Source organism: Tetrao urogallus (genome assembly GCF_951394365.1).
Source record: "Tetrao urogallus genome assembly, chromosome: 14".
Taxonomy (NCBI): domain Eukaryota; kingdom Metazoa; phylum Chordata; class Aves; order Galliformes; family Phasianidae; genus Tetrao; species Tetrao urogallus.
The window spans coordinates 16,065,505-16,198,816 of NC_136827.1; the positions used below are offsets into that span (position 1 = coordinate 16,065,505).

At 48.2% G+C, this 133,312-nt stretch overlaps 3 protein-coding genes across 6 annotated transcripts; all 3 read right to left on the reverse strand.

The window, feature by feature from the left end:
- Positions 1–7,848: 7,848 nt before the first annotated feature.
- FNIP1 (folliculin interacting protein 1) lies at positions 7,849–65,722 on the reverse strand (the record flags this gene model as incomplete). 3 transcript variants are annotated; one of them, XM_079542634.1, is made up of 18 exons in its annotated part: positions 7,849–7,927; positions 8,689–8,804; positions 9,199–9,396; positions 10,383–10,551; positions 10,923–12,348; positions 13,625–13,794; positions 15,516–15,662; positions 21,527–21,612; positions 22,399–22,600; positions 23,129–23,264; positions 24,010–24,081; positions 25,028–25,111; positions 27,257–27,348; positions 27,568–27,642; positions 27,898–27,998; positions 31,983–32,126; positions 40,500–40,626; positions 65,634–65,722. In XM_079542634.1, the coding sequence occupies 18 exons, from the start codon at positions 65,720–65,722 to the stop codon at positions 7,849–7,851; spliced, it is 3,513 nt and encodes a 1,170-aa protein (XP_079398760.1). The 3 variants fall into 3 exon arrangements, with proteins under 3 accessions (XP_079398760.1, XP_079398762.1, XP_079398761.1); XM_079542636.1 differs by lacking the exon at positions 31,983–32,126; XM_079542635.1 differs by lacking the exon at positions 25,028–25,111.
- A 4,344-nt stretch (positions 65,723–70,066) lies between these two features.
- Positions 70,067–78,334, reverse strand: MEIKIN (meiotic kinetochore factor; the record flags this gene model as incomplete). Its single annotated transcript, XM_079542537.1, has 12 exons — positions 70,067–70,113; positions 71,471–71,594; positions 73,101–73,283; positions 73,637–73,731; positions 74,390–74,448; positions 75,367–75,406; positions 75,622–75,741; positions 76,160–76,306; positions 76,843–76,903; positions 77,395–77,473; positions 77,669–77,756; positions 78,166–78,334. 12 exons carry the CDS (start codon positions 78,332–78,334, stop codon positions 70,067–70,069), a joined length of 1,212 nt encoding a protein of 403 aa, XP_079398663.1.
- Positions 78,335–83,414: 5,080 nt separating this feature from the next.
- On the reverse strand, positions 83,415–115,626 carry ACSL6 (acyl-CoA synthetase long chain family member 6; the record flags this gene model as incomplete). Of its 2 annotated transcripts, none has more annotated exons than XM_079542138.1 (21): positions 83,415–83,555; positions 84,419–84,490; positions 84,810–84,911; positions 85,056–85,199; positions 85,443–85,559; positions 86,135–86,223; positions 86,374–86,446; positions 87,354–87,449; positions 88,641–88,775; positions 89,081–89,215; positions 90,917–90,994; positions 93,230–93,303; positions 96,458–96,509; positions 97,614–97,646; positions 98,082–98,260; positions 98,665–98,764; positions 98,876–98,977; positions 99,196–99,260; positions 100,006–100,120; positions 101,239–101,459; positions 115,578–115,626. In XM_079542138.1, 21 exons carry the CDS (start codon positions 115,624–115,626, stop codon positions 83,415–83,417), a joined length of 2,172 nt encoding a protein of 723 aa, XP_079398264.1. The 2 variants fall into 2 exon arrangements, with proteins under 2 accessions (XP_079398264.1, XP_079398263.1); XM_079542137.1 differs by lacking the exon at positions 90,917–90,994 and adding an exon at positions 91,051–91,128.
- Positions 115,627–133,312: the final 17,686 nt, after the last annotated feature.

Sequence of the window (133,312 nt, forward strand, 5' to 3'; positions counted from 1 at the left end):
AATTCCAGGGCTGGGATTAAAGGATGTGGTCAAGCAGGATGCCTATTGTCTCTGTGGAAGGGAAGATCTGCTTCCCTTTGCTCTGGGTTGTATCACTCTACCCTAATGAAGCATTGCCACTTATCGTATTCTCTTATATTTATTGAGAAATAAGAATATTCACAGCCTTGTGTTCACGAATCAGAAGTGTGCTGCTATTTGTACAGACAGACTGCAGCCTGGGGAGCTGAAATGTTTCCGCTTCAAACACCTGAATTGGAAGAGATCAGCAGAGCTATGGGGTGTGCAGCCCACCCTGCTGTTTGCTGCCCTGATGCTGCCAGGATTTCATCTCACGGCTTTCACCATCCTGCACACACCCCACATTCTTCAGGGCAAAATTCAGTTTCCTCACCACTGCCAATGGGAAAAATACACAACGTTATACACCTACATATATTTCTGGGTATTTCTACGTCTTCCATAATTTTCTTGTTCCCTCGAGTTTTATTACGGCCCGGCTATTTCCTTCCTCTCTCTCCACTATGACTCTTGGCCTATTGTTTTTCATTTCTTAGCACTGACCAAAATTTCCCTTCAGAGATTCACTCACAGCATTGGCAATCACTTCTGGTTAAGCTTGGCTCACGGCAAGGAAGGCACACAGACTGATTGCGTGCCTGAGGAGAGCAAAACCAAATGCCCTGGGCTTCCCAGTGGGAAGGAGCTCTTCAGACTGCTGTGTAAGTGCCTGCTGTGATGGTAACCTCCTGGGTGCAGCGACAGAGCAGCACCAGCGTGTCAGGTGGTGGATGCACAGCTGTAGTTTGTAGTTCTGAGCATCACACCTTTATAGGGAGGTCCCTTTTTGTCCCGCTGTGCATCTGCCTGGAGTTTCAGTGCTGGGGTGGTGGCAAAACTTACAAATAGAGCATTGGGAACATGAGATCTTTAACTTCTTCGTTTGTTTTATTATAAGACAAATTTTCAAGCTGAAACCCCATCTCCTTTTCACAAACACATTTTCCCTGCAGGGTGAGACCAGAGGGCCATTTACACACCCAGTCCCAGAGTTCACCATCACAAGCTCTGGTTTTCCAGCCTTAATCAACCAGAAACAAGTGGGAAACCCAAGGACTTTTAAAGGGGCATACAGTGCTTTACCAATTACTGCTCACTTTCCCATTCCCACTGCACGTCCCTCCTGCTCCCATCCTCCAGCCCACCCTGCAGCGCGCTGTGTTGGCAGAGGGGTCTGGTAAAACAGAATAAGAACCGACAAAAACACCCAAAATCATTATAAATACCCTCTGAAATGAAGGCAGCGGATGTCCTTGGAGCCAGAAGTATTCACACAGCCATCGTGCAGCAGCTCTGCTCTTTTCTGTCTGAAACAGGTCTTTTTTTTTAATCTATCTTCTGCTGTTTTATTCTTTCCACACAAAACCTGGAAATGTTTGATTCCAGCCCCAGCGCTTTGCTGGCAAACACTAAAAGCACATATGGGCCCGTCTGGATACTGGAGGCATCCAGCAACAGTCTGCAGACGTCCGGGCTCTGGGCTGCAAGAATGAAAGGCTGGGAGGGGGGAACTTGTCCCTGCAGGAAGCAATGTGGAGGGGTTCTGCATTTGCCTTTCCTTTGTTGTTACCATCGTGTTAAAGCCTCAGCTGAAGGGTATTCCTCATTTGTGGGAAGCCACGAGAAAAGGGCAGGTGTGCAAGGAGTTGGAAAGCAGGAGCCCTCCTTCCCTGCAGAACTGCCCAGCCGGGTCGACTGATTCCAAAAGTGCTCATTGATTCATTAAGAAGTCATCTCAATTCGTTTTGGGTTCCGCTTCAAGTTGTGCATTCCTAACTCCCAAGGTGGTTTCGCAAACGCTGTCAGTTTGTGACTGCGACCCGTTGTGACCCAGAAAGAACATGCAGTGAATTGGCGATGTTCTGCCGTGCCGTTGTTTGCAGAGGCGCGGAGCCAGAGCCTTGCATAACTCCGTGCTGGAGATGGATGAGGTGCTGCAGGGTCGGTGGCACGGAGCTGTGCTGGGCAGCTCGCTGTGTCCCTGCCGCTGGGCTCAGTGCCGCTGCTGCGTGCGGGGCAGGGAACGCCGTGCCACGTCCCGTGGGAGGTGTGTGGCCGTGTTTGTGGCTGTGCACAGGCTGTCATTTGATTGCACAGAAATGGTGCGCAGCTCCGGAGGCTCGGAGCGGGCCGGGGAGTCAGGAATGTGCCGTGAACTCATTGCAAAGCTACGCTGGCCAAGATTCCCTCGCTCGTCCTCTGGTTGTGGTCACATTTCGATGCTGTTGGCCTTGTTTTCGGGATGAGCAGAGCACTAAAAGCAGCTCCCACTGACATAAGTGGAACACCGGGAGCTCACAGCTCCTCCACGCCGATGATTTGTGTCCCCACTTGTCTTCAGCAGCTGCTTTTATCATTGCTCCGCATGCCGACGGCCGTCCTTACTCCCTGCAATCTGTTCCCCGGCACTCATTGGCCCTGCAGAGCTCACAGCTGTGTGGTTCCCCTGCAGCCATCCGGGCAGCTCAGGGCCATCCCAGGCTGCAGAGTCCACAGAGTTCCATTCCCTGTGAGTTGTCTTTCACCTCCCAAAGCAGAAGTGAGCAGCGCGCTCACGTGGTGCCAGCAGTGAGCAGAACAGAGTGCCTTCTGCAGGCAGAGCCCTGCTGGTTTAACTCCCAGCAGAGCTGCAAAGGGCTCCTCCTCTCATGGGGGGTTCTCCCACCCTCCCCGCTGCAGCTCCATCCCATGGCTGATGCAGCGCTCTGCTTCCCACTGCAGTGCTGTGAATTTACAAATGGGCAAGGCTCCATCAGGTGGGAAAGGAGCGCTGGCAGCGAGGCAGGAGGGACTCGTTGTCACCAGCACAGCCCTGCTCACAGCATCCCCCGGCTGCTTGGTGACTGATGAGTTCCTCATGTTGCCCGTGGGCAGATCCTTCCCACAGATACCCACGCTGCATTTAAGCAGCGGGGTTTTGCTGCTCTCCTTATCCCAGGCGCAAGGGCCTTTGCAGCGCAGTGCTTCCCCTCGGGGAGCAGCTCGTGGGGAAGGGCCCAGAGGTGGTGCTGAGGTTAAGGGCTGTTCCCACAGTCAGCTCTTGTGGATGGAGATGTGCACACAGTGAAGGTGGGCTCTGCCTGCTGTTGCTGGGGTCCTCCATTTTCGTGCTGCATCGCTTCAAGCAGTGATTCCAAAGTTCTTAACAATCTGTGTCTGCTCCATGGAAAGGCCTGGGCTTTGCTAACCTGTAATTTCAGAAATGGTCCATAGATTTCAGCTGCAGTTTCAAGAATAAATTTCCCCACGGGCTGATGGCTTTTGCAGCCTAAACCAGCATCAGAACAACACAGAGACCTCTTAAACTGTTTGAGCTACGCAAGAAAAACAGGGCTGAGGAACAGAGTGCGAGCATTAATTAGAGCAGCACAGCTGTAATTACCCCGTTTGCTGAGACTTCTCCCTCCAGTTGTGTCAGTCGCTTTGTAACGCATGCGAACAGCAGCCCTCCTTCCTCCTGCTCTCTGAGTGGTGATCACAATTAGGCCTGATTTGTACTTACAGCTGCTATTAATAAATCCATTCCTTGAAAATTCGGTGCTTAATTCCTTCGGATTCAGCATGCTCACAAAGCTACTGAAGAACCTAATTGCCCGTGGCTGTAATTTCGCAGTAATTATGCTGAAAGTATTGCTGCGTGTATTCTTTCCAAATCAACCTAAATTCCCTAAAGTGAAAGGTCCCTGGCAGGAAATAAAGCAGCCCCCAGTGACCCCTCCCGCAGCCACTCCTCACTGCATCTCCATGGCAGATCACAGTGCACAGAAGTTGTTCCTTTGGTCACGGGAACCAGATGAGGTGGGCCAGATGTCCCTCTCACCACCAATGTACCGAAAGAGGGGGATTTCTGGTGGGCTGCAGCCTTGTTGTGGGGACACACATCCAGAAAAAGGCATCACCAGAGGAGCTGGGTTGTGGGTGCTTAGGGAAAGGAGCAGCGAAGAGAGCCAGGGAGCAGGAAATGGGGCAGAGACAAAGCACGGCAAGGAAATGCATCTGCTCATCTCCTGTGCTACACTCAGAGCTGCCCGTGCCCCAGTGGGGACACAGATGTCTGCAGCCCCGCTGGGAACCAGCAGCTGGGACACATGGAGCCTGAGAAATTCATTCCTGCCGCTGTGCAAATATTTCTGGTAATAAAAATAAACAAAGAGAGGGGAAGGACGTGCTTCTGTTCTACCATCCCTCCCAGCGGGGACTGCGAGGGAGCAGAGGAGCAACGGAGACCCACGAGTGCTGCACAGTGCAGGCAAACCTGCAGGAAAGGCACACATTAAGATAAAGTTTTCCCCTTAAAACTTCCTCAGGCTCCGTGCAGTGGCACAGCTGGGCAGCCTGAGCGCTGCAGCTCTTCCTGGTGCTGAGCAGTGGCAGCACTGCAATCCGTGGATGGGGCTCAGCTTCAGTGTGAGCTCAGAGCTGAGGAATCGGGTTCTGATATAAAAACAGCAGAGATCTCACCAGGATTCGGGGTTCTTCTTCAAAGCCAAAAAGCACCGATGGCAGCAATGCAGCATCTCCAGCGAGCTCCAAAACTTTCCAAAAATCCGAGCGCTGATATATTTAGCATCGCCTGCAGAAATAGCAAAGATGGTTTTGTTGCACGCAGCCAAGACAGGGAGAACATCCAGTTGGTGCACAAAGGCCGTAGCTGTTACTGCAGCATATGAAAAGAATCAGGGATGGCTGGAACGGAATGTGCGCACCGCGGGACGCAAACATGGGCGCTGCTCCGGCCACGTGTGCAGGGAGACACAGAAAAGGAGAAACGATCCATAGGAAACACTGGCTGGCAAGTATGGGATCTGTGCTGAGCTTGCTGCTAGCACAGCCCTGTGCCAAAGCCTGCACACACAGAGCTCAACCGCCCCAATGCGGCCGCACATCTCTGCTCCTGCAGAGCCCCAGCGGAGCGCCCAGGCCAGGGGGAGCACAGCTGCAGGGGGGGTGGATGCCAAATGTGGGATGCTCTGCGACCAGAGCTCCCTCACTGCAGGCATAAAGAAGAAACACGCTGCAATCCCAGTGGTAAATTGACATACTGTTTTTATTGCACAAATTTCCCCTAAAATTGGGAATGGTTATTATAATACAAGTGCACATCTTGAGAAATATGTACAAAAACAGAGGAGATAACAAGTATGTACATTTTACCCAGCATTTTACAAGTACCACCATCTAAATAATTTAGAGAAAGCAAAAAAATTGTCATAAAACATCTATAATAGCTAACAAAGAAAGTATAGGCAAGGGGTAAAATCCTTTCTTTTAAATATTTTTGTTCTTAGCAGCCCCGTGTTTGCCAACTGCAACACAAATAAATGTGCTAATCCGCGTGCCTACAACACTTAGTTTTCAGCCCGAAAATTAAGACATGTTAATGGAGATCGGTAGTAGTGGAGAAAAAAAGAACCCAAACACATTAGTTTTCTATTCCCATGAAACAACTGTGGTGTAATTCTAAGTTCCAGTGCTCCAGTCCTGTACAGTTCCCTTTTTGCACTGTGGCAGGTGGACGTACCGCGCTCTGCTCGTACCTGGGAGCCTCCAACCCCGACAGTTCACCGAGGGATGGGGAAAAGGAGAGCACACACTGCACGGAGAGCACAGCCCCAAGGCTGCCGGGATCTCGGTGCCCCCCTCGCTGTGCCGGGTCGGAGCGCAGAGCCAAAGCTCAGCTGCTGAGCTCCAGCCTGTATCTCATCGCAAACGCGTTGACGCAGCCGGGCCCCGACGCCGTGTGCTCCATCCAGAAGCCAGATGTGATGCAGTCGTGTGGTGAAGGGAGGACACTGACAGGACGGGAGAAACGCATCCTCGGATCACACAACAAACACGAGTTTCTTCCCTGCAGCAGTCAGCACTGGATTTTATGTACAAAGGAGCTTCCGATGATGCCTGGATCCGAGGCGAGGTCGTGGACTCATGTAGGCTCAGTCCTATGTGGAAACTCAGGGGATGCCCTGAATTCCAGGGCTCATCCCTGGAACGGAGCCCTCAGCTGCAGGCTTTAAATGCTGCTGTGCAACACCCCGGGTGAAGCCTGGCCCCAGCAGAGGAAGGAAGGAGAGTTTTGACATTGACAGCAGTGGGGCGAGGATCTCTCCTATTGTTTTCAAGTTTATAATAGATTGTATTTAAAATAACTCTGCAAACAACAATAGAAGGCGTGCTATACTATTGAAAATATGATTACAGAATGATATATTTATAGAACTGTTTATGCAGCTTAGTGACCGAGCGAACACATACCTCCTACTTCTGTGAGTAATCCATGAATCCCAATATACTGAATGTAATCAGTGAAAACAGAACCTAAAATCAGCGACGTTAATTGGCTGCTAGGACAAACAAGCAAAGAAAAGGCTATGATGAAGTGTCCAGTTAAACTGAGGTAGTAGAGCCTTTGAAAACATAATCCACCTACCACTGTATATTTACATTACTTACACCAGACTGGTTCCATCAGCTATTCTTACAACTATTGTATATACAATGACAAAACAGTGATGGCTGAGTCAAGGAGAAATGCTGAGAATAAAATAAACAACATTTCCTGCTGGTAATTACACAAGTGAGTAGAAAAGGGATTAGAGCCATCTGCATCGAGGGGATCCTCCGTCCAAAAACGATTTGGGTTTCTCTATACTATGGTGTAATCAATGTTCATTTTTTATAGAACGGCTTTAAAAAATATATCAATTAGTTACCTGAGCAACGAAGGGTAACAGTCTGTTCACTTTCTCCCCAATGCTTTGGTACAGTGACTTCCAGCTCATTATTTCAATAGCTGACTGACTGCTGTAAAAAGAGTCGGAGCTGCAAGAACATCATAGGCCATTACAGACCATACAAAAGTCAGAGGTAATAGTCGTGCTGCTCTGGGGCCTGTGGGGAAACTTCAGCCTCTCTTTTTTCTTTTTTCTTTTTCAGATTTTGATTATGTTGTCAAAAACAAAAGCATTACTGAATACAAAGCAACGTTTAAACATTATAAACATGTAATACTGGTTACAACATCCAGTCAAGAGAGAATCCCCCCGCAGGTGCCTGGTGGACCTTTCCTACCTCCCCCTCCCTGTCCCCATACATCCCCACCGTTTCCTCTCCCCAGGAGAATGATCATAAATAAATGTTGGAGCTGAGTGCCATTAATGAGGTTTTTACAAAACAAACCAACCCTCCAGCTTTTGTTCTTCCTCAGGGAAGGATCCAGAATTCGACTATTACATGAGAAAGTAGAAGTTGTTTACAAATCGTCGCAGCTTGAGAATGACGGATCTGGGTCTGAGGGGAGCTGCTGCCTTCGCTTTGTAAGTTTGTCATTGGCAATAGCATCAAATGTTACTCAAAGCAGTTCTTCCTTGGGTTCCCCAGGATAAATTACAGTGAGTCACTGCGGCAGAAACTGGTTAAAAATGCACATCTTCAGCTTTCACCAAAACCTGCACTTTTCTACAGCTGAAAACTTGGGCTTACTCATCTTTCTGTTTTCCTTTCTTTATCCTTTCTTTTTTTTTTTAATGAAAGAGATCAAGTGGGAGAGGAAAATCCTCCAACGGTTTGCATAATGTGCAGTCATATATCATAGAATCATAAAATGGATGAGGTTGGAAAAGGCCTCTGAGACCATCCAGTCCAACCATCCGCCCAACATGGAGATGCTGCGGCTCCGGGAGCAGTTTGTTTCAGTGGCTGCAAAGAGAAAGCAGCCAGAACAACTTGTCTTCCACTTTGTTTTCAAGGGAAAAAAAAAAAAAAGGAAACGTCTTTGCTCTCTCTGGCATTTTAGAGCAGTATCTGGGCGACGTATGGAGAGTGAGTGCTCGCTACAGCTGCCAGCAAAGGGAGGTCGCTGGATTCAATCCTGAAAGGAAGCAGAAGAGTCACATTTAATCCAGAACTGGGCTGAACACGTGCATTCTAATTGCAGCGCCGGCTCGAGGCGCAGTGTTTGTTACTTGGGCTGCGAGTGTGTACAGCTCAGAGCAGCAGAACATTGCTCAAGTAACAGCAAAGGCAGGGACGCTTCTCTCCCAATGCAGTGCTGGGTTACAAACTCCAGCCACCAGCCTGCTTTTAACACCCCTTCCAACCGTGTCTGCTCTGACTGTGACAGCTCTGCACCACCAACACCTCGCACGGGGGCAGCAAAATGGGGCACTGCAGATGGGGGGTGGAAAACAGCAGATCCCCTCCTACCCTCCGAGAGCAGCTGGGCAGCCAGGCACAGGAGCAGAGCATTGAACTCAGCCATGTCTGCAGCCACCAGGGGGCTGTGGCACAGCTGCCCCAGCTCCACACGTGCTGTGTGTGCCTTCCTGCTCACCCCGTTCCCTGCACAGACATTCAGAGCCCTCCTATAAACACCCCATACATAGCTGCTCAGCTGTGCCCCATGCACAGAGAGGCACAACATGCCCTGCGTGACACTGAGGCCGTTTGCTGCCCGTAGGGAAAATCAGCCTTGAGGGCTCAGGTGCCCTCACTGCATGGTGATGTCAAACCAACTAAGGCAGGACAAGCTGTGCAGTGCTGAGCCCATCGTGGGGGCCAGGCAGCAGCCAAGGAGAAGCCTGCAGCCATGGTTGATTTGTGCCACTGCTCCAAGGCAATCTGCGACCATACCCCAGCACAACGCCCAGCTCCTTGACGTGAACTCTCATCTGGCCCTTGAGATATTCAGACAGCATCTTGCTTTTGAAATACAGCTCCTGCAGCCGATCCTCCAGGTGCATGACACACTAGAAAGCAATGAAACATCATGTGAGGGACAGGACAGCACTGCAGCCAAACCATGCTAAACCAGTCTTAAAGCAGAACAGCACAGCTGCATTGTTCTCATGTCATGCCTATATAAATAATTAGTAAGATACTGGCAAATTTTAATTTACCAGCAAGGCTTCTGCTTTTGAGTAGATGTTTTTGATGCATTTTAAATCAGAATTAATGTGACAGCTGTACTGGTTGCAGAGCAGTGTTTAAACGGACGTGTTGAACAGCTGCATCAGGAGATACACTGCTGAGCAAAACTGTGACTACAGAGAAGTAAGCTAGGCAGGAGTTCATGGCATCATTAACCTATGAAGTGTAAGGATGTTTTAAAATCGTGTCCCCTTGACGTTCATTCATACTTACAAAGTTTGGAGATAAATTATGCTTGTAAAGCTGAAGAGTGGAATGAAGCAGGTTAGAGACGAGACTGGAGACCAACACTTCTTTGCCCAGCTTGTTATCAATCATCCGCCTCTGGCTGCTGGCCACCTGCACTGTCCATTTGTCTGTGTCTGCAATAATGCACACAGCTTCTGCGATCGGCTCATCCAGAACGGGATGCTGCAAGCAGAAAACAAATAGCAGAACTCTGAGCACAACACAACGATGGCCTTCCAACAAAGCAGGGCGAGCTGGGGAGCATCGCAGCCCCCACCTCCTCCAAAACACGGGAACACGTGCTCAGAATTGCTTTCCTTCTGCTAAAAGCAGAGCTGCAGTCCTGGCACAGTCATCATTAAATATTTTCTTCCAGGTTTGAACCGTGGCACCGGCTGACAACTTTGATATCTGATATAAAGAGCTCTGAACAGTGAATAAAACAAACAGTGAATAAAACTTAAAGTGTGTTTTAAACCCTTAAAACTGGAAGCATCAACAACCCCACCGGCTTTTGAACGTCCCGTGTTGTCCGTGTGCTTCCAGGGCAGGGCCAGCAGAGGGAGCGAGCAGCAAGGCGCTGGGCTCCGCTCTGCAGCCCCCGAGCTTTGGAAGCCCAGAACATATTTCAGGTTGGGAGCTGCGGGAGAACTGGACCTTTCAGAGCAGCCCAGGGAGGCTCTCAGGAAATGCTCACTAAAGCACTGTGCTGTCACCACACGTTGTGGTCATGGCTGGTTTGCCACTCATCTGATGGCTGCTAGAAAGGGGTGCAGGAAATAACACTGCCCAGCCACGTTCCCATCCGTGCAGGGAAGCGGTTCTGTGCAGAAGAGATGCACAGCAACCCGAGCTCTGTCTCATTCAACATCACTGCACCCTGTGGGCACACAACCAGCAGCAGGCTGCAGTGTCTACGAGGCTGATTTCTCAGAGCTCCATCGTCCCAAGGGCACAGAGCTCTCAGAAGCCTCAGTTTTTGTGCTCCAGATCTGCAGAGAATTAACTGCGCTTAATTAAGAGAGGAGAAAGAAATGATAACCTGAGACCAGTGAAAGCTGAAGAGAGCTGTGACAGCAAATGCTTCCGCTTCCTGAAGATCTGCAGGTTTGAAAACATTTACCTCTCCCCACTGTGACAAATACATTTACCAAATACAGCTTAATTACCTGCACAGCATGAGACAGATCCGACACCAAACAGTGTCTCAGCTTTTCATCGCTTCCTATTCCTTGCAGAACAAAATCGGGGACGTAAGATGAGCAGTAGCCTCCTAGTAAGGATCGTCCAAAATTGGCAATACTGGGCTGGACAGAGTTCACTTCAACTAGTTTTGACCTGCAAGAAAGGTGTATCGGAGAGATGTGCAACGGAAAACACCAAATTCAGCTTACAAAGAGGCTGCAGCCTCACATTTCTCATGTCTACTCTCATTTCCATTCAAGTGCTTTCTATAAAAAAATAAACAGTTTAAAGTCAGCTTTTGCAGTCAGCCCATTGTGGAAAAAAAAAGGATACGAGCCAAGATCACAATGCACAATTAATATTTTTTTCCAGACCACTGATCTCTCCATATTCTTTTACAACCAGTGAGCTCCAGAGACACTTTTCCAATCACCGATGCCAAGTTAGCCTACATTCCTCCAAACATGTGACATGAGAAGAGGCTGCATCTTTTCTGGGCTCTCCTACAGCTGAACGGTACTTACCCAGGAAAAGGAATCTCGTATTCCTCTGCCCAGTCTTCTTGCTCTGCTCCATAGTAGTTACTGCTTGGTCTGGTTAGCTCGTGACCCGTATCCTCGCTTTCACTGTCACCCAGGGCGCTGTCTGAGCTCTCATTTCTTGGAATGTCCCAATCAATTCCCGGGGCCACCTTTTTCTCTGCGTTTTCTCTGTCCCCATGGGGGACACGAATAGAGATTTTCTCTCTTTGGTCCTGCTCAGCAAAGCAGTTTTTGTAGGTCTCCTGTCGAACGGAGTCCATGAATTTACAGAATTCGCTCGGTGGTTTGCTAGTCTTTGCACACAGCTTTTTAGAAAACTCGAAACTGCCACTGTGAGTGAGAAGCTCTGCAGCTGCTTGCCCTGGAAGATCATCCATAGTCCGGGTTTCAACCGAGCCATCGTCAGTAAAATTGTCATCAAACAGACTCATGCTCTCAGCGTTGTATGCGTTTGGATTCCAGCTCTGATGCTCACTAGCAACTTGAGGAAAGGGTTCAGCTGTCCCACAGTCTCTATTTTGGTCCTCAACAGTTTGTTTAGCTTCACAGTTCTGATCAGCAGACACTCCTTCCTCCGCTGCCGGCGGGCTGTGGTGCCTGGCAATTTGTTCCACAACCGCCTGGCTTCTGAGCTCGATGTCTGAGTCGGGTGACATGGAGTCTCCGATGAGGAAAGTCACCTTTGTCTGAGCTTCAGCAGCACTGCAAGGAAATGCATCGCAGAAGAGCTTATCCGGGGGCTTCTTCTCCACTGCTATCCCGGGTGACCTCGTGGCACCGATGGCCTGGCTGCCCGCTTCCAGCACGTCTTCATTCCTCCACATGCTTGCTGATGCTTCCAAACCAGATTCTGCCAATGCACGTTGTTCTGGTGAAGATGGCCCTGTGCACACCACGCTCTCTAGTTTAGTGTCCTGGCAGGTTCTCAGCTGATGACCATCAGCGGCATCTTCCTGACCATCATCAGGAACAATAGTTCTGCTCTCATCTGAGGAAGTTTCCAGCTCCACCTTAGGAGTGTTTTGTGCGTCTTCTCTCTCTTGCTGTGAAACATCTTCTACGTTTTGTGCAAGAGAAATCGGGCATTTGCAGTTTTTACAGCTACAGTTAGGAGTTCTCATTTCCTCAGACTCCTTTGGTAGCAAGTTACCCCTGTTCTTGTGCATTGTGACAAGCACATACTCGGATTCTTCTACTTCTCCTTTCTCCAGCGTGGTAGTTATAACAGTTCCAGGCATCACTATGGCTTCATCTTCCCCATTTTCTAGCAGATGTGTCTCCTGAAGTTCTGAGCATCTGATGAAGTAAGTGAGGAAATAGAGCAGCCTCTGCACCAGATCGTGCCTTTTGCCAACCACGACTGTTTTGGCTAATCTCACAGGTGATCCAATAGCCCCATACAAGTCACCTGGAACAGGAAGTAAAAGACTATTACTTTGCATCTTTAAAATAAACTCATCTTCTAAAAGACAGCTGTTGTGGCCATCGTTCAAAGGCAAAGCCACAGCAGAAAATTACTGAAGTAGAAGAGTGAGGTCAGCTAAGCTGTTATTCTGTTTTCAATACAGATGAAGCTGTTGGCATCATAAGTAAGATGACACGCTGGCCAGGGGGACATCTGATCTCACATATTAGGGAGTATTTGCACCACCTCACTTCAGTCCCAAGCTCTGGACGCTGGTCCACATTCCTTATATAGTCATGGGAGAGAGGAGGCATCTGCTCTGAATTACCCTGGATAGTCTGGAAACTGGGCTGAACTTTTACCTACCAAAAGAAAGCCGTAAGGGGAGAGAAACCTATGCCAAGAATGTAGGCAAAAAGTGCCAGTGGCAGGTGCACAGCTGAAGCCAACCATCTCTTCCCTCCCCTTGAGCTCCCCTATGGATCAGATGGGCAGCTTGGAAGACCAGGCTCCAGATTCACCTGTGTTATTCTGGAGGTACGAGGGCACTGCATGAGTGCAGGGACAGGGGACACAGGACCTGAGAGGCACTGAAGGCCAGTGTAACAACAGGGGATCCCTTGAGTCCCATCAGCTCTGCCATCAGGCTCCTGGCCAAGAACCTGGCCATCCCTGCCTGTTCTGGAATAGGAACCTCACAAAAGCTTCCCTTCCCCATCCAAGTGCTAGTTTGGGTGCAGAGCAGGACAATCTGACTCGAGAGCAAGAAGATCATCTTCTCTACTCAGCAATTAAAGACAACACAACTCAACCCACTAGGCTCTGAGACCTTACCCAGGTCATGATTTCCTGTACTGTGTCACTCCTTTGCCCGTTGTGCTCATCATATGTCCATTTCTCACCAAAAGATGGATTTTTTTAGATTTGCTTTTTTCTAGAATCAAACTTATTGATAGCAGCATCCCAAATAAATCAAAATGGAGTTTCTTTACAGAGACGGGACAAAAGAAGGAACAGAATCCTCCATCATCACCAGGGCAGGACATCTGTCACAGATGACTTTTTGGCTGCCATTTTACAACTGATACTGCCTTAAGAAATTATAGCACACGGAAAAAAAAAAAAATACAGTGAATATCTCTGAGGCTGAAATGCACACTTTCGTTTCGAGTAGGAAAAAAAACACACATAGTTTTATCTTGGTGGGGAAAAGTAACACACATCCATAAACACCACCAGCTGTACTCCTTCACACAGGTTAGCAGTGTTTGCCACATACCAAGCTGTGCCCACAGGGGGTTGTAAGGGTGAGTTTTGGCCAGCATGTCCACGCTCTGGGAAGAATGCTTTTCCAAGAAGATTCGTATCGGTGGCTGTCCATTGGGCATGACCGTAGGGACCCAGGCCAGGTGGTTAGTCAGCACTGCAGTCAGGAGAGCTGGTAAAAACCTGAAGGCAAAACGTACAACAGCATGTCAAACAGACAGCACTTCCACGCTTTGCATGGATGTGGGTGGCTAACAAAGGTCATTCCTTAGGTCCTCTCCTCCCACAGGTGCAGAGCTTTTTTTCTTTAGAACACGCATGTAAAGTCAAATGAAATATTTTAAACTTGTGGCATCCCAGCTCCTCTGTTTGGCAATTATCAGACTTCCTATTTTGCAAGCTTTGTGTTGTAAAACATCTCAAAACGGCTTGATTTAGTTCTCTATGAGAAGAAGGTAGCCCTGTGTGCCCTGGGACACGACTGCTCCAAGGAGGCTACGGATGAGGAGGAAGAGGATGTTACTCCCTGTCACAGCCGTTCAGTAGCTGGGTGCTGTGCTCCTTCATGTAACCATTACAGAGTTTCAGCACACATGGCTGCTCCTTTTCAAAAATGCCTCTGACACAAAGTTCTTCAACAGCAACGAGGAGAAAGGCAGCCCAGCCACAAAGGCTGTGTTCTTCTGAAGCAGTTTTCACTAGCTCAGTAAGCACATACGGCAGAAAAGCTTCCTGAGAAGTGCTCAGGGATTTCCTGCAGTGATGCAGTGCAGTTCCTGCCAGAGCTCTCCCTGTCCCTCCCAGGAGCTGAGTGCAGGAGCTCAGCCCAGGCTCTCCCACACCGACAGATGGAGCTGGTGGCTCTGCAGCCAGGGAAGGGAATCAGACAAACCTCCCTGAGTCCCAAATAATGCTGTTTGGATAGCTTCAACTGTCAGGATCCCTATGGGTTACATTTAGCCCTGTTTCTTGAGCAGAGAGAGCCAAAAGAGGAAAGCAGACTTAAAAACAGATTGCAAAGATACAGGGCTTGCTTTCCTCTGCTTTCCATCAGCGTAAATCTTACTACACTGAAAATAAAGCAAACAAGCTCAAACAAATTACCACTGAAATGCAAATAAGAAGTACAGGAGTCAGAATGATAGGGATTGGAAGAAGCTTTTCCCAGCAAAAATCTTCCACTGCAGAAGGAACCGATTTTTGGGAAGCACATCTGAACCCCTCACAAACCACCTTGACGAGAGAAAGAGCACAAAACTGACCCCTGGCTGTGAGCTGAGGGAGGGGAGAGGTGACAGAATGACAGCTGGGTGGCAAGGAGCAGCGGTGCCACCCCCCATTCACCAGCACACAACCTCACTGATGGGCTTCCAGCTCCAGCCCTGGTGTGTCTTTGTGCTTCTTTCAGCACAGTCAGGTTTAGCAGCAGTCTGTGGTCAGACAGAACTGCATATGCTGGGTGCCAAACCTTGCTCAATGTGTGGCAGCTGATCTGGAAGGTGGATGTTACACGAGGTGTGTGTGCCCTCACCCACCACACGCTCCCTATGGACGTGTTTCAGACGTTTCACTTGTACCAGGATTTACAGGATCATGGGGAAGCAGCACTTAATGAGGCGCCATCCCATTGCACTTCTGGTTTCAAACAAGGCATTCATGAATCGTGTTTTCACAGAATCACAGAACTGTAGGGGCTGGAAGGGACCTCTAGAGACCATCGAGTCCATCCCCCTGTAGTGCAGGCCCCCTACAGCAGAACTGATCCCACTGACTCAGGCAATGCCTCTCCAATCTTTGCAGGCTGACTGCCTTTCTCGCTTACTACTACAATGAAGATTTAAAAAAAATCTATTCAAACACTGGCATAAAACATGCACGTATTTAAAAACTCAAATCCACCATACTGATTTTTTGCAGCATTTTCCATCAAGAAGGTGAATTCCTTCATGAAGCGGTGGCACAGTTGGTTCTTCTCCGGAGTCCCCGACATCATGGTAAGCCAGACGGGCTCCCCAATCCGTGGCATGGTATACAGGTTGCAAATAGTCGTTCTGGAAAACAAACAAATATCAGAACATTAATGGGGAGTCAGCTCTTTGAAAGGTTGATAATAGCAGGACGAGGGGAAATGGTTTCAAGTTTGAAGGAGGGAAGGTTTAGGTTGGATGTCAGAAGAAGTTCTTTACTGTGAGAGTGGTGAGGTGCTGGAACAGCTGCCCAGAGAGGCTGTGGATGCCCCATCTGTGGAGGTGCTCAAGGCCAGGTTGGATGGAGCCCTGGGCCTGGTCTAGAATCAAATGTGGAGGTGGGTGGTCCTGCCTGTGGCAGGGGGTTGGAGATTCATGATCCTTGAGGTCCCTTCCAACCCTGTCCATTGTGTGATTAAACAAAGCAAAGAAGGGCAGAGATCCCCACTCCAATCACTTATTGCAGCACTGAGGCCGTGCTGCTCCTTCTCCCAGCAGGAACCCCCCCCCTGCAGAGCAATCCTGCAGGCACAGCTGTGTGTGGCTGAGCTCCCTTGAGCCCAGCAGCGCTCACTGCCCTGCTCTGAATTTCCTGGAGACTGGAGAGCAGTGAATGATTTTGTTGGGGTTATTTCCCTGCTTTCGCTGCATCTCATTCACAACTCGTAACTGCTCCAGGGTTAATCTGTGACTAGAGCAGATACATGTGTACCTGATTTACAGAAGTGCCCTGAGCTGCTCTTTGCTGTACCAAGTGGCGCATCCCCATGTGCTCACAGAGGGACCAGGTTATGCTTTAACTCAAGTACAGCGTTTGAGCATCAGCTGTGCCATGGCTTCAAGGTTTACACACCTACCCCCACCCTTCTGACTCCACAGACAGCAGATGTGTTCTTGGAACTTTGGCTTTGCAATAAAACACCAGATCACAACCCCTCTGATTGCTGAACTCATCTAAACCAACCCACAGCTTTGTTTTAAAGGCGATGCCTACACGATGGCACTCTGCGAACCGACACTTCCATCACACTGAAGAATTAAGCCCGAAAAAAAGGCTCACAAGGAAATGAGTGATCAGCTCAGGTTTCTCCCCACCTCATGAGCTGCTTTTTCCAGAAGCGGTGCCTTTGTTTCGCAAGACAAAGATTTACGTTACCCCAGCAATGCCCAGAAATGCCTCAGATTAACACAGACCTGCGTCGGTCTGAGACTCACAGCAGTCCCAGGGCTGCCGAGCACATCAGGCAGGCACACACTCGGGCTGCAGCTGCCAAATTTTCAGTGGTTTCACATTTAAAGTGAAACTGTGCAGCAGAGCTGGCACCGACCCCAGTGCGTGGCGGCAGGAAGGGAGCAGCAGGGGTGAGGGTGGGAGGCTGGTGGAGTTCTCTGCCTTCTTCTGCCTTGTTTTTGCCTGCATCCAGGCCCGGGGCCCCCAGCAGAAGGACACGGAGCCGTGCCCAGAGGAAGGTCACAAGGGTGCCCAAGAGGTTGGAGCAGCTTTCCTGTAGGGACAGGCTGAGAGCTGGGGGTGTTGGGCCTGGAGAAGGAAAGGTGAGACCTCCCTGCAGCCTTCCCGTTCTTGAGGGGAGCTTATAACAGGAGGGGGAGTGACTCTGCACAAGGGCAGACAGCTCACAGATGCTCACAGTACCCCTGGCCCAGCTGGGCGCTGCTCCCCATTGCCACTGCAGGCTGCTCTGCTGGGCACAAACGCGTGTGCAAGGGCAGCAGCGCAGCAGTGAGCCGGGGCTGGCAGTGGGGTCATGGGGAGGCAGCTTTGTGTTCACTGCCCATAGACCGGAGGTGAAAGAGGCCCAAATAAAGGGGGAGATCCCAAACCTGTGAATTTAAAAGCTGGATGAGTTTCAAAGCCCAAACCAAACATCAGACCCCTCAGACACAGCTGACTGGAGATAAATGTGACGACAGCCTAAAATAAAGCTTATTTCTCCTTCTTATGCAAACTACCCGAGCCAGGGCTCCTGCAGCTAGCAGCTCCACCGCTTTGAAAAAGAGAAACTACTTCTAAACTAAACCCAACATATTAAAATATTTGTTTTCGTTGAAAAGATAGACCGAGTCTTGTGATTCGTTATTTACTATTCTGGTAACCCTGGCTGCATCTGCAGCCGATAGTGTTTCCTCAGAGACAGATCAGATTGCTCTGGCTGGCAGCCAGCAGGCATGTGACTGCAGCACGGGGAACCTCCATGCCGAGCCCGCATGGAGCAAGGGCAAGGATTAACTGCTTGCCAGCCCTGCGAGCAAGCAGCAACGCTCTCCTTCCTCTGGTGAGGAAACAAAACAAAGCCATCAAAGTAATAATATAAAAAAAGCACAGAAAAAAAACCCATATATATTTTTAAGAAAAGCACTGCTTCTTTAGTTAGCCAGATTAAAAAAAAAAAAGAAGAAGCTAGCAATTAATAATTGAAGTTAACCCTTTTGAGAACCCCCTCCCTCACTTGCCTCCCCCCAGCATCCCGGTGCCCTGCAGCATTCCATGGCAGCACACCAACGGGGCACAGCTGGCAGCAGTCCCTGCTCTCATGGGGCTGCAGTATGCTTAAAGTGTTTGAAATCTGGAAATCATAGAATGGTTGGGTTGGAAGGGACCTTAAAGATCATCCAACTCCACCACCAGCTGCCCCCAAAGCTCAGCTGTCCGGCACCCATCCACAGCCTTGGGCTCCTCCCGGGATGGGGCACCCACTCTGGGCAGCAGTGCAGGCACCTCACTGCCCTTGAACTGAAGGATTTCTTCCTTACATCTGACCTTAATCTCCTCTCTTTTAGTTTAAAGCTATTCCCCATTGTCCTGTCACTATCAGACACACAAGAAGTCGCTCTCCCTCATCTTTTTGAACTCCCCTCATGCTCCAGGCAGGCTGAAATCAGTATGGGTGGGAGTGAGGGGCTGGGCACTCTGAGGCTGTGTGGCTGCTCACCAATGGGACTGGCAGCTGGGGGAGGAAGCAGCCTCTTGATGAGAGGTGATGGCCTCAAGATGTACCAGGAGGGAATAGGGTTGGATATCTGGAGAAACTTAGTGGCTGGCCACTGGCACAACTGCCCAGAGAGTGAAGAGTCACCGACCTGGAGGTGTTCAGAATGGGGGATGTGGCACTGGGGGACACGGTCAGTGGGCATGATGGGGTGGGCTGGGGGTGCACTTGGTGATCCCAGAGGTCTTTTCCAACATCAACAACTCCATGAGGCAGGATCCCTGCAGCTCCCCTTTCCCATCAGCAAGGCACTGCTGACCCCGGCACGATGCTGGGTGCTGCAGTGTAGTGACAAAGCTTAGCATCTTCTTGTGCAGCACTTCCAAAAAGAAAAAACATCAGTGGTTTGTAAAAGATACTGCACATCAGTTTGCTCCCTGGTCTCACTCCCTCCTCCCATAGTGCAGGAGTGGGGTTTCCCTGTGCAGGGGGTAAAACCCACTGCTGCTCACAGCACCGTAAGCTGCTTAAAAACTGCTGGCATAAAGCAGGATGGAATCTGGCTGCCAGAAAGGAGCAGAGGGTGTTTCCCTGGCCCTGTACGCACTGCCTCCTCAGCACTGCTGCCTGCTACACAGCTACCCATCAGCTGCAGAACCAGCACCGCATCGGCCTTGGGGACTGAGGGAGCTGAAGGGTTTATGCAAGTGCAGTGGCTTATTTCATAAGTCATGTGTCTGCACATCTGACATCCAAAGAGAGTTTTAAGCCTTTAAGTTAAGTGTTCATAGCCAAATCCATCACCACTTTAGAACACAAAAATTGGTGCATAATGAGTAACGGCACAAGGGCAGCCCTGGAGCTGGGCACCACATGGATGGTGACTGTGTCAATGGCATCGATCTGCAGCAGCAGTCAAGGAAAGCAGCTGTGCTATTGCTTCAGAAGTCTGTCCTCACCAAAACATTTTCAAAAAAAACAAAGTGCCCACAATGAGTTAAAACTGCACAGGATTACGCTTTAGAAAAGGCAACCCACTGAAGTCAGCACCCTTCTTCCCTCCAGCAGAATTTGCCTAAGAGGGTAGAAATCAGCGTGAGTTTCAGGTTCAGCAAAGGACTCGGGCTCCTGACTTCCCCGTGACTCCAGTGGGGAAGCAGGCGCCCAAGGAGATAACAGCAGCCTAAATGGGTTCGCTGAAGCCGTGCCAAAATGTCTTTGCATCCTGTCTTCAGTGCTTAAAGATCCCTTTTTCCCCCTTACTGCACAGGCATTGCTTTGCTGCACAGTGCAGCCCCTGCACAGCACTGCGAGGTCCTTGCAGCTGGGATGGCTCCCAGCACACTGCGACGAAACCAGCGCGTGGCCCAGGTCTGCTGCCCCAGGAAATTCAGTTATCCGACATTAAACTGGATTTAATTCACCTCGTTACGCTATTAAAGAGTAATATTTATATCACCATGGAAACCTCTGCATAAAACTGGTCGTTCCACACGGGGTTACGCAACCAGCGGGTCATGTGCACCATGTCCTACAGTGGCTGGGGCGAGGAGTGCCAGCCCAGGGGACGTGACTGCCCTGCCCTTCCCTGCCCAGCTGCAGCTGCCAGGTGAGCTGCTGGCCCCATGGCCCTGCTGTGCTGCCCAGCCAGAGCTATGAGCCGTGGGGCAGAAGGCTGGGCCTGCAGGCTCAGCTCTCCTGTGCTCAGCTCCAGGTACCCACCCCTCCTGTCGCTCTGAGACTGTTTAACTTGGAAGGAAACGGAGAATGTGCAAAGTCCACCAAGTGGGGGGGGAATGTTTTGGGGGAAGTTTCAGGGAAAGCACACGGGGGATGCTGTTATCAGGGGATAGGAACACAAAGAACGTACAGGGAGAGGAGGGGGAGGGCAGGGAGAGCAGAGCAGAGGGAAACCCGTGGCTGCTTGGAGTTGCTGAACTCGTCTCAGCCCCCTGGGCAGAATCTGCGGCTCCCAGAAGTTTTGCGCATCCTCTGCTCGGCTCTTGGCACAGCTCACCCCATCCACGTGCTCTGCCGTGCCTCCTGTCCTTCCCCAACACATCCCCTGTGCTTCCCTGGGGGGAGGGTCTACAGATACAAACAAATCAAAAATATACAGTGCCTTTCCCCTGAAACACCACCCAGCCCATGGTGCTGAACTACAGACAAATGAGTGAGCCCTCATGAGGGATCCTGAGGGTAACACACGTCCCAGTATCAGAATTCTCCGGTTTAAACATCAGCACGTTGCCTGCTGTCACGTCTTTAGAAAGGAGCTCCATGCTGGCTGTGAAAGGAAGCACCCTGCCACTCCCAGTTGAGAGGGGATGAATCACTTGAAACAGATGGATTTCATTTTATTTCCCTCCCCATTACTTAAACTATGGAAAGAACATACAGTTAAACGTCAGGGATGTGCTTATCTGTGTTACTACATACGTTAACTGCTGAGAGAGGCTCTCTGCAGGTACTGATAGCAAGAGATTGCAGCAGTGTATTTTTCTGAGTGAAGAAGATAGACCTCCTTCCCAGTGCTGGTTATCTGAAACTCATTCAGAGAGAAGAATTTAGAGTGGGGTGAAGGTCTTGCTTTGCTCACATCAAGAAAACACCAACCAAAGGAGCCCAGAGTGGGCTTGCAATTCTCACCCCTCCATGGATCTTAAGACAAGAGGTTGCTGGGAGCTCATTATCACTTAAAGCACAGAGATCGTTGGTCACTTTGCTCTGCTCAGACCAAGCCCTTGTGGACACGCACACCTGGCAAAACCAACAACCACAAACAGAACAGGGTGGCCTGCTATCTCCAGGTCCTCTACGGTACTTACTTTTAAAGAAGATGTTAGACGTTATACACTACATTTCTAGAAGAGAAAACATTTTCCTTTTGAGATAAGACCTCCAAAGTCCTGCAAATCTTGCACTAAGGAGGAAGACCTTCTAGATTGATTAAGTGCTTTTGAAGAAACAGCCACGAAAGATACAGTAGAAACTGCTCACCTGAATTCATTGAGGGCGTCAACAATTCTGTTATATGCCAAACTGCGCTGACTGGCATCAGCTGATCTACGACTCATTTTCATAGCCTTGAAAACAATCATTAAACAGATAAGCAACGTCAGACATAGCTGCAGAAGCAGAAAAAATGGAAAACAAAGTCATGTGTTTGACTTTATCTGTCATGCAACTAGTCATGCAAATAATTTTTTTTTAAGTGATAAAATGATGGTACAAGGGCCAGCATTCCTCTCTGAGAAAAGACAGGTGAGTCTCATGCCTTTGCAGCCTCATTCTCCTGTGCTTTTCATCCTTAAAGGCAAAAAAAGGCTCACAGCTTTTACTGCAGCAGCAATGTAACCACTAAGTATTTCCTAGAAGAGAAGCAAATCTAACCACATATTTGAAAGTTTCCTACGTATCAGAATCAGGGCTTAAGATGAAATAAATAAAAATGGAAAGTGAAAAGCTTGATATTTATTTCCAGTCTGGAATATCCTAGAGATAGGCTCTTATCCTGCAGTCCCCAGTGCTCAGATACAGCTGAAGCAGAGAAGTAAACGCAGCCCTGAAAGCACCTTTCTCCCTTTGCTGATGCACAGCTTGCTGGGAGCCAACGCAGCCTAAGGCCTGTTGTCATTTCAGCAGTCTCTGTAGTACAACACAGCAGTTCTGTCTGCGCTCTGTGCTGCACTTTAGCAAGCAACAGAAAACATCAGAGACGTTGTGGAGCACAGATCCTTGCTGGTGCAGTTTCAATATCAGGCAGCAAGTAGGTCCCACTTTTGTGAACAAGTAACAGGAGTAGGAAATGAAATGGGCTGAAAGGGAACTTACAGCAGCAGAAGCAAAACATCGGAAGAGGCTGTGTTTACCTGTTCGATTGCACTCTTCAGTTTGTTCATGTGACTTTCAAAAAGTGGGAAGTGTGAGAAGAAGAATTCATTAAACTTGTTGTTTTCATCTTCGTCTCTTGAGAGTGAAAAAATAACTCCGATCGCTATCTTCTTCTTCCTAACAATTCCTGGGCTAGGACCAGAGCTGTCATCTGACAAGTTAAAGCTTTCATCCATGGACCTTGAAACATGGAAAAAATAGAAAATTAATGCAACCCACTGTTTAAAGCTGAACCTTGGTTTTCCTGTGTAATTAAATTCCAGAACATTTAACTTCAGCAAACGCCTTTTGCTTGCATGTGTTGTCAAATCAACACCACCGATAACCGCTTTGCAGTTCTTCAGAAGCAGCCCTTAGCAGGCCTTGCAGACAGAAAATCTGCAGCCAGATTCTAAGCATCTGTGGGATTAGAACATGGCATCCTCACTCTCTCTTACTTCTGCCAAGAATTGGCAATTGGACTAGGATCTTAGGGCTTCTCAAAAGTACAGCCTACAGGTTTATATTTTGCTAATGGTCTCCCAGTCAGTGCAAATGGCCTCAAGAAAATGGAGACTACAAAGATCAGGTGTCGAACTACTGCCTGACATACAGCTTTGTAAGTACTGAAAGCACCAGCAAGGACAGACGTGCACACGCAAGGGCAGAATCAAGCTGAAAACAGTGGAAAACTGAGGGAGGCATCCAGCATTATCAATTCCTGCTCACCATCGAGGGAAGACCCCGTTCTCCAAGCTGGTTGTCTGGCTGCGCCTCCAACGCCTCTGGTAACTGCTGGCACAGCTTTTGTTGAACGAGGAGCCCGGAGATGGAAACGGAGTGATGAGCAGACTGCTAAGAGATGCTGCAATAATTAAATAGAGAAATATATCAATCTCTCCGGAAGAAAGAATGTTTGGAGAATTATACCAGCAACCAAACTGTGCCCCTGAATATACCCTGGTGCTGCTCACAAAGTGCCTTCTCTTTTGCTTATCTATGCTTCTCATCTGAAAATAATACGTCTATAACAACATTAGCAAGCTATACAAGCGCTGCAAGGGTGGAACAGTCTTGTAGCTTCATATAACAAGCAGCACACAGGCTGCACCTTGCTCATCAACCCTGAGTACTGGGAAATAAATTATTTGTGGAAAGGAGTAATGCTAAGTGCATCTTTAAGAGCCTTCCCAGCCCTACCCCTAAGTGTCCAACCCCCTGAGTGGGGATGGCAGTGGCTGGGGGGCTCTGGGGATGCTAGCTCACGTTTTAACATTAACATCACCCTCAGTTTGGTAAGGAGATGGCAACAAGCACTGCTTGGAAATGCCGTCCACTCATTTCAATATTTAATTAGGCTTGCCTATTTGCAATGTGCTTTAATAAATTACACTGCTGTTCAGATAGGCTCTGTGGGGCTCTATGAAACAAACACCCTCAGTGCATGAGGCAGTAGTCCCACGAATACGTATATGGAAGAGCAAAAATCACGTTTCAGCACAGAAAGTTCCTTTATGGTGTCTGTGTGTTTCAGCAACGTGACGGTTGAGCATCTAGGGACTATTACTGAATGTTTCCTGAACCTACAGGGTTAATGGAACTGACATTACCAGATCTTGCTATACCGCTGTCTCTGTCCTCATTCTGCTCCCTCCCAGGCATATCCATAGGGTTGCTGTGAACTGTAAAACAAGGAATACCAATTAGCAGGGGAATATACAGTTCCTTTCTTGTTTGCCGATCTCCATGTAATTAATGAAACAAAAACATGCTCATTAATTCAGATCAACAGCACTGCACAAGGCCATCACCAAGAAAGGCTGCTTAGCTGAGCAAGCCAAAGCACTGATCTGAAAAGCTGGCGTGTAATTTCCTGAAGTCCATATATCTCTTTTAGTCCAAATTGCATCAGGCTCACATTCACTGTTTCTTTACGTCAATGGCTTTCAATAAAGTTTTATTCCACTCAAAGGATGTTCACCACATAGCTCAGAGTGCAGACAAGAAAAAATCAACACTCCACTCCTCTAACAGCATTCCCAGCTATTATATAATTTTAAAAGCATTTTACAATGCTGTCTTGAAAAAAATAAATAGTTCTAAATTGCAAGCAGTGCATTGGTTGTTCAACAAAGCCGTAAGCCGTCCAGAATCACAGTCTGCATTTACAGAAGATCAAAAGTGTATCAGGCTTAACAGCCTCTACACGTGATGTATTTTACAAATACGCCTGTGAAATAGAAGCTACTCAGCCATGGAAATAAGACCCATCTACTGAAAGCAAGAGACATCCACTTTATATCAGCGCAGGTGAGCTTTAATTGTTACAGCTTGTTGAAGCGAATCCAAATGAAAATAGCTCGACGCTATTGTGACAAATGATTTCTAAAAAGATGAAATCTTGTATAAGTAAGTTTACAAAACAGAAAAACCAACCAAGCAGCCCCAAAGAGGGCTACTGAAATACCTGCTGTCCTCTGCATCCAAAAAGATAAGAGAGCAGAGATCGCTGTCTGCTTTGTATTTAAAAAATACCAGTCTTATTTCCAAGGCAGTGCTACCAACGCACACGTGGCTGTCCCAGCAGCTACACTAGGCACACAGCACAGCACACAGCACACTGCAAACCTGCAAAGAAAGAGGCGCTCCGGATCAGGCGGAGCGGACCTTGTTCAGAGAATGCCCGCCTGGGGCTGCAAAGCTGTGAAAGACCTACATGGCAAAACGTAAAATACACATGAAAGAATGAGGTTAGTAAAGCAGAACAGTCTGTAGGGAGGGGGCCAGGGCAGGGAGAAGATACAAGCCAACATAAATGCAGGGTAACGTTCGCAGGAGAACAGCTCTTAACGCTTAACAAGAACGTTGATTCAAGGAGCATGGCTCACAGTGCAACTACACACTGCTATGACACTAAAATAATAGACAAAGCTTTACACCGTTTTCCATACAAGGACGGGGCTTCTGTCCATGGCCTTTATTTATTTCTTTTTTTCTGAGTTGAAAATGATTAATTTATGCAGGCTCCCAGCCCAAGCTGATCACAAACAGGAGATTCATGGTGGAGGACAATGTTTGTTTTAACATCACACTTGGGGGTGTCTGAGCAGCACTGTCACTGAGGAGAGGAGCAGGCAGACATTGCTCTTGGTGGAACCAAGAGAAGACACCAGGCTGAAGGAGCTGCTCTGAGAGCAGTCAGTGTGCTGCATCAGAGAAGTGAGCATAGAGAAAGCACAAAGTTAGCAGTCTTCTTAGAGGCTCATGCTGAGAGTACTATGGGCTGCAGGTATCCAAAGGAAGGAGTGCATTTTCTGCAAACAGAGCTGGGTATTCTAACAAGTTAATTGCCAGCCCCTCTCATGGACTGGAAGCTACTATCAGTCAAGATTTACTGATTACCGAAAACACTAAGGCTGCCCTTCAGCAAAGCTCCCTTCCATTCTCATGGGTCTTCCTTCCTTGGTAAAGGAAGGGACATGCCTCGTGCTTTTCTTTTTCCTTTCTTCTTTACCCAGCACATCTAGAGAAGCAGCTTGTAAATAGTTCCCAACCAAAACACACAGAGCCTCCTCCTGCTGCAAGAGCCAGTGAGTCAGAAGCAGTCTTTGGTATTTAACACCGTTGTTAGAAATGCTGCAGTTACAGATTAACTTCTTCGCCTGCTTTACCCATGGTTCCCCATGTGCTGAAATAAGAACCGTAAACAAACATTGCTGAACAGAATGACAAGGTGTGCAGCTCAGCTGCAAAGCACTTCCAGCATCCTCCTCCTGCAGGCACCTCCTCCCTCCCTGCTGGGTGCCCAGGTGCCACAGGCTGCTCCTGCATCAGATTCAGCCTAAGAGCTCCAACAGCTCCACGTGAGCTCACAGATTACGTGATGTAACGCTTTTGCCAGCATAAACCACAACAAAACCTTAAAAGCATATGAGTAGGGTTTCCCTGTCTCACCGAGGAGAAGGCAATAGGGAGGAGGGAAGCAGATACTTGTGCCCAACGAGAATGAGAATCGTGTAAAAGACAGAAACCCAGTAACAAAGATACCGAATTCACTCCATACTTCCAACCCCAGAAAAGTACATTTTGCAACAATATTCTGGAAAGCAAGTGAAAAAAGAAATCCCTTATTCCACCTACCATGAAAGACATCTTGTTTGGAAAGCAAACGATCTAAACCAAGAGGAAGGCAAGATGTGCTCCCATGGGAGCAGTGAAGTGCAGCATCTTCACTATTAGATTTTACATCAGGAAAAGTCAACATCCTCCACTTCGTTACCTAATGCTCACAGAGCCTCGACCCACAGCACTCCCACAAATGCTGACAGTCAGAGACTCCAGATGGTTTTTCAAGACTGCTTAGCTTCCAAGATCAGACCAAATAAACAATCTGTCTAATCTGATCAAAAACTGAAGTGTAACTGTGCAAGGTTAACTTAGCATGGAATATACAGCCACATGTGTTCAGGTGGCCAGAGTACAGAACAGAATGGAAATTATTAACAAAAATAAAATTGGGGAACTAAGCCAGGCAGAATCAAGCCTGCCTGATCTGAAATGTGGTGCACAGAAAGTTCCACAGATTATTTTCTCACATTTTCTGTATTCCAATTCAGATATACTTAATATTTCTCTATGGAGTTTTATATACACACATGCAGCTGCATATAATTAAGCCACTGATAATTTTTTGAACTGCCTAATTTCTTCACCTGTTTTCCAAATTAACATTAATTTTCTGTTAAGATCTTAGCTTTCCTTTTAGTTTTTGCACTTGATTCTACTTAGAGTTTCATACTCTACAGCCTGTGGTTACTCAGCTAAAGACACCAGGAAATAAAATCTGTTTGTAATTACCTATATTCCCAAGAAGTCCGTTCATAATTGTACTGTGGTCGGGCTTTAATGTATTGCTGTCTTGATTAATGAACTCAAGACTGTCCTGCAACCTAAAAGACCCAGAAAATAAAACATACAACAAAAACAGTGATTTGTATTTTGGTAAAACACAATGTCACTATATTAAGACTCAGAATGGACAAGAGAAGAATGCAGGCTTACATTGCCACATTCTGAGCTGGGTCAGTTAACACATACAAAATTAAACACTGAACAGTTCAAAGCCAGATTTGCCTGTATGCAATGGGAATCATTTCTGGAGGACTCACGTATTCAGACTTCCATAGATGCTGCTTCCAGTGCGAGCTGTGAAGACCTTGCTGAGCATGAGCTGAGGAGGTGAGCTGGAAGATAAAGATGTTAGCTAGAAGCAGTGCCAAGATTCATTTTCATTTCCATTTCACACCCTTCCAGATTACAATTTACAGCTCTAAAGACAACCTAACAGGCTTTTGTGTCCAAAGTGATGTCAGAATAACTTTAAAGCAAACTCAGAAATTCCTTTTACCCAACATTTGTGACACTGAGTTCATTTAAAATCAGCACTAAGGACTGCATCTTGTGTCAAGACTAGTGCTAAAAACAAAAACAGATCTTACCGGATCTGGTGAATTTTCAATGTGGAGCCCTTATAGCTCATGGCCACAGAGCCAAACATCATCTCTCCAAGCATGTTGGCATCTGAGGAGCACCGAGAGCCCTGCGAAAAAAATAATCCACTTGTTCAGAAACACACTTCTACCTAAGGCAGTGTACACCTAAGGAAAATTGGCCTTATTTAAAAGATACACATGCAACATCTTTCTGTCAAATACACCACGTCGAACAGCTCAGTACAGACAGTGCTGGCCAAGAAAGTGATCTTCAAATTGGCGGTGCAGCAAACCACTGAAATCATCCAACAAACCTGACCCATCCTGATGGGGGCCGATTCACACTGCAGGAAGTCAAGGCACTAAGAAGTTTAGAGTGTAATTACACACTTTGATGAAAGAAGACCATTAAGGCTAAACCTTGTATCTGTTGGACCAGAAGTTGCAAGTTCCATGGTCACCTTGTATCAGTTGTGAACTGGAGCCCAGTTGGATCAGAGTTTTCTGACCAAGACTGAGCTGTATCTTGGCCACGGATGGCAGTTTGTTCTTGACACATCGTTCTGCGGTGTTTCCTGGTACATGTGATGGTAGCAGGAAGGAGCTGCAGCACTGCCCTGCACAGAGCATCATTCCCTGCGGGCAGCTGCTGAGGGCTCACTGCAGGGCACACTGCAAGGGGCCAGCACTGCAGGGTCACTGCCTGGACACAGTGCTGCAGACACTAACCTGAAATTTAAACACTGCTCAGGGCAATCAGCTGCAGACAACTGCTCAGATGACAGCCATCATAGCTGTGTGCTTTCAGCGACTGAGATGACCAACCCTTTATACAGGGCTGTTTCTTCTCTAGGCTGGCAGCATATGAGGACTGGTTCTCCATTTCTATCTTGCCCTGAGTAATTCAAAACATTGTGGTCGCTCACCCGCAGCGCTGAAGCAGCTCACAGGTATCGGAGGTGTGTGATAACTCAGAACACTTCCTCAGAGTAATCCTTCCTAAAAAGGACCCTGAAACCAGGCACGGAAATAGCCTCGTGTTTGGAAATTACTAAGTGCCTGTATCTCTGTATCCCTTATCCAAGCCCTGAACAAGCAGGCTCCTCACCCTGGTTCCTAAATAGGCTTGGGATTTATCTCACTATTTTGCCCAGCGTCAGGCAGTGAGCTCAGAGCGCAATCAAGGATGGGTGTCCACACCTCGGGTTCCTACCAGCAATGAGGTGTGATATGGAGATGGCCACTCCATGTTGCTACTCATGCTACCCCTCAGAACAAGGACAAGAACAAGGAAATGCTAATCAGCCAAAAAGCAGCACACTTGTAGCACTTCTCAGCTTTTAGTTCTTCTCAAGCACTCTCAATTAAGATGGCAGAACATTAACAGCCGTACTATTAACCTCTGAAATCTGCTATCAGTGCAAGAAAGATAGGGGACAACTAAAATAGCAAGCACAGCTATAAAAATGAGGATGGAATTACGAAGTTTGTGGGCGTTCATATGACAGGGCAGAATCTGATGGCTTGCTGGGGCACAGAAATGCCCAGCTTTACTCCCCAAGATTTCACACTGCCTTCTGGTCTGGGTGAACTGGAGGTAGGATGGGAAAACCGATCGTTAGAAGTGGTTGGTACAGCTCAGGAGCTCCAAGGAAGGAGAAGCATGAATGGTAACGCCTCTGGGAAATGATGGGTCTGTCAGCATCACCAAATCCCAATGTAAGAACACTGCAATTACTACTTTCAAATATATTATGGCTGTTACTTTTAAATCTGTTGCAGATCTCCAGCTGAAGAAGTTCTTCTGAGCAAATGTCAAGCCCTTATGGTCACTTTTGGTTTCAACTTCCTGCTACAGTGCAAAGCTAATTCTAAACATGAGGGAAGAAACACTTCCAAATAACTTATTGATTTTACTTGTCAAGAAACCAAATTAAAAACAGAAAATGAAAATCAGCTGCTTTCAAATTTAATTACAGAGATTTCCCTTTTCCCTGAAAGACAGAGACAAGCAATGCTGAAGGCACAGAGCGTGGTACAGTGCACCCTTGGTCTCCCTCAGTCTGGCATTTCACCTGCACCTCATGATGATAACTTCACTTTGCATAACAGAAGGCGCACATATTTAATGCAGTGAACAAGGAAACGCTGCTACAGCTCAACTCTTTGCCTTTAATTCTGCAAAATAAAGATCCCTTGAGACCAAAGTAGAGCGCAATCAACTGAGGAAAGGGGTTAAATATTAAAAACACAAATGAAAAATAGCCAAGGAGCATCTGGCAAAAAGGGCCCATCCCCCAGCACCGGCAGCTTGGACACAAACCAATGCCCCAGGTCATATTTACAAGCATGCATTTAAAAAAAGATCGTAAAATACCAACAAGTGTTTCTTATTGCACATTAGCATACGAGAGGTTGTAAAATTATCATTATTTGGAAATTAGATTTTTGCATTTATTACCTCCAGCATTTACTGTTTACTGTACATAATGTCCTATCAACAGCTGAGTACGTATATAAATGAACAATGCTATAGGTGTATCTCAAATGTCATCACCAACAGATCGGGGGGACTTTCAGCCCTGAAAACACAGACTGACAGGCACAGAAGAGGTAACGTTAGAGCAATAGTGTGCAAAAACTGGCACTGCATTTCCAAAGAACAATCAAAAATGAACCTTAAGTTCAACGCATACTGAAACGAGGAAACCGAGAACAATACAAAAAGTCCTGTTAACATTGTATTGTTTGGGCTTCCATTTTACACCACTGAAAAGGCAACAGAAGAACACATTAAGTAGCTTCCAAGGGTACAGAATAGAACAGTTAGACGATAGAAAATAGCGGGCTGGCCGATGCTTGGACAAACTTGCTAGGACCCTTTCATGCACAGCTTGAAAAGAGTACAGGGAATGCAGTAAATGATTCACAGCAATGCTCTTTGGAAAACCAACTTAAGCTGGAAGCTTCTTGCACACTTTCTGAGCCAGACACGGCCACGCATCCATTCACTAAGACAGTGACTAGGTGATAGACATGAGGAAATGAGGACTTCAAAAGGAAAACTCCCCACAACTTTAAAATATTCCGCCATGCTAACCATGAAAATTAATTTTCTTTAATTCTTGACCATTGTTTGCACAGAGGCTGCCCAGCAGGAGAGATAATTTCAGGATAGTGGGGGAACATCATTTGTCTTGGTCAGACAATACCCAAAGGAGGCTATTCTGTGCTGCAAGGAAGCTGCTAACCACAGCAAAATGCCCTTCCAGGAAGGCAGGAATGGAAAGCAGACCTTCAGCCTTCACCTTACTGAAGCTGTGGAAAAGAGCGTGATGAGAAAGAGAAAACAGGAATATGCAGCTCGCCAAATATAGCAAGAGCCAACATGACAGTATGAAAGTCAGCAGCGAAAGGTTCTTCATTTGTATCTGTGGTAGATTAAGACATCAGTAGTACTGTACTTCAGAATACGGCGCAGAGATAGCAGCTTCCCTCAAACACACAATTACTTCATTACAAAGAGTGGAAGGGCTTAGTTCTATTTTAGGGTGGCTTAATATAAAACACTTGTGATCCATGGAAGGGGAGATGACAGTAATATATCCGTGTCAGATGACTCCAGCTACTCTCATGGCCAAAATCTCTTACGTAAAATGCAACGCAAGTGCACTGGATCCCTCGTTATAAAGCTGTTACACAGGCTGTCCCCATAGAGAGCATATTTCTGTGGTGCTTCCCTGGCATTTAGCTAAGAAGTAAAACAAACTACCTCGTTTTTACCAAGATAGGATACGTATGCCAAGTGTGATCATACTGAACGAGTGTTATCACCAGGTCACAAGACAGAACAAATGCCTTGGAGAAGCTTCTGCTACTCAACACCCATCCTGAGAGCCCCAGCTGGTTGGTTTTAAACGACAAACTCAAAGCTACAGAGTTAAACATGGTTCAGTCAGAACCAAAGCCTGGTTTTGATTGGAAACTTCTCTGCACCACCAGCATATAATTTTGAGTGTTTTAAAACATTCAGTACCTCACCTGTTGTGTATATTTGACAGCTACACCAAAAAAAGGAAGGGAAGTCTCACCTGATATTTTGGGCATTGTTCCTTTGCATCGGAGAATGAGGAGGATGAATTGATTGAACTATCCAAAGAAGAAGAGCTATCTCCTCCAGGCTTCAGCTGGCAACATTTCCCAAACACTCGCACCTGAGCATCGCTGCAGAGTTTCTGAAATACAGACATGTACCACAATAAGACCCACAGCCACGAAATCACCAATGAGCAACACTGCACCTACCTGTTCAGGTAAGACATTGAACAGTAGAACAGCTTATGCCCCAGGAAAACATTTAACAGAACATTTATTACATCTCTTGCAGCGTGGCTGGAGGAAAGCAAGCTGAGCTGTTTTAATCCTAACGAGCCAGGAGCCAACAGCTCGCTCCAACTCCATCTTCCCAAGCAGCCACCCATCTCTGAAGCTCTACCAGGCTCAGGAGGAAGGATGGCCACAACAAGGGGCTCCCTATGCTGTCGCTGCACTGCTGCTGCCCACTGGGACAGAGGTGGCACAGCAGTGACATGCACAGCCTGCACCAGTGCAGGACAGACTGCAGTGATGGGCAGCTCACAACGTACAGAAACACACAGATCAGGAGCGACCGAGCCAAACAGCCCAGACTTTGGGAGAGATTCATGTTCCAAGTTGAAGTGGAGAGAAGAGGTGCAACTTGCAGCTCTCCCAGTTGTTCCCAAGTCCCTGGTCTTTTAGAACAGCAGCACAGAGGCGACACGTTCCTTTTGCTTTTGCTATGAGCGTGCTGTGGGGCTGAGCATGGACAGAACTGAAAACCACAGCTGGTGTTACAGAAAGGCCAGAGAAATTTCACACAAGGATGGAGAAATGGTCCAAGCGGTGGTTTCTGAAATGGTGTTCAGAAAGTGTAGCAAAACGAGAGTTATGAGGGCTCAGAAAGGGCTGCAGCCAGAAGGCTGATCTCTGCAGGGACCCTATGCACGCAGTATTACCAGTACTGGACTGGAGGTGCTCCACCACTGTTTGGTTCAAAATCATTCGTCATTTCACCTTTGAATCCCAGCAGCCTCAGCAGAATCAGCACACACGTTAATTAATGCCATCTAGGTATGAGGCAACCCTCTGCACCGAAAGATCTCAAAGGACTTTCCGCGTGCTCATTAAACTTCAAAACACCCACGCAAGGTTGGGATTATTTACATTTGCTGGTGTGCAGCACTGAGAGACAGAAATAGTCTGCACCACTTCACATTACGCACCAACTGCCCTAAGACTCTCTCTATTAACGTTTCCTACTCAATCACCAAACCAGCAAGAGCAGGCTGGAAGCAAAGAAAACTGGAAACAAGGTTCAAAGGACAGATGGAAATGCAAAGTGCTATTACATGGCACAGCTTCATCTCCAGACTCACAGGCTTACATCACGAGGTCCCACTTCAGGCAAGAACATAAGCATGTTTCAATCTTTGATAGCTACAAAGAAAAGGAAAAAGTAGAATAGGGGAAGGGTGAAATCTCCAGTTCTGGACAGTGCTAACTCTGCACCTCTGCTCAGCCATCAGCCACAGCTGTACACAAGCAGGCTGCACGCACTGCTGGAAGGACGGCAGATTTTGGCAACGGGAATCCCATGCCTGTACCCCAGGCTGTGCAGGTTGATGTTGTGTTTTGGTTTTTTTTCCCATCGCGTGGTTTTCATTTGGGCCAAACCGTGGGCAGATTTAGGCAAAACAGTGGAAAATGTCGGGGTTTACTGAGCTCCACATGGCAGTCTGCACGGCTGCTCCAATTATAGAGCTGCTGCCACAGACAGCCTTAAGGAAAAATGTGCAGACAAATCAGTAATTCTGTGGCAGAGGGGAAGGAAGCATTCAGCAGCCGCCGAGTCCTGTGCTTCTCGGACATGCATGCCCTCCCATAGTAGTATCCTCTCATTGCAACACACTGGTGAGCACGTTGAATTCATGCAATACGTAGATTTGCTAATGCCTCGTATCTGCAGCTCGAGCACAGTACACAATGGCTGGAACATGTGAATGATAATCATATGACTTCAGTAGGAACTCGTGAACTAGAATTGCATTTTATCTCTGACACAAACAACAATGTCCTAGGCTAGGCAAGCATCATGTGATAAAACCACATAAAATCCACAGGGTTACAGCAGCTTTTGCAGGCAAACCACATTTCAGCTTGCATTTTTCATCTGATGTTGAAAGTTCCCTCTAAAATCTACTATTACAATTGAGCTTCCTTCAGACTGTAAAGCCAATAAATGCATTTTTACAAGTGCAGCATTTTCTGTGCATTAAAAGAATAGGCTGAGTTTGCAAATTACTGACTTTAAATTCATTTTTCCTCCTCCTGCATTTTTCTGCAGAGATCCACCAGGGAGTCTGGCATCTTGAGGCAGCAGCTGCCGAATTTAAACAGGGAACCAGAAAAATGGTCATTTGGTATTTACAGCAGTATTTAATGAACCAAGACTCCTGTAAGAAGTCAGTAAAGGAGGCCAGGATCTTTCAGAAACCCAGCTTTACAGAACGTTGCACATAAAATCTCACCTAAAATACAGAATACTAGCAAACTGGGGTTGTTGCACCGTTAAAAACATCTCACGTGCTTAAGAATAACCTGTTGGTCAATGAGATCCAGCACCTGCAATGTCCCTCTCCTCCACAGTTACTAACTACAAAAGGTCATTGCAATTTTAGATGCACCCAGATAGCATGCAACAAAGGAGTGGGATTGTTTGCATTCCAGTATAACATCCAAAGCATAAGCAAGGTGGAATTCCAAATTATTTTTGAATTGCATGAGGAAAATTTTCTAAGCCATGGGCTTTCCTTCCAAGTACACACAGTTGCAATAATGCACTCTCTAGGCACAGAGCATCTGGATGCTGCAGGCACTGCCGGTGCCATGCTGCTTTCCCTACAGTGGCCGTGCTCCTTGTTCTTCCTCTGCCAGCTCTCTGCAGATACAGCCCAGCTCCAAAGACTTTCCGACAGGCACAGTTCTTACATTAGAGGTCATAATTTGCTGGAAGACGTGGAGACCTCCTAGGTAGTTCTGAAGAAAACATCCAGCGGATGGCCTTTATGGTAAAACAAAGCACAAAGTAGGTTTCTGCTCCCGGAATCTCTTTTCTCCACTTCTACCAGCAAAAACTTTTAACTCTTTGCCACAAGGTCTGTAAATTCTTCAGCAAGTGGAAAGAACACACACAGTGCTATGCACAGGAGGAGGAATTTCCACTGAGCAAGTCTGGGTTTGGGAATAACAAGACAGTCAAGAAGAGCCCAGTGCATTGAACTAATGCCAGGCTGTGAGCGTGTGTGTTAGGGGCTGCAAGTGACAGAAGGAAGAGAAATGTCATCGTATGTTTTACACTCTCCTACCACTCTGCAACAGCCGGAGCTCAAATATCACTGTGGTGGTGGTTACGGAGAAATCTGTATTCAAATAAGGTTGCCATTATTTGGAAGCACCGTACCCCATTTCCAGAACAGGCTATTAAGCAAAGAGTAGCACACAAAGCTGAAAAATTACTCCAAAATTGATAACTCTTCTGCTTTACTAATAGGTGTTGGGCTGAATGTGTAATGAATACATGCACCTGTCTAGGAGTGGGCACTCTTTCCTTCCCTTGCAGCGCTGCTGTAAAAATCTGGGTCCCTCTCTTAAAAGGCAGATGTCAAGAGCTGGTTTCTCACTTGATTTCCAGAGCAGCCAAGTTCCTCTATTACTCACAGGAGAATGGGAAAAGTAAAAAGATAAGCCACTGCCTCCTCCCTGGGGTTCTCCAGTTCCTGTTCCTGTGCACAGGAAGGGCAGAGCTGGGAAGGAGGGCTGGGTCTGAGCTCCTTTCTGCTGGTGCCTTTATCTGCTGGCCCTGCCACTGTGGAAACCTGTCCACTGCGTGCCAGATAGAGACTGGAGTCTCGATTTCACACAACTCACCTAAAAGCAAAAGGCTCGCTATCCGATTACTAATCCCTCAAAGCAATTTGCTGCTCAACATTTATCCAGTGCTGTAGTATATTGGAGCACGCAGTTAATCCTGGCTTGTTTAAAACAGCATGCCATTTTTTTTTACTTTGGGATAAATATGACATTTGGAGTGAAAGAAACTGCCACACTAGGAGTATCAAGTATCGTATGACCTTTCAGTTAAATTGTCCCCAAAATAAAGATGACAAGGTTACACAGCAAAGGTGACTCTTTTGCTCCCCAAATCTAAGCCCACGCTCTTTTTTAAAGTTGCAACTCTAGATCTCAAACTCTGTATCCCTGGTCCTCTCTCTCTCTTACATTTCTTCCAAAAAAACCCATAGAGCATTCTGGGTGCTTGAAGCAAGACACTGCCCTCTTCCCATTCTTCTCCTTGCACCCTTCCCAGCCAAACCAGCTCTGGATCTGGACAGTGCACAGTTCAGCTCTCGCTTTCTTCTCTCCTTCCTCATCCTCCTGCTCCCTCCACACCTTCCTCCAGGCTCTTCTTTTGACTTAGGAAATCTTTCCGCTTTGTACAGTCAACCAACATCTTTCTGTGGTCCCCAGCAATAAATGCTTCCCTGTCATGGACAACACAAAAGGAAGACAAGCAGTTAAACCGAACCGCTAGAAACTGAATCCATTCGGTTGGAAGCAAGGTTCCCCTCCCAGCTTCTCCCATTTCCTCCCACTTCTCCCTTGCAGCACCATTTCTGTGGCCCTGTCCCGTTCAGTCGCCAGCCCTGCGCACCCCAGCTGGCCTTTGCACGGTGAGTGCGACATGACTGCACAGAGAGCAGCAGCACGGTGCAGCATGGCAGCAGTCTTCACAAAGGTTAGTGTGAACCGGTGTCAGGGTTGGGAAACCAAGCACTGAGGCAAAGTCAGGAAACGCAGAACGAAGGCTGAGAGCTCAGTGCTGGCTGGGCCACCTGGGGCCTGCACCCTCAAAGCAAACAGGAGCTGCGTGTCACGCTTGGGTTGAAGGGCAGAGCTCAGGAGTACCTGCGCTCACACACCGGGGCTGGAACACCGCCTGCACTGCAGCACGGCCACGGGAAGGAACAGAGCAATGAGCATGCTGGCAGAGCGCAGCCACGGGCTGCAATGCGGAGCAAGACATGCAGTCTCACTGGAAATGAGACCATGAGGAGGAATGAGCTCAGAAGTAATTCTTGAGGGGAGGCAGTGGGGTGGCACTGGCCCAATGCTCCGCTAGCCGCTGGGCTGAGCAAGTCCACGGGATGTGCATGTCTGGGTTGGGCTCAGGCTGTTTAGCAGAGGCGTCAGCAATGCCCACCTCTGTCACACCTAACACACAAATGCCTGCTCGTGACCTAGTGTCAAAGAACACCACTCTCTGATGGGCACCCTGACCCCTGAGAAGATGAGGCAGCTGCCAAGGCACCGCACCATGTACCTGTTAGCAGGGACCGACCCATTGACAGGCCATCCCCTGAAAAGCGAAGGGAGAACCTCTTCTGCTTAGCACCAAAAAAGGCATAGGGCTCACAACGGGGAATCTCGGCCTCCATCCACAAGCCAAGAGCCCACAGCTGCCGGCAGTGGCAGTCTGGGTGGAAATGCCTGGCACAGCCTTCGGCCAACATTCCTGGTGCCGAGCCACCAGGCTGCCTCACGGAGCTTAACTCTGTCAGGACCTGGGGCACACATCGCTCCTGCAGCACACAGCAGAGCACAGGCACCCATGGGTCAGCATCCTCAAAACGGGACAGAAGCAGGGAATGAGCCTGCTGAGAAGCGGGGCTATTCACCATTCATTCTCCCTCCAGTCCTGAAGTCCCGAAAAGCAAGGTATTTTATCAGTGCTATGTAGACTTCAGAACTAAAATGCAGCAAAATGACAATCTTTTATCACAATTAGATATCATTACTGCAATGCAGAAACATCTCAGCAGCCTTCTGTCCAGCTCTACATGACAAGTTCTCCCAAAATTTCTGTTTTCCTAACATTTAGCTCTACTGAAGACAAGAAGAGGCTGATTTCCTATTCACTGTAGACATAAAGTCCTTATCTGTGTTATTACTACACGCCCCTCACAGATAACATGAACCCAGTAATGCTTTACTGACCAAAGTCTCACCTGGTGTGAGCATAAGCTCTGCAGTTTCACTCAGCAAAAAGATGAAGCCTGCTATTTCATGCCTTTAAACATTTGTCTCCAGATAAGTTTGCTCTAGTGCTCCTTGAATTTTATATCCATACCTTCCCTTACTGAATTCAAATGAGGGAGACACGTTCAACCTTGGTCCACCGCACACAGCTCCTGATGTGCACTGAGTTTAGATACACAAAACACAAAATGTAATAAAGTATACCTGATGTTGCTGCAGGCGTACAACTCAAATCAAAATCGCTTTCAATCAGACAATTGTCACACATCTCGGCAACAAAAGAAAACAGGAATTGAAGAGCACGGCCAGCACCATCAAGCAAAATGGCACCTTCCTGGCTCTGCATTTGGCTGCTTGGACTCCAACCAGCACAGCCTGGCTACTGCTGGGCACCCTCACAAACCTCCTCTCGGTGCACTTGTAAATGCAGGGGTGTAAATCATGTAAGGAAAAGATGCAGAGAGCACTGGCCTTTGTGAGGCCGTTAACAGATAGCCTTTCACGAGGGAAAGCGCCCAGCCCACACACATGTCTTGCTGCAAAAGGGCAAGAGTGCCTTGGAATGTGCTTAGTGCCAAGATCTGGCTTTGTATAGGCAGGGTGTGTATTGCCAAATGAAAATCAAGATAAAGAGCGAGAAAAATAAACAATGCAATCCCTTGAAAATGGCCAGGCTGCTAACTGTACAAGCCTATAATCAACTTGCAAGGAGCTGAGCCCAGGACTTTGGTGCACATTCTCACCTCAGTAATGTTTCTGCAACATTTTAGGAGCAAAGCTTTTCCTAACACGACACGACGTGAGCGCTGCAGAAGGCAGATACCACAGCAAGGAAGAGATTTCAACATATTGTCTTTAAAAGTCTCTTAATAACACACACACAAATATCAGCTTACAAGAGACAGGTGAAGTACAGTTCAAAACTCTCACGTATTCATTCCATAGGGATGGTGAATATAGCTTATTCCCACCCACAGCCCACTTTCACTCAGTGAGGAAAATAAAGGAGATAATATGGAGCAGCATTAGCTTAATTATCAGTTGTTTATTCTGTTGCTACTGAGCTGCCAAAGTCAACTGTCTTTGTGAAATAAACCAAAACAATGAGGTGTGCAATCTCACTGCAAAAGTAGGGATCTCTCTTAAAAAGGCTTTCAAGAAATCAACTGAAATACGGCAAGAGGGTTCACACTATACAAGTGCCATTTACAGGAATGAAGAAATGGTAATAAGCAAAGCCAGCAACTCATCACAATAAATATCTTTAAAGATCTTGTTTTTAAAAACCTTTGTTTTCCTGCCAAGAACACCTGGAAGAATAGGAGCTTATACTTGAATAAAGCTCTTCTAACAGGTAGAATTTAAAAAGAAAGATGTGTTTCATTCATATTTGTTAAATTTGCTTCATCTGATACATTCTCAAACTAGGAAATGGGATCTTGATTCATAGCAGAAAGGGCACTACAATGAGCAGCCTGGAAGTGGCTTGATGCCACAAATGGACTCCCAGAGGTTAGGAGGTGTGGAAGGAGGAAGCACTCAGAATGAGGATGGGAAGCATCAGGCCGTAGCACTCAGCAAAGGGCTGGGGGTGTTTACAAAGCTGGGTGAACCTTCTGGCTGTGCTCCAACTCCCAGCATGAAAGCCAGGGCTTGCAGGGAACACTTTCTTTTGTGTACTCCTGCTTGTGGAACTGAGTAGGTGCTAGAGGTAAAAGCAGCTGCGATCAGAAATTTCAGTTGACACAGTGCTTTTTGCTTGCATAACTTAAAATGCTTTGCAAATGTTTGCAGAGATGGTGAAAAGGAAGTTCAAAGCAGTGAAATAAGTCGTCCAACCTCACACAACCACTTACAACAGCACTGTGGCTAGAAATTAATCTTCTGGCCAGAGTCCTTAGAAGGAAGTATCCTCATCTGACTGCATCCATTACAGTTTCAATTAATAGATTACCATGCAGACCATGCCAGAAGAAAAAAAAAATTCAAGTAACTTTATGAAAGAGCTGTCAGCAAAGCATGGAAACAGCAGCTGGCAAAGGCTAAGCAACCGGGACATGAAGGGACAGGGGACTAGCAGCACTTTCTGACTCAGAACGCAGATCCCGCTGCAGAAAGCATCTGTGTCATAAAAGCTTGTCAATAAACATCAGTGTGCCCTGCCTCAGCCTCCCAGCACTGCCAGCTGCAGCCCTGGGGAGGAATCGTGCACTCTGAAAGGGCAGAAAGTAGAAGAGCGCAGGACTGAAGAGATCGCACGGCACTTAAAACTGCTAAGAGTGAAATCGCTGAAGCCTGAATAATTTGCAGCTTATAAATATAGCTCTGCATGTAACCAAAGTTTAAATGTTAACATGGCTAAAGCAGAACTTTTGTACTTTATCAATCTTATGTTGAAAAATATAGAATGCAGCCATGAGCGCAATACTCACCGACACAGAAACATCCTCTATTTTCCTTTTAGCACTGGAGTCAAACAAGACATTCCGTCCTCTTCTCTCGCAGTCCTGATACACAATCAGTCGGATCTGACTTGGGTCGAACTCCGGCAAAGGCCAGCTTTAATTAAAACACAGAACACCAGAAGGATCAATTACCACAGCTCTTTAATGCACTGTTCTTTCTGCATTATCTCCACAGCCAACCTTATTAAAACTGAAAATCCAACAAATGCAATGTCATTTCATCAAGCCCTTTGATCCTCTAGCCGGAATTGTGCCTTTCTGAATTTTGTTCTCTCCCCTACACTTGCAAATTGCCAAATTGCAATGGCATAAAGGACAGCAGTGCACTACAGCCATTATACAATGAGGTCTGCAGCATTACTGGCTTTCGTGCTCTGCCTTGTGATGTTTCATGTTTCCTTCAAGTTCTTCAGTCACAGAAGAACTCAGCTTTTGTGTTTAAAAACAAAAGAGAGTCCCTCAGCACTGCAGTTTACAACTCGAAGGAATACATTTCATACGGATGTATTCACATTGGCTTCTCCTTTAAGTAAAGAAAAATCACATGGGCACTAATACATATGTCTTGATGAGGGGAACAGGCAAACACAGACAGCTTGGACCTGGCTACACACAGGTCTTCACCACCTTCAGACTCAGGAATGATCTCCATTAAGCCTGTGACTGCAGCCACGCTGCTGCCTGTGTCAGCAGGAGCCCACAGCTCCCTGTGCCTGCTCCCTCAGTGCCACGTGCTGCAGAGGAGCCCCGTCCACAAAGGCAGCAGGAATCTCCCCTCGGCTGGTTCCCAGCCATTTCCTAGCTCAAGTGTAATTCTATCATCCTTATCCTTGGTTTGCAGCAGGCTGCACCAGTGTGGAACACCACAACACAAGAGTGAGGAGCTGGAATTTTCCAGCTGCTAGTGAAGGATCCTGGCTCGCAGGTTGGGAGAAGGAGAGACTGCAGCAGAAAGATTTGCACTAATGAGAACATGGACTGCTATGCTGGAATACTGTACTCCATGACTACAGTAAATTTTAGTCTCCTCTGTCCTTCCAATTCATCAACCAAAGCCTTACACCATCACTACAATGATGATTTCCAGGCAAACAACTTCCGTACCAGGTCACAGCTGAGAATCGATGGGATTGCCAAAGCCACAGTTGTCTCAGAAGTTTTTCAGTCTGTCCAATACAAACCCACAGCCCTTACAGCTAGGAGAATTACAGAATCACACAATCATTCAGGTTGGAGAAAACCTCTGAGATCCCCAAACCCAACCCCAGCCCACCCCAATATGCCCACTGACCGTGTCCCCAAGTGCTGCATCCTCATGGATCTGGAGCACCCACAGGGACAGTCACCCCCCACTTGCTAGGCAGCCTGTGAAGCTCCTGATTGCTCTTTTGGAGAAGAAACTTTTCCTAATATCCAACCCAAACCTGGCCTGGTGCAACCCAAGGCTGTTACCTCTCATCCCCATGTGATGAGCGATATGACACACACAGCTACGTGGCTCCTGGAGAGAGGAAACCCATTTCCTAACCTCCTCAGCCCCACCACATAGCAACAGAAGAGAAAAAAAAAACAGAACCTGCGGAGAAGATAGTGTGCAACCAGTGTCAAAAGCAACTTATTACAAGAAAATAGCTTGAGCAACTCGAAACTGAAATAGCCTGGTGTCCAGCTTTGGAGGCAAAGAGCCTCACAGCCTCTGTGCTGGGGCATCCAGAGCACAGAAACAGCTGACCACAGTCCAAGCAAATTGTGCACCAAACCCCAAGCACAACGACACGCTCCAAGCAGAGTTCACATTTAGCATCTTCTCAGCACCTTGCTTTTCAGAAAATGTTAAGAAACCAAACCCAGCGTATACCTGAGAGGCTCAGTGTAGCACAGCCGGGTTCCTCGCAAGCCCGCATCTGGCTGGAGATGGACCTTCCTTCCAGAGAAGGCATCTCCCTGTATTGAAGTGAAGTGAACAAGTCTGGAGCCTCTTTTTGAGATGGACTGCTGGGGTTCTACACACAGGTAGCTTGGGACGGTAACAAGGAACTGCCTGCCAAAACCTCTATCTACTATCATTCACTCCACCACAGCCGCACATCTGAATCTCCTTCACGCTCAGACAAAAGCACCTCTTCCATTACCTAGTGCTTCTGATATTTGACTTTGAAATTACTGGCAAAGAAGGGCAGGAGCTGTTCCAGATCTTAGGAAAGTCTACTTATAAAAAGCTCCAAGAGCAGATTACACACTAAGAGGAGAGAAAGCTAAATATAAAACCCTCGCTGTATTCGGAAACATATTTGATCAAGGTAACAAGAGCTTGTTTACTTCTCAGCTTCTTCACATGACACTTTAACTTTCTCTAGACAAGTATTTAGTAGATATTTTAAATCACAATTTGTGATAATTCCAAATAAGCGCTATCTCTGTTTATATAATACAGTCCTTAAGCACAGTTCAGCCTTGCAGAAACATTCCCTGGCAATAATGGGCCACTTCCCAAAGCAGCAGGAGCATGGAGGGAGCTGGGGGAAAGTTCATTTGGACAGACAGTAAACAGAGGCGGGCTGGCACCTCAGCTCCCCCGCCAGCTTACAGTCAGGCACCTTCCTTTGGAGGAGATGGAGCACAGCGTGCCTTCACTTTTGCTGTTAGCAGCTTGGAAGGACCGCCAGGTTGGGTGTCTGGATCGATTATCCCCAGAAACGAACAAATTCCTGCATGCAGTGCAGGACACCTTCTCAAAACAAACGTAATGGGGCAAAACTCCAGCACTGCTCTTCAGCTGGATGAAAACTGACCTAGATCTTCCAAACATAATTAGTCGTGTTTATAAATGGAAACTAACTTTGACATTTAGCTGATGCTTTCTTGAGATTCATACGGAAAACTAGGAGACGTGGAATTCAGCCTTCTAGTAAAGTTAGTGACAGGCGAGTCTCCATCTCCCATGCCGTTCTGGAGATGAGAGTTGTTCTAACAAGGAGGCTTTCCTTCATCACCAATCTGCCGTGGGCTGATCCTTCCTTGGAATTGATTACAAGTTAAAATGAATAAATCACACGTCACCAATGGAAGCGATCACGCCTCTGCCACGAAGTCAGCACTGCGAGTTTGTGCACGGAGAGAAGGCAGGAGGGAGAAGCAACCTATTGTGGCCCCTCTACCAAACAAATACTAATTCATACAGAACGAGGGACTCTAGGACAAAAGGCACTGGGCACAGGCAACGGGCCCAGCTCCATTTTCTGTATACCCTCCCTCCATTTTTTGCACACACAGACAGGACCTCTTTCACTCCCAAAAGGTGGGCAGGGAACTCTGTGCAGTGAACCAGCAGGGGCTGCCTGCACCCTGGGGCCTCGCAGGGGAGCGCCTCGGCTCTCCCACTAGGCTGCAAGCCAACAGAGGGAGCTGGGCTGCAAACTGCTGTAATCAAGTCATATACGTAGCTACAATGGATCGTAACAATTTGGAAAGGAACATCAATCCGAGCATCAGTCCCTCTGGCCGCAGATCCAGCACAGGGGCAGCTTGGATACAAGCAATTGGCAGAGCGTGGTCTGGATATTTCAATGTACGTTGACACTTACACCCTACTGCTGCTCAGCTCTTATCTCTCTCTCACCTCACTTTGCCCTCCTGCCTCTTTACCAGGAATATTTACACTCTCATTTACAGATCCATTAAACGCTCCATAGCATCTCTATGAGTTGCATGGCAATCCAGAACTCCCCATTCTCTCCAAGGATGGGCCTTCTTATGCAACCAGTTTTTGGTATTCATTACTTTTCTCAGCAAGAGGCAACTGAATGGCTTTAAACTGGTATTACAGCACTCCAGGCAAGTTCTAATAGATGAAACAACAGGAACAGAAATCCCTTGTCACCACTCTGGCAATTAAATACAAGGTTTTCCCCTGTAATGGAAAACAAAAACATTCCTTCCTCCTTGTTTCCACTACAGCTTCCTTCCATTAAGTCTTAAGTAGTTTAATACTGTATTTCCTCCTACCCAAGTCTTCACTTTTAAGACAATTTCATATTAACACAACTTAAGTAGCATCTCACTAATTAACACAGGTTCTCTAGAAGGCTAGGAGGAGAGCAACTGAAGCAAACCGACCGAAAAATTAAACAGACTGGAACTGAATGAGAGTTTGCTAAAAAGTTTAATTGCTCAAAACAAGATTAAGACCAGGCTGAAACTATCCATCAAACTATTGTTTTCCTACATCATGTTACCCACAGTTATAAAAACTGCCTGGTGATGAATCACTTCCAACTATTTTTAAATGCATCTACGCAAACGATATTTATAGTTTATGCTAGCTTATCTGTTCTGCGTGTTTCTCATGTTAGCACCTTTTTACAATGCAGACAGCACAGCCGTGGCAGGGCGGACAGCAGATCCACCATAGAGAAGAAAATACTTTCACTGCTCCCAGGTGAGCATCCAAGGAAAGGGACGGGGATCCCCAGGGCTCAGCTGAACTCCTGCACTCGACGTTCCTCATGTTTGCCGTGGAGGTGGTGCTCAGACCCAGCCATAAGCATCCTTGTCTTGAAGAGCTTACGCTGTCGATATGAGTCTGTTCCAACATGTGCAGTGGGATATTTCAGATGCAGGTTATCTGCGAGCTCCACACAGAGTTACATTCAAACAGAAGCTTGCTCGCTTGTACAACCTGACAGCGCACAGGATCCTGCTCTGTTACAGGGAAAGGTGAATGGAAGCGGAGGGCAAACGGCCCTTGTCCAGCCTGGATGCTGTATCACACAGCTCTCACCTGAATTATCTGTTCCAAAGGGTTCCCTTCACCTGCCCAAATTCCTCTGCACATTTCTAATACCTGTTACTGGAATTTTTCTTCTGGCTTTTAGAAGATACAACAAAAGTTGAGCCTACAGGACACACAGAGAGGGCATTCTACAGAATGTAATACCTTCTTGCTGCAGTTCAATAATTCACCTTCCATTTGGCCATCACTGAACACAGACAATTGTGCAGATCTTTCTGAAAGAGCACAACTTAAATCGGAACTGACAAACAACAATACATGGCAACTTAATTACAGAACCATAGAAAGACAGAATGGCCTGGGTTGAAAAGGACCACGATGACCATCTGGTTCCAACCCCCTGATGTGTGCAGGGTCACCAACCAGCAGCCCAGGCTGCCCAGAGCCACATCCTGGCCTTGAATGCCTGCAGGGATGGGGCATCCACAGCCTCCTTGGGCAACCTGTTAATGATGCCTACAGCTTTGGAAAACCATCCATTAGAAGAGCCTTGCACAGGCAGGTTGTTTATTTTTTAATAATATTAATAATATTTTTTAATAATGACACCTGAAACGCAAAGCACATGATCAGGTTTCAAGGAATAAGGATGATCCACAGTTGGTATTTTCTGTGTGAGACCCCACATAAACCCTTGTGACATAGCATGGCTGTAAGGGCGGGAGCAGGAAAGAGACACCTAAGCTAGAGAAACCAGGGGGCCTATACTTAGAAACAAATTTGCAAGAGATGGTCGTTATAGGAGCTGGAGTCACCATAGGGCTCTGTGTCCTGGAGGAGCTGGTGGGCAGCAGCTCACAAGGGCTTCTCTAGGGGTTAGCACAAGGAAATAATGCTTCTATGGAGGAAAAAATTAATCCCAAGCCTCCACCTTGTCATTTCTTGAAGGAGGGTGATGCTCCTCGGGTCTACAGGCACTGCAGAGGTCAGCTCTGTGCCCCGTCTATAAATCTGTCTCATTTATTTACCAGCTTTGCAATCCTCAACGTGAATAGCAGCTCTGCTTGAGATCCAGGAAACTCCTGCCACTTGTGCTCAGCACACGCTGTGCACAGGCACAGCCAGCCCAGCAGTTATTTCACACTCGGTATAATAAACTTGGACCCAAACTGCAATTGGCTTCCGCCCTCCTTGGCTCTGCCCAATTCTTTAACTGTACACAAAGCTGACTTCAGTTTGTTTTCATTTTTTTTCTCCCCCTCTCCTAAATCACCCGGCTCTCCTTAGGACGCCCAGCTTATACTCTGAAGCCTAACACACCAGCCAGGTGCCCCCCCCAGCAGCTAAAAGCAGCCTGTACGCAGGCTGGGTGTCACACACAGCCAACACACAGACCACAAGCTTGCGCACAGGGAGGCTGGAGGTTTTGTTAGAGCCGTGTGACAGGATGAGTAACTCTGCAATTTACACGGCTTCAGAACTGACAATTAATAGTGGGAACTTCATGTAATGTATTCGGGATCACTTGACGCATGTCGTTTCACAGAGCACCTGTTTGGCTCCCATGTCTGCATGCAAACATCTGTACATACAGCACAGCTGCTCCGAAATGCCTCTTTTCACAAAAAGCACGCAGCCCAGCAGCAGCTCCTTCCAGCCAAACCCACCAGCATTAACCATTGCGTGTCATGTTATTCAAGTCAACCGCGCTCCCCTCGGCAAAATCAAACAGATAGAAGCAGTCGGGGGGAGAAAGGAACGCCTCGGTGCCATTCACTGCCGGAAGAATCGTGGAAAAAAAAGGACCTCTAAGAGCCTCGCCTTTCCAGAAAAGACTGCCATCAATCACAGGGAAGATATTAAACTCTCAAACAATTAAAATAACCTCGAGAACCGTGTAACGATCGTACCTGGGAAGCATCTTTGTCCCCCGAGCGGCTCCACTTTCCCAAATCCCTATCAACTCCCGTCGCGCCCGGCTGCCAACTCAGGTTAATAATAGCAGTGAGCCATATTCATCCGAAGCCACAAGACTGTCAGGTGACACACCGAGAGGGCCGAATTTAACTCAAACAAAGGGCTCTCCATGCCGTGCCGCACACTCTTAATCCCCGCGGCCGCCTCGCAGCGCCCGGCAGAGCCCGGGGCGGGCATCGCGCGGAGCTGGGGGCGCTGCGGGGGGCAGCGCTGAGCCGAACCCCCCCCCTCCCCCCCGCCGGCAACCCCCCGCTCCTCCTGACCGCTCCGCACCGCCCCGATCGCGCTCGCAGCCCCGGCAGCTCAAAGCCCGCAGCCTCGCTGGAGGAGCACGCACGGAGCTGGGGCGGCACGCGTGCTGTAGGGGCAGGAGAAGGGAAGCGCTGCCCGGGAAGGGAGGCCGAGCGGCTCGCTGGCTGCAGGCGAGGCGCAGGGAGCAGCGCTGCCCCGTGGGGAAGGAAGGCTGCACGAGGCACGGCGGTGCCAGCTGCCTGCTGCTGCTCTGAGCGTTTTGCACCAACCCGCCTGCCGCTCTGGGACGTCCTCCCCGCTCACAAGGCAGAGATGCGATAAAGGAACGGGGAATCCACAAGGGCAACGCGCTTTAAAGTCATCGACTCTCGTTACAGGCATATGTGCGGCTAACCGCTCGCACCACGTGTTTTCTATGGACAAAGATCAGTAGAAAAACAAAAGCAGGAGACTAGCACCACAGCTCCCATTTCCCCTTTTTCCAGCTCCAGGTTTCACCGACACCGCCAATCCCGAAGCCACAGGAGCCCCGTTTGTCATCTCCCACTGCTCTGCACCTCGCAACACACAGCTTAGGGATGCACAACCCCTCTGTCCCACAGCAGGTGAATACGCCACAGCACACAACCTGGCCCCAACCCCAGCGGCCCTGGGACCCCCGCGTGGTGCCGGCCCCAGGGAACACCAAACTCCCTCCTCTGCCAAACACCTCCTGCATCAAGGTGGGGAGAAATCCAGAACACACTGACACAGCTTCTGCCACTGTCTTGTATATGGAGGTGGTAGCTTTATGCTCACAGCAAGCATTTCAGGACACAAAAGCAGTAAAACTCCGATGCAGATGCTCACTTAGTTCCAAATCCAGCAGTAAGAGCTTTCATGACCACGGATGTTTTATAGGAAATGTCTCATTGGCATGAAAGCCCACAAGGCCCTATGTCACAGGCTTGGCTTTCCATATGCAAGCAGCACAAGGGAATTCAATGCAGCTACTCACGGTAACACTGAAGCACGCCCTACATCAGACCTCACCTCTGAAGCAGCACACAGAGCCCTGGGACTGAGGAGCAGCACCCGACCCCGCTCCCTTCCTGACAACGTGATCTATGCCCCAACCTCCTCACCTGTGTGGCAAAAGCATCCTTTCCAAAAGGCTACTGCTGTCAAAAGTGACCTTTTTCTTAGAGATGCAGCGGGGAGAAGTTCAGCATGATGCATTATGTAAACATTTATTTACAGGGCTGACTGCTAAAGTTTCCATTTTACCTCGGGGTAACCTGATGCGTGCAGAAGACAAATGCCTTGAAAGCAGCCCCAGCCCCCACTGAACAACTGCCCAAGAAAAATTACTGGAAGGCATTCCTGCTGGGATGGGCACTCACAGCACAGCAGCACGTGGGGCACGAAGGGAGCAGCTGCCCAGTGCCACTGCGAGAGAGCACACCAGTGTGGGATGGGGACTTCTTACACTGCACAGAGAGGTGGGACAAGGGGGGCGGCTTCAAGCTAAAAGAGGGGAAACTGAGGTCAGATGCAAGGAGGAAATGTTTTACTCCAAGGGCAGTGAGGTGCTGGCACTGCTGCATTGAGGTGTGCTGCTCCTGGAGGGACCCGAGGCCATGGATGGGTGCTGGGCAGCCTGAGCTGGGGGCAGGCAGCAGACACAGGATGAGGTGAGGGCTCCACCTGGGCAGCACTTGTGTTAGCAGGGGTTACGATACTCCCCCGCCCTTTGAAAAGGAAGCTTTTTTTTTGTTGGTTTGTTTTTCTCAAACTAGAACTTGGATAACAAAGCTGATTGATGCTTTTTTTTTTCCTTTCCTTCTCTTGAAAAGAGCAAATATTAACAAAAAGATCAGAATCTCTTTTCTTAGCCCATCATCTTCTGGAGAGCCTGGGAGGCATCCCGGCATCCCACCTGCACCATTGCAGTGATGGATTCAGCACAGCTGAGCCCAGGGCTCCCTGCAGAGCTCAGTGCTACAAGGGGTTGTTTCCCCATTGAGCCATAAGCTCTCATCCTCAAAACAGCACCAAAAAAAGAGTTCACGTCTTCACTCTCTGTACAGGCATTCCCCAAAACTTCAAACTACAGCAAAACCTCATATGCAACTTCTGGGGATAAACGATCTAATTTTACACTGAGCAGGCAACCGTTTGCTCCGATCACAGGCTAAAAAGTAATGACTCCTTGTACAGGCTAAAATGAAATGGCTCCTTTTTGTTCTCTGCTGCCTTAATAAGTTCTCTCAGCCCGTCTCCTAAGGAAGGCTTCCCTCACACTTGCAGAAGCACACAACAAAGAGCCAGCAGCTAAGCCCAGCAATGTTTATTGCTTACTAATGCATGAAGATGGGAGCTGGAAGCCACACCAGACAAGAAGAGAGAAAACCAATTGGGATTTCATTTGAAATCCAACTAGAAATTCTTGGATACTGTTTTTTTTCTACAAAATATTTGCCTTAGTGGAATTACCACTGAGCTAGACTTGACAAAAATGTGCTTTCTGTGCATTTTTGTATCCCTGCAAGGAAGAAAAAATTCCACTGAATTCCTCAGTGCTGGAGAGAAGGAGCGGACAGCACGGAGGCACAGTGCTGTGCGTGCAGCTGGAGCCACGTACCTGAGCACAGCACAGGCACGCACACAGCCCGGCCGCAGCACGAGCCAGCAGCAGGAAGCTGGCTGCAAGCAGCCCACACGGTTCTCAAAATCAAGGCACCATTTTCTTTAAAAGAAACCAGATTTTAGAGAATGGAGAGGAAAAAAAACCTGCGACTGAAAAGCAAGCGGACGTTTAGCACAGAGGCAAAGCTGATAAAGCCTCCATCTGCATGAGTCTCGCAGCACCAGGAGGTCTCATGACTGGGATAAAGTGGCTTTATGGAGGTGTAAGGGAGCATCAGCACAAATGCAGATCTGTCTCTGCGCATTCCGGGGGGCTGCAACACAGAATATATCTTTCATTTCAAACACAGATATTGAGACCACAGCAGCTCGACTGCCCTTCTAACCACTGTCATTTTTGAATCACGATAAAAGATGCTCCCAATGAAAACAGCTATCAAAGTAAAAACCTGCTGCACGGTTAAGCTACCGAAGGATTGGTGTTTGTTGTGTATCGCATTTCCAGTCGCAATCTGCTATAAATAAGACACCAAAACAAACCTCCATCACACCAACTGGTACTGCAGAACAACGGGGCATTTTCCCCGTGCCGAACAGCTCTGTGATTGTGCACCCGCGGCTGTGCGGGGCGGCACATCTTTCACTGCGCCTGTTAAAGTGGGACCAGTTCACACAGTCCAGCGTTGTGCGTGTGCCCAGTGAAAAGTTGGGGAGAAAATGGATGCAATACAAATTGCTTCTGCTCCACACGGATAGCTGTTGGAAATACATTTCCTGAAATGACATGGAATTACCCAGCCCAGCGGAGGAGGGGAAGCATGGTATCGCTCAGGTTGGAAAAGACCTCTAAGATCCCCAGAATTCAGACACTGAATTCTCTGTATTTACCTTCAGCTGGAAGCCTCCAGGGCTTCTATTTTCATACTCTTTCAGTAGAATGACAGAATGGCCTGGGTTGAAAAGGACCACGATGCTCATCCAGCTCCAACCCCCTGCTGTGTGCAGGGTCATCAACCAGCAGCCCAGGCTGCCCAGAGCCACATCCAGCCTGGCCTCGAATGCCTGCAGGGATGGGGCATCCACAGCCTCCTTGGGCAACCTGTGCCAGTGCCTCACCACCCTCTGGGGGAAAAACTTCCTCCTACTATCCAACCTAAACTTCCCTTGTCTCAGTTTAAGACCATTCCCCCCTATCCTATCGCTATCCACCCTCACAAACAGCCGTTCCCCCTCCTGTTTATACTCTCCTTTGAAGTACTGGAAGGTCACAGTGAGGTCTCCCCAGAGCCTTCTCTTTTCCAAGCTAAACAAGCCCAGTTCCCTCCACCTTTCCTCATAGGAGAGGTGCTCCAGCCCTCTGATCATCTTAGTGATCCTACTCTGGACCCGCTCCAAGGGCTCCACATCCTTCTTGTGCTGGGGGCAGCAGCTGACAACTCTACGGCAGTTTTTATTTCTTCTCTTTCCATAAATGAAAACTTGAGATTCTCAACGCATTGCTTCGGAATGAGATACCCCCAAAAAAGCCATCCAGCGCATAAACAAATTATGATGTACTCCAGCCACGCCTGACGTGCCACGTCATTTCTGCACCAACAGCACAAATGCATCTCAGGGACCATTTTTTTCTTAAAAATCAAACAGATGATGTATGAAGAAATAAAGAACGGTTGAGAGGCTAACAAGCTAGAATGTAACCCACTGCTTGTCTGTGGCACGCACCCAGTGCCTCCTTGCAGGATGCTGTGTCCCCAGAGCCTGCAGGTCAGGATGACCCCTGGTGGATGGAACATCCTGATAACATCATGCTGCGGACACCCGACCCACAGCTCAGTGCCACCACGGCCATAAGGTCCCTCTGGCCCCAACGGGAGCCTGCTGCTGTCAGGGTGAGGGCTGCCATCTGCTTGCTGTGATTAAACCATCCCGTAATACTCATGTTGTGAGCTTCGTAAGGGAAAAATGCTCCCCTGGTGGTGACAGCAACGCAGCTGGGACGGAGCTCCTTGGCTGTGCTCCACGGCCATGTAATTGATTAAGGTGGTTGTGTTCGTGACTGAGCAATAATTGAGAGCCCAATAAAATGTTTGCCATTCAGATATGGAAAAAAAATCTTACGGACCCTTCACAACATGCTGCAAACAAAAGAATTACAGCTCATATTAAAAGCTTCAGAAGCTTCACGGATCAAACAGGACAGCTTACTGCCTTGGCCATAGCGTGACCCCAGCACCAGAAGGATGTGGAGCTGTTGGAGGGGGCACAGGGGAGGCTATGAGGATGCTCAGAGGCTGAGCCATTCAATGATTTGTATTTTTGGTTAAGTTATCAGGAGTGTTAAACATTCAAGGACCACAGCTTCAAGTTTTCAGCTAAATCAACCCCAGCACAAACTCCAAGCAGTCACACTTCTCAGAAATTGCATCCAGTACTTCCAAGTCCTCCCTCTCCTTATGCCAGGTCTCATTTATCTGCACAGACAGCACTGCTTTGTCTGAGGTCTATGTGATCTGCTTTTCCCAAAAGAAAGCAAAAAAGAAAGAGAAAAAGCTGCAGCTGCTCAGGGTTCCTCTGAGAAGGAGGAAGCCAGATGTAAGCAGTTATTCTCCACGGATTCACAAGGATCAGTGCATGAGCAGCATTTTACTCTGTCCCTCATGTGACTGTTTAATTAGGTGTTGATTCACTCAGTCATGAGACACAAGGAAGCAGGGCTGCAAGCCCTCACGTCAAAGGAAAAGTAATGCCTGTTCTGCCAGTTTCTGTATTAGCAAAGTACAAAGGGGACATCCAGTTCTGAAAAGCAAAACTCATGTTTCCTCACCCATGAGCCAAACCATCAGATCACTTCAACCTTTCCATACGAAAAAGAAAATACAGCTCTGGAGGTGTCCCATCCAAATCCGTTCTGGGGAGCAGGCTGGGCATCCCGCCGTGAGCCCAGGCCAGGCTGCTGATCTGCCTTCTGCTTGCTTCTTCAGTAGGAACACTGGCGGTTCTGCTATGGCTTTCCTCCTGGGTGTAACAGGATTGCTTCTTCCCAACGAGCTTTTCTGTTATGGGGTTCGGTTGCCGTAGCAACAGGCTTTAAAGAATATCAAAGAAACATTCAGTGCACGGTAAACCCATTTCACAAACTGTGTATATTTGTAATAGGGAAAGCTGGGGGACAATTATTTATATGTACTCGGTCCAGCTGAAGTTTAATGTAAGGATAATCCCTGAATACTGCTTTCAGCCCAAAGCCCGGTGTGTGCACAGCGTTTCAGCTCGCTGTGTTCCCAGCTCGTTTATAATGACAGCCCGGCACGTTATCAGAAGACACCATTTTTCCAACAAAGGCTGCCCTTAAACCCATTGCCACTACAGTGCATTCATGCCAGAAGCTTTCTTCCTGGAGAATCCTGCATTAAACCTTTAGTTTGTAACATTTCCAATACCGTGCTGGTAGCCCTACCTTCAGCTGTGTAGATCTCGCTGAAAAATAAAAAAACTCAGACCCTGGATCAGCAACTTATTCAGAACCCGTGCCTAATGCTGAGCACGTGAGCGGCTTCATTGGAGCAATGAAAGTACTTCCATGTGTGGAGGAGAGCACACGGCTGAAGGAGAGCGCTGACTCAGCCCGACTCGCCCCTCAGATTTCACCCAAACCCCATCTCGGTTCCACGGGAACAACAGCAAACCACAGGCAGAGGACAATCAGATAGAAACAGCCTAACAAACAAACAGGTGAGAGATGGAATCCCAGCCTACTACAACCCAGGCCCTGGCAGCCCTGCTCCAGGCACGGCCCTCTGCTCCGGCTCTCACAGTGGGATGCCCTGCAGCCTGCATGCACCCCCAGCTCTGGCTCACAGCCTCAGCTTCCCTCCCGTCCAGCTCCTGAATGGTGCACTCCTGTGAATGCTGCAGGAGCCCCTAGACAGCTGTGAGGAGCTGAGGAACCTGACTACTCAATTCTCCGAGGCAGGAGTCATGCTGCTCAATTGTTTTCCAAATTAAGTGTGCAGAGGTGACCTGAAACTATTTCAGGTAGATCTATATAGAGCAGGCACTAAAGGCACTGCCTGGCTTCGCTTTTATGTAACTCATAAGGACACGAGGACAAATAAAAAGCAGATGCTTGAGCAAGCCATGCACTCACACAACTTTGTTAGTGTTAGCAAAATAATGCACCCTGCCAGAAGAAGAGCAGCCCAGCTCCTGCCCTACGTGCATGAGGACAGGAGGGCAATCCCACGTGTGTTCCACGGCCGGCCAGCCGCGCTCCCTCTGGTTCTGAAGCTGCTGCTCAGTCACTGAACTGAGCTCCAAGTCCTCTGCAGGTCTGTCACCAGGCGCACAGTTGCGCACTCTACTTTTCTGGTGTTCTCTCTCTTTTCTAGATCTCATTACTCGCTCAAAGCTGTTGGTTTTTAAGAATGCCAGGAACGGAAAAAAAAAAACAGCACAGGAGTGGTCACTGCCTTGTGATTTTTAAAGAAAAAAAAAACAAAGAAAGAAAGGGGAATTGCAGCCTGTAGCACACCAGGAGGAGGGACCAGCTCAGGGCTGTGCAGTGCACCTGCCTTGCTGTCAGTTACCGGCCATTCAGGAGGAACGCAGCAGCTACAGAAACACCGACCCGTATGGGATGCTCTGTTCAGCTGGAAATAAAGGTTACAAAGATATATCCTTCAAATTTAGGGAAGGAAGTATTTAGGGAAGACAGATCACGTACATAACGACACCTTCATTCTACTTCAGACAATGTTCATTCAAAATAGGTGTAAGGTTTGATGTTCACAACCAAGCAGACAACAAGAAGTTTTTAACTCAGGAGGTTCTTTTAGAACAAAAATCGCAGAAGAAGAATTCACATGAGATCCCAGTGCTATTTATCCCAAACCCTAATCCGAATCTAATCCAGATCCAGCCTCTTCAGGTCAGTACTACACAAAAATAGATGTGAATGTCAAACATGCCGAGCAAGAGCGGAGCACGGCCAGGATGGGCTTTGCACAACATGTCTGAAGGAATCGCGCTGCTGTTCCAATCCACTTTTGAAAGGCATTCAACAGATCTTTTGTCCCTCGCACGTGATCCTTGCAGTTGTTTGAGGTGAATGAAGAGTCCCACAGGGAGCACAGGAGACTGCTGTGACCATCGTGTCACCTGGGAACAGCGCTGGGTTGGTGCTCACTGCCTTCAGCTTCTAATTGCACCACACACAACACTGCAGTGAAAGACTACTCACACAACACATCCACAGTTTACAACATCAAAAAGAACAGAAATAAACGGACTTGGAAAGTTACCCTGTGACAAGAACTTCAAAAACCGAGTAAACCTGACACACCTGAGGCAAGACCGATATCCAACATCAGTCAGCTGAGCTGCCAACCTCCAAACAAAACGAACCATGTCTGGAATCGACCTCACAGCATGATTTTAAAGCTGGGTGGTGTGTGTGTGTCCTATTTAGCAATGATGCACATGCCAGAAGTACTTTCATTATTAGTTTTACCCATTCTGTATTTCTTCATGAGAAAGGGTGTCTGAAGTGATGTTTTTAATAGACTCCAGTGGGAAAGAACTTTGAGGTATTTAAAGCCCTTCAACCATAACCGTGCATGTGAGGGGCTTTTCTACTGCTAGACTGGCCAGGCCTTATTGAAAATTCCACTTGAAAGACCAATGCAAGCTCCGAGCATCTTTAGGAAGCAGCCACTGCACCTAGATTTCCTTGCTCTTAAACCCTGGCTTGTGATAAAGAAACTGCAGGTTCAGATCCACGTGCTCTCCCGGCTATCAGCACTGAAACCCAGCCCAAACGCACACCTTCCTTATCACGGGATCCTGCTGGGACACACACTCCAAGCCAGCTCAGGGTCAACAGAAACACCTGATAAAACCTGCATTGTTCCACAGGGAGAGGTTGTACTTTATCAAGATGTATGCTGAGTGTACATACAGGAAGCCCCTTTCCGGCAGTGCCTTAGAGCAGCACACCAGGCACTTGCAGGCAGCACAGCTGGCCAGATGTGGCTGCAGCACCCCGGCTCTCCTCAGAGACTGCTCAGTGCTGCAGCTTGATGAGCTCCAACTCAGCACGAGCACCTGTGTCTTCTGCAGCTCACACACCACAGCCTACCACGATCAAAGCTTAGCTATTATTCTCTCTTGTTCCTCTGGTGTGGCACAATCACTTTGCTCTCCCACTCAAAAGCATTTCCTTGCCTCATCCTTTTTCTCCGTATTCAGGCTGTCCACGTGAACGTGTGTAAGATGTGGGAACCAGAAGAAACGTAGCACTGCAGGCACCCTGCTGAGAGCCAGTAACAGCACCATGTGAAGCTATTTATTCTGCTGCATCAACAGGAAAGGAAGGTCACGTGCTGGACAGCAATAGCTGTCAGTGCCACCAGGATGTTTCAGACTGGGTCATTGCTTATTTTTTTTTTTTTGCAAAGGAGCTGTTGGCATAGCAATTGCTCTCTTGGCTCTTCCTTTCTCTTCTCCCTTCTCATGCTAGTGCGTGTCATTTGGAATGACAGCAGTGACCCAAACAGGATGCACCCTACTGCTGGTGGCAGTGATAGGGGATGGGGCAGCACCCAGGGGGAAATGTCAGGGAGCAGAGGCAGTACTGAGGGCCTCAGGCAGCACAGAGCAAAAGAAAAATGAAAAATGGAAGAGAACTGAACTTTAACCCTTTTACCCCTCTGCATGTGTGAAGACTCATCTCCGAAGCACAGGACCAAACAACAGGACAAGGGATACCATCAGTGAAAACATCAGCCTGTAAATGCATGCACCGAAGCACAGCAGCTGCACACACACACAGGCACCTCCTTGCTCCCCAGGAGCTCTTCTTCCAGCTTAGATCTGCCTTTTGCCAAGCCCAAGCTGTGCCACCAAAAGCCTTCACACCTTACAGAGATATGCCAAAGCTGAGGACACTCAGTGCATTATAGCAACGGGTCATTTTATGTTTGCTTTCATTTCAATTTGTTTCTCCTTTTAAGAACTGTAAATAGACACAACCTCTCGACAAACAAACTCCCTATTCCTGCACGTTTTCGCCTCTGACTTCTCTGACCCTGATGAGATGAGAACAACTGCCTTTCATGAATTTACTTTATCATTACCATTTTCAATTACACCTGCTTTGGAGAAAAAGAGGACATTGGTTCACGATGAGCATCCCTTGTGTGACAGAAGGCACACACAGTTACCCAGCACGCCTGCTGTCACAGCTTCTTAACCCTCCGTGCTCTCAGTACAACTATTTCCTTTTATACCAAGAAAGTAATTTCCAGTAACTCGTAGCAACTGAAATATCTTTAAGCACTGGAAAAAAAAGAAAAAAAAAAAAAAAAGAAAAAAAAAACCACCACCAAAAACCCCAGCCACCTTTTTCTGTCTACTTCAGCTTTATGTCGGAGCACAGGCTGCCTCAGCATAGGAAGGCAGTCAGCACTACAAAACATGGGGTGCATTTCTTTACCTCTGTCTTTAAGGAGTAACGCCATTATTTCTCCTGTAGGAACAAGAAAATTCTGGCAGAAATCTTCCCTCCCAGATCCTGATGTTCAGATAATGTCATTCAATGAGAACGAGCTTCTGGGAAGGAAAGAACGCTTTGCCCCATGATTTGCAGCTGATGTTCCCTGCATGCACAACCACACACAGATTATCGTCTCTATCTGCTTTCCACTCACACCTGAACTAATACCATTTTTCTACCCATTTCCACTATCAGATTTCACAGAAAGGATTAAATAAACCATTCTGCGGAAGTCTCCAAACGGAAAGAATATTTTCTAGGGAGGTCATCATGGGGGGCATCATGGCCAATGTGATACACCGAAATAAGATCTCAGTCCGGTCTGATCATTCATGTGTTAGCTAACTGCTCAGACGTGCTTCCTTCTCACTTACCCTCCTCTCTGTGCCACCATTACCCAAATCACAGCAAGCCAAATGCAAGGCCCACGGTCTTTGGAGGCCTGTTTTCTCCCAGGGAGGAATGCCCAGCAGACCTGAGAAATAGGAGTTTGTAGCAGAGACTTTGCTATTCCTTTACACCCCTGCATAAAGCCAGCTCTCCCGTGGGTCACGAGGCTAGGACAAAACCAACAAAAGCCAATGGCAAGGCAGCTGCTCCTCTGTGCCATGCCCAAACATGGCACTTTGCTGCGAAAGAGGAAAAGGAAGCAGGAATTTGGGCAAAGAACCGCTCCGGCTCAAACAGGCACAACGCCAGGACCTTCAGTCAGGGCTGAACCGAGCCCAAAGTTTCTTCATTTATCAACTAAAACAGATGGCAGACAACTGCAGCTTGGCTCCTCTTTCTTTCCAGTTATATATCACACAAACTGAAAGTTTACGTTTTGTGTTTTGTTGACACTTTGGCCGGACCAAAGGAACCACACTGCTAGCAAAACACACAGAGCTGGGCATGTGTCAGCCCCACAGGCAAGCAGGGCACAGACAGTGCCTACACTGAAAGAAATACAACTGTTTCTGTAATGGATTTTACTCATTTCAGGTCAAAACCACTGCCGAGGTTACCCAGGCTGCCTCCACAAAGGCATCAGGTAAGACTGTAAAATAAAGACATGCACTCCATTTCACATGCACTCCAGCTACTTCAGTCCAAAAGCAATTCTGAAGCAAAAAACACACTGTACTCATGGACATGCTACACGCATGCACTGTTAATATTCCACGTGCAGTCCATGTAGTGTTTTGTGCTGCAGTTTGCTTGCTCAAACAAGTTTCTCTGTAGAGCATTGTACTCTGAATAATGATATCTACAGAAGCTATCAGTTTCAGAAAAGAAAAAGGTTGAACTTCTTACGCAAATATGCAGAATTATCTCAATGAAAAGCTTCGGTTGGGCACCGAGCAACAGCACAATGCTGTAAAAACAAAAAAATGCTTTTTGATACAAAGACTAGTATAAAGAATAGTAACCGTTCACACTTCCCCAGAGTAGAACACACTGGGGCATGTATTTTTAGACATAAAATGCAGTCATCCTGTGCATTTGCAGTGCAACTGAGCTCTGCATTTTTCCTAATGTTACTCACCAACATGTGATCTTGCAGACGTCCTGCTCCAGATGTAGCAATAGGACAGAACGCAGCCCTGCACATGAAACCACCGTGTGCATTCCTGTGCATGCGTACAGCTCGCCTCTAGAGTGGTCACCTCTTGCATTTAGCCAAGATGACAGCAGGTTCCAAGTCACACTGCAGCAGATCATCCCAGAACAGAAGCCTGAACTCATCCAAGCTGTCACTACCAGCAGACGCTACCTCCAAAGTGTGCACACAGAAAGGATAAACCCCTCCGAAAGCAACAGAAGGGAGACTCATCCAAAGGTCAACCAAAGGAGCTGATGGTTCCCAGAGAGCAAGGTCTGCAACCTGTGTCAGCTAAAAGCACTGTCAGTTCCTAGATTTGCTGCAGAAAGGAGGAAGGCCTTGCAGTGGCCGAACTGGCACAGACACTTCCTCACTGCCCTGCAGCATCATCTAAAGAATGGAAAACACAGCGCCTGTAAGTCTGCAGAAACACCTTTGGACAACATTTGCCAAGGTTAAGCTCCCACAAACATAAAGGAGCATTTTTTACCCTACCTGCACACACAGAACCGTGATGAGAAGCCTCGCACCGTGCAGATGGGGATCAGCTCCCCCAGCTCCAGCTGGGACAGGCAGCAGGGAACGCTTCACTCCCTGTTGGATCAGGCCCATCCAGGAGGACAGCAGGACCGGCGAGCCAAGGAAAGCTCAAAGCAGACCAAAGGAATCAGCAACTGGTGAGACCCCCACCAGTCCTGCAGAGCTTCCTGAGCACCACACGAGGCCACATTCTCAGTTGTGAGTCAGCTGTGAGTTGGTCTTTCTTCCCCCTTCAGATGACGGAGAGCCAGCAGCACCCCTGGACTCACACCCTGCAGCCTCTCCCAGAACCATTCTGCTTTACAGGAAGGAGCTGAAGCTGGAAGGGGAACAGAGTGGTTCCAGAAGCAGAGCAGCACAGACCCCCTCCCCACAGCCGGGCATGGAACGACAGGGCCGGGCAGGCTGCAGGCACACTGCCATGTCCTGACCTGGGGTCCCACTTCTGTGAGGCACCGCTTCCAGAACCACCAAAGCTTTGCCTGTGCCCAGAGCAGCTCACAGATCTTCTTCTCTGCGAGCTTCTGCTTCCACAACAGAACTTCACTTCCAGCACTGGAAGGTATGCAAAAGCTCAGATGACAGGAAATGCAAAACAGAATTTGGCAAGAAGCAGCGCTTTGGAAAACAGCGTTATATTTCAAAATACAGGCCAGAGTCGTCATGGCAAGACAGAAATCTGAGCAGAAACCAACATTTATTCAAAGCTTGCCGCACTCAAGCAAATTAATACAACCAAAAACCCAAAGACTCTTCCAGAGAGATTAAGAAATCATGGATTTAAGAAAGAAAAACTTAAGGGGCATTAAAGGGCAGAAATAGGCCTAATACAAACACAAGAAAACTTCTGATGTTTAAGGATTTGAATAGCCCTAAATATGATGGGACAAAGACTTTTCAAATTCACCAGATACCTGGAAACGATGACAAGCAGGAGCTTCTGCAGCATCCATCCAGCTAGGGCTGGTTTTGAAGGTGTTCAGACTTCGAAGCAGCAAAATTCCAGCAATCTAACAACCACTGGCCAAACACTTACAGAAGCAAACAAATATCAGAAAGCAGTGTGTCATTAATCACAGGCGCTGGCCAGGCTGGCTGTTGTAGAACAGCCCAAAGAAGCCTCATGAGATGCTGTTAGGGCAAGGAATCTGCTAACCGTGGAGGGTAACGTGGGCTCAGGCAGGCTGTGGATGGATACACAGATACCTCTGACACGATGGAGTGGGGCATCCTGTGTGCTGCAGCAGGTAAATGCCATCTGAGCCTGGCAGAGGCGTTACCAATCCAACTGTCCAAGACCTCTCTCTGAATTTGGGTCTGAAGATACCACAGTGTCGAGATACTGCCAGGTTTGAACTCCTCAGGCAACCAATAAAACCACACTTAAAAAGGGAAAGCAGTGCAGCAGTCTCTGCTGGTTACCCCTGCTCTCAGCACGGGAGGAGCAGACTGTGCTGCGTTCATGTCGTTGGCAACATCCACCTTCAGGAACAAGGAGAAAACTTACCAAGAAGTTCTGCAGTTAAAATTCACCTGGAAAATGAACGTGAAGGCAAATGTCGCATTCCTCCTTAACCTCACTCCAGAGTCCCTCATGAAACCCCCCATCATATGTTGGTAGATGCCTCCAGATCCCTTTTCAGTTCAAGATCAAGCTAGAAGAAATTAGCTCCTGGCTCAAGAAGCAATGAATTATATTAATGTCAGAAGGTGGACAGCATTTGCACTGTGCAAGAGCAATAGCACTGCAGATGCACTGGTTGGTGAAGCATCCTCATGTCACAGTACCCATCTCCAACTCATAGGATCAATAGGAACTTGCTACTCCCCCCAATGAATCCAGCTGGCAAAAACCACATGAAAAGAAACAAAGCTCAGGATTCCACTTAAAGACACTAGCACAGAGAAACAAAGTGTTTGGGCTGATGGGGGATCCCTGCCTGGCTGCATTTCAGGAAACACTACGTCACAGCCAGCCATAGGCCTTGGGAACCTGACAAACCACCCCCAGCAAAGGAGCAGCACCTATAACAGAGAGACCCCCCAAAAAGCACAGTTCCAGAATGGCTGGAAATTGTCCTCTGTGCATAAGGATAAGAGCATTTATTTATGCCTGTGTCATCCCACTCGGAAAGCTGTGCTTGTCCTCAGAAACACTCAGAAAACCAAAGCAAGCCCCAAAAGGAAGAACGCACCCAACCTTCATGCTGTCAGTAAGACCCGAAACTGAAAGGGGTTCTTTCAGGCTTAACAACTACCACACAGCTGTACCTCTACAACAGGTGCTTAAACAAGGGCAGAACAGAGTTTGGAAACATCAGCGGAATGCCCCTTGGGGTGGGATGGTTCTTTGAGGCTCTCTAGATTAAAAAAGAGAAGCTTGTATTGAGCTTCAGTGTAAAAAAGCACTCCTAATTAATAATCCCTCCAGCTAGATGGGAGGGGTGTCTAGAGATAAACAGAACAAGTGTTTCAACCTCACACCTGAGATGGAATGGAGCAGTTTCTCCCCAGGTCCAACCCCACAAAGTCACTGCCCTGCAGCTCTTTGCGAAGCCCCCCCTCCCACAGCAGGTAACTGTGCTGCTGCCCCAGCTGCTGTCTCCATGGACATAATCTCATGCCACAAAAATTCTGCTGCAGTCCCTCCACTGGAAATACACGCACATATTTAAAAAGTTAAGAAGCAACATCACAATACAGTCATAAAGCCTGAGAGCTGCCAGCAATTCACTGAGCTTTGCGCTCATCCTCCAGAGCATGGTTCAGACAGTCGAAGCAGCGGTGCTTCAGGAGCTCTCTCCTCTCCAAAGCACTGAAGTGTGCCTCTGAAAAGCCAGAAAGGAAATCCTACTTCTAACTGCAGCAGCCCAGCACAAATGCAGAGGAATACTTTGTGTTTGCACACAATACAGGGCAGAACCTGCGGCTGCTTCTCCCTGGCCATAGGAAGTTTTTGTGAGATGATTGTTCCCATTTTACTGAGAAGGTGATGAGAAGATTTTGTAACAGGGTTCATTTGATGGCTATTTAAAATGCATATATATGTTTTATACACTTGCATGCAATTCATATAGCAGCAGCTTCACGTATTTTTACAACTAGAATGCTTGGATTCTGTAATTCTAGAGAGACACACACACCTACAATGCCACATCCCTGGTGATGGCAGGAGCACAGGGCTGGCAAGGGCCTGGCTCAGCCTGCCCTGCCTCCTGCCACCAGCAGGCCACTGCCAGATGCACGGCATGGCCAAGGACTCTATTAATAGCAGAATTTACCCTTGGGGAAAATCCACTCACGTGAGTATTATTTGCAGCAGACAGCTGGTACTCGACACCTTGGAGCTTAAGGGTTGTCTCTGCTCTGGAATACTTGCAGGTGTTTCTTGTAAACATATCTTACTATAAAAGCATGGAATGTTTTTGCTCTTGCTATGAACACCTGGCTGCATGGGGAAGAGTGCAGACTGAAGACCAGCTCTGCTGATTGTCACCAGTTAAGCTGAAGGGTTAAAACACCAATATGTATTAGATCTTAAAGCTGCTTGTCATATATAGGGGAAAGAAAAACCAAACAACATGGGACATCAGCAAATGCTTTGCAGCTGCTGACTTACTGAGCACCTCCCTGGAAGGGGCAGCCTCTCCAAATCTGCTTCTGAAGTGCTGCTGCACTCAGCCTCCAAGTGTCACAGCCCCACCTGAGACAAAAGGATTCTGAGCAGGAAAAAGAAAAGTAATAAGGAAAAGCTTCCACAAGAAAAGGTAATTTCTGTTACTGTTGAAACAACGTAAGTTCAGATCAGTAAAATTTACGCCTTCGTAAATGTTCACAACAAGCCTGAATGAAAGGCAGAGTATGGTCATAGAGAAAGAAGAAAAAGAAGCATCAAAATCATCCTAAAATGATCTGCTATATGGATGTCATTGCCATAGAAACTGGGCTTTTCTCTCTCCTCATCAACCCCTAAATATATTAAGTGAATTTCTATAACGATTATGGTTTTGTTTTTTTTTTACACAGTTTCTCAGTAAGAGGACCAATGTGAAGGCAATAAACAGCAACAACATGCAGGATACTTGGAAAACATTTCATTACTGAGAATATAAACAAGTAGTAATATACCAATACATAAAGATATACTTGTATCACTGAAGGCAACGAGACTGATGCCCTCATATCTACTGGAAGCACAGAAGCAGACAAAAAGACAAAAAAGAATTCTGGTTTCCAGGCTCCAAAATCCAACTATCATAAATAACACTCTTTATTTGGTGCATTCTCCATTAGTTTCACCCATAACCAATAAGACCACAGTGGCGAGGATTAACTCCAGACTTATCCCCACTTGGAAAAAAAAAGAAGCCATTAGGCAACGTGCCTGGAGGGCACTGAAATACAGCACTTGGCTCTCAGCAGCACAGCCCCATCCTACACCTCAGCCATCAGCACCAAATGAACAACTGCACATCCACCAGCTGCTGCCTGATGGTTCCCATGACACGGTGAAGCAGCACTGTATGAGTGGAGGAGGGCAGAGCAGACAGTGTGACGTATCTTCAAAATCCACGTCCAGTTTGGCACGCTGCGTGTTGAGAAGGAAGAGGAGGCATCTCCCTGCAGAGTGCTTTTGCTTTGTGATCCTGCCTGGGGTCTGCGTGGCAGCTGCTCAGCTAACCTGCAGGCTCTGTACAAACTCATCATTACTAGAGCTCTCATCAGGCTGGGAAAGGTGTGGCAATGGCCCGGCCCAGCCGTGCTGTCCCTTCCCCAGCAAAGAGCCTGACCTCAGACATAAGCTGAGTTACAGAATTAGATGATGTGGACATCATTAAAAAGCTTTATCTCCTAAAATACGTATCATTTTAAAGGAGCTACTACCACAGCCAGTAGAGAGGAGCTGAGGGAGCAGCATCTCCAGAAGGCAGCTCTATGAGCTCCAGCACCGGCCTTCAGGTGTAGCCCAAGCTGCCTGCTGGCCACGCAAGAGCTCCACGGACCCACCACAGCTCTGTGACCACCGGGATGCTCCGACCGCAGCAGCAGCACTCCGAAACACCCCAAGCAGGAGGTGCGCAGGACTCGTGTCCCCACGTGCACCCAGGTGTCCCCTTCCCGTCGGCACAGTCAGGGCAGCGGATGGGAGGAGCGCATCGAGGAGCGCACAACTTTCCCATCGCAGCGCAATCGGTCCACGCTCCAGCTGAAAACTTTAAAACTATTTCGCAGGGTCGCTTTCTGTCCCACCAACCAAGAGGGGGCTGCGTGGTTTCCCAGTGCTGGGCGCTCGGTTTTACAGCCACAAACGGAGCCGTTTCCACCCGGCAGCTCCGAACGGAACCCCGGCTGGTTCCCCCGGCCCGGGGCTCCCCGCACACCGCCCCTCCTCGGCCCCGCTGTTGCAGCGGCAGACCTAGAGCCGCAGCGGTGAGATCGTGACAAATTTCACCAGTAACCCTACACCTCTCTTGGCACCGACTCGGCCTTTTCCCCTCCTTTTTCTGCACGTTTTTAAGGTCGCTCCCTCGCGGCTCGCAGCCCCGTGACGAGCGGCATGGCGCCGGCCTCGCCTCCCCCCCTCCTCCTCCTTCCCCCCAGCCTCGAGCATCCCCCGAGGGAACGCCGGGAGCCCCGCAGGGCCGCCCCGGGGGCAGGAGGAGGGCGGCGGGGCCGCCGCGAGGGGCAGCGCGGCGCCGCCTGAAGAGAACCGGGCGGCGGATGGCGGCGGCGCCGCGGGGAAGGGGCGCTGCCCGGCACCTCACGGCACCTCCGGCGGAGCGGGAGCCCGAGCTCGGGGCGGGGGGGAGGCGGGCGGCCCCGGCGCCGCTTTACCTGAAGACGCAGTCGTCTCTCGCGTCCCTGGCCGGGGATGTGAGGCCGTGCTTTTTGTTGAAAAGCTTCTGAAACAGGGTGGGCGGCATCTTGGGGAGCCGCCGCTGCCCCCCGCCGCCGAGCGCCGGGCTCCGCGCAGCGCCGTCCCCGCGCCGCGGCTAGTTCCGCCCGCCCGACTCCATTCGGTGTCACAGTCATATGACAGAAATTAGTCACTCGGCGCTGCCAGAAGGGGAGGGCCGGCGGGGCGGGCCCGGCGGGGCGCTGCGTGGGCCGCTGAGTGGCTGCGGCCCCACGTGGGCCGGGCGCGGGGGGAGCGGAGCGGAGCGCGCGGCCCCCGGGTGGGGAACGGCCGGAGGGGCCGGGGCGGGAGCGGGCCGTTGCTGCTGCACCGGAAAGGCCTCGAGAGCTGGACGAGCGCCTCAGGGACCCTCACCCGCCGTACCGCCGCCCGCGTCCCCCCGTGCCACATCGCCCCGTTCCGGAACGCCGCGGGGAAGGCGGTTCCCCCCCCCCCCCTCCTAGGGCAGCCTGTGCGGTGCTCAGCTGCTTTTTCAGAGAAGTTATCGTACCTTCAATCCAACCTTCAGCACTTCAGCAACTTTTCTTTGAACGTGGAGGCAGGTTTCTGCTTGATTTCCTTGGATAGGTCAAGCTTTGGGGCTGGAAAACGAAAAAGAAAGAAACCACCACCACGACTAATGCATTTCTTCCCACCCTTCTTCTCCCCCAGGCCTATTCGGGATGGAGGGGCTCCCCAGCACAGACAGAAATAGCATTGGGACAAGGCTGGAGGAAGGAAGGCAGCCACGTGTGCTGTGTGCAGGGGAAGCCATCGTACCCATAAAACAGCCATCTGCCAAACGCATTTAGGACACAGTAACCCACACGTGAATCCAGACCAAACAGAGGCCAGAGGGACTGAGCATTTTTTGCAGTATTTATTAGTTCAGGTTTAAACCAATGGTTACAGTTACCAGCCTCCTTCACCGTCTCGCTGTGAGGATATAAGACTAGCAGAAAGTGAAAATAATTAAGAACTGATTAAATAGAAGTGACTCATCTGCTTTCTCTGGAAAACGGAATTAAACTAAGTCAGCATGTGACATAACGCTACATTAGAAATACTTTTAAACAAGGATCATTTTGTGCGTAACATACACAACTGTCTACAGGATCTCTGGTTTTCATCCCCTACAAGTTGATGCTGGTAACAGAAAGCAGGAACCAACGTTCAGACGCATCTTTCCCCCTTGTTCTGGATGGAGGACATACCTGCATGCTGCAGGCTCACAGGCGAGAGATCTCTATATCCCTTCACTATGTGAAAGCCTTCAAACTGGGCACACAAATGCAGTTTCAAATAAGATCTTCAAGTGTAGAATACTACAAAACAATAGAATTTGACCAGGAAATACAGCTGAGCTTTCAACAGTTTCACAATTAACAGAACTGAAGACTGAACCAACATCAAGTGTATTCAAATCCAAGTTGCCAGAGCCCCTTTCAAAGTGAGTCTGTTCCAAAGCCTCAAAGTTAACAGCAAGGGATTCTGGCAAGCTTTGTTAACACATCTTAATCAAGAGAGCAGAGAGGAGGATAGATAGGAAGAGAACAAGAACGAAATACGTTTCATCATCCATTTTCCTGAAAAACCTCCCCACAGGCAAATCCTCACACCTGCATGAAAAACATGACTTCCAACTTACCTGCCCATTTAGTATGCATTGCCTCAGACTCCAATCCTGTCCTTTCTGTGTTTAGAGATTAGGATTTAGAGAACTTAGAAACAGAACCATTTGCATACAAGGGCTTTACACTCCAGCAGCTGGTTCACATACCCCTGTAGCATTCCAGTGGGGGAAAAAACATCTTTCGTCATCTCCAAGCACTTTCACCCTCCTAGAAGAACCATTCATTTTCAAAAGCAACTGCAAACTATTAATGAAAACCCTCATACATTTGTCCCTGAATGCTTTACTAAACATGCATCCTCAGAGCACATTTCATGGATAGAAAGTTCTTGTGCAGATTGACTCACTGTCATTCCTTTCAAGCCATTGGGACTTCAACACGTCTAGGCTTGTGACAAAGCAGCCCCATTGATACTGCGAGGACTTCTCAATCACTGCACAAATAAGCTCTTCTGTACTATCCCATTAACTGCCTGTGACCTATAACCTTTATCCACTAACATGGAAGAACCAGTTTCCACTTTGAGAGAAATTTTATACAGCCATTCTTCAGTTCGAAACCAAAGCATGGGAAAGTGCCTGTCCTTTCAGAAAAGCAGAACAAGAGTGGATATTGTTGCGGCCTCAAAACGAGTAAGATTTCCTTCCCTAGGGCTGAGGGCTAGCCTGGTAATCAATTACACTTTCCCTCATCTCAAAAGATGAAAAAAAGGAGCAGCACTTTTGTAACTGAGGGGAAGGACAAGAAAGTTAGTGATATTTCTGTCCTGGACGGCCTCATCACACTGAGAGAAAAGAAAAAGAAAAAAACAGAGTAAAACACTGCAGTTTTCAGGCTGCTCCAGCCAACCCCACAGTTATAAGCAAGTATAACTGCTTTGATCTTGCACTCTCCAATTACTTTGTCAGTACTGGTCTATTTATGATTAGAAAATAAAAATGCTTTGGGGGCAAAGTGTTGTGGGTTTTTTTTTTTTTTTAGGACCTTGCTAGTATACTCTTACAACAACATCTTTCACTCTGGTTCAAGCAGAGGATAATCAATCATCTTAATCCTAACTTACTGCATACCCCAGTTTTGCTTAAAGCTACATCGAGCTGCTAACCCTTCTCTCCTAGGGGCTCCAGATTCTTGCACACTTTGTTACCAGCAGCTTTGTGTTTGTAAGAACAAGGATCCTGGTAATTAGAAGCATTCCTGGAAGCACTCCAACAAGATACTGGGAGAACACTCTCTACTAATGCTTAAAGGAAAAATAATTTAATGCCATGATTGTTATGATTGAGCCATATGATATGCTTAGACGACATCTGTTTAGAGACTAAATCCAAGTGTATCTACCTGCACTTCCTTCTAACCCAGAGCAATGGGAAAAGGCCCAGGGTCTGAACTTCCCCAGGTCTGCTCAGATGTAATCAAACTAATTAAAGTCGTGAATTTTATGTCTTCTTGACGTGCTTTTTGGAAACACAAACAGCTTCCAGGGCATGGCAAATCTGGCTGATAGTACTGAGAAACAACCTCACCTTTCAAGATGTTTGGAAAGCCAGACTGTTATTTTGAAACATGGAGAAACTTCCTTAATTCTACCAAAGAGCCTGGGTAAGGATTGGTGTTAGTGAGAACTTTGTGGAGACCCAAACTACTTCAGCATGCAGTAACTACGAGCAGAGAAAAGCCATGCTCTGGTCAGTGTTCTATGAAGCATTTGGCACACTGAAGAATGACATCTATGGATCAACGATCCACAAACTGGACTGGATTCCACAGCAGCACTGGGAATCCAACCTATGTACCACGCAGAACGAGCAGCCAACTGCAAAATCCATACCAACATCAACATCCAGCACTCCAGACATCTAGACAAGCTTTTTTCCACCTCTGTATTCATGCAAGGCACTTACTTCTCTCCACAAGTCTGAAGCCATTAAAAGTCACAAAGGACCTCTCATCTCTCACCGTCAGACCTTGCAAGCCTTTATCCACAGGCCATGTCTGCTTCTGTGCCCAAACATTATAGTGTATCACAGCACAGAGATGGAAGGATCACTTCACCTATCACACAAATAAAACTCCATAGATACAACGCCACTGTGGAAACCCATCAGTATCTAAAACTTGTACTGGAAAATAAAGCATTAGGTCAACTGATACTTTATATAAAGCACAGGTCCTGGTTGTAAACATTGTGCTTTCTGGCTTCACTTTGCATGAAAAGCTGCATCACAAGAGATGCACATTCTCCTGAGGATGGACAGCATAGGAGGCAAGGGCAGGAGGAGGCAAGGGGTTGTAAGAAGCCACTAACACAAACACCCCAATGCTGGGTGTTCTCTACTCAAGTAGAGGCCACAGCTGTAAAGGCCAATACCACTAAAAAAAAAAAACAACCAAACAACCAAACAGAAGTTTTGGCATAGCAAGAAGCAAAACTAAAGCGATGCAATGCGCCGTCTTCAAGTCATGCTTTTAAAAAATCTAAATGAACTGAAGCAGCATCCTTATGGAGCTCCTAAAGAACAATGCCCAGAATGAGATCTAGTTGCTTGTACAAGTAATTTAATAGCAAAATATTCAAGTGAAGGATTTACAGGATTTCTGTCAAACATTATATTAAGTTTCAAACAATGTAGAAGCCAAAAAAAATATGGCCATTAATTACTCATTAATACTTCTGTTTCATCTCCCTGCTACAGCAAACTTCACTTCCGTTGACTCTTGCTGAAAAATCAGAATCCTCATCTGTGCTTGCAGCAGATCCAAGTTTTAGAACTTGTAATAACATCTGGGGAAAAAAAATTGTTAAGTACTATCAATAAAATGATATATTCTCAAGTTTAAAGAAACCTCATTACTCTGATAAGTTGTTCACACGATCAAGAGAATCTATCACTGGGAGTAACTCGAATCTTACAGGCCCACGGCTAGTGAGCACAGAACAGCAGTTTTAAGAGTACATATGATACTAATGGAAGAAGTATAACCCCAAAGATTCCCTGAGCAGAGACAGAGACATCCAGCTCATAAAGAGCCCACAGACACTTGCACTAAGTTAATTCTTAATTCCCAGGCTGCTCTGGAGAAGTAGTAAAAGCAAACATTTTTCTTCTGATAGCCATCCAGTTGCCTACCAAGTATGACCTACGTTCTGCACTCCCATGATCCACACACTCACAAACACCTCCTGGGTGCTGTATGTACTCAAGCTGTGGAGCCAGCAACCTGCAATTCCATTGAGAGTTTGTGATATATGGCATTTTTGAAATCTGTTATGCTTATACAGTGTCTGTACACTAAATTAACGCAGCACAGACAGATGAATATAATTTGCAGATTACTTGCAGACACTGTAAAGGACTGTTTTAAACCGAGGAAGACATCTGCCATCCAGTGGCACACTGAGAAACTTCAAGGGATGGCATCTCAAAGGAGGGAACCCAAGCTCTATGATAGCGATGAGACAGCTTTGTACACAGTTCTCATCTCTGCTTTATAAAAGCTAGAAGTGAAAAAAGGAGCTTTCCGTATGCTGAGGGTCTCAGACATAAACAAAAAAGAAACCTTTAAAGAAAAATCCAATTACATGATGAACTGCTTAGAATCACAGAATGGCCTGGGTTGCAAAGGACCACGATGCTCATCCAGTTCCAACCCCTGCTGTGTGCAGGTCACCAACCAGCAGCCCAGGCTGCCCAGAGCCACATCCAGCCTGGCCTCGAATGCCTGCAGGGATGGGGCATCCACAGCCTCCTTGGGCAACCTGTGCCAGTGCCTCACCAGCCTCTGGGTGAAAAACTTCCTCCTAATATCCAACCTAAACCTCCCCTGTCTCAGTTTAAGACCATTTCCCCTTGTCCTATCACTGTCCACTCTCGTAAGCAGCTGTTCCCCCTCGTGTTTATACTCTCCCTTTTGCTGAGCATCTTAACTGTGTCAACTAAAAGCAACTCCAAGGAGAGCAAAAGAGAAACATGAAAGCTTTAGAAAGAAGCCGAGATGCTAACTATGTATTCAGCAAAACAGGTTACACACAATCTACTGACTGGACAGTGGCAGAAGCAGCTTTAGATATTTAAAGGACAAACAGACAATAAAGATAGCTAGTTATCACCTACACGGTGAATGATTCTATGTTCCATTACCTTCAGGCACTCCTTCAGGAAGGCAGAAGGCTTTTGTGTTAACTGGAAGTCGGCGATGCCTGCAAGGTCTACGAGCTGGCGAAGTCCTGACAATGGAGCAGATTTCTTTCCTGTAACACCAAGTCTGAAAAGGTGGATGACATTTCATTCACACAACTGAAGAGATGTTCTTCTAGCTTTCCACCAGGGACATTCAAAAAGCACGGAACAAAGAAAGCAGGGGGACATTGAAGGGATGTCACCAGAAAACATTTAAGACTGACTTGCATACCATTAACATGCGATAGGAATGGGAGACAGAAAGTTTCAAAGCTTGAACAGTCTTCAACTGCTCGCCATGCTGTAAGGTTTTAACAACAGCACTGCATACATACGTGCCAGGACTGGACTTATAGAGTGCAATCACATCAGAATCTGAAAGAAAATAACCTTTTTTTCTGGACTTGGAGGAAGAATTTCTCTTGCTGAGTTCAAAGACCCAGGAACAGTTTCTTCTGAGTTGACACTGGGACCTGTGGTATTCAGGGATAAATCTTCCCCTGATGAAACTCTGCACACTGGTGACAAGCTAAGCTATAATTTCTCCAAAACACAACATATGCAGCAATAACTGCCCAATTACATGACAGACAAACGGCCAAACTGGCCAACATTTGTTGGCTCATGCAAAAGACTGTTTTAATTGCTTCAAAAATATGATTTAGGACTCCTAATCTTAAATGATTCTTGTTTTCTGCCTCTAACAAGACCCTGATGTTCTCTGTTAATCTAGTGCCCATAAATCAAAGCTTGTTCACAACAACATATTGAATTCTACAACTCAAATCCTTCCAAATTACCTGGTGCAAGTCTTTCTATTGAAACAGTTCTCAATAAAACCATAGAAAAAAAACCCACAAATCTGCAGACTTGTTGAGAGCTATGGCATAAAAGCAAGAGACATCACTTCCGTTCCGGTGCTGAGAGAAGTGGCAGTACTGCCTTTACTGAGAGAAAACCCAACTTGGCATTAAACAGCAAGTTTGTTTGGAACAAAGAGGAAACACAACTAAGGCTACCAAGTGCTGATTTTCTATTGGAAGATGTTATAAAACATCTGACACTGTTCAGCTGGTTGAATTTCAGTTTGCTGCGCAACTTGAACTGTACCATAAGAACAGCCAGAATTAGATTGCACAATGAAGACTGATTGGTTCGGTTTTCATCACCAGAAATGCACATCAGGATAGACACATCTAGGACATTTATTCTTCTCCATGATCAGTGTTGCAAAACTCATTTGATAAGACAGATGCATTCCAAATCAGATGCTTGCTGTATTGTTCCTACAGTATTCTCTTAGTACACCACCCTGCTTTGTGACAACTCCACTGAAAGTAATTAACAGGTTTTAGAGCTGAAGTACTGAATTCCAAGTGTTCACGTTTTTTTGTCTCATGCTCTGTGAAATTAAGGCAAAGAATCAGTTGATTGCAGCACAGGAGAAGTACTTCTGAAGTCCCTTTCAAAACCAGGGGATAAAACACTCCATAGCACTTTTCATTTTTAACTGCTACGTTTGTCACGATTCCAAATTCTCACTTCAGTTTTACACCTTTGTTAATTAGCAAAGCACGATGTAATTACTTACCACTGCATCATCTGTCTGTCCACAGGGCAGAACCTCTGTTGTCACCTTCACTGATTTGGCTGAAGCTTCTGCTGGGGCAGATTCAAGCTGACCACAAGGCGATGCATTACCTCCTAACAGATCAGACAACTCTTCTTTTCTGATGCTCTTCAGCCTTTTGGGTTCAGCAGTCTGATTGTCAGGCTGAAGGATGAAACAATGACATTTCATGTTAAAAAACTGAATCTCTACTGTCTGGTAAGCATTTAACAAAGAGAATCCCAGTGACAAACTCAAGCTCTATACAGCTGGGTTGGTAGCAGTGACAAAAGTTGGTCTGAAAAAGTGAGCCTAGGGGGCACCCACAACCATGACAGCTAGCCAGAGGTATAAACAAGCTACCCTGGCAGTCTCTGCCATTGCCTGCAGGCACCTCTTTAAAGGAGCTGACAAGACTTGAATGCACATCTACACTTCTAGGTGGGGACTTCCACCTGCACAAGGAAGGGGCAAATCATCTGTGTTACAACCGAGCTGACTTATGGAAGGCTGTTCACCTTTCTTTCCGCTCCTACTGGTGAAGAACAGCTCGTGCCACTTTTTAGGGCTGGAGTTCTCTCTCTTGCAGTTGTAATTTTACAGATTTTTTTCCCTGTGATAGATTTCCAACAAACAAATTAACTTCATCTCATAGCCCACAGCCACCCTCCAACCTACGTCTTACAGGATGTTTTTTAAAGGATTGTTCCAAAGCCACCCATATAAATACCTCCTCCTTTCAATACAACCCTCATCTGCCTTGCCTCCTGCTGTCAACAGGGCAGCATTTTTCCTCTTCCCTTTCCTTAAGGAAACAAGGTTGCTTATTAATCATATGCTCACCTGGTTATTCACCACCAGACACGCATACTGTGTGAGCAGAGGAATTGCATAATCACAACAGTCCTTGCCAGTGGCAGCTTCTGCTGCTACTGCAGTCCAAATTAAACAGAGAAAAATAGTGTGGTACCTGGGCTACAGCCAGAATTGCATCACTCACAGTTCAGAACTGTAGTTACAGAAGAGACTCCTGTATTCGTGAAGGCTGACATTAAGTAAAGTGAGCAGCATGACCAAAAGCTGTTTCTGAAAAAGCTAAGTGAGAAACTCCGTTTTCACTAAGCATCACAGGTGAGCATTAAAAGTAAAAACGCAGCTTTGTTTTGCTGTTGCTAACTAACTTGTTATGAGACAAGCCTTATTTGCAGGAAGGATCTTCAACTCACACTTCCCCTTCTAGTCCAAACTGCCCTTAGCTTGTGGTGTTTTACCTGCCAGAGTAGTTGAAACACTCAGTTCTGAAGAACTGTAATTGCATTTGGGTCTCTTTCTGGGGGGAGGAGAAAAAAAGTGAGCTGCTCTCAATGGATGTTAACATTCATCAAAAAACATACACGGAAATCAAAGAACAAATAGAGCCTGAGTGAAAATTGGCTAAAAAAAAAAAACCTGCTAAACATAGTTTCAGCTTGTTCATCAGACAGTTCATCGTCTACCACCCAGGAACAGCACTTACTCCAAAGATATGTGCAATTTAAAAGCTACAGAGGACAATCACTGACACAAAAAGCACTTCATATAGATGATCTGTCAATAGAAGAGCTGGCATCCTAACAATAAGGAGAGCAACAAAGGGGTTTCAGTATATCACATGCACTGTTCTTCTCGTTAAGGAAAAAACATACTGCAAATAAAACTAAAAGGAAAAGAACAACCAGACAGTAGGTAGGAACCTGGCCTGAGATTCACAAAGGCTGCATTCAGTAATCTTTGGAAGTGCCTCATATTGGTTAATGACTCCTACAGAAAAGGTGCAGAACCTGGCTTTGTCCTCTGCGAGCCCACAGCACGACCAGGAGCTGACAGCAGGAGTTCCTCATGCTCTGTACTGCACAGGCAATCCCTGCACTGCCAGCCAATCTTTGCAACTGAAGGCAATCTGATAGAAACAGCATCAGTGGCAAAAGCCAATTTTATGGGCTTGATAGATAAGTGTCAGCTCCATCAAATCCTGCACTGAGCTTTGTCGCGCTGATGTTCCTGCAGCTCCAATAGTGAAGCAGGAGCCTATGAAGAAAACTCATACCTGCTTGTCTTCATGCACCAGTTTTAAAGCTGGTGGGGACACGGGCAGTTGAAACTCACCAGACACATTTGTGGGATCACAGGCTTACTCCTATTGCCCAAAATATCATTTATAATAGAGAAATCTGAGCATTCTGATGCATCAGCCTGCTTTGCAGATTACCTTTTTATGCACTGGTCTTTACAATCTTCCAATACAGGTTCTGAAAAACACAAAAATCTAAACATTAAAAGAAAAAGCCAAGCGAGCCAGACCTCGTTTTATGCACACTATAAAGCAAAACATTAGAAGCAAACACAGAACTTGAACAAGGAGCTGTTCCCCATTAAATAAAATAATCCTTACACATTACACAAAGTTCCTTGCACTGCAGTGATATTTGCTTATATACTATTTTGTATTGTACGAAATCATTACCTAATATTGGTGAAAGATTTGAGATCTGTAGTATCTTATCTATGGCCACTGCTCTGCTGCAGTCCAGAAGAGTGGAGTTCTTGCATTTCACAAAGTCCTCAAAGTCAGGATTACTTGCCCCTGCACACAGAAGATAGAAGCACAAGCTTCTCACACTAAAACTCACTGAGCTATTTCAACTTTTACCAAGTGACAGAAATCTCATTTGCAAGACTTCACAGCATAGCAAAAGCATCGTCTTAGTCCAAACATACAGAAATGGCTGGGGGAAATTCAGCTCAAAGCAAATTAATCAGTCACCCCCAGCAAACAACTTGTGCCAACAGCAGATACTTACAGTTGAAAGCATGATTTGAATTCTATCAGGCCTGGATTCACTCTGCATTGGAGGACCAGGTACCCAGGTTGCACATTAAGCACAGGGTGGCTCACAGCAAAGCTCTGACCCAGCGAGTCACAACCAACAGAGGCTACTGGCCCTCCTACTCCAGACAACCTCCTCAATCTTTCCAGCATCAAGCAAACAAAGAAGCCTCACCTGAATATTCCTCATCTCTTAACGTTTCAGGGGATGGGAAACTTTCTGTGGTGTCAGTAGCAACTGTGTCACGATCTGCAGAAGAATCTGCATCTAAACATTCGAGGAGAAAATCTGAAACACCTGTAGGAAGAGTCATCCCCGTGCCTGGAGGGAGAGGCAAAAAAGGCAGCTTCAAATGAACTGCATCACTTTACACACACACTTCATTTTTTTTTAAGCTTTTAAAAGTGTACCTTTAAGCAAATTGAAGAACTCGTGTTGAAAAGTGGCTCTTCAACAACAAAATCACTATGATGTGGTTTAAAACGGGCTGGGCTCAAGGCTGCCTCAATTGTGGCAGCAATCTGCTCAGCACGCACTGTTACTGGTCCTTCTCTCTTCTTTTTTTCCTTCATAAGGAAGCCAAGCAGTTCTCAAAAGACTTTAAAATAAGCACCTGCCCATGCAGCTTGAGATCAGCACTTTTTCATCTTCTGAAAGAACTCTTGTCACGAATAAGAGTTGAAGCACTCGGTGCACACACCTGCCTGGAACACGTCCTGTGCTGTTGGCTGCTTACACTCAATTCATGTGAACCAAGCACATGCTGAATCATTGAAATGCAATTTTCATTTTTACCTGTTGCTTTATACAGACACAAAAGAACATTCCATAACACGATGCACAATCACTACACTCACCTGAAGTAACATCAGTGTTTTTCAGGCTCTCTTTACTTTCAAAGTTGATTACTGGAGATTCCTAAAATTAAACAATCAATACAAAGAACATAAGAAAACCAGATCTAGACATTAAGTCTAGATTGCATTAAGTGCAATCAATGTCAGAACACCTGCAATAACAGATACTCAGGAACTGATTACGTGATACTTTATCACTTAAACTTGCTATTCAGAGCACAGTTTGCACCACTGCTTTTCATGCACCAATAACAGACCTGCAAGCTGACTTACAGCCATAAATCTCACAATGAATATCCATTAATTTGGATAGTTTTTCACTCACAGGTTGCCCAAGGAGGCTGTGGAGGCCCCATCCCTGCAGGCATTCAAGGCCAGGCTGGATGTGGCTCTGGGCAGCCTGGTCCGGTGGCTGGCGACCTGCACACAGCAGGGGGTTGAAGCTGGATGAGCATTGTGGTCCTTTTCAACCCTGGCTGTTCTATGATTCTGTCACATCTTTTAATTTACCCTTCACACATCAGCAGTGTTAGAACAAAACAGCATTCTCACCTTCAGCAGTACCGTGCTGCCTTCCGCATCCTCTTCATTCTTTCCCAAGAACGGCATTTCTTTCACATTCACTTGAGTGCTGTAACTGGAAAACAGAGCAGAGCTCAATCCATAGAGCTGCACTATGCAGAGGGAGCTGACAGCCCAATCCCTGCCCAGCAGACAGCCTGACCAGCATCAGCCCATCCAGCACCCACACTGCATTTACAACAGACGGCAGGCAAAACAACGATAAACCAGTGATAATTCTGTATATGAAAGCGTTCCAGCAGACCTTTGGTTGGAGGAGGGGCTCCCTTGGCTGACTTCAAGATTCTCCTTGATTTTTGGTAAGGTTTTCACAGCGCATTTTCCCTTTGGGCCTGGGGAAGAAAAAGTATTCAGTTCAGCAACAGGAATGAGACAAGCGTTTCTATCGCAGCACCTTTAAACGCTCCCACTTGTTGATGCTGACAGCAATTCTAGCCCTGTTTTCACACACACCACAAAGCCTGGATTTAGTTTATTCCCACCCATGCATTTATTGCCTCATCAGTATGCCAACCAAAGAAAAAAAAATCCAGCCAAATTTAGGAAATACCCTAGAAATCCTTCAGATATTCCAGAAACCCGTTGAACAATAACAACAATAATAATAAAAGCACTTTGGGAACAACTTTTGCTACGCCAAAGCTAAAGGAATATTTATTCTAAATGGGTTCCGCCCCACTCAGCCAAGACAACACCACAACCGACCCCAGCACCGCCCCCAGTGCCGCACACCGCACTTACAGCCGGGCTGCGGCTCCCCGCGCCGCACGCTGCCGAACAGCCGCCTCCGGCACTGCGCCGCCCCTGAGCGCCCCGCGGCGGGCAGCTCGCCGGGCAGCGGGGACGAACGCCGCTTCTTCCGCGGGGCCTTCCCCCCCCAAGCCGAGCTCCTCCAGTAGGGCCGCTCCATGGCGAGCCGCTTTTCCCCCCCTCCCCAACCCAGCCGGGCCGCGCACCGACCCCGCCGCCCTTTCAAGAAGCCCCGAGCGGCCCCAACCGCCGTCCCGCAGCCCGCATGCGCAGCACCCGCTCTCGGCAGCCGCCAGGCGGCGCTGTGCTGCGTGCGGAGAAAACAGCTGTGCATCTCGGGCGCCGGGAGGAGGTTAAACGGGGGGGGGGGGCGGAGTTGGTTTTTGGGGGTGGTGGCAATAAACATCCCCGGCACGGGGAGATTTGTTCGGCGTTTTGAGCTCGCTAGGGAGAAACGGAGGGTGCCAGGATGCGCTCTCGCAGACAGAAGGCGCAAAGGTGGTGCTCGGATTCTCGAAGCCGAACCCCGGCGCTGGTTTCTGGTGAAAAAGAAGTGCGCTGAAAGCGTGCCGCTTGCCGAGCAAAATCCTGCCTGGCCCCGCCTCTATCCGTGTTCCGGCCTGAGGGCCGGGGCTGCTGCTCGGCTCCTCTGATGAACTCAGGCTGTGCAGCGGGGCGGTGGGCATGGCGGAGCTGTGCGCCCCAACTCTGCGGCTCGTGGGACCCCGAGTTGTGTTCATACGCAGAAGAATCTCATTGTTCCACCAGCAAGAAAATACAGAGCATCCCTGGGCATTGCGGGATGGCCGGTGAGCGCGGCACAGAAGAACAGAGCAGAGATGGACAGCTTTGAGACTTTATTGTTCGAGCCACGCGGTCCCAAAACACACCGTGCATTCCCAGCAGTCAGTTCACATGAAACAAGCACACACGCTTTGTTGTATCACTATTGGTTTAAAATAAGAAACAAAACCATGACACAAGGATGCTGCGTCTTCAGAGAACTTTGCAACATACGTGTTGTGTTTTTGTGTTTGTTTTTGTTTTTATAGATGATTGCTAAAGTCAATCTCAGGTTCCAGCATTGCTTTGGTTGTTATTTACTGGGTTTTTATGACACGTTTCCTGTAGGCACACGTTCTGAACAAGTTCAGATCGATGGTGAGAACAGAGTGCTGGAGAGACATCAGGTCTTACAAAGAGCCTTTATTGTATGCCAGCCCATGAGATTTGAGAAACGGGACCATTTAATTCTTTACAAAAGTTTCCACAGATGACTTTTTGACGTACACACCCAAGTACCAACGTGGAAAAAAATCAGTGTGTTTTCTTACACAGATGCTTATGTTACATCCTCATCCCTTCACTTCCAGAATAGGCAGCACTCACAGAACACGTCGCTCGTTTGCTGCTTGTACTTTGCTAAAATACGTAACAAAACTGAAATGAAGGACTTAAAAGGACTCTGGGTGCCTCAAAATGTTTTATTTTGCAACAATTCCATACATCTGAAGCTGTTTCTCTCCGGTTATCCAGGAATATGGATTTCTCCCCCATAACGAATAGGCTCAGTCCCACCATTTAACGGGAGAAAATGTGGGGTGGAAACCATGGAACGTGCCAGGTACTGAAGAAAGTGAATTCCAAGAACAACCAAAGATCCAATTCTGGTGTGTGTTTTTTCCACAGACGGGATCAAAGTGAGATAAAGGAACAAGAACTACGCAGAGAGAATTGCCTGTAAATAAAACGCTTTGCCGACGTGTGCGTAAGGCATCGAGAGGTCTTTAAGTTATCAGCCACCATGCAAAAATAGTATATTCTTTCCCAGTATACATTCATCTTGTAGAGATGTATTTACAGATAGGTCACCAGTTTGTGCTTCTGACGCGTGGAAAATAACAAATCCTTTAGCTTGTTTTGTCCCGGGAGATTGGAAAACTCGGATTGTTCTGTTCTGTGCAAGGATTCGTAACCGTGGCAGAAATGACACTGGATTTTGCTGATGCTGATGTATCCGTAGTAACAGTGATGACAGATTGCAGGACAGGACTTCATCCATACCCAACAGCTCTCACCTGGGCTGTGTGAGCCGTGTCAGCCTGCAGGCGTGCCTGTTCTGCACGTCTCCTGCCAGCCTGGCATTGAGACTGTCTCACAGTTCCTGCTCACACTTCAGCGTGTCTTTTCTGTGCAATATATTGAGCAAAGGACATACAAAATATATAACTAAGCAATTTGCTCTTCCTGGAAGAAGTATTTTATTCTGACTTTCATCTATGATCACCGAAGGCAGCGTTCCAGCGATCCGACAGGCATAGCACCAGGCCCAGGAAGAACCTCCCGTTTTGGATACATGAAAGAACACAATAGATCAGGCTGCAGCACACATAGCCTTTGGGGAAGGGGCTGTAAAACTACCTGGTCACACGTGGTTCCTCAAAGCAAGCATGTTTTTGCACAGATCCCACCTGCAGCAGCAGCAGAGCTGTGCCAGTTTCAGTGGGCTTCTCTTGTCACATTTACTCGGTTGCAGAGTTAATGCCCCAACGACACTGAGTAGTTACATACAGTCATCTTTAAGCCATCAAGAACAGCGCTGTTTACAGAGAAGCATAGCATGCATTGCCATCTATGCAATAGCAATGAGTCCCAACTCTTTCAATAAGAAAGCATTAGAAATGAGTGTTGACATTGGTTATCGTGAGAGAAGAATAAACTGATTTAGTGGACAACCCCGGGGTTTTTCCCTGCTGCTCACAAGAAGTGCAGCGATTGGAGAGAGCTCAAAGCAAAACAAACACTGCTGCGAGGTGGGGAGAAGCCTTTCTGCCTGGCTGATGCCTTCCTCATGTACTCACAGCAACTTTTAATCTCATAATATTTGGTATGCTTATGGAGAGTCATCTGCGGAGCAATATCTGATGGCATGAGAAAGTAACAGAGGCAGCTTTTGGTTTATTCATACAGCTTGTCGCAAGTTCTGAAAATATTCACACTTCAGGATTGAATTTCCCCCAGATTTCTCCCCAAATTTTGCATCATCCTACAGTTCATGCGGTAGAAACAGGTCAGGAGAAAATAGCTTTCCTGTACTTACTTAGATGACAGATATTTGCTGGTATTCAAAAAAGAGGAGAGGAAATGGTGCCAGGTCCTTCACTGTGCTGAAGCATCTGTATGTGATGACTGCTTTTGGGCTCCACAGATGGGATGAGCTGCACTCCTCCAGGATGAGACTCCTGCATGACCTGCCCTAAAGAGCCAGACTGCCTCTGGTACTGCACACCCCACACTCAGACTCCCCAGGGGCTCTCTTGCTGTGTACAGTGATGAGAAATGAAGGTCCAATGCCGTCAGGTCACAGCAGCGATTTTTCTTACTTGCTTTCAACAGATATGAATCATTAGGTTGGAATCTGATGAAGAATCAGGCACAGATGGGATTCAGACCAACCCTCCCACGTTTGATAGATCAAATCGCCTCGTTCTGTGCGTGACTGATTATGCTAACAATTTCCTTTCTCTTTGTTCTGAAATTACTGCCATAAATCAGCCTATGTGTAAAACTAACCCATTAATTCAATTTATTTAATTTTTAAAGCGTGCAATGGGATTTCAGAGGGGAAATGAGAGAGACGTTGGATTAATAATATATCTTTTAGTTTCAAGAGTCTACAGGGCTTCCAGTCTAAGAGAGAATCATAGAATGGCCTGGGTTGAAAAAGACCACAATGCTCATCCAGTTCCAACCCCCTGCTGTGTGCAGGTCACCAACCAGCAGCCCAGGCTGCCCAGAACCACATCCAGCCTGGCCTTGAATGCCTGCAGGGATGGGGCATCCACAGCCTCCTTGGGCAACCTGTGCCAGTGCCTCACCACCCTCTGGGGGAAAAACATCTGCCTTTGCTGCACTAACAAGAGAGGTCTAGCAGACAGAGCCCCATGGTGCTGGTGCAGCACACAGCAGCTGGTAATGCACAGAGATGGATGTAGGGCCAGGTTCAGCAGTCCCAGTGCTCACACTCCCTGATCTCATGGCTTCTCACTGCTTTGCACTGTGCTTTTGTTGGCAGTTTGCTCTCCAGCCTCCATTCCTGGCCCCTTCCAATGGCTCCTCATGGATCCCGTATTTCCTTCCAAAACTTGCTGCTTATTGCAGAGAGGTCAAGGCAGGTGATAAGTGGATCCAAGCCTCTGCACGTGGAAGTGCTTTCCTAGCACCCACATCCAATGCATTTCCCCACAGCATTTTGGGGCCAGAATTGTCCTCATGGCCACATGGAGCAACATTTCCTCCTCTTCTTCAGCATGGCTGCATCCCAGGCCAGCTGTTCTCCAGACAAGACCCACATTGCCCAGCTCTGCTCACACCACGTGCTCCAAAATGGAACCAGCCCAACCAGGCTGCAAAGTAATAAAGCAAGGACCAGACACAGGTGACTCTCATGCAGGCCTTGCTTTGCTGTGCTGCAGCATCCCTGGGGCTCTGGGCTGCCTGAAATGGCCATGCAGGAGGTGCTGGGCTCAGCTGGAGGGGGCTGGGGGCTCCTGCCCTGCAGCACTGCCAACACGTTGTTGGGATCCCAAGCAGCGGTTGTCCATTAGGTGCCACACACTGAGAGGCCTGCTGAGCACAAGTACCAGGAGATTTGTTCTTGTTTCGATTCTGGCTGTTAGGTTGTTAGTGATTCAGTCAAACTGATGGAATTTACATCCTGGAAAATATAAAAACTATCACTTCATATACAAACCGATATCCAGCTCAGAGTTACAGATCACAGAACACAGGCTTTCACCATCAGTCGCCAATAGCTTGAGGTAGACCACAGTACTGATTTATCCACAATTTCAGTCTCTGACGTGTAGGTTATTTACAATCAAATATCAACAGACATATCTGAAACTTTCCCCAGTTTAGTCTTGAAATGCTCATAGTCATTAATAAGTTTCCATAATTTCCTCGGTCATGGATTGAAATTGCTGTATATTTTGTGGCAATTTAGCATAATTCTTGACGGTGCCCTGCTGTGTCCATAGAATAAAACTGATATCAAACCCGATGAAAAACAGAAGGAAAAGGGAAATGGTGGTTAGTGGTGAAATCCTAAAACAAGAAAAGGCTCAGACGCAAGATTCAGATGCTCATCCGCTTCAGCTGTGTCGTTCTGGCTCTGTACTGTCGAGCATTATCCTAATATTGCTACAAAGTCCGTTACTCGGAAGGTTCTTCCCGTGGTTTCAGATGGAGATGCTGGAATATAGCTCTTGTATCTGTTTTTTGAAGTAATCTCTCAGTTCTGGTCTCTTAGCCTTTAACGTCGGCGTCAACAAACCGTTCTGTACTGAGAACATGTCGGAGTGGATGTAAATGGCTTTGACCTGGAACAAAGAAAGGGACACATCTGTAGCAGAGACCTCAGTCGCTATGCACGACTCTAGGTGTGCACGTGGACCTCTATTTCTGCATGAAACCAAAGGTGGTGAAGACCACAGCAGGAGCAAACCAGACACGACCACGGGTAAACGTGCACTGCAAACTCTTGCTTTTCATTTCTGAACTCAATTCTTTTTAATGTAGGTTCATTTTCATGCATAATGGGGAAATGAAGAATAGCAAGCCTCTGCTTAATGCTGCTTCTGCTTCACTCAGATGTGGGGAATTGTTCACTGGAGCTACCACCCAGAAACAGACTGCATGAGAGGAAATATGAGAGCAAAAGCCCCTTGCTAGCTATACGTAATGATTGGGAAGTTCATTATTTTAAGAGAAATAAGTATTTTGTATTATAAAAACTGTTTTTTAATGTGCTTTTAGAGCTCTGTATTTCATTACTGATTTCAGATCTCTCCCCCTGAGGTGCTTATATGCACAAGCAGCAGAAAAGGACCAGTGCATGGGCTGGAAATAAGACAGCAGCTTGCCCTATGTTGGTTATAAGAGTGGCAGTTTGAGCCCCAGTTCACAGAATCACAGAATCACAAGGTTGGAAACGACCTGCAAGATCATCCAGTCCAACCACCCTCCCTATCAGTGCCACAAGCTACTAAACCATCTCTCGTAGTTCCTTGCAGTGCCTTCAAGGAAGGAGCCACTTTTCAAAGCATCCATCTTGAACCCTGATATCAGACTGCAGACGTCACCCACACCCCACGAGGACATGCAGTATACTGAATGCTAACAAATCCCCACTCAGGGTAGGCAGACCAAGGCCAAAGTGGCCACAATTAATTGTTTCATTTACCTGCTCAAAGGAATGAAGCCCGCTCTCCTTCCCTAACCGTACCATGTCTTCCATTATTGCTTTCTGCAGTTCCTGGGTTAAAACACACACATCCACCATGAAATACCACAAACCTTACACGCAATTAACATCACTGTTCATCACGAACACACACATTTCAGAGATAAGTTCAAGCTCCCCGTGGACAGTCCGTAATTAGCAATTATTCTAACGAAGAAAGGCACAAATGCTAACAGTACAGGAGGTTATGCTAACGCTTTAGGACAGGCACAACACTGAGTGCTGCTGGTCCAACCATCACTCTGACCTCAGTGAGCAGATGGTCCTTGCCCAGAGAAAGGACATCACCCCACCTCAGCACAGTGACTGCAGAGCAGGTGCAACGACCAACCTTATTTCTACACAGCTCCTCATACGTTCCATCAAACCCTCTCTTCTTTGCCCAGCCTGGCATCACTTCGGCATCCGGCACCACGATTCCCACCAGGAAGGCCTGCAGGGAGAGCAGAAGGGTCAGACAAAGCTTAATGCTCTGCACCAAATTCGCTGTCAGGCTGATGGGATTTTATCACTTCTTGCCCAATGAGGTCAGGAATTCACCAACGCGCTGCAGCGTGTTCTGGTGGCCCTGCTGTACCTGCAGGCTGTCTCCATGGACGTAGATCTGGGCCACGGGGTCACTGCGGATGTAGATGTTCTCTATCTTCTCTGGTGCAATGTATTCTCCCTGAGCAAGTTTAAATATATGCTTTTTCCGATCGATGATTTTGAGTGTCCCATTCTGTTAGGAGAAAGAAGTGAGAGTTCCCAGAGAGGTTATTTAACCACAGCAGCTCAGCCAGTCCACTCTAAATACAACAGCTTACGTGGCCAGAAAGCGCCTCACTGAACATCTGAGTTTCTTCTGCCAAAATTCAGCTTAATCTTTACTAAGGATAGATCTGCTTGGAAGGTCACATGCAGAACTCGAGTGCGTGCATGGGACAGCACAACTGACACAGGCACCACTCATCTGGATACGTACAGGTAGCCACTTCCCAATGTCTCCAGTGTGCAGCCAGCCCTCCTGGTCCAATGCTTCACTCGTCCTCTCCTCATCTTTCAAATAACCCTTAAAAACATTTGGTCCTTTCACGCATATCTGCAAAGCAGGTCGGGATGCTATTCAGTTACATCGTTATTCTGCTGAGGTTACCAGCAAGCTAAACAGTGATTCACTGATGTATGCTGAAGGTTGATTTTGTGACTGTGACCCATGCAAGTAAAATATATTGAGCTATAATTTTTTATTTATTTATTTTTGGAATTTTTCAAACAAAGGATGTATGAAGGAAGAAATGCAAAACCCACTGGCTTAATGTTGACTTTCATTCGGCTTGCAGTTTAAAAGCAAAAAAATAAAGTGATTTCAATAAGTTTGATTTCTACCCAATACAGAAATGACAGCAATGGAGAAATCACAGTAATTCAGCTCCATAGCCAAACTAATTAACTCAGCCTTAGCTTTTGAAGTAATCAGGCGTGGCATTGGCTGGCAGTGCTGCCACAGCCCCTTGTTAACAACACTTCACTGCTCTGTTAGTGAACTGATGCTTTCTTTCCCCGATAGCCATATTAAATGAACTTCTGCACCTCAAAGATGAACAATGCTTCTATAGCTACAACTTAGTCCAATGTCCACTAATAAGAGTTTTATATTAAAATGTGAGTTCCTACCTCTCCTTCTCCTTTAGAAGCAAAATAATTCAGCTCCTCCACGTCCTTCAGCCTGATTAAATTGCAGGGCAAAGGGGCTCCCACATGACCTGGCAATTAAAGTTGGCAGCTCGTTTGTCCGCTCTCTTACAAACAATAATTGGCATTTTGTTATTAGTTGCGTGGCTGCAGATACGCTCGGCCTTCCTGTAGGAATTCAGTCTGCTGAAATAATGTGGAAAAGGAAGAAAACCCATTACCTGAGGTCCAGTCCCCCGGGGTGGTGAAGGTGCAGCCCGCCGTGCACTCCGTCTGCCCATACCCCTCGTACACCTGCCAAAGGAATGGGCACCCTGAGTCAGCACACACAGCACCTCACTGCTGCAGGGACAGCCCTGCCAGCTGATCCTGTGTGAGCGGCAGGACGGGGCATGGGGACTTTCCCTGGCCCTGCAGAACTACCTTTCCTATGAGTCACAATGTTATGGAGAGCTGAAAACAGCGAGCAGACAAGTCCAGCAGTTTGCTTTTGAGTCTAGCAGGATGTTACTTGGCAGGAGGAAGTGGTCAGTGGGAAAAAAAGTGGTATTTTGGGGGGACATTCTGAAAATTTGCAAGTTTTTTTTTTTTTAAACATGTAATTTTAAGCTCTCGAATGAGGCTTTGTAATTGTCCTGGACTTCCTGGTCAGAGTGAAGAAACTCTCCAGTAAGGGTGGGGATCTGAAGTGCCATGCCTGCAGGTCAGGCTTCTCACATATCTATACATAGAATAAAAGTTGTGTAATAAATGACACAAGCTTAATGGCTTCAAGTTGCTGCAGGGCAAGTTTAGGTTGGCTATTAGGAACAATTTATTCTTGAAAGAGCAGGCAGGCATTGGCACAGCTGCCCAGGGAGCACGGAAGTCACCATCCCTGGAGGTGTTCCAGAACCATGGGGATGTGGCACTGAAGACCAGTGGGCACAGTGGGGTGGGCTGGCACTGGGCCTGGGGATCTGAGAGGTCTTTTCCAACCTTAATGATTCTACAATCCTATAGTTGGACTTGATGATCTTTTAGGCCTTTTCTAACCTTAATGACTGTATGGTTTTAAGAGCTAAGACACGTAGGATGTCTCAGCAGCTCCTGGTGCCCGAGGCCAACCCTTGTCCCCGCCATGGGGATGCTGGGTGCCCACAGGCCCTGCTGCTGCCACGGATGCCCCATACGCAGTCCCAGCGCCCTGCCCTTGGCTCACCTGGCAACCCAGGGCCGCCCGCAGGAAGCCCAGGACAGTTGGAGAGGCTGGGGCAGCACCCGTCACGATCATGCGGACGCACCCACCGAGGCTCGCCTGCAGGACAGCACCAGAAAACAAAAGGAAACAGCGTGGATCAGCACAGACGGCACAAACTGTGCGTGTTTCTTACGAAGAGCTTGCACTGAATGGCCTCACTTCTGTTCCCTCTAGAACAGTCAGCTGTACTATGGAAATGTGAACTGACCCTGAGTCTTGCCTTAGGAACAAGACCCAGCTAAATCTTGAAAGCGGTGACTGTGCCCCTCCTGGGCAGAAATGATGCCCAAGGCACAGCTCTGCTCCATCGCATCCATTCCACGTCCTCTTGCAGCACTTCTGAGGTGAGGTAACCCTGGGGAAGAATCAGTCTCTTCCCCACTGCTTTTTTTCTGTGCTTGCTGGCACCTTTTTGTGAACAGGCTCCCAAGCAACCCAAAGCAATGCCACCCTTTTTTAAGGACAGATGACCCTGCACATACTTTAGGGGGCACTACAGCATTCCTGTGCTGCTTCCTGCCCACCTCCCTTCATTTCATTTTTCTCTCCGTGAAAGCAAAAAGGAACGAGCACAGAGCTGCCCCTGCCCAGCCCCATGGAAGGCACTGCCAGTTCCTCTGGTTATAAATGAGGCAGCGTGTCTCCAAATAAGTTATCCAATTAAAAAATGAAGTAATCAGAGCCTCCTACAGCAGCACGGTGCCTGGAAAGCCTGGTGTAAAGCCACTTTAATCTGCTTTATTACCCAGGGGATGTGTGGCACATGGCAGTGCACCTCTTATTAAATCAAGATTCACATTTGCATTTTGCTCTACTGGCTTTTGCTCGCTCTTGCTTTCCTTCAGAAAACATCAGCTTTGAGTTTGCCTGAGCGAAAACCAACCCTGAGAGCAATCATTATCTGTGGAGGATCTGCAGAGCATTGAAGTCTCTTCTATCCCTTATTCCTCTTCTCTCCTAATGACTCCCACCCAGAACCCCACGCCCTCTGTGCTGCCGAGCCCATTGGGCCAGATTGGTGTGCCGAGCATAGATACAAATAGAAAAGCAGCAAAAGTGAATGCAATGACAAACTGTGCTCCATTTCCTTTTCCTATTCGGTTTTTCAGTCTCCCATTCACTGGTGAGGAGCAATTGGCTGCAGTATGGTGGTCAGACAGGCAGACTGTGCCAACTTCAGGGATCACAGGTTGCTACAAGAAGAAACGACAGTTCTCTGACCTTAGAGTCGCTTTTTAAACCCCATACCTGTATTTTGTTAAAGAAGAGCCTGTCCCACAGGCTGTCGTTTCTGATGATCCCGTTTCGAACCTCAGCCTTTTTCCGCCTGGCGGCGAACTCCAGCACCCAGCGCTTCAGGGAGGTGTCTGCCTGGCTGAAGATCTGCAGCAGGGAGAGCAGAGTGGGTCAGGTGAGCCTGGGGAGGGTCTGGGGCCCACAGCTCCAGCCATCAACCCAACGCACAGCCTGCTGCCGAATCACAGCCCTCAGTGCCACCAACAGCACTGCGCACCTATAGCTGTGCGGCTCAGCTGGGGCACAGGGAGGGCAGCAACGCAGCTGAGTGATTATGCCTCAGTGCAGAAAGGGTGCAAGGCAGGAGGGAGAAAAGAAGGAATTTTTTGGATATAATCTGGAGGGAGGAACAGAATCCTCGTCATAGCAAAAAGCAAAGCCACGAGGCTCACCTTGTCGTACATCCTGTTCAGCAGGCGCGGCACAACAGGGAAGATGGTGGGACGCAGCGCCTTCATGTCATCAGACAGCAGGCGGATGTCGCCTTGGAAGAAGCCAATTCGCCCTCCGTGGCAATACACTACAGACTGATGGAGAGGAAAACGACCAAGTCAGACCTCTTTGCTTTTAAGCCCTGGGGCAGAGCATCCCTCCTACGCACAGAAATGCCTCCCCCAAAATTTCGCTCTCCAGTTTGGCAACAATGGTGATTTGAAAAGATCTATCCACACAAAGGTTAGTTTTGCACAGAGTGGAAGTGCACGGATGGTTGTTGGCATTTTCAGAACTGGGAAGTCAGCATCCACCAAATTTGCCACTTTCTGGAAGAACGAGGAGCTGCTGCCAGGGGAAAAGCCTGGAGTTGGGCTCTGCACGCTGCGAAACGTGCTGATGGTTTTTAGATGTTAATACTTTAGTTTTGTTTAAGCATAACGGTACAGACTACGTTAGCAATACAGTGCCTGATCCTGTATCCCAGAAACTCCTCTTCAGAGATGCTTTGATTGCCTGGAAAGTACGGCTCCAGAAGCTTCAGAAATAAGCTTGCATTTGTTTTGGAAGGATGTTTTTGGAAAACAAACGGGCTGCTTTGCAACAGGTGAGGGAAGAGCTGACGTGCAGCAGAGCTGTGATGTGCCAGCAGCAGGGCAGCCAGCAGCCACCTCGCTGGAGCTGGAATTGCACCACTATGCCATCACTGCAGGCTCACTGAGAACTGCAAATGGTGACCTCTGTGGGTACCTTCCAATGGGACAGTTCTACTCTGAAGTCTAAAATTCTATCCTGAAGCACTTCTAGCTCTAAAGAACATACCTATACAACTTCAACTGCAAGTCCCAGGAGTTACTGATGTGGGCTAAAACTGGTGTTTATCGCTTGGAATAATTTTGGGGATGATTTTAAGCTCTTTAGAAAATTCTTTGCGTGAAGGAGTGTTTTCAGCAGGAGTTTAACCTGAGCATTCCTCATACTGTGTGCTTTGGAGCTGCCCCTATCAGCGCAGCAGCAATGAGATTATTCAAAAGATTCTCTATTCCTGCCCAGGCAGATGATTTTGTAATAATTATGTCCTCATTAGCAGCAAAGTGCTTTGCCTGAGCAGCACTGGCACACTGACCCACGTGCCTTCTAGGGTTCAACTGACAAGCAAGGATACGCTGGGTTGTAATTCTCCAAATCTTTCATGGGCTTTCAGTTCCAATTTGCAAGCGCTTTAACAGGGCTGGGTGCATTATTTCTGGCACGCTCCTAAGAAGGGGAGGCCTGTGCCTGGCTGTCCATCCAATTTCATTGTCATCAGCACTGGGAAGGTGCTGGGCTGCAGCTGATCCCAGACCTACTCCTCGTGCACTGAATCACTTCTTAGCTCCCACATTTCCAGGCTGGGAGAGCACTTTATCACAAATCATCACCTGGTTTCCCAGAAGGGATGTATGAGCCCTCTCTGCATGCTGCCGTGAGCTGCTATGTGCAGGGGATGCACATACTGCTGTGTGCAGGGGATGCAGCCCATGCCCAGAGCATGATGCCCAGTGCTGTGCTGGCTCAGCTCCCTGCTGAGTTCTGCATATTTCTGCATCAGAAGGGTTTGAGCTGATGAAAATAACGGTGCAGAACTGCCTTTTCTCCCATTATTGCTATCCCCCGAGCGTGACCCGGCGCCCTTGAGGAGTGCAGGTGTTTTAGTGCCACGCGGTCTCGGTGGGTATTTAGTATTTTATTCATTTTATTTCTTTCGGTGTGGAAAAAAAAAGAAAAGGCTATTTCCACTGCCGCCAGGACCTTACCTGTACCATTCGCTCAAACATGTGTGCTAAAGGCAAATAGGAAATGTGAACATCCTCACAAGTAGGAGACCACTGACTCTGGAAGAAAGCAGAAGGGGCCCCACGAGGCCACGTCAGTTGGGGCAGGAGCTTACCTGGATCACTCTCTCAAACATGTGAGCCAGAGGCAGGAAGGAGATGAGCACATCGTCCTGTCTCGGAAAGATCACTTTCTGCAGGTGGAGGGCATGGGAGACAGAAAGGAAAGAAACACTGACAGGAAGACAACAAGAGAGTCATAAAACGGTAAAAAGAAAAACGGCACCAAGAGGAACAAAAGGGGAAAGATCATCGAGAGAGGAAGGGAGCAGCGCACAAGGTGAAGCGTTAGGGCCACAGCAGTGATGGAGCTGCGTTAGTGGGAGGAGAACAGAGCACGGAGATGGACACAGAGCGCAGTGTGGGCACAATCACAGCTCACGGTTATTGCTTTCCCTTTGGTTAAGCTTTGATTTGGGTCGGGGGACGTGGCATCACTTAGCTTACAGAAATTAATGATTGCTGTTAGTGCTTCCTCATCGTTTTCTTGATTAAAATGGGATTTTCAGTGCATTAGCACTGCCCCACAGACAGGCGCACTGAGGAAAGAAAGGCAACAAATGATGCAAAAATTGAGTGACCGATGTCATTGCTTTGCACCAAGAGCCTTACTTGGTTCATGCCTTTCTGCCTGCATGGTCAGGGGTGCAGCTCACCATAACGCTGCGGATTAGGAAAACGGACAGCTTGATGACCCACCAGCTTGCACCAAGGCCAGAAACCAATGCAAAGTGAATGCAGCAGTGGTGGCTCCTGGCATTGGCAGATACACCCCCAGTCCACCTCTATGGCTGTACCAGAACCACTGCTCCATGGTGGAGGAAATGTGCTCCTTGGGCACACCTCACTGAGGTTCAGCTGCGTGTGCACAGGGAGCCCAAACGCGGGCCTTTCCAGCATCCCACTTTGGATTGTGTCCACCTGAACTAAGCCAGCTGGGCCTGCAGCTCTATTTATACATTAGTTGTAATGGGCTCTGCTGATGTGAAGCCATCGGCACCACCAGCCATGCTGCTTTGTTGTGCTGCTTTAAATGCCCACGCACGAAATGATTTGTTTTTAAATGGAACCAAGGTGCTGCCATTTAATGGCATTGCAGCCACTGCAGCTAAACAAATTAAATGAAAGCAGTGCCTTGGCAGTTGAGAACAACCTTATAATAAAGGTCTATGTTCACTTTAAAAAGATAATAATCTGCTTGGGAAAGTGACTGAACTAAGCCAAAGTGGCACAAAAGTGTGCAAGCAGTGATCTGTGTGCCCCTCACTCCAGGTGCTCACACGTTGCTGGCAGATGCCAAGTGCTTGGCACTTTGCTGGATCTGTGCTGCACTCACAGCTCGCCCTGCAGTGCCCCAGGACAGAGCACACTCAGCAGCCTGACACCTCAACCCGACACCTTTGGGATTAACACAAGCATCTGCTGTCAGCAAGCACTGAGCCCACAGCCCTGGGTTGCACCACGTTCCCTTGAGGTGCTCCCTTCCAAAATAAACTCTGCTGCCCTTTGGAAGCAGCCTCGAGGCATTGGCAGCCACTCGTGCACCCTGCACCCCTGGGGCAGCTCAGCCCTATGGCACGAGCCTGACAGCAACCTGCAGGTGGACAATACTGCAGGATTGGGGAACTGAGAGCACAGTACTGCCCACACCAACCCCAGGGCAAACAAGGGCTGTGCTGCAATAAATGGGGCATCCCACATGCATGCTATGGCTTCACAGAACCATCTGTTTGCTACCAACAGAGATTCTTATATTCAGTAAGTACAAGCTGCATGCGGTTCTTAATATTGTGCTAGAGCAAGTCTGCTTCCTGTACTGCTTCAAAACAAAAGTTGCATAAAATACAATACACGTGCACTTGGCCAGTGCTGCAGTACAAAACCAAGATATATGGTAACGTAAATGAAATTAACCATTCTGATCTTAAAAAATCATATGCTTCCATAGGTATATATATAGATATTATATGTGTAGAAAGCCTTGTTTAAAGACGCTGCACAGGCATCCCCAGCAGCAGACACTGCTCAGCCCTGCAGGCTCTGCTTGCTCTCCTCACCCCACACCAGTCCATGGGGTCAGCACTGCTCCATGGCAGCACCCCGTGCCTCACAGAGCCCAGACTGAGAATTGGCCTTCAGGTAAGAGAAACGTGGCTCTCATCAACAGCCCCACATCTCCAGCCCCTGCAGAAGCCCAACCCCACGCACGGTGAGTTTCCCAACTGCAGTATTCACCTCTGTCACTTTCAAAAAGCCTGAAAAGTCAGCCACCACGTTCCCATGTGTCAGCATAGCACCTTTGGGGTTTCCTGCAAGGAAGAACAGAGGGAGAGCTTAAAAGATGAGACAGTGGTTAATTTCCACTTCATTTCATGCTGGAACAGGTTGCCCAAGGAGGCTGTGGATGCCCCATCCCTGCAGGCATTCAAGGCCAGGCTGGATGTGGCTCTGGGCAGCCTGGACTGCTGGTTGGTGACCCTGCACACAGCAGGGGGTTGCAACCAGATGAGTATTGTGGTCTTTTTCAATCCAGGCCATTCTATGGTTCTACAATTCCAAAAGCTTAAAACTGAGCAAACCAACAGGAAATTGTCCAAATAATATTGTTAAATTATATTTAAAACATTTAATTCTCACATCATGCAGTAGCATCCACCAAAGGCATTTATTGCAATACTCAAAATGTAATAAAATGATCCCGTAGGCTCAGCACCGCACGCATCTTTCCATCAGTGACCCTGAGCAGTGGTTTCCACCAGGAACAGAGCAACTGGAATTGTGGATGGCCCTCAAACAGAGCCACCAGAGTGTGTGCCAACAGCTCGGGCTGCACAGAGCACAGGGCTCCATGCAAAGTGCCCTGCCACATCCTGTCCCAGCCACTTTGCATCGCCCCCAAAGGGTCCATTGCAGAAAAGAGCTGCTGGGAAGGATTCAGGCATCTCTGCTGTGCTGAGCCCTGTGCCCTCACCCAGCTCTCCTATAGGCAAATAAAGGCCCAAACCAAAGTAATAATTATTGCACACATTTATTGCGCTAGAACAGGACATTTTGAATACAGCTTATTTTTACCACAAAATTTGCTCTCAGTGTTCCAAGTGCCTTTGAGTTATTCGGTCCCAAATCCTTACAGATGGCCGCGGGGGCTGTTGGGATCTCACACATATCCCTCCTTGGTGCTGGCCTCTGCTGATGCTGCTCCGAGGCTCGTGTTTTCACAGCCAGCTGCACACCTGGGTCCTGCCCTCAGGAAAACTCCACAAACCAACACCAGCTGCAAACACATGCCAGCAGCCCAGGCGTTGCTCCTCTGTAGCTGTGTCTGCCCAAGCAGGTTTGCTCAGCCTTGGCGACTGCACAAACAGCTGCGCTCCCCAGCATTGCATAAGCATCTCCATATCCACGGGTGCTCAGGGGGCTCTCTGGGAGATTCCTCAGATGCTGAGACCTCAGACTTCATCAGGAGAAATCCAGTTCAGAGTGAAGCTGTTTGGGCTGGGGGTACCTGTCTCCATTTGTGCTTAGTTCCTCCTGTTGCTACAGGCATCAGCCCAGCAGGAGGAGCGTTCCCTGCTGGGAGTCCTTTCCCAGAGTTACCACTTCTAGAGGAACAGCTCTAGAAGCTCTAGGAATGGCAAAGCTAATTCTTCTTAAAACCCTGTGCCACGCTGTGACTCTGCTCTGCTTTGAATTTCCTCATACAGCAGCACTTCATCCATCCCATGGTGGAAACGCAGCGCAGCAATCCCGTTTTGATAACGGCGGGTGGGGGAGCTTCTCCTTATCTCAGCGCCAGGCTGATGGAGCAATCCACAACAAAGCAGCCTTGCTACGTGGCTCTTCCCACCAGCACCTCCAGCAGTGTCACAGCTGTGTGACCCATGAACGGGAGTGGAGGCATTGCTGGGCTGCTGAGCAGCTCCAGGAAGGGATTCTGATCCAACCAGGAGCAGGGGAGTCCTCACGGGGGCAGCAGGCTGTGGTGTGGGAGCAGCCAGCATGCACAACTGTAATGCGATGTTTCGTCTGTGTGCTTTGGGCCATCTGTGAGTGCTGCTGATTTCTCAGCAAGGCAAGGAATGTTTGTCTCGAGCTTGGAGATCTCAGCCTCTCCCTTGTCCCCATGGAGGCACACAGACAGCTGGCCCTGGCAGAGAAAAACAAGTGTTCAAATCCATTTCAAATCCACTTCTGGTTGTTAGGTCTGTTTTTTTGATAAACTGCTAAAATCACTTCCAACTTTACAATTTCCATGTTACAAACTTGAGAGCAATGATTGCTTTTATGTCACAGAACTAGAACTGAAAACCTTCAGAACTGGAAAAGCCCATGGGAAGTTGTTTCTCGGGAGGAAACTCTCAATCTGGTCATTAGAAATACCCAAACGTGGGCTACCCAGAGCCAACCCTTCTGCCTTCAGAACCAGAAATCTCTGCACTGGGTGGGAGAAAGCCAACCAGTCTGTGACCATGTTTGCAGATAAATAAACAAACTCATTTTCTAATGGAAATAAAGCCTAACTTTGCAATGAAAACCCCAGTACAAGAGGTGCCACTGCCTGGCACAGCCCTCCCCAGGCTCAGCCCCTCATGCTGCAGTTCCAACACTGCTCCTTTCAGCTCCACATTGAGCCGAGTGCTCCCAAACTCACACATCTGCAAACTCCTTTTAGAGTTAGAAATGATGCAAGAAAGCACAACCGAACAGAGCCTTTGGATACCACCTGAGCAGCAAAGGGTTGTCAGCACTGAAAGCTGCTTACCTGTCTGCAGTGTATGTCATCTTCTAGTGCTGGATGATGCTCCTGGGCTGAGCTGGTCATTCTCCCATCACGCAGCATCAGTTCCTGCCCACTGGGGAGCTGGGGGTGGTCGGGGGTGTTCTGGGCAGCACCAGGTGGTGGGATGAGGTCTCCAGGGCTGCCTGGTTCTTCTTTGCACATTGCCCAAGCACTCCCAGGGCTGCACTCTGCCCATCGCTTTGTCTGCCTGGGGGACTTTTTGGTGGAGGTTGGGGAGGTTGAGTGTTTGAGGGAAGGAAGGTCCTGCAGGCTGCAAGCAAAACAGGCTCTACGAGAGGACTAAGTGCCTGCTTGGGGTATCCTCTGCAGGACAGAGGCACTGGGCATGTAGCTGTGCTCAGGAGGCAGAGCACAGCAGTGCAGACAGGCATTTGTCCCTTTAACGCCTGCAGGAGGTAGGAAGCAACCAGCTAAGTGCTCCGTGTCTGCACTGCAGGACAGGAGCCAGGAACACGGGCAGCTCTGCAGAAAACTGCTCAGTCGTACTGCCAAAGCGTGAGCCAGGGAAGCCCAGCTCTACAGAAACCTATATACATAAATACTGCAAATACATGCAAACACCATTGTCACGACAGTGTAACATTCTGTTTGCACATATTGAGATGTTATCAGTAACAATAAACTGTTCTAATAATTCACAAATGAGATGCCAGTTCCTTTACCTGTAGTGCCACTGGTGAAACAGACAATTGAGAGATCTTCTGGCCGGGGAGGCTGGAAACAGGGGGAAAATATGAAAAATCATATCAGCAAACGTGGAAGTCAATGGCAGAACGTTGTCATCGTATAAACATAGAGATCAAACCAATTATATTCCAACTCTGCCATAAAAAGCTTTCATTGCCGTTGGCAATTCTCCTTTCATCACATTTCTTCAGTTGTCAAGGAGTCCTTCCCTGCTCCATCTGCATTAAGGTGGTGCTGTGCTGCAACAAGGCTTTGATGGAAGATTCGTGTCTCACAATGCATGCCAATACTCCCTGCAGCAAAATAACCCACACCCTCACGAAGCTGAAGTACTGCACTGATGGAAGCAAAAGCATTCCTTTGGGTCTGGGAAATTAATCACACAGGTGGCAGGAACAAAGTGTTTGCTTTTCAGATGATATTGCAACACCTTGAAAATTTCCAAGTACACTCGTTTGGTTTTATTCCATAAATATACATTTATTGGTGATCATCCAGCCACGTTCTCCCCACTGCACCCAGTAATCGTGCAGGTGCTGTCTGTAGCTCTGGGAAACTGTGGGACAGTTCACTGACTTCCAGATAAGTGCTGAAAGACATTGTTAGCCACAACAGGGCCAACGTCCCCAGGCAGCTGCTGGTCCCATTTCCAGCAGTATCTCCACGTTCTCAGCACCATCATTTGCATCCTTTTGGGTCCCCAATGGATAAATTAACACCCCGGAAATTATAAGGCACTTTTGAAAGCTCTGCAAAGGCATGGGAACCCTTGGTGAAAGCATCAATGCAATCTCAAGAATGGGAATAGTGCCGAGTATTATTTCTGAGTTAAAGAAACCCCACTGCAAAAGCAGTGGTGGTGCCTGGGAAAGCAGTGGAATTAGCATGGCTTAGCACTGGCATTTAATTACTGTCCCATTAACACGTTCAGCAAGAATGAATTATTTCATTTAAGCATCCCAGGCAGAGGGTAGGAAGAAAAGGAAGCACATCTCCAGCTCTTGGCACCAACAGCACCCACTGCTGCCTGCATGGGGAGGGTTGCAGGATGCTGCCCCAGCCCTGCTGCCCCTCTGCCAGGGGAACAACCAGCTGCAGCTCTCAATGGAACAGCAGCATGACAGCACTCACCACAGGCGCGTGTCGGTTCTCCCGGCCACAGTCCTGAAAGAGATTAAAGCAACAAAGGTGATTTCCACCATAATTCATGCGGCACTGCCCACTGGCTAATGATTGCAAACCACTGAGGGAGAGCGTGAGCTGGAGCTGAGGCATCTGTGGCTAGCTCTGAAGTCATCCCTGGTACCCAAAGTTTCTTGGATGTCATTCAGCGTCATTCCTGGATTCAAGCAGTGCCTGGGCTGGGGCTGTTTCATAGAAAGAGGCTTAAATAGCAGCTGATGCCTTCCTGCAGCAGGGAAGTGTGAAATACCGGCTTTCCTATCAGCAAGGGGATAACGCCACGAGGAACCAAACTGAGCCCTGCATCAACAGCCACGAGCCCCCCACACTGACCCTGCCATGTAATCTACATGTCCTGGTGGTTCTTACAGCTTCCACACACAAATTGTATGAGAATAAGAGAGAGCACAGCCTCACCTCCACCTCCTGCATGCTCTGGATGCGGACCCCGCAGCGCCTTCCCCTCTCCATCAGCTCCTTCTCAAAGGGGTCCATCAGGATGATGGAGCTCAGCCCCGGTGTTTCCCTCTTCTCCACATGGTCCAACAGCGTCCTGGCTTTGTCAGGCTTGTCACAAATCACTGTGGAAATGTCCGCTGGAAGGAAGCAGACAAACAAGTTGTTTTTGTAACTGCAAATCCGCTTTGATTGAAGGCTGGGTGCTCACATAGTGTCAGTGCTGGTACTTTGGGCTAACAGCAGAGATCCCAGAATGTAACACGTTCTCTTTGAAAATCACTGCAATTTCAGCTAACTGCCAAAAGACTGGTTGACATCAACAATTATTTTAGGACCTACTTCAAAGTACTCAACTTGCACACTACGCACAGCTATAAATCTGGGAGGGAACAGGAGGAAATTCATGAGAACTCCCACCGGAGCACAGCAGCTCCATCAAAACCTCTTAAGAGACTTCAGCAGCTGTCCTTCGGGAAGCAGAAGGGGATGAACCTTCCAAGTGACACGGCTGCTTTCTGAGATGATGGTAATTTGGTGGTACCTGTGTTGACGATGTACCGGATGGCTCCAGGACCCAGGGTGTCATAGAGAGGCACCACCACCATGGAGTAGGTGTAGCAGGCCAGCTCAGAAATGATCCACTGCCAGAGGTGAAAAGAAATGGTGGGGGTGGTTTTAACACACTTGGAAAGAAAGCAGTCTCACGAGTCGGGTACATTAGCGAGGCATCACCAAGTTAAAATAGACCTCACCTCTGGGCGGTTTTGGGCAAAGACCCCAATGAACTGCTCTGTGGATGGCTTGCAGCCCTGCTGCAGCAGCCCCGAGCCCAGAGCTTCTGCTCTTTCAGCCACCTGGAAGTTGGGGAGAAAAAAGCACATCAGAGAGAGGAACAGGAGCAGCAGCAGCAATTGAAGGGAAGACTTAGCTACGCAGGGGGACTCTCACATTATTGCACCAGCTATGTAAAAACACTACTGTTTGCATTATCTCTAGCTTAGAGTGCTTTTAACTCGAGGAAGAGTGAGAGCACTGGGAGAAGGGCTCCACAAGGGGTTCAGCTCCAGCTCACCTCTTTGTATGACAGCCACTGGTAGGGCTGCTTGGGCTTCCTGAAGCCCAGGCAGGGGCCGTTCTCTGGAAGACAGAAGCAGAGAAGGCAGGATTAGGGACAGTGCTGGGAACTGATGCCTGACGCTGTGGGGATGCACCCAGAGAGCTTTAGGCACAGCCCCCTGCCCTGCAATAAGGTGTAAACTGGATGGATAACTGATAGAGAAGCAGCAACAGGCAGAGAACTCTATTGGGATCTCAGATCTACACCTAGATCAGCCTCATTTAATATATTCAGAAGTGTTCTGGAAGTGAATAATGCATGATGAGCGTCACTGATGCTGCAGAATTCAGGGCATTAAGCTCTCTGCCCGTGGCAGCAAAAAGACCTCGTGGTACCAAGAGACTTCACAGTGAAATTCAATGGTATTAAATGCAAAATAATGCACAGCGCTAATCATAACCTTAATTACAATTCCCCAGTGATTACTTGTAAATCAGTCATTCCATTATCAGTAAAAGAGATGCTGAAGCTGCTCTGGTTAATTCTGAGCAGGAAGGAGCGAAACAGCATCCAGACCCCAGGGCACCCTTTTGGCCAACCCAGCCTTGCAGGCTCCAACTCCTTGGCATTCAACATTGACCCGCACCACTCTCACTCGCCCTCCCACACCTCACTGGCCTCCTACAATCAGTCACCCTCCTACACTACTTGGGTTTTAAAAGACTTCTTGTCCTCCCACATTTTTGACTTCTAAAAATCTTTTGGTGACCGAAATGTTGGCACCTCATTGGGTCTCTCCACTCATCCCATCACCCATGCTCTCACCAGAGATGCTGAACCCCCTCCGGAAGACCTCATACATGGTCCTGGCATCGTCGTAGTAATGGGTCAACAGCTGTGGGCTGTCCCCAATCACCGAGCGGCGTGCCCCATCCAGACCCTGTGTGACACAACACAGTATGGCAATGGGAAACCACAGCCCAGAGATGAGCACTCGGCCCTGATCATTGCTGGAGGAGGGTGGCTGGCAGTTCCCAAAGAGATTCAAGTTCTAAATCTGCAGATAGCACGGGAGGAAAAAATCGTTGGTTCAAACGATGCTGGGTGAGGGTGAGATGTTGGGTTGGTGGGGATAACGAAGTGGGGACATCCAGGGGAGTGACAGCTCCAGGACATCTCAAGGACACCCAGACCACAGCACGGGCTCCAGGCTCAGCCCATCAGGAGATAACAGCAGGGAGATAAAATGGGCTGACACCACAGCCGGACAGATAAGGAGGGAAAAAACAGTGAGGGGCTCCTAATGGCTCCCAGAGATGGGACAGGAAGGACAAACAGGTGCCACCATCACTGTGATCTCCTGCGGACACAGCTGAACTGTAGCAGCGGTGTTGGGTGGGAGGGAGCAATGGGGACAGTCAGCAGGAAGGCTCTGTAAGGCATCCGTATGGGGCTTTACATTCCTCCCAACCTTTTAAAAAGTTGTTGGCATCGAAGGCAAGAATATTTTATGTGGAAAAGACTGAAACACTGAGGATTTGAAGATACGAGTTTAAATTGAAACAATTTTCAGAAGTATTTCTCCTCCTTGAAATAGAGCAGTTTCATTAAACTTTAAGACCTCTTAAGAGCACGAACATTAATTACTGCTCAGCCTCACAAGTGGATTTGGGTATACTTCTGCACTTTACTGAAAAGTCTGCAGCAGCCACCACTCGGTAACCAACATGAAGAGCAGAGGTCTTAGAGCTCTTGTGAGGATGGGTGGTTTCCTTGCAGTGTAAAAATATTCTTGTAATACCTGCTGCTGTAATTTTCAGCCCTTGGTAGCTAGGCAAAGCTAAAATCAAGACGGCATTAAAAACAATAAGAGAATAAATGAATGGGCTAGGTTCTAGTTTTTTCACTTTACAGAAAGGACAAATTAACCAACCCCACCACCCTATGATTCCGTCATCTTTAAGCTCCCTTCCAACCCAACCATTCTGTGATCTCCACGAGGAGAATTCAGCCCCTCCCTGGGTACGTGGTGACCCCCAGTGCCCAACCCAGCCTCACCTCGACCTCCTCCGACTGCACGCGCAGATCACAGGGCGGCTTCACAGCCTTGGGCCGACTGGCAAACCAGTAGGCGACGACGGCGGCGAAGGCACCGATGCCCACCAGCGCGGTGGCAGGCAGGTTGCGGAAGAACTGGCTGAGGTCATCGAACTCAGGGAGCCGCAGGCTCCGCAGGATTTCCTGAGCTTGCATCTTCTCCACGAGCGACACGGTGATTTCTGTAAGAGCCGAAGGAGGGCCTCCTCAGCCATGGGGGATGCGATGCTCCCCAGCCTCGTGGCCAAGAGATCCTTCATATGTGGGAACGGGATGAGAGAGGAGGCAGCATCCCCACGGCAGTGAATGGGAGCAGGCAGCTCGCTCCTGAGGGACATCCGAGCATTTGCTTGGCGATGCGGCTGCCAAACCCATGGTGAGATTTATCTGCTCCAGGCTGAGACGAGCCGTGGGCCCCAGCTACGATCAGAACAGGTTGCAACATCCCATGGGATGGCAGGATCAGGCCATGCAGCACCAGCCATCAGCCCACGGAGCAGCACGCTGCACAGATATATCCACAACACCGCTCTCCTTCTTTGTGCCAACTTAGAGATTGTTATGGTTTACGTCAGGCTAAATTATGGGCAGTTCAAGGCAAAGGGAGTTTCAGGGCATCACTGCAGAGCTTCCTGGAACAACCACCTGGGAGTGCCGGCTGGGGATAAGGCACAGAGGGTATCAGGCACAGGCACTGGAGGGCCCACCCAGCACCACCCAGGCTGGGATGGGACCGCGCCTCGGGGACACATCTTACAGCACAGCAAGGCAGTCCCAGCCCCCCCCCTTTGTACCCCGTGGCTTTGCAGCTGCCTCACCAACTCCCTGCTCCTGGGTCGCTGGGTGAAGCTGTGCTCAGGGGACTGCATTTGGGTGCTGGGCACACAAGAGGCATCTTAAAAGACATGTGTTTACAGATAGGTCCCTGTATCAGTGCTCTGCCAGGGAGCCTGCAGCAACTGCCAGCGCTGCAGAAGACGAGCCAAGCAGATGCTGCAGAGTGAGTGTTCCAAACAGTTAGGGTTTCCTATTAAGCCCCACAGTGCTATTTGTGATCTTACAAGCAGGCAAGATCTTAACAACAACGTTTTTCTGCAGCAGGAGCTGGGCAGCCCCTTCCCTTTGCTCTCTGGTAGAGCTCCAGCATGCAGAGCCAGGAGAGATGAATGCAGGGGCTTCCCCCAGCCATGGCTCCCCACACAATGGCACCACTGACCTGAGCACAAACTGGCTTTCTTCCTCATGGGAACAGCGTCTGGGGCACACTGTGGGTCAGGACTACCCCCCCCCTCACAGCCCTTTTCCATATTCACACTGAGGGCACAAGCCAGCCTGCAAATGGGCCCCCTTCTGCACCTGGCTCTGGGGGAGATTTTTAATTTTTTGTGAGCAAAAAGACACAACAAACAGCTGACCTCACTCACCATAGGACTAACAGCGGCACCAGCCCTCTTCTTTGCCCAGACCAGCAGCTCAGCACCCCACAGCCGCTCCTGATCCCCTCCAGGAGCTGCTGGGATGGTCTATGGGAGCACTGCCCACCCCCACTGCAATTTTTTCCTGAGCTTTTTGCTCTGGAGATCCGCTCACTGGAGAGAATGGAAAAGCAGCACAGTGCTGGTGCAGAGATAATACAGGCAAAAGGGTGATGCTCGGCCCCTGCCCCAATTTTGCACCAGTTCACCTTGATCTTGCACCCTTATGAGCCCGTAGGGTCAACTGCACAGAGCAGAGCTGGGAGAAGACCACAGAGTGTTTGGGAGGAGCAGTGCTGCCCAGGCACCCCATGCTGCAGGGTGGGTTCACTTCCTCTATTATTCTGCCTGTTTTTCTCCTCTCAATCAAGAAATTAAAAATCATAGTTACAATTTAAAAAAAAAAATCAGCCTGGCCCTTGGGTTGGGTCTCCCACCCAGCTGCCAGCATCCTGCTCAGAGCTCCCAGCACATCCCAGCCCAGGAGGCAGAGCACTTCACTCAGCAGAGCAGCACCAGTGATGAGCACACAGGGCTCTCAGTGCTGTCAGCTGTAACTAATTATCAGGATTATCAGCCAGTGCAAGGCTAAAGCTATTTAAAACTCCCCTAAACTTTTCCTGCTCTCGCTCCTGCAGGTGTGTGCTTCGCTGTAAGCCTTTCCCATGCAACATCATCCCTCAGACAGATCGGTCGCTTTGCATCCATGTGCTGCATCACTGCTTAGATTCTGGGGACGGTGTGTTCTCATCAAAAAACACTCCCTGCTCACCAAGCCTCATCCCAGACCCTTGCATGTGCTTCATTTTACCACCTGCGAGATAACTGACTCCCATGTGCCACAGTACATAAAAGACAGTTGGTTACACTTAATCCTTTGCAGGGCCAAGTCACAATGATTTCATTGAAGAATCAAAGCAAAAACCTCACTGACTGTGGTTGCATTGCAGCTCAGAGAGTCATAATTCAGAAGAGAACAAATAATCAAAATTTTTGGATTATTATGCTGAGACTCAGGCAGCATAAAGAGAGAGAGGGGACCACTGCTGGGATCAGATTTGCTCTAGGGCAGCTGTTTGCACTGCTGGTGGATGGAGCAGGAGAGGGGCTGAGTGCTGGCCAGGCTGCGGCACCTCCGCAGGGCACTGCAGCAGCACCCAGAGAGCAAGCAACGGAAGGGAAGCAGGTTGTCATTCTACTGATGAAAAACGTCCTTTTCCCCTCCCTTTGGGAATCAGACGCGGCCAATCTGCTCGGCTGGCCGCCCGCCAGAAGGACTATTAAGGAGCGGGGTTTCTCTGGTATTAAGCCTCTTTAGCCCCAACGGGCCGGGTGCTGGACGGGGCTCTGCGCCTGGGTGGGAGTGTGACACCGTCCCTGTGCCACCCCCACCGACCTCATCCCACAGTGCCACATCCCCACGGCTCTGGAACACCCCCAAGGTCGTGTCTCCCCACATCCCGTGGCGGCTGTGCCACTGCTGACCGCTCTTTCAAAGGGGAAATTATTCCTAACATCCAACCTGAAATACATACATCCACACCCTGCTCTCGCCCTGTGTTCCCAATGGAGCCCCTCAGCAACACGCGGTGCAGAGCAGCTCCGCTCCCCCCGCACAGCCCCTCAGCTGCTGGGGACGGCGGTGCTGCCAGAGGGAAGGCACAGACAAAGGATGCGGATCTCCAGGCAACGCCGAGGAGCGGCCCCGGCCTCCCGCTGCCGAGAAATGCATTTGCAAGGAAACAAACGCATTTGCAAGACACGAGCTCTTTGCAAGCATCCGCTAAAATGGGAAGAAATGCAAACAGGGAGCTCAGTGTGCTGACAGTCTGATTTTACAGAGAGAACGCAATCATCGCGGTGCAAATAGAGGTATTTAGAGCATCCAAAATATCCACAGCACATCGTGTGCCAAGAGAAATGATTCACTGAATTACCCAGCAGCCGTGCCAGCAGTGCCATTGCTCACAGCCTCGACCCCCAACATCCGTGTCACCTTTGGCTTCCCATGCCAAAGCCCCTTCCCGGGTGGCTTCACCCCCCACTCCCTTCCTCACTCAGTTACAGCTCACAGATGGAAGTGGTGTAAAAGTCTCCTAGGAACCACATGCAGAGTGGTGATGCTCTACAGCACTGGGATGCAGCGTGCAGGAGAGCTGAGCCTGAGTGCTGGTCCCCATCTGCCACTCCTCCGGGTAAGGAAGTGTTGGGATGCCCTGAAAGTGTTTTAAGGCTCCTATCAAAAGAGGAAAACTCGATGGCTCACAGCTCTCATCTCAAGTCCATCAGTTTCCCAAGGCCTGGTGATGCTAACGCTCACCTCCCTGCTGAAGCATCCCCAACCCTGTCACCAATGGCACTGATGGTTGGTTGTCCCCTGCACTATATGGTGCTGCAACTCAGGTTGGAGAGGCCCTCACAGCACCCCATCCGCACCTGTGGGCTGGCTGCCCTCACCAATTCCTGCCTCATCACTCTGGTATATTTATAATGAAGAACATATCTTTAATTGCTCCGTGGAGGCTGGATCAGGACTGTGCCAAGTGCACGGCCATGAAGATGGTGTCGTGGCTGCCACTGGGAAATGGCACTGAAAATGGCAGCTTAAAAAAGTAACAGTCGTGTCATGATCCAGCTATAATAAATACAGTTGCAACCCTCCCAGTAAGCCAGCTATAATTAGATCAGGTTAATTACCAATCAAGTGCCCTGCAAGTTACAGAGCTTTCTGAAGGACTCCGTCCACACAGATGGGGAGTAGCGAGGGGCCCCCAGGGCAGCTCTGGAGCAAGCAGGTTTCATCCTGCCCTGTGCACATGCAGTGTGAGTACGGGAACCCAGCCCAGGTTTATCCCAAAACAAACCAGCAGCTGCAGGCAGCTTTGGACATTTCAGAGCTCATTTGGCTCTGAAACAATGGAGGAAGGGGCCAGAAAGCAAGGGTTAAGGAAGATGCAAGGCACGTGCCAAAAGACCTGGAGGAAAGTGGCTCCTTTCTCCCACATGGGTGCAGCAGGCAGGAAAGCTGAGCACAGCACAACATGGCACGGTGCAACATGGCACAGCATGTCTGCTGCACAGAGCTGCTGCATCCTGCCAGACCCCGCAGTCACCACCTACACAACACTGCCTGCAACCTGCCAGAGCTTGGAATTATTTCTGCACCGTGCATGGGGATCTCACTGTGCCATTAAAGGAACATCACTTTAGGTTGCTCTCCTGCATGTGAGGGCAGTAAAATGGTCACTGCATTGGGGTCTGTGCTGTAAAACTTCAGATAGCCACATGTTTGCACTGCACACCTGAGGGTGCCCAGCAGCAGCACCAACCCACCATGCTATAATCCTCCAGAAACAAGTGAGGGCTCCTGACAGCATCCTCTTGCACCTCCGCCCTGTCTCCATCAATAGGAGGGTGGAACAGGCACACAGCAAAGCAAGAGGGCAAGCAAGAAACCACACCATGCGTCCATGAAATGCAATGCTCCATGCCCACAGATGGGGTTCCCATGTTCTGTGCTTAACCTCCAGCGTGCAGCCCAACCAACAGTTGCAGTTCACACATTGGCAGGCTTTAACATGCACAAAGGGCACACGTGTGTTTGTGTGCTGGAAGGCAGTGTGAAACCACAGTGTTTGGTTGTGGATCACATACACTGTTCACACTTTCCACCCGGGTGCCTACAGAGCTCTGGCAGAGCACACATTGTCACCTGTCCTGGGAGCTCCCAACCACTCTCCCTGCAGCAGGAAAGACAACAACATCCAACAGGCTGCCCAAGGAGGTTGCGGATGCCCCATCCCTGCAGGCACCCAAGACCAGGCTGGATGTGGCCCTGGGCAGCCTGGTTCTGCTGGTTGGTGACCCTGCACATAGCAGGGGATTGGAACAAGATGAGCATCGCGGTCCTTTGCAACCCAGCCCATTTTACAACCCATCGCAAAGAGCCCACCTCACCACAGGGTGGAGAAACACCACGTACACAAAGCCTGCCAACCCGCAGGGTCTCAGCCACAGCAACACGATTTCGCTGCTCTCTGCAGAGTTCCTGCTGCCGGGAGCGAGCCGTGCCGCACACACGGGACCTTGGGGAGCGAAGCCCAGAGAGATGACTCTGCTGAGCCCTACAGACAGCCCCAGAGAGCAGCGCTCCGTTTGCACCCCGTGTCATTGTCCACGGCAGGCGGGCAATGCAGCGCCCGAGGGCTGGAGGACCCGCATTGCTCTGCAGCTTTCAGCCTGCACGGGGCTTCAGCCAGAGCTGCAGCTTTTTCCCCCTTTAAAGCTTAGAGACATCTGGAGGAAAAAAAAAAAAAAAGAAAAAAGAAAAAAGAAAAAAAAAGAAAACTAACCAAACCAAACAGTAAATTGTAAATCCCACATTTGCTGCTTTCTGCTGCTTGGCCTCCATCCCCATCCTGCCGGCTGTGCCGCCGGGCTCTGCGCTGAGCGCGGCCGAGTCCTCCAGCAGCAGAACCCGCCGCGCTGCAGCCCCGAAGCCGCTTCGCTTTGCTCAGCGCCCCGCAGCCCCACCGCCAGCCGGGCCGTGGGGACCGCGCTGCACACGCACGGACACCCACCAGCACAGCACGCTGCACTCACCGCAGCCGTCTGTCCGTCCGTCCGTCCGTTCCACGAGCTCAGCTCATGATCGGCTCCGTCGCCGGCGCCCGCGTTCACGGGCTCGTGCAGAACTGCTGACTGCAGGACGTCCCACCCCCTTCCCATCTGCAAACTGCCGAAAGAAGTTAAGCTTGGCTAATATCAGCTTAGGCTGTATTAGCGCGGGGCTGCCCGCTGTAACCCTTGGGGCTCCGCGGGGCTGCGCGGTCACAGCCGCTCCTCAGGCGTGCCAGCAGCTCCCAGCAGGAGCCAGGCGAGGCGTCCGGGGGCAAAGCTTCAAAGCCTTCCTGCCAATGCTTAATTTAAAGCGAAAAGCAGCATCGTGAGGCTTTTGTTGGTTTTTTTTTAGTGGTTCCCCCCCCCCCCCCCCAAAAAAAAAATATTACCAAAAAATGAGGCTTCTGATAAGCAAAGAGCTCACACCGGCAGCCCTAGGCTGCCAAATTAACAGCTTCAGAGCCTGAGTAGAATAGATGTAAACCATCTGAATCAATAAAAGAGTAAGAGGATATAACTACAGCCAATATCACCCTTATGTTGTTAAATACAGTAGAAACAAAGCCAAATAAATCCAGCAACAGAACTTGTAAATTAAATCTTGTTATAGAGCAACAAAACCAAACTTTTACTATTCACTATCACCCTCCTCAACAGAGTCCTCAAAGAACCCCTCTCCCCTCAAAAAAAAGAAAGTTATCATCCCTGGGCACAGATATTTAATGACTTTCCAGGCAAACTCATCAAACATTCCTCATTTGGCCCATCTGTGGCTATTCTGCAATTAGTCCCAGTTTATAAAACCACCAGGGAGTGTCAGGCTGAGTGATCCCTGGTGTCAATCAGTGTCTCTCAGTGGAGGCACAGCACTGCCCATCCTTTATCCTGTGTGCTCAGGAGCTGCAGCAGGCAGAGCAGCGTAGTTCAGGTGTGTGCACAGCCCCAGGAATGCACCATAGCTGTGCTTGTGTTGCAGAGCTCTGGGGAAAGAGTCAAAGTGCCTGCAGAACTCTGAGCACAACGTGCTGCAGGAGACAGAAACCATTTGTATCTCTGTGCTTTTATACGTTATCAGGACGAATGAGAAACATGGATGAAGGCTGAATCTTGAACAAAGCGGTGCTCACAGCCAGGGGGACGCAGAGGTGGGGGAGCAGCCAACCCAGGCTGCACACCAGCTGAGGTGCAGCCCTCCCTCCTCCACCTCACACAGCACTGTGATGCAGTGAGGATGTCCCCACAAGAGCTGTGCTTTATCCAGGGCCACAGCTTTGGGAAGAGAGAAGAAAACTACCAGAAAGGCCCCCATTTTTCGCCTTAGAAGTGCAAAAAACAGGCACTGATTAAAAGAATTAAAGTGATGTAAGGGATGGGGGAAATTCTCCCCCTGTGTTTAGCTGTTGAGCACTCCCTCATTCCTTCCTACAGCTTTTGGCCATTAATTACACACTCCGTATTTCTGACCAGTAACAAAGAGCAGCAGGAAGGAAATGCGCTGTATGAACAGAGGATTAATTCAGTCATTAGGGATGCTGACACGAGGCCACCAGCACGGAGCTTCTCTCTCCTCCCCCTCCAACCCTCAGTTCCCTCACACTGCAGGAACACCAATGGATGCATCTCCCAGCTGCCGTCTCCCCACAGCCCTGGGAGTCCCAAAGCTCAGTCCCCACACTGCAGCCAGGCACAGCACAGATCCTGCCAGGCAGGCACTGGGGACACGGCTGTGTGGGCATCCCTGCAGCAGAGGGTTTTGAGAGCTCTGTGGCCAGGCTGCCATTTGGGATGTCCTTGCTTCATTGAAATGGTTTCTTTTCTTCTGTAGTAACAGCACACAGTGGTGCTGTTTGAATGTAAACCACTTGGTTTACATGCCAGAGTCTCTGCTGTTCATTTAGTTTTGTTTTTTTTTTAGTTTTGAGGTTTGGTTGGTTGGTTTTTTTACTTTAAATTAAGCAGCAGTTGAGTTATCCATGGTTTCACTTCCAGTCAGTTCTGTCTGACTTCTGCACCCCGCTGCATGTCCTGCTTGCATTCCCAACATGAGAGCAACTCTCTTTTATCCAAGCTCACGTATTTTCATGTGTGTTTCTAAGCCACATGAAGGCATTCTTGTCTGTGCTGAGTTCAGTGCACATCAACAAACCCCCAATTCAGAGCACACGGTGCATTTCTGCTGCCTCCATCCTCGTGGCTTTTCCCCATCCCCAGCACCGTCCTCTTTCCTGTTGCAAAAGCAGCTCTCAGAGCCTCTGCTTCGGGTATTTTGAGACATCTCTCTAAGGCTTTGCTGTTCCTTACCCTTCTCCCTCCTGCAAGCCCAGAGCTGACCTCCGAAGAGTTAAAGCATGGGAGGCCCCCCGTCCATTCCTCCCTCTCAATAGTTTTTGCCTTTTCAAATGTGTTTAACCAAATACAGCGAACAGAGGATATGCAAATGCCTATTCCCAAAGGAAACACAGGGCTGAATTGTTGCTGGCGGCTCACAGCATCACACCACCCTCGGCAGCCTCTCAGCTGAAGGGATTTGCTCAGCCGGGATCGGGGCCCAGGAGGAGCCTGGCGGACACAGCGACCCATTCGAGGCGGGGACGCGGCGCTCAGCGGGGTGCCCCGGGTGTCCCCGGCCGGCCTCTGACCCTGCCTGCACGGCCGAGCCAGAAATAGAATTATTTCATAAACCCGAGGGGAGCCGCTCGCCAACGGGTTGTAGAGCGATGGGAATCGCCTTGCAAAGCTCTGAGCTCCCTCAGGTTGCTGGTTTGACGTGGGCAACCTTTTGCAAGCAGCCGGCAGGAGATCTGAGCTGCAGCACAAAAATAACTCCGTGTTTGCCCCTCTAGAATTACAACTCACAGATTTACCTAAAACTGAACGGCACGGGACGTACTGGCTGAAACACATTCAGAAAGCAACCGGATATATTTGTCCACCGTTAAAAACGGTCCGTAATGTTCTTTCCACCTTTTATGCCTGGAAGGGAGTGGGGAGGGGAGGGGAAGAGGAGAGGGCATTGAAGAGGTTGGTGACATCAGCTGGCACTGCTCGCGGTGGTGCCACCTAGCAGCCACACGCGACACCGCCGCGGCTCCGTCCCCAAATCACACCACCTTTGCTGTTCGTTCTCATTTGCTCAGCCGTGTTAGTGCTGCGTGCCCCCTGTTCTCGCCCCTCACTTAAAGGAAGCAGCGTCTGTGTTGTTTATGGAGTTGATATTAAGGATTTGCAGCCGAGGGATGGAGCTGGTTGCTGCTCTGCAGACCTTGCCATGTGAGATCCCAGTGCATCCTCCCCTGGTGCTGATGCCACTCTCTGTCCCCTCTGGCACCATCTCCAGCCCACGAGGGTTGGCAACAGCCTGGACTGCTGCAGCTCATGCATGGGGACATCCCAGCCCCCGCTGGTCAGTGGCTGTGGAGGGAGGAAAGGCCACTTGAGCTGCTTCTCTCAGCTATGAACCAATGGCCAGCCCAGAGGAAGGGCGGCCACACAGCATTCCATCAACCAACAGATCCCAGAGAGACACGGTACACTCTGCACCCAACTGTATCTACACTGCACATCAGCCATCCTTTCCAGAAAGCTGTCTGGAGGAGGAGACCTGGGCTCAGGAGCCAGCACAATGAGGACAGAGCTGCCCCACGGGCATCAGCCTCGGAGAGATTGGGAAGGAAGCACCAGGAAAAACAAGCAGCTGCTGAGCTGTCATGCTGGCACCAGACAGGCGGCCGATGGATTAGTCATAACCAAACGGGACAGAAGCTCAAATTTCAGAGCAAAAGCTTATAGGACAAAAAAAAAAATGCATTCCAAAATGGAAGTGTGTGCAGGGAAATTCCTGTCAGAGCAGGGAGGTCCTGCTGGTGGCACCCTGCATCACAGCCTGCCATGTGCAGACCTGAAGATTTGGCTCCAGAAGATGGGTTTGCACGAGCAGCACTCTGCAGACTGCAGCAGACCAAGGACCCTTCCCAGCCCATCTTTTACCCCAAACCACCCAGTATCCTGCAGCACCCCTGCAGGACAGGAACCGTGCCCATGTGGTTTTCCAAATGGCACAACTCACCCCAAGGGAGAAGAGCAGGGTGATGAAACCAGGTACCCCTGCATCCCCTTGACCTCACAGAGACCATCCCATCTGATACTGATTCTGCAGCGCTATTTTGCTGTAACGAAGTGGAAACTGTTTCCTAGTGGTGTGGCTTAACTGAGATTGTATCTACACCACAGCAGCCACATGCTTGAGGAAATGGAAATGTGAGCTGCATTCTTGCAACACCATTGCACACAGAACTAGATGTAAAAACCTCTCTCCCCTCTGTCGGGGCTTTCCCAAGAAGAAGGTGATTTCCACTCAATGATGCCTTTTTTTCCTCGCTTCCTGTGGCGCAAAGGAAAAGGGCTTGGACAAGATGGTTGGATTTCTCTTCTTTCCACATTGTTGAAAGTTGTGTGCTACCCAAGATGAAAGCTTGGTGGCTTACAGGGGAGGTGTTTGCCTGGCAAGGTGCAGCACAGCATGGGCTCGGAGCCTTATCCCTTCCCAGCACCAACCGCTGAATTTTTCGTCACACAGCCTCCAATCCAAAGGTCAAATAATTTTATCCATATTCAGAGAGCAAGGAGAAGCAAAATCAGCCACAGCCTTTCCTTCTCTCCCCTCTATCTGCCTCCTCAGCAGCCAAGGGTCACCTTGAAGGCTCTGTGACAATGTTTACGGCGAAGGGAGGCTTTGACACAGCAAGTGACTTGTCATCAACACGCACTGATGGCACGCCATGGCAGTCCATATGAGCCCAGCAAAACATTTACCTGGGTGACACTGCATGGAAGCAGTGCTCAGTGCCTCGGAGTCTGCAGAAAAAGATTCACCAGGACCCTGAATCAGCATATTGGGAAATAACAGCCATGGGAGCCAGGCTGGGCTCACAGCAAGCTGCAGGAAAGCTCAGGAAGGAACCTGAGGAATCCACTGTTAGTATGGGGTTCTGTGGATTTGAGGGATACAATTTGAGCATCTTTATCCATATTTTAAAGCCACGTCCTCTCTGGCACACCTCAATACATTGCATCAGGCTGCAGAAATGGGCAGAAATGGCCCAGACCCCAACCCAGGGACCTGCAGGGTTTGGCTTCGCACAGCAGCACAAGGCACATAAATAGCAGTGATTAAAAAACCCTCATTGTATCGATCCATTGCCAAAGGAAGAAACACTTATAAATAAAAGTAGTATTAATAGATGCTCTCCTTTCTTCTTCCTTGCTGGTAAGAAGGAGCAAAGCCCAGAAGAAGGCCATGGGGACGGAGCATCCCTTGGTATCCTCCAGCGCCTGCCTCAGCTCCCTGTGAGTCAGCTGAGTGCTGCAGCCACTGGATGGTGATATCAGGTTGGCTGTTGGGAACAATCTCTTCTCCAAAGAGCAGTCAGGTGCTGGCACAGCTGCCCAGGGAACGGGGAGTCACCGACCTGGGGATGCTTCAGAACGTGGAGATGTGGCACTGGGGACGCAGTCAGTGGGCATGGTGAGCTGGGCTTGGGGACCTGAGAGGTCTTCTCCTACCTGAATGATTCTGCAAATTTTCACACAGATTCCTCACAGAAACATGATAACGAGGAAAGGTTTAAGCCCTGTGATGCTCAGTGGTGCTCGGTGATACAAAGCCAACAGCTACACTCTCAGTTCTGTAACATCATTTTTCTTTCTTCCTGGCTTGCTCCCAAGTCAGCTTTCCTACATCCATGGGTATTCAGTTAGTTCGGTTTGCCAGTTGCCTTCAAAGCTTTTCTCCTCTTTTCATTACTTAGAAAAATTGGTAACATCCATAGTAGAGTGGAGACAAAAATCAAATAAATGTCTAAATTAGTCCAGAGCAGCAGAGAAAACTGCTGTGTGCTGCCTTTCCCCACAAGCAAGCAGAGAAATGTGGGTACATTTACTCCTTCCTTTTGATGGTATCTAACAATTGTCTAAATGGAAAAGTAATAGAGCTGGAGAATAAAAGCAACTAAATATATCTCACTGCACAGCCCAGGCACTGCCTCTGCACAGCAGTCAGTGCTCCATGCCCAGCCCTGGGCATCTGCTTTGTGCCACAGGCAGAGCGCAGCAGGGAACGTCCCCTGTCCTGAGACCTGAACTTCAGGCTGTCACTGAGGGCTCTGTGTCACAGTGTGAGAGGAGGCTTTGGAAATGGGGCTGTAAGAGTCCCTTGCAGCCTCTCCAGAGTTTTCATGTGAGGGACTCAGCTGCGATGTTGTAAAGCCACAACCAAACCGTCCCAAGGTGCAAATCTCTGCCCACTTCTGCCTGCTCTGCATCCATCAGAGCACCCAGGGTAACAGAGAGCTTGTCTGCGCATTGGGAATTAATTGTCTTTGTCTCCAGCATTATTCCACCAAGGTCAGCACTGCAGACCCATCCTCAGTGATTCAAACCCATTATAGGTGTGCAAGAAATTCATAGAAACCCAACAAGAGTGCTGCACTGGTATGTGGTGGACATCATGCATCTCGTTAAGTACATCAGCATGGCTACCATGTTCCCTCAGCAGCACGGGGCTGTGTTCAATGGGACAAAGCCACCAGAAGACCAAGACCACATGCAAGAGCAGCAACCACAGGCATGCAGCTACCGGGCTGGACAGGATCTGAGCACAGAGCCATCTCCCTTGGGCAGCCTGGCACCTGTGAGGGGCAGTGGCAGCGCAGGACACCCAGGGCACAAAAGCTCAGGCTGAAATCACCATTTCTACCAAAGTAAAACGGGTGAGGAATTAAGGGAGGCCATGAGGCAGAGCCACACCTGGATGGATGGACACTTGGGGATGGCAGGGCATGCAGAGAGAGATGCGTGGAGGTGGCAGGGTGGTACTAACAGGCTGCCCTGAAAGCAGGGAATCACCATGCCTGGAGTTGCTCCAGAATATGGAGATGGGACACTGGAGGGCCATGGTCAGCAGGCATGGTGGGATGGGTTGGGGTTGGGCTTAGGGATCTGAGAGGTCTTTTCCAACCTCAATGGTTCTATCAGGAGGTTGGTCCTGCAGTGTGCACATGGAGGCCCCAGGGAATCATTCCCCACTGGCTCCGCTCTGCTGTTGTCATAAGCAAATTTCAGTTCCAATAACGGAGCTCAGAGCAATCTCTGGGGCTCTGGGCCCAAAACACTGCAACAAACATTCGCCTGCAGCCCCTGAGCCAGCTCCTGCTCTCTGATTCACCCGTGGAATTCCCACTGGGCAAAATTAGCCCTGTGTGAGTTTTGTTGCAGTTCAGAAGCAGCTGCTTGAAGCAGCCAAAGCACACTGACTTCAGTGTGAGCCACCAGGATGTATCCAAAGACAAAGGTGATATTCAGTTCCTGATTTTTTTCATCTTTTCCAGATTCGGAAACATCAAGTAGATGTGCACATAAATAATTACAACATGTTTTCCATTCTTGGCACTTCCCAGCAGAAGATTTACCTAATGATGCAAAACTGTCATCTTTAAAAATCGTTTCCCCTTTGTACTTCTCCTTGGAAGTCTGCTGGGAGAAATAGCACAGGCACCAAGCCATGCCTTTCTGCAGTGAAGATGCTTCAGATTCGAAGGTCCCAGTTTAAGGCCAAACCCTTGCACACCTTACAGAGAAGCACCTATTTCAGACTTGCGTGGATTATTAGTCCAGACACACTCTGAACCATCACTACCCATCCACAAAACAATGGGACACCAGTTCAGCCCTGCCCACCCACACACGCAGCCCCACGCACTGCCCTATTTCATGCACCCACTGCAAATAAGCAGAAAGTGCCCTTACTCACTGCCAGAGATGGACCAAACAACCCCTCAGGATGCTTTGAAATTACGTAACACACCCAGCCGTTCCTCCAGCCCTCTCCGGCTCTGCCGCACCTTCTCATTGTGTGCCATCAAACTGCATGCACGCAGCAGAATAGCAAATTTTCACCTCCGAAACCACCCCTGCCGTTCAGCACCGGCTTCCATCCGATCGCGTTTCCCCCCCTTTTAATCGGAAAGTAATGAAATAGGAATACCCGTGCCGGGAGGCCGGGGAACCGCTCACAGGGCCGGGGGGCTCCGTTCCCCGCTCGCTTCGACCGGGCCGCGCCGCCACCGCCCGCCCCCCCGCCCGCAGCCCCTCTCCCGCACCCCACAGCGGTCAGGGAGGGCCTTGGGTTGCAGCAGGTCGGGCACTCACCCAGCAGCAGGCAGCCGGAGCCCGCGGAGCCCAGCAGCGGGGCGAGCATCCCTGCGGCGCGGCCGCTCCCGCCGCGCACTGCGGCGCGCACGCTGCGCACCCGGCCCGCACCGGCACCGCGCGCTGCCCGGCATAGGGCGGTATTTTTAGCATCCCTCCTCCTCCTCTCCCCATCCTGGCCAGCCCTCCGGCTCCTTCTTACATCGGGCGAGGCTGCTCGGCGGTGTGCGCAGGTCCCTTCCCCCCTCTGAGCACCAGGGGAAAGAGGAAAAGGGAGAAACTTTATTCCGCAGCGATCGGTATTTTCGCCTTTGGTCTGTGAAATTGCGTCTGAATGGCGACCCGCGTGGTAACGGTCCCGAAAGCCCCGACCAGCAGAAATACCGACAGCTCCATCAGAATTGCTTGGAGGCAGATCGGCATTGCTGCGAGATACATCAAAACCTCAGAAACGCAGCAAACGGCTACATGCAAAAGGAGATGGAACGCTTATGCTGGCAAACGGATGGGAGGAGCCAACAGATTTGTATTCTTAGCGCTTCCATCTCTCCCCGAACAAAGCTGGTTGTAGAAAATTAATCTGAGCTCCACGGTAGGAGAAGGGCTTTGCAGAACAAAGCTTTACAACGGCTGCGCCAGCAGTGAGCTCGGATGTCACATCCCCAACAAGCGCAGCCAGTGGGAAAATGGGTCAGGAGTGGCAAGGAGTGGAACACGCACCGTCGTGTCCTTTTTCTTGAGCAGCAAGAATGACGGATCTGCAGGGCAGGCAGAACCTCAGCAAGCAGCTGCTTAACTCCTTGTGAGCGTGGAGCAAGGTGCAACCAAACATCCCCTGCACGTGAGGAATTAGCCCTCATTTGTCAATGATTAAAGCTGTCCTGTCTGGATCGTTATTTTCTTTGAAGATAAAGGCTTTTGACTTTCTAAAGTGAGAACAGAGCTGATGTAGATGAGGAATTTCCATTTGATGGGCAAAGGCACTTTAAATGTGGTTTCCTCCTGATTCACTTTAAAAAGAAGACTTAAAATTTCCTGCATACAGAAGATCAACGTCTGACTAAAACTGGTATCACCTGTTAGTGTCACTACTGCCCACTGCTGAAAGCTGTAAGGAAATTGCTACATCCAACTGCTCTGGTAAATTGGGTTTCCAAAGTCCTTCATCCCAAAGCAAAAAATACAAACTACAACAAACGTACAACAAAAAAACTCAAGGGTGCTGCAGTGGAGACTTAAGACGACCGTATCTGTACCTTCAGACTTCAGTTCTCTTGATAAAGGCCCTCACAGACAACAGCAATTGTGACTTCAGCTACACCTGGTCCCAGAAAAATCAAATAAAAGTAAATTAGATTGCCTAGCAGCAGAGAAATGATTTTGCCAGGTCCTATTTTATGGCTGTTTTACTTAAAAGCTTTTGTCTAGTCTATTCCTGAAACATTCATTCTTGATAAGGAAGAACATTTCCTTCCTCACTTTGTACCTTCTTCTATGCAGCAGCTTCCATGCTTTTGAAGGCTGTTAGCACATCTTGTTTTCTGCAAGCAATCTGCAGCCCACAGCCACTAGGACTCCCCCTGAAGCACCAATGGTATTTGCTGAGCCCTGCCTCTGGGCTCCTGAAAACCTAGATATGACAGTACTGAAGCTGAAAGATAGGAGCAATTAAGCTGTCCTAATCACACAGCATCTCCTGGTCTTTCGGGGGATGGACTTAGAAATTAATACCTCTGTAGGGAAGCTGAGGGAGCAGTAGGGACTGCTTGAAGTCCATCAGCTTCCAGAATTCCACTGAAGTTTACAGCAAAGATTTGTACATCGAGTCCTGAAAAGGCCTTTCCTCCTCCTCACCAAGGACTGAAGGCCATTGACACAATGAAAACCACCTGTGCCTCCTGGTTCTGGGGACCTGCGTGGTGCCTGCCTGTGCTCTGCGAGGAAGAGCTTCCCTGACCTCATCAGCTCCAGCAGCATCTCCTCCAACCTCGGTGTCAACTAAAAAAAGACTGCTGACTTCCTGTGTTTCACCACAAATTTCCTGCCTTTCTGTGAAGTTCTCATGAGCCTTTTTCTAATTCTTGACTTCTGTTTCAATCCTTCGGTAGCTTTTCATTACAAACCGAGGCAAATGTTGCCCAAATGACCATCACCAGGTCCAGCTGAGGAGGCCGTTTTCTGAAGCTGCTCACACCTCTTATTTAAGCGCTGCCACTCCCTGTTGTCTGTCACCTAACATGGGAGCAATGGAGACTGTTTCAAGATGTGTGAGACACCTGTCACGATGTTGACATTTTCCACAGTAAGAAACCACCCAGAATCCTACTCAGAATTCATGAGTCAAATAAATGTTCCAAACTGCTGCAGTTTCACAGTCGGCTCTTACAGAGGTCATACCTTTGGCCAGCAGGAGATACCAGGAGATACAACAACAGTATTCCTAATATCCAGACCAAAAAATATAGTCAGAAAAGGCCATCCAAGGAATCTGAGCTTACATCCCTCTCCAAGCTATGTTAAGTTTTCCAATTTATCTCTAACTCTGTTACTACCAGAAGATCCTGCTGCCCTGCTCCTTCACACTCTGGTCTGGGCCATAGGGAATGCATGCTATACCACATCTCTGAATAATACCAAAAAAATTTAAAGCTGCTCCTACTCATTCTCACCATTGCAACATTTGTCTAAAAGAAGAAATATCCATTTTTTTCTTTTCGGTTCTCTTCTGTGCGCATTCAACATTCTGCTGTAATCTTGTTGCTCAAAGTAACACTAAATACAAAAAAACACCCTTTGAAAGTGCTCCATTTTATTAATTCTTTTAAGAAGTGTGTACTATATTTCAAGCTGGAACTTGCCCAATTTTTATGTCAGGTTTTTCAATCTGTTTTCATCCCCAACCAGCTGGTAAATCGTTACTATGGCAGCACTCAGTGCAGTGACTCAGCACTCCCCCACATTTCAGTATCAGCTGTCTGCCTTCCTGGTTTCTTATGTTGGTAATCATGCCCTCTTTTCTGTTTCATTGCAGAATTATGAGATCATTCTCTCCTTGTCTAATTCAGCATTTGTTGAGGAAATCAGTGCAAGAATCTGCTAAGTAAATATCATAACTATTCAGGATACTATTTTAGCTTCCATTGTGTGCTGACCAGAAAGATGTTTGAACTTCTTCCATCATCTCTCAGTGTTTCTCTGGAGCTACGTTACCCATTCCAAGTGAGCTAGTCTGACATCAAACCACAACATACCCAGCTCCAAAACATCCCAGCTACATTGAGTAAGCAGAAACTCCCCTCCTTTCATTGCAGTTCACATGTCCTTGCTTCCTGTGCCTGGGCAGGAACTTTCTTCCTCCTCCTTCGTTTACCTAGATCTGAAGTTGCATTGATGCCTTGAGTTTTCACCTTGTCTGGTCCTTTGTCTGGTTTTCACTGGTGAACTGATCACCCAGTTCTCATTATTACAAGCAGAACTACTGCTTAGAGGAATAGAGAAGATGTATATATAGATAGATAGATGTATTCACACACAGATAATGTATTTTAATCCGTACCTTTGAGCTAACTGGGGAGATGATGAATCCACAGTGGTCATTCAATTTGGCATGTCCAAAAATATAAAATGGTTTTGATGAATAATCATTTTGAAAACAATTTCAGTAACCGTGGAGCCCAGAAAGCCTGTGGCTTTCTGTCTTGTGGTTGCCTTATCCCAGAGCTAGAGAGGCATGAGCTATCTCATCAAGGCTTTTCTTGAAGCCAAAACATTTCTTTTACCTCCTTTTGCATCTAACGACACAGGTGAGTTTAAATTGGCTGGCTCAGGATGTCACAAAACAAACTCCTCCTTCCGAGGTGCAGTTTGCCATTGCAAGCATAACAAAAGCTATCTTCACCGTCATTAAGTGTGGTGAAAAATTACCTTTATCACAAATATTTGCTACAACATGTTTTTGTAAGACTGCCAGCCACAATTCTATAAAGCGGAAATTAGGAAGCGGGCTCAGATCGTAGAATCACTAAGGTTGGGAAAGGCTGGGCTCACCTGGCCCTCCCCCGACCCATCCCCACTGTGCCCGCTCACCGCGACCCCCAGCGCCACGTCTGCCCTCGGCAGCAGAGCGCCGGCGCCTCCAGCACCACGGACAGCGGCCGCCCCGCACCAGGTCAGCCCGTAATTACCGCAGCTGTTAATTAGAGAACCCGCTCTGCCCCCATCACCTCACATAGGTTTGCGATAGGCTCCCGGCTGTATTCAGTGTTACACGCCACCTTAGGAGTGCTTGTTCCATCCATGTCTTCTGCTTCTGCTCCAGATTCCTCAGCCTTTTCTTTTTTCTACCTGTTGAAGAGAATACACTTCAGTCCATGTTGTATCTAATAATGGTCATCCATACAGAAGAATGTAGACTTTTCTGACTTGGAGAGAAACAAGTGCTTGGAGTGAGGAGATAATACATTTACGGGAGGCACAGTGTATGGACCAGCACTATTTGGCAGCCCAAATCAGTAAAAAGCAATGAGACTGACCTTACAGTAAATCTGAGTAAAACTGTTCTGCATCCAATAGCCAAGAGAACAGTACCTAGTGCCTCTAAAAGCCATGTAATCATGCTGTACAGTGCCAACTTACCCTCCATGTGTGAATTTGACTTAAGGATATCTTGGCCAGATGAAGAGAGAAGTCAAACGTAAGCCTTCCCTCAAGTCAACAGAAGCAATTACCTTCTCTAATTGAAATATAGTTACCTAAAGCATCCTGATGTTTTGTATTATCAATTTTGATTGCAATTTTTTTTATTATTTGTTGACAGCTCTTCTTTAAAATAAACTCGTAACATTCTACATCAATCTTATTGGCAAGTACACAGTTACTGTAGAAATACAGCAAGAATCATCTGCTATCTGAAAGACAGGGAGCCGGGAGCCAAGCACAATGCAGCTGGCAAGGCAGGCGCCTCGCTGTCAGAGTGCAGCCTCACAGCAACCAAGCACAGCAAGCGGGACAGGCCTGAGGATGGCAGCCAAACACCCAGTCCATCAGCAACTGTTTGGTGATGAAAGAAGTCTGAGGTCGAGTCAGGATCAATCCACAGGTTAGGATCCAAAATCAGCAGGGTTTATGGCCAGAGGAAGGCACAGTTGCAGCTCAGCTGATGACCAACACTTCAGCAGTACAAGCAGAAATTGAATGATCTCCAGGGCCAAGCTTAAATGGGCTCCTGGTCTGTGGGCAGGGTGTGAGCAGAGGCCCAGCTGAAGCTGGTCAGAGCCAACAAAGCCCGTTATTGTCCATGGGGCTCCAGCTGGTACAAACTTTCATCAGCAAAGGCTGCCTTTCAACATTTGACTATTTGGTAAAGTGAGGGCATCGTGTTGTAATTGATTAATTGGCTTTTATCAGTCAAACTTTCACAATATGGACATTTTGTTAGCCAAATACACATACAAATTGTAATTCTTGGGCTCTGAAGCAATTTACCAGGCGTGAATTTTTAATACCTCTCGTTAATTCCATTGTATTTAACCTATGTATGACTGTTTGCTGATGTGAATTACTATAGTGACAACATTCCTCCTGGTTGCAAGAAAAAAAGCTGGATTAGAAAGCTCTATTCAATTATTTGCAGGAAAAACCAGTGAACTGCTGATGCAAAGTAGGAAAAATAGAATATTTCATTTTGAGAATTCAAAACCCACAGCAGGTATTAGACTACAAGTGACGTAATGCCCTACTTTATGGATTTGGTTTCTGTTCATGTCCATTTATCACCACCATGAACTCTCTGAACTATTTCTGGCAGGGTGATGCAAAGAGGAGAGTGGGTGCCACCTCTGCTCTGCTGCTGCCCCAGTCAGAAGGCTTCTGCTCCAAAATAGAAGCAAAAGCATACAAGAGCTGTTTGAGAATAAACAAATCTTAGTTCAGCTCTTCCTACGTTACTGTAACAAGTGACAGAACAAGTAGTTCTATTTTGTTTTTCTCAGAACCAATTAAGATATCAAAGTTGGACAGCATGGCTGTTGTACCTCATAGCCCTACGCTCTGCTGTAGTTACACAAAACAGATGAGGTGTTTGTTGTAACAACTTTTGGTGTAGGGGACACATTTACAGCTTAGGCCCAAAAGAATCCTGTCAGTGAATGGAAGCAAGAGCTGATTTCTCTTAATGCTGAGGTCAGTAACCAATTCAGTCGAAGCAAGTTATGTTATATCTCTCGGACTGGGAGTAAAGCATCCACTTCCTTGTATAAATATAAATAAATATAAGCATTTGTTGTAATGACCTTTGTGCTTTCGTTACATTTGTTCACCTTGGGTTTGAATAATGGAGAATAGAGATATCATGATTTGGGTTGTGGCTAATGGGCCACACCTCTTGGATAAAGAAATGAGAAAGCCAATCTTAGCATATGTGAAAATGCCACCTTACAATACATTAGTTCAAAGGATAGCTGAAATTAATTTTTTGAAACAGATTTGAGGTGGAGGAGTCACAGGAGTATGGCAGTTTCATCCCATCTGTTAAACTACCCAGCTTCTCTTTCCCTTCTCCATCAGCCCATGAGCAAATCACAGGAGGGGGAACAGAGAGCCGGAGGCAGCTCAGTTAGCAACAGTACTGCATGAGCAGGCAGTGATGCTGTGCTGTGATTGTGAAGCCACAGATCATACGTACTGGTGACTCAATGATGTGTGGATCTCGTTATTTAAAAAAGGACCAGGTTCCTTTGGTGCTTCCAATACAACACAGAGAAACAAAGCGCTTCACTTCCTCTGCCTAGGCAAGAATGGGGAAGGCCCCATGTCTGCTTTTTTGCCATCGATCAGTGAATGATGTGACCTTGTCAACAGCAGCAGCCTGGCAGAGCATGGCAGTGAGCTTCCTGCTCCGCTTTCTCCTGTAATAATCCTTTCTGCCCCTCTGTTTCTGAGAGAGATGCCATCTGCCGTCAGAGCTCAGCAGACACACAGTGCTGGGACTGAGCCAATGCTGGGGAAAGCAGAAGTCAAGGAGCTGCAGGAAAGGCTGCTGAGAGCAGAGCGGAAATGCCTTTGTGTGACATCGTTGCTATCTCACACATTTATTAATGATTAATGTACTTAGGCTGCACTGAAATGGAACGCCTTTGAAACAAGAACACGACGCATTTTTGTTGCAGACAACAAGCTTTTTGCTGGGGCTTTTGTGCTGTTCCTCCACATGCCGTGAGCGTGTGCCAGCTGCTTATTTACACTGGTTTAATGAAAAGATGGACAGGGTCATGTAAGCTTTGTAAGAGCAAGGTCAAGGATTCAGAAACTGTTCTAAACTGAGGACATGTGAGGTAGGAATATTTAAGGCTGAGTCCAAATTTGGCAGGGGCTACGACAGCATCAGTGCAGAGTCCACTTGAGCTATATAGAAAGAACAGATCTGTGTCACTGATGTAAGAGCAAAAAAAAAAAAAAAGAAGAAAAGGCTGACAAATAATAAATCTTTCATTACCACTTGGAATCAAAATCGTATCTCACTGTGGAATTAAATACATCATACGGCCTAATAAAATAAACACAAGAGAAGTGGATCCTCATCTGAAGTGACTGTGCAGTTCTGAGGAAGCTCGAAGTCGTGCTCTCATCTGCTCCTGTTTCTTGGGCTTCAGCTATTACCTAAATTATTCCATGGGATGTTGTGTATTCACACCCATTGCTGGTGGTTTTCTTAGGAAGGGAATTAGCCACGCAGTATCAGGCTGACAGAGCCGAGTTGGAAAGTCATGGATGTAGAACCAAAATGGGGAAGTTGGTTAGTGAAATGAAAAATGAATAACAGGAAAAAGGAAAAAAAACATCGACTCTTCTCATGTGCTCTCAATGAAAGAAAAACAGAAACAACGAGCAGGCAAACCCTGGGCAACAGGCCTTCCCCCAGGTGGCACTGAGGGTTTCTATTTTCAATTGCCTCCACAAATATGTGACAACACAGTGAGGTGGCCGTCGATGCTGATCTGCTTTTATGCTCACAAGCAGGAACATGCCTAGGAAACGTATTTCTCAGTGCCATAGCTAGGGAATAACAGCCTGACAGCCACATAGCGGAGACTGAAATCTCTCCCCTTTATCCTTGAGTGACCTGGGTCTGGCGGGTTGATTTTTAGCCCTGTGCCATTCCCATTAGCTCACCTTCAGGTTGAGGACGGCTCCTCGTGCTGCTCGGATGGTGCTCAGTGATGGATGTGGGCTGCATAGGACCGCCTCTATGGCTCTGTGGGACAAACACTCTGAGTCAGAGAGAAAAAAATTGCTGGTTGTTTGAAATGCATGGCAGATTTATGGGCCCACTTCTGTTTAACAATTGTACAGCAATTATTTAGCAGTGAGGTTCTTCTCAGCTGATTCAGATAGGTCAGGGTTCCAAAGGATGTGATTAAACTCCTGGAAAGGGTCTTGCAGCTACTGGGAAATCACGGTGTGACGGGGACACTTTGCTGCACATGGTCAGGGTTCTCCATCTACCAGCTCTCACTGTTTGTGTCAGCAGGGCACTGCAGTCCACGCAGAACATCCTGCTGGAAATATCCTGCCTGCAGGCAGAGCAGCCTTGCTCTTGCTAAGAAGGCAAAATGTGTCCCCAGGTGAGGGTGGGCTTTGCTATCCCATGGAGTCTTCTGTTTTCACTTTCACCCCTGTTTTGACCAGCTACAAAACAAAAGAGTGGTGTGACCGTGGAGATTTGGACCCCAGGCTAAGAGGAAGACATTGAGGTGCTGGAGTTTGCCTAAAGAATGGGCGATGCAGCTGTGATGAGTCTGGAGCACACATCCTATGGGGAGCAGCTGAGGGAACTGGGGTGGTTCTGTCTGGAGAAAGAGAGGGCTCAGAGGAGACCTCATTGCTCCCTGCAACTCCTGAAAGGAGGTGGGGGGGTCAGCCTCTGCTCCCAGATAACAGTGATAAGGTGAGAGGGAACGGCCCCAAGCTGCACATGGGGAGGGTCTGGTTGGAAACTGGGAGTAATTCATTCTTCAAAGAGTGGTCAGCGCTGGCACAGCTGCCCAGGGAATGGGGATGTCACTTTGCTGGAGGTGCTCCAGAGCTGTGGGGATGTGTCACTGGGGAATGTGGTCAGTGGGCACAGTGTGCTTGGTTGGGCTTGGGGATCTGAGAGGTCTTCTCCAGCCTGAATGGTTCTATGATTTCCCCAGTGTAACTCATGACGTTTTCAATTAGCCACTTGAATTAGAACAATGCAATTCCTATTTCCTAGCAGAGAGAGAAGAGAAAATATTAAAGCAAAATAAATGTTCACTGTATATTGACCAGTTCACAAGGCTGGAAATTATAGCTAAGAGTCCATAATTTGAATAAACCCAGGGAAATACACATCAGAAGAACGTTGTCCTTCTCTGAAGGTTTCCCATAGGTAAGTCGGCTGCCTATGAGAAATTTATTTTGATTTTGCTATGTAGTTCCATGAAAAAACGGATGAAGAGCAAACATCATCTGTGATTCAGTTTGAGAGGTGATATCTCTTCCATATCTTAGCTCTGAACTATGTAAGAAAATAACAATAAAAGAACAAAAGCAAATAATACCCGTTAGAGACAGCATTTCCTTTAAGGACCCAACTCCCAGACCGTGGCCTTTCCTGCAGCAGGGGCTGAACTCGGTTCCCTGCATGGGGATGCACCAGAGCAGTGCTGGGCAGCCTGGGATGCGTCAGCAGCCCCCACACAGCCTCAGGTGCTGAATCCCACTGGCTTTATCAAATGCGATGATCTCCCGTAATGCACTTCTGAAAGTTGCACCTTTCCCCCATTTTCTTCTGCAAGCCTCACATGCTGCCTGTTATTTGCTGTTGCTAAAAGACTTACCAGCATGTATTTTCCACACTGATCGAGTGGTTACCTTCATGCTGTCAGACAAGGTAGTGACTTCTAAGAATAGAACTCAGGAAAGAAGTCGCTTAGTAAGACTGAAAACACAAAAATGCCTTTTTTTTTTCTTTTCTTTTTGAACTCTCCATGGCCTTATGTAGCGCAGCTCAAGGTGTTGTGCTCAGGATTTTTGTTTTACTTGATAAAACCTCAAACTTAGATAAGAAGAAGCTGCCCGAAAGGACTGTTAAGGATGCAAAACAACTGCCTGAAAGTTGGGAAATGCTGAAGCAAGAGAACCCATGCAGTCCAAGAATGGCCAACCCTGAGCAAAGCAGGAGGCTTCCTCAGAAAGAGAAAAAAAAGGATTGATTGTGAAGAATTTTGACACTGCCCTAATGGTCATCAGACTCTCATCATCGATTTGGACTGTTCTGCATTTATTATGTAAAATCTCCTTTCTTCTTTTTGTACAAAAATTGACCTTCTCTGCCAGATCTGGCTCTGGAGCTTCGAGTTGTGCCTATGGGCCCAGCCTGATGATGGGTTCATGTTGTTCCCCAGCACTATGGGGCACTGTCTCACACTCCCGCAGTGCCAACACAGCCATCTCGTGCTCACAACATGGCAGTATCCATAAGCACAAGACCTCACTGTACTTTCTGCATCCAGCTACTGCCATAGCACAATGCAACGATCAACAATCAATCAAGTTTGACAGCATAAAAATAACCAACAGGAAAAGCAGAGACAGCAAATGAGTTCCTCCAGTGACTGCTGAGCTGATGGCAAAATGCCACTGGGGCTGCGTGGGAGCAAAGCCCCAGGAGCAGCACCTGCCCACCATGGGCTCCACTCAAGACTGTGGGATCAAGAGGGATTGCAGTGGGCACCTGTGGGGCATTGGGAGTTCCTCACCAACCCGTTAATACATCAGGCTGTGTGTGAATGAGCTATTGCATTGAATTGCATCACAGGAGCAGCTATGGCTGAGGTGTGACGGCCACGGGAGCAGAGCTAGAACCTTCCATAGGGCCTGGAATTCGTCCGTGCCGTCATAGCGCTGCGTTCTATAGATTAGATCTCACGAGGGCGATGCTAAGAGCACTGAGAAGCACTTGCTATCTGTCCCTGTGGTTTTTATGACGATGCACCTGCAAACGTTCCACAGAAGGCTGGAAATGAATCTATGCAATATAAATCAGTTTTCTGACACTTATATTTCTGTTTCTCTGTTATTCTCATGGGAATTTGGCTAATGAAACATAGTTAACAGAATTATTTAATTGAGATCACCCAGTAGCCAGTTTTGACAGCTCCAGGAGGAAATTCACGTTGGTAAACACATGAGCATTTGGAAATAAACCATTGGAAGAAGAGCAATCCAACCAGAGTTACCGAGCACAGGGGATACCTTCCCTCTTGGAGAAGCTCACTTCAGAAATTGAGCACTCTATAACAAATCTATTACATCTTCAGCTCAGCTTCGTGAGCAGCAGAATGTGGGGAACTCAATCTCTCAGAAGATCTGTGCCGTATGCGTGCAGTCTGTCAGCAGCCCATTGATTCATCTGCGAATTGCCATCATGTTTCCAGTAACCCATCGCTGCAGAGGAAAGCAAACACCTTCCTACATGGTGGCTTGTCATGGACAGTGATGACAGCTGGAGGAAAGCTCAGCTGGGCCTTGGGTTACGTACTGAATCATTAGGGGATTGTTCTGCATTTACTGATAGCATAAGATCAGTTCAATTTGCCAATTTCGGAGAAATCAGCTTCATCTTGATAACATGACACTCAGTTTGGCCCCAGCTGACCGCACACAAATCCTCCTCTGCACCAATAGCAAGGATTTGCCACAGGTTCACAGTTTCCAACCCATAGATTTTGTAGAGCAGACCTGCAGACTTGTACACTGTTTTGTAAGGAATCTGCGTCTTCATGCACCGCTGCAGTTTGCCTATCAGCTGAATGCTCACAGTTTCACAAAATATGGCTTTAACTGCTGATACCAGGCATCTCATGGGCCAACCTACAAGGGGCATTTGTAGACAACCATCTATACACTGGCACCAGAGCCTCTGTATCTGGGTTATGTTCCTGAGGCTCTTCCTTTAACACCAACATACAGCTGTTCTTACTCATCTGCTGCAGAAATTTGAAAAGATTCTGTCAGACAGGATGTACGTAGGAGATCTGGTCAATAAAGTGCTCAAGTTGAACCATTTTGTGAAAAACAAACAAACAAACAAACAAACAAACACCATCAAAAAATGTTTAGATAAGGTAGCCATCATAGGGTCTGCAGGGCGTGATGGCACTCTGCCCTTCCCAGTCCCCTTGCAGATGAAGGAGGGGAGCAATGGGGATCGTGGCAGTGCTCACACGTCTGCACTGCCTGGGGATGTGTGCTTCAGAACTCAGTGGCAGCCTGGGGCATCCCATGCTGTCCTAAAGGATTCTCTCCTTACCATATGGAGAGAATCCACTGCGTAGGTTTTCACAGGAATGTGTCCCATCCTCAGGTTTAATTTAAAAAGAATGGCATGGACTATTTGTATCATAAACCTGGCTGGTCCTTCTTAGACTCGGGTTTGATGTGATCATATGAAAAGTGAGAAAAACTGGGAATTGCAGGCTGCTGAAATCAGTGAAATCAGCCACGGAAAGACAAGGCTCCCTGTGCACTGCTTACAGAGCAATCAGAACAAACCAGTACAGAGCGGTCAGGCAGCAGCAAAGGGTCACAGACACCAGCAGCACCGGCCCGCGGGGTTTGGTGTGCGTGCCTCTTGTGTTTGGCGGTGGGGTTTTGTTGTCAGAGTTTTGTTATGGCTTTTTTTTAACCTTTCACGCTGTAAATAGGCACCATAGCCGGGATGCACACGCAGCTGTCTGCTGTGACAGCGACTTCTTCTGCCCCACATCCCTGGAAACGCCCCCGTGGTGTGATGCCCTTCCCTGATGGAGCCCTTCCCTGATGAAGCACTTCCTTCACAGCCATGATGTTGGCTCCACACGCTGTTTTTCCACCCATATCAGCCCAGCTATGTGCTTACTCTAACAATCTAGATGGAATCCAACAAAATAATCACCAAACTCGCAGTCCCGACGTTTATCTCAGAGGTTCCCCCTGGAGTGCAGCACTGGCTGATGTTTTTTCTGGCCAGCATCTCGACTGTACGACAGCGTGAGTAACTGTCTCATGCTGCTGCTCTGCATCACTTGCTGCATGTTGGGCTTTTTATTAACAAATTTGGTATCCCCGTGACTTTTCCTCCTGGAGCACTCTTTGAACTCCACACAGTCCCTCTCTCAGCTCAGCCTCCAGCCTGAAAGAATGCCCAAAACACCAAAACTCTCATCCCAAAATATGCATGACCATGACAGCTGCACCAAAAATCTTGGGAATTACCAAGGAGGTGTCACTGTTCAGGGTGGGAATATGGAAGGAATTATTGAGCCGGGCTAACAAATCAATAAAAGGACGAGGAAACAGTTGCTCACAACTGGAAACTACCCCTTAGGTGGAACCCTACAGATATGGGGGAGTGGTGAGGTGGATGGAAGAAAGTGCACTGATGCTCTGAATTGATAATACGTTAATCTGAGCAGTGTGCTCTCTACTTTTCCCTGAGAAATGTGCTGTCTACTTTTCCCTCTAACTTCACATTTTAAGGAGCCACAGCGTTGCCTACGAAGCTCATCCTTGTGCATCCATCCCCGTGCTACAGCAGGCAGAATGCGAGTTGTTCGAATAGGGCTGACATTTCAGGAGATAAACATAATGAAATTAATGGAACACATCCTAGGAATGAGAGAAAAGGAAGCAAAACTTATGTGTGGATTCAGCACATCAGTAATGCGGGAGCTGACCCAAGGGGAGCACTGGTTTCCCCAGCCTTCAGGGTGCCCAGGATCCTGCCTGCAGGCTGAGGGAGCTTTGCACTGTGGTTCATCCACAGCAGAGCCGAAACAAGCAGGAGTGAAGCAGATCACAACAAAGTATCATGTCTGGGGAAAGATGTTTTCTCTCTGGAGGTGGGTTAGTAGGAAAGTGTTTATTGAAAGTTTGCCCAAAATAACATCCATCTCCGGTAAGAAAACAACGGGAAAATAAACAAAACTGCACAGTTCGGTACCTATTTAAGTACAATTGCTCAGAAGAACAGACTTGCAGCAATCCCCCATCAGCTTGGAAAGCCATGCCGAGCCCCTGCTGCAGGACTGCTCCAGCCCTACAGCTCGTCGTGATTTAAGTTAGCAGTGCCAGACAAAAGAGCAAAGCACATTCCCAGAAAAGAAAGCTGCGGATGGCGCTTTAAATAAAACATGGAAATAAAACACAGCACACAGCTGCTTGGTGCCAGAGCCACGTGTAGCCCAGGGGAGGAGCAGCTCTTTACCAGGAGTGCCGTGTCCACATCAGACCCTGCTGTGGAGCCCACCTAGGGACAGCTGCTCCATGAAAGTCATATTGTGCTCACAGTCCAGCAGCCTTCTGAATCATTGTTTATCAAATTCCCCCACTGCTGTTATTAATTAGCTTGTCCAGTGCACCAGCAGCTCTGCCCACATTAAAAGAGATCTGCCTGCTGCTCTCCTGCAGTTTCGGGACGGCTGCCTGCCTGGCTGGAGGGGCACTCAGCGCTGACTGTGGGTCTGGATGGGACAGCACACGGCAGGAGGGGCTGGAGCTGGAGGCTCAGGTAACCATCTTTCCTTCTGCACACTTTCCCTGCTGCTGTTCCACCCAGAGAGCCACGATGCTGTGACACAGCTCAGAGCTGCTGGCTGTGGGCAGCCCAACCTGAGCCGGGCTGCACATGTGCTCCTGAACTGAGATGTTCCAAATGTATTCCAGACTTCATTCATTCATTCGTTCGTTCATTCATTCAGACTTCACTCACGGAATTCCGTGTAGAAACTGTGCAGAGTAATTGCAGCAGTTTTAAGAGAAGTGTTCAAGATTGTAAACCTCATAATGTTGAGGATCTCCAGCCCAGGCTTCTGGGGGAGTCTGTCCAGTTTCTTTCTTCCTTCAAACTTTTAGAAGTGCTGGGGAATTAATATAGGACAAGATGTTGTTCTCTCCTGTCTGTCTCTGTGCATGTCTGTCTGTGATCCACAAACAGATCCTCTCCCAACTTCACACACGCTTGCACTTTCTTGCACCACTTACTCCACTTAGACCTCCTCTGTGTTAAGGGGTTGGAAGCACAGAGTGCAAAGGGGTTTGGGTACAGTATCTACAAGGTTGCCCTTGGTGTAGAAAACACGTAGACTCTTAATCATTTGAAAAAACCAGCAGATTCCATTCTTCAGGTAAATCTTCCCCGCCTCCCCTTCAGCATGAGCATGTTTGTGGTGAGATATTAATCATTTCCTCCTGCCAGCAGTGTGTATATAAGAGGAACCCGGGGCAGAGCGCACACACAGCTCACACTGAAGCACAGCTCCACGATGCTGGCCCAGCTCACCGTTCTGCTTGCCCTCGGGGTGCTCTGCAGCCCTGCACCCACCAGCACGCCCCTCCGCTGCTCCACAGTGTACTCCATCATTGAAGAAGTTCAGAGTGACGTGAAGAACAAAAGAGTGACCATAGCAGTAAGTTCCTCTCGGTGCCTTGCACCTGGCTGCCTGCTGTCCCAGGGTTTGTTCCAAGGTTGCTAACTGCATTTTCTCTCCACCAGGATTCGTCCTCGATACCCAGGGACATCGAGGTAAGAAACCATATTTCTTCTCCTCGCACTGGTTGCCTCAGCTCCCAGATTTCCTTTCTGCTTCACAACTTAGATAGCACTACATTTGCTCCAGAAATATGGGGACAGGTATTGCAAGAGCTCACAGAGAGATGCTGCTGCTGTGGCATCCCAGCTGCTCTATGAGGTCTCACCGGGGCACAGTCTCCTCTCTGTAGCCCCAGAATGCAGTTTTATCTCCTAACTACTACTGGGGCTACACCCCACACAGACCCATGGCTGTGCTCTCCCGCAGCCCCATGGAAAAAGGCATTTCCATGGAGATGAGCAGCACAAATGAGAGGGAGGAACCCATCTCCTGTAGGAAAAGAGCAGGATGCAAAGAGCATCAGTGCCTCCTGCCTTTGGGGGGGATATCTTCAAGCACCTGCCAGCAGCAATTGTTACATGCATTCCACCAGGATAATTCCAATGTGTTTTGAGCCGAGATAGGTCAGCAAGAATAGAGGTAGGATGGCTCCTCCCTCCCCTTGAGGAGCATTTCCCCATTGGACACCTGCAGGCTGTAGGGCCCTGGCAGCACCTGTAGCTCTGCAAGAGGCAGCTGAGCTGCCTGTCTGTAGCACGCTTCCAAACCAACGCTGTACATTTTATCACCATTTTCTAAATTTGATATCCAGTAAATTGCAGAATAGAAAATCGGGGGTTGTGCCTGGAAACACGGCTCTGAATCCTGTAGGTTATTGTTCTGGATGGGCATATTTGAATTCCTGGGTTACAGAGCATTGTGCACGTGGTCCTGATGTAACACACAGCTGTTGCAAACAGCTTTATTGGGGGTTGGACTCGATGATCTCTGGAGGTCCCTTCCAACCCCTACAATTCTGTGATTCTGTGTTGCAAACAATCTTATGCTTGCTCTTTCAGGATAAAAACTGCATGCGCAACAACCTGAAAACATTCATGGAGTCCTTGAAAGCAAACCACACGGAGAATAGAAAAGCCATCTATCAGCTGAGCATAGTACACGAGTGTGAACACCTCTTCTTGAACGTTGTCTCCCCCCAGGTAAGCCTGGTCTCATGCTGCTCAGCTGCACACATCTGTGAGCGCCCTCCAGGATCAGCTCTGCAGGGACAAGATGCCCGGATGGGCACAGCTCTGCCTGCTGCAAGCACCAGACATCTCATGTCATAATTGATAAGAAGGGTACCAGTGGGCATTGTAACCTCATCTGATAATTAGTAAGATGGCTAGGAGTGCCCGCTTTCTACCTTGAACACTACGCTCTTCCACCTGCTGCTGCTTTCACTGCTGTCATCTTGACTGCAAGAAAGAAAACGATGTGAAAACCAATCAGTGGCAGCAAAGATCCATCTCAGGATGTGCACTGTGGCCGTGCCCAGCATTCCGAGTGGAACCAACGCAGCCACAGCCCTGGGGCACAGGGAGCTGCGCCGAGGAGCGCACAGCTCCAAGTGACAGCCATACCCAAGGCGCTAAGCTATGCTCTCCGTTTGTTTTTCAGGCTCCTGATAAAGACTGTAGAACTGCACAAGTATCAGGGGACAAATTCATGCAGATGTTCACGGAGTTCTTGGACTACCTCTCAGAATCTCTGGAATGAACTCAAAGAGAAGGACTGCACCGAACCCAGGAAGAAACGGAGAACCATAACTCTACTGCAACTGAAAATGTGATTCTACTCTTAACTTATTCTCAGGAATATTGATTGTATTTATAGACAGAGGTGTAGATATATGTATGTAAAAGTGTGCATTTTTATATATTTATATAAATTATGTTATGAGAGTCCACTCTAATGACTGAAACACACTGCTCAGTCAAAAGACTGAAACATTTAAAATGAGATTGAAGTATTTTATCCGGTCATACTGGTTTAACTCGTGTCGTATCAGTCCGTAATGAAAAATGTTATTTATTTACTTTTATTTATTTATTTATTTATTTTTCTTAATGGATGCTTTGAAATAAAATATTTATTGTGACAATGGTGTACCTGCATTGGTTCTCTGGGATGCTGCTGTGTATAGGTGTGTGGGGGACGCAGTTCCCTTCCCCCTTCCCTTATCAGTGCCCAGGCACATCTGTGGGGCTTGGTGTTGCTTCAGAGCTGGCCAAAGATGCCCTGTGGGGTAGGACAAGGACA